The sequence below is a fragment of the Argiope bruennichi genome, chromosome X1 (genome assembly GCF_947563725.1).
Source record: "Argiope bruennichi chromosome X1, qqArgBrue1.1, whole genome shotgun sequence".
NCBI classification, from domain to species: Eukaryota; Metazoa; Arthropoda; class Arachnida; order Araneae; family Araneidae; genus Argiope; species Argiope bruennichi.
The window spans coordinates 94,032,530-94,176,708 of NC_079162.1; the positions used below are offsets into that span (position 1 = coordinate 94,032,530).

At 29.2% G+C, this 144,179-nt stretch overlaps 1 protein-coding gene across 1 annotated transcript; it reads right to left on the reverse strand.

The window, feature by feature from the left end:
• Positions 1-4,313: 4,313 nt before the first annotated feature.
• On the reverse strand, positions 4,314-81,658 carry LOC129958305 (mitochondrial sodium/calcium exchanger protein-like). Its single transcript, XM_056070698.1, has 18 exons — positions 81,495-81,658; positions 29,603-29,655; positions 24,702-24,784; positions 21,048-21,200; positions 18,704-18,756; positions 17,866-17,923; positions 16,815-16,917; positions 15,758-15,925; positions 14,950-15,042; positions 13,767-13,859; positions 12,708-12,827; positions 12,421-12,626; positions 11,616-11,748; positions 10,011-10,210; positions 8,870-8,945; positions 8,130-8,210; positions 6,201-6,268; positions 4,314-4,900 (listed from the first exon to the last, which is right to left on the reverse strand). Exons 3-18 carry the CDS (start codon positions 24,777-24,779, stop codon positions 4,721-4,723), a joined length of 1,863 nt encoding a protein of 620 aa, XP_055926673.1. The 5' UTR covers positions 24,780-24,784; positions 29,603-29,655; positions 81,495-81,658; the 3' UTR covers positions 4,314-4,720.
• Between the last annotated feature and the right edge of the window lie 62,521 nt (positions 81,659-144,179).

Below are 144,179 nucleotides of genomic sequence, written 5' to 3' on the forward strand. Positions count from 1 at the left end.
TATTTAGATGTATTAGTTAAAACATTAAAAGTGGAAAGAGAAATAATTAATTGATAGAACTTTTTTTAAATATTCCTTGCATTCAAAAAGTTTTTTTTTCCTTGAGCCTCAAACAAATTTCATTTAATTAATTTCGCAAGCTGAAAGTGACTCAAAAAATGTGTATCAATTTTAAATAATTATTGTGCAAGCAATTAGCAATATAAGTGAAAGTGACATTAATGAAACTTATGTAAATGTGTAATTTTATCAATCATTGTAAGTACTTGAATTGTTGACTTTACGTTAAGGCGCTACCAATAAAACCAGCCGAAAGAGCTTCAAACGTATTATAAATGTCAATCCACTTTGGGTGCTTTCTTTTTTATCGATCTTACCATCTGATTGATGTAGTTTGCTTAGAACTGGAAACGTTACATTTAATATCCTCAAACAAAGAAAAGTTCAGTGGAGTAAGATCCGGAGAGAGAGGAGTAATGCACTACCTAACAATCATCCTATCAGTCTGTTTTGCATACTTTAATCAAGAGAGGCCATCGTATAGTGGTATTAGTTATAATGTTCTCAAAGGCAAAAGGTCCAATTTATCCCTACACTGATTATATACCATACTAAGTAAACGCCTTATAAATTTACGTGCTGTTCTACTTTTAAATGAGAGAGATCATTTCATGACGATTTATTGAACCGTTGTTTATTTAGAAATATAGCTTCAATGCATGAAATGAAATCTGAAAGAAGTAAAATTACTGTATAAATTAATTTAATTTACGTATTAAATGAAACATACAATAACTGACAAGATTTTACATTTATATTTATATTTTGAATTATGAAACTTTGCTTTACATTATTAACTACTGATGTATTACTTATACAAACGATATGTTTATTTTCTTACGTATTTACTGCCAATTATTTACCTCAGAGAATTTAACCGTGACGCGATTTTTCTCTTAAGAAGAATCCATCCTTTTAATCATAATCAGCTCAAATACCAAGCTTTACTCGAGATGAAATCTTCATTTTTTAACAATGAATAGTTTACGGTTGAATTGATTGTCACAAAAACTTAATTAAAATCTGATTTATAATTCAGTATCTATGAACAAAATTTTAAAAATGCTTGGTATGCGAAAAAAAAATGAATTTACTTAATGTAAGCATTCGATGGAATCCCAACGATTCCTAAATAAAGGCTTTTTAAATTACTTAATTTAATGCAAAGGCTTATTTTATACGAAGTAGTGTAGTACATAAAATCTTTCTGTCCTCTGCAGTTTTATTTTTAATAAATAAGCTTTAGAATTCTTTTAAGAACAATAAAAAGCGTTGCCGAAAAATGTTTAAAAATAAAACAGAAAATGTCAAAAACTAAAGGTAGTATTATTCGAAGTCTGATCATTGCCTAGAAACGAAGTATTTATGAATTTCTATATTTCAAAATCGTCTACAACTATTCACTCGTTTATTACATATTAAGAAATTAATAAAAAAATGAGTAAAAACTTGCACAAAAATGAAGCTTTTTATCATTAAAAAGATAAAAATATGATTTTTAAAATGGTATAAAAACATTTCTTGTGGAATAATTTGCTCTGAAGTTATGAAGGAAAAATTAAAATTTTGGCTAATTTCTGATTAATTTTATATTTAATCAATTTTTGCTCTTTGTAAAGTTATTATTCTTTCTATAGTCTTAAATAATAAATGTGCAAAGTTTGGTTTGTTTCAGTTCTGTTGCTTAAAAGAAAATGTGGAATATTTATGACCAAAATTACTTTTATATATATATATATATATATATAGGATTATTGACGATTTTACAATTTAAGTGATAAATATGCTTGTTAAAAATCTCTGAAAAGAAAGAAAAAGTTATTTTTTATTTTGGCCTTCATTTTTAAAAATATTTTGAGAGATCTTTTTTTTTTTCCAAATTTTTATTCATTTATTTTCTACTAATCAATATAATTAGTGACTCAAAATGAGTATTCTTCATATTTTCAACGTGTCCTTTCTATGATGAAAAATAGTTCTCTGGAACCTCTTCCTTTTCAACGTGCAATTATAATATAGAGTATTTATTGCATGTATTAAATAAGTAGTGAATATTTGCTCATTGGTCTATAAATAGTAGATCAAATGTGTAGTTTTATATTTAGCTTTCATAGCTTGACATTGTGTCTTTGTTAAAGCATTGTACTTTTTAATTTCTTCCTTGTTATTTTGTTTAAGTTTTTATTGTAAAGTAATTTGATTTTTTTTTCTTTTTTACCAAAGCATACATTTCCACTTATTGTCAATTCTCTCTTTCTCTCAATTGTAATCTAAATTTTTTCATAAGTTATTTGTGAGTTTTAAAAAATGTTTTCAATCTAGTAAATGACGTATGTTTATTATTTAAGAGAATATTTAGTCGCAAATTGTTTAAATTGATATTATAAAATAGTCCCAATGTCATCAAATGCGACTTTGAAAACTCCAAAATTACATTTCAATGCTATTTAATGATGATTTTATACGCATGCTAAGGTAGAATTTTTTTACTATTTTCCTTCGTTATCTAAAAGTAAAATTTTGAAATGTAGTAATAATTTTGATGCGGGAAAGGATCATATCGCTTTCAATAAATAAGCAAGGCACAGATGCGTTTTTTAAGGTTTATTTAGCTGCGTATATACGAGCGCCATCTAGCGGTAGAGATCAATATCATTCCTCAGATAATAATGATAAAGTGCATTTGAAATTAAGAGAGCGATTTATTTGCAAAACTGCACTAACTTCGCTTCATAACAATTTTAAAAAATTCTTATTCTATCAGATTATCATTATTATTTTTATTATTATAGAATGTTTTAGATTCTGATTGCTCTAATCTTAAGGTTTTTGCTATTAATAAGTTTGAGCATTACTCAAAAAAAAAAGAAAAACGAAAATTTTTGTCACTCCATTTAACTGTAAGATTTAGTCATTTACACACTAATAAGCTAGCAGTTTAAAGAAATAAAAGCAAAATAATTATTACTGAATAAAAATTTATGACAAAAAATGATACATCCACTGCTTTCATAAAATTCGACAAAAAACGTTGAGGGTTAAAAAAATCTCCCGCGTGGAAAATAAGCGTATAACTGTTGAAAACGCTTATGAAACATGCTCTATTAATTTCATGAAAATATTTTTAAATTTTAATTTGTTCAAAACTATGAGGGAATTTTTTTTTCAAAAAAAATAGTATCAGTAAATGCCATCTATGAGAAATTTTAGAAATTTAATTAAAGACAAAAAAAGACTAGCAAAAATATCATATTCCAATTTTGCTTAATTTTTAAGCACAGGAAAAAAATAACTTGATTCAAATTCTGTATTTAATTGAGAATTAATAAAGAAACGGGTTATTCTTAAATACAAAATGAAAATTATTCAAAATTGCTCCTAATAATGTTTAAAAAATGATTTCGCATTAAAACATTTATTTATTCCACCAATTTAAGGCTTAAAGAATTTATGCTTATTTATTGTAGTTAATAGGAATATATTTTTAATAATACATGCCAGCGATATAAATTTTTAAAACAGTTATCCAACTCTTGTGCACTCTTGATATGCCCACTGAGTTCATAAAGCTTGATTAATCATTTTACCTATGAAAAATAAGTTTTAGAAATAGTTTATAATTCACTGAATCTGTTGAATGATCAGATTAATTTTATCAGTATCGTTTTGTGTGATGAATTAATAAATGTAATTCTCTTAAATTTAAAATTAAAAAATGGCATGATTGATTTTTTATTTATTTATTTATTGCTTCTCTTTAGAAATGTTACTCTCTATACAATATAAATTCCAATGATTAATTTTTCTTAATCATTGGATATTGTTGTTTTTCAAATTCTTTGTTGCTGGTGGTTTTCTTTGTTGTTATTTTTCAAATTCTTTGTTGGTGGTGGTTTATTTGTTTCTATTTTTCAAATCTTGCTGAATTTATGGTTAAATATGACTCATTTTTTATTTTTATGAAAATATTTTTTGTTTAAACTTTTACAATTATTTCATTGTTTTGAAATTTAAAATCAAAGATGAAAGCCAATAAATAATTTATTCATCCTAGTGCCCACCTTTTACTGAGACGTATGTATAAAACATTCAAAATACTGAAAACGTAATATCCATCTAACCGGATATTTATTTAATTGATGGAACTCAGAATTTCGCATAGTTGCAAGCAAATGATAGCGTAAATTCCAATTTGTAATACAGTATCATGTAAAAATCAGAAAAAGACCAAACGTATTTAGCATCTATACATATGAACGCAACAAAGCTTTTATTGTCATTAAAAAAATACAGATCTCTTCATTTTATATTCATAAAATTTTGTCACTTAGAGACTCGTCGATTTCCAATTACATCACCTGAGATTTCAATCTATAAGTAGTCATAAACTACTCAAAAGGATGCAATTCACTTGAAATTTCAAATATGTCTTTTGGCAAAGTAATATTTCAATATTGCTTTTCCATAATCAATAAAATTTCTGTTGCTTTTGCTCTATCCTCTTTTCACGAGATGTTTAATGCTCTTCCAAATATACAGTTAGTGCCTCGAATCGGGCCTTCTTATCACCCAGAATGTTCGATAACTACAGAAAGTGAAATAAAAATCCCGATACATCAGGCGTCATAAAGTTGCAAAGTTTCACAAAAATAACGACAGTTTAAAAGACTTTGGATTCTTTCAACACGGCGATGATTAAGAAGGTGAGGTAGAGACCGATGAGGTAGATGCCGTAAACACGTTTCGTTTGGAAGCGGCACACAATCATTACGACGACGGATGACAGAAGACTGACAGTCAAGGCGGAGAATAATATGGTAGTCAAAGGAGAATAATTCAGCTGAAAAAAAAAGAATTCTTTTAGTAAACAAATCTTAAAGAAAAAATTGCGGATCAACTGTTTCAGTTAAATTTCTCATCTGAACTTACAAAAACTGATAAATCATCTTACATACCCAAAAAAGAAACAGGAAAGAAATAAAGTAAAATCCGTTGATTTTCTATTATAGTTTAATTCCTTTAAAAAATTATCATTTCAGTTTCTTTTTAGTAATTTGAATATATAATATAAAAGGCTATAGTAAATAAGATAAAACTTTATTATGCTTTATACTATCGTTACCATACCAAAATGTCGTAAGACATAAACCACACAAAACATACCACACGAAATTTGGGTGTGACAGTTGAAAGAATTAATTGTATATGGCATACTATATCAGCATAAAACATTCGCCTTCGAAACTGATAAAACACCTTACATTACAAAAAAAAAAAAAAAAAAAAAAAAAAAAAAAATTTATTTTCTATCATAAGTTAATTCCTTTAAAAAAATTATTATATCAGCTGCTTTTTAGTAATTTAGTAATTTGAATATAAAATTTTAAAAAAAAAGTCAATAGTAAATAAGATAAAATTTTATTATGTTTTATAATGTCGTTGCCAAACTAAAATGTCATAAGGCATAAGCCACACAAAACATACCACACGAAATTTTGGGGTGACAGTTGAAACAATTAGCTACATATGGTATAAATATATGAATATATAACAATCATCCACATTAGTTGGAGAGCTGATGAAGCTAGCCTAAATAAGTGAATTGCATCTATAAATTGGTTTTTAATTTGATATAAAATATTTTTACAATATATTTTTATAACAGTCATGATAGCTATATGAATTCAATATAAATGCTTTTTTGACATTTTCCTACTACATTAAAGGAAAAAAATATTCATAATTTTCATTTAAAAAATGGCCTGATAACAAATAGGCATTTATTAACGTAATAATTTAAAATCAGTTTCTGACTATACTTATATTACGATTAATATGCTTAGCAATTATTGTTAATATTTACAGGTTATCATTAATAATAACCGATTAATCCCATTTACGTCACGAATCTACTTAAAATTTGCCATTTATTATAAAATGATATGTTTATTAATCTTCTGGGCGTAAAATTAAAACTTAGTTGAAGACAGAATTATTTTTACTTTTCGATCGAATTATTGTTTGCTTTACAATAACTTTGATAAGCTATTTGAAAAGCATAACATTAAGTCAATATGTTAATAGTGTTGTAAAAATTAAAAAACAGCTACTGAAGATATTGCCAGATTTAAATTACTTACCACCATACCAGCACCTCCATCACCAATTAGCTCAATAATGCATGGAACTCCAACACCAAGTAGTAATGCTAAAAATATGGTTAAGCAAAAACATAGAAGAAACAGTGCTTTGGGAGAAAAAACAGAGAACAATTGTTTCCCTTAAAAATAAACATAGAATAATTGCGATAATGTTAGTAAATAAACATCACATTTGCAAAACCAATACTTATTTCTACTGAAACCCCTGAAACATGGTTATTTTTTTAAGAAAAGTGTACGTAACATTTTTAAAATATATTTATTATCTAACAAAACTTCTACAATATTCTTTTTATATATTTAGCAAAGGTTTTAATTTTGACTGCTGATCTTTCTCTCTGGTATAGAGACGGATTTTCAGATATTGGCACAAACAATTCAGATATTGGCACAAAAAAATTTGTTTCAAACGGGATAATAAGCATACTATAATAACAGACTAATATCCGAAACTTATTCATTATAATGATAGACTAACTTTTAAATATTAAAACTTAAATTATTTATTGAGAAATGTCCAAAAAAATCCAGCCTTCTTTTCTTCGTAAAACTGTATTGTGAATATATAGCCGGGGAAAAAAACAGTTTATTTCTAAAACTTTAGATAGAATTTTCCTATTAACTTTATAAACTTTAGATAGAATTTTCCTATTAGCTTTATAAACTTTAGATAGAATTTTCCTATTAAAATTTAAATATTCAGCGAATTTATATTGTAAAATGTATTGCTGTTCATTTCAAACAGTTTTAGTGAAATTTCACTTTGCATTTTTTTTTTAAGTTTCTGTCTTTTTATTAAGTTTTTTATTCAGTTTTTATTATTTTTCTTTCTTTCTTCTTATAAGCCTTTTTAAAAGATTTACCATTAACTTTTCGCTTACACAGCTTAATAGGTATGAGTTTTATCTTGAGTACAAACGCTTTATCGTTAATCCTATCTTATTATTTCAGTAGTGTTATTGTTAAATGTTCTAGTACTTCCTTCCTATAATACTGAGCAAACACTACTAGTTTAATTTTTATTTTATTAATTCATTCGCAATTAGAAGTTACTTTATTTAATTCTATTTTTTAAAACTTCCTTCTCGTTGAGAGGATTTAATGTTAATGATTTTATTTTGTTTTGGTAATGAAATGAAAAGAATTTCAATTACGTAGCGGATATAACTGAATCGGCAACCTGTAATTTTGAGAGTTCCGGTGGAAATGCTTGACAGTAAATTTACAGATAGAGAAATTAATTACAGTGCCGTCGCCTGAAAATGACATGGCCCAAAAGTTAAGCGAATATTCTAACTAAAGTGTTGAGCTTCGGTTGATAATACGAAACCTGTAGAATCTTGAGAACCTTCCCGCTATTTATCTTATTAAAGCAACATTATACAAATGGAATTATTTCATTCTTTCTAAGATAATTTTAATTGCAAAGTAATATGCAATCATAACTTTGATGGGAAAAATATACAGTGTTTACGTTTATTGAAGTTAATTGAACGAAGAAGTGGAATAACGAATTTTAACCTTTCTCAAAACACAGTTGAAAAATTATTATTTTCATAAGTTTTCTTAAGTTAAAATAGCAAAAATTCAAAAATTAAATGCGTAAATGTGAACTTAAATACTGTCAAATATTGTGAGGTATTCGTATGGATCACCAAATAATTCTTCACATGGCAACTTTGTAGGTAAGAGCAACGTTAGTATTAAAATTCGTTTCAATTGATTTCTTTCCGATTTATTTTCCTGACTTTAAAGCTAAATATTTAGACGCATCTACTTCAAATTCTTTGCAACAATAGGAAAATAATTATGAAATGGAATTAACTGCTTAAGCAATAATGCAAAAGAGAATTCGAAGTTTAAAAGTAAAGAAATATAAATTATGTGTGCCTTATACTTAAAGGATACTCAGAAAAGGAGCGCCAAAGCAGGCAGCAATGCCCATTCTTGGGAATCCTTTTCTAGCAACGGCGAGATTCGATAAGAAATCTGAAAAACAAAATCAATAAAGATTAATGCTTGGACATTTCAGTTCATTTTTCTGTACTCAAATATAAGTACACTGTACTGACAATGAAAGCTGACTGTGTAGGGAGGGAGGGGGGGATCTGTTCAGTTAATAGTCTCGCATTTGTTCTTGACATTAAAAGTTCATTCTAATACTTCCTGACATTTCGATAAATAATAAAATTAGTAACCTATGCTAGTAAATAAAATATAGAAATATAATTTTATATTTCATAAATTTTGCTTATATTAATAAGGAAAAGTTTTTAAGGATAATTCAGTTGATTATAAATACCATAATTATAGATCAAATTGGTAAATTTTGCTTTATTTGCAACTGCTGTAGGCAAGAAAATTTTTGAAGTGACCATAGGCAACTAATAGTACTAGAAAACTAGTCATAAGAAGTGGCTTCTTGTGAAATAATGCTATTTGCATAGATTTTTAGCTCAGTACTCTAAATATGCCCACATAATAACCATTCTAGACCAAGACTACATAACCATAGCTTGGTGCTTTGATAAGAGTCTGTTGTTTTCCATGAACGTTTTCAAAGCAATTGTTGTCTGAATTATAATACTTTAGAGGATTATTGACTTTGGGTAATAAAAAAAAATAGCAAGAGGAGAGGAGCTACTTACCAAGCAGACAATTTCCCCATGCTAAAATTGTGAGTCCAAGAATCGATTCACTGAGGTTGAATGCCACTCCAACAGCCTAAAAGTTAATTTTGAATATTATAAGTCAATAAGAAAACCATCTTTAATCAGAATTAAAATACATAATTTATTTAATCATATTTTGGGGAGGGGGGGGGATTTGCATCGGGAGTCTTTAACGAATGCTACTAGACTTTTATTAGTTCTAAAAATTTTTCATTAAAATAATAATTAGTTGGAATAAATGAGTATTAAGAGAATCTGTGTATAAACCAATCCTTAAATCTTAAATAGGCAATCAATCTTTTTCTCACCTTCTTCTAAGAAATGAAGAGTATCTAACAAATAAATAATACCGAATACTTAGGAACATGCAAATCTTAAGGATAAAAATAATATATGTTATTTATAACTTCAGTTATAATATAATAGCGTTTTAAAGTAGTAATGATTTTTCATGGATTTAGAGTACGGCAAAAAACAATTCAAATTTTTCCGCACATGCAAAGGCCAATTTTTTCAGACAAACAAACACAACATATTTCTTCACAACAATATAAATTGAATGCAAAATGAAGGCGCAAAATTTAAGTTTCTAAAGAATTTATAGACATCTAAAAAAATATCAGTAGCAGAAGTTCTGTAATTGCTTTCTTACACAATCAAACGCGAGAAGGATTTAAAAAAGTTCCGACAATAATTCACACTCATATATAGTTTGTCGCGAACCTTAAGGGTGAAACTGTAAAAAAAAAAAAAAAAAAAAAAAAAAAAAAACTTGAAGGTAAAACTGTTAAAGAGAGAGAGAGAGAGAACCTTAAGGGTGAAACTGTAAAAAAAAAAAAAAAAAAAAAAATCCATTTTTTGAGTTAAGACAACCAAACGGTACCTAAATTAATCTTTTTTCACTTGAAAAAACGGCGAAAGCAAATCTCCACTCCTCGTCTCAAGAAGAGGAAAATGCCTTAGGCCATAAAGAAAAAACTGAACTTCCGAGCGCTGTTACTTCCGTTTTATGCAGTTTAAAAATATCGAATTTTCGCAGCTAATAATTCTTTACTGGATCTATACTGAGAATGTTCATATTAACCAAATATAATTTTTGAGAAATTTCAATACTTACTTGAAGTAAGACTACGATTTCAGTAGCAATGCAGTAGATCCAAACAACAGCCACTCCAAATCCCATGTATGCATATGCTGTATGGAAACGAGGAGCGACTTCTGCTTGAGTAAAGTAATAAACAAGACCAGCACCAATACCACTTATAATTAAAACTAAGACTATAGCTGGGAAAGCGCCACCAATCATTGTAGTGCCAACTGAAAAATAAAACGAAACCAAATATAGTGCAAGGGGGCTTTAATTAGAAGAAAAATTTTCTACTTAGAGATGATACAAAGCATTCGCATTATTAAAAAAAATGATAATCTTTACGATGATAATCTTTATTAATAGCTGCATAAAACAAAATAATTTATTGTATGTTTTAAGAAGATATTAAAAGGAAATATAACTCAATTAATAGGAATACAAATATGAATTTAAACATTTCTGTTTTGAGAAATCATCTTTTAATTTGACTGTGAAAGAAAATATTACACGGCTTCAAATAAATTTATAAGAAAGTTAATGGAAATTAAGGATATTGCAATTAATAAAGAATAAAGCACGGATACAATTAAGTTCCTGACTTAATTTTGAAAACTGAATTTTAAATCACGCGCATAGTTTTAAGCTGCGAAAACTCTTATAATCAAATGAAAATTAGAATTTTTAGAATAGTTTGTGCAAGAATAGTTTGTGTTTGTGTGTGCAATAGTTTGTTAATTATGGAAAATAGCACATTTAATAATAATACATAACTATCAGATAGCTGTTAGATTCTCTAATAGCTATGTATTAATACATAGCTATTAGAGAAAAAAAATATTTAATGTAAAAACTATAATAATAAATATATCCTCAAATATATCAAAGATTTCAACTAAGAATTTTAACAAAATTTCAGAAGAAATTTTTACAAATTATCTCGGAAGCACAACGTAGCTTTAATATTAGATAGCTGCATTTTTAATAGTATCTTTTCTCCAAGCAAAGAAAGCAGTAGCGGATAAATAAACTTTTTTCGATTCTTTGCATTTAGTTCTAGTTTTAAATTTTCGATTTCTTTGACGTCAATAGATGGCAGCACGTACGTATATCAGAAAAGATGAAAATATGTGCTCGAAAAGTTCAAACAGAAAATTTCACAGTCTAACTATAGTTTCTTGTATATGCTAATCCTGGGTCTAAAAAACCAAGGTAAATTATTTTTTCGTAAAATGAATAGAATGGATTTAGCATAAAATATAGCCATCAAATGAAAAGATAAAACAATTTTTACATGAAACTATTTTTTTATATGTTTCGAAAATAAGTTTAAGGATAGTTGTCCATAAGCTAATTTTCTGTCTTTGTTATCGATGTTATTAATGCAAAAAAACTACAAATTTTCATAAGACTGATTCAATTTTATGATTATTTTATTCAAATTAATTTCCTCTTATTTTGATTTGAATAAAAACTACTATTTTTTGTTGGAGAATTGTTATTCGTTGTATAATTTTCGTTAGATAATAAAATTTAGAATAATAATCTGGCTTCCCAATGTTGCAAAAAGCATTTCTACATATCTCATCTCATTAAATTTAAATTTAAATTTAATAAAAGTATTTAAATGCTTACATCCAATTGCAAAAGTGATGAAAAGTGGTCCAGTGACGAGATGAAGACAGTTGAGAATACGGCACCAGTTATCTCTTGGTGATTTGTAGTCAACTACAGGTGTTGTCAGTATAAGGGGAAACATTATAGGTCCCTAGAAAGGAATAACATTGACTGTCAGGAATTTTAGAAAATAAATTTAAAAAAAGTTAAATATAAATACTCTGCATTTTTTCCATCCGTTTTCATTTCAAATATGGGGGCTAACTAATATAACTCGTTAGATGCTATTATTATCAATAAAAAAATGGTTTAATGCGTTCTTACAAAGTGGCCTTAAATTAATTTTTGGGGCATAAAAATGAAAAGAAAAGTTTACATATGTATACTTTTAAAAAACTGACTGCCCCCAAAAAAATATATATCTATTAACTTTACAAAGTTTGCAGACATTTGCTAATCAGCGAATGGAAGTTAATAATGAAAGTGGATTTAAATGGAGATTCTAATAACATTTTAGTAGGGTTTGCAATCTATACAAACTTTATCCAAATTGTTTCGTTTCGCTAATGGGTATGTGCAAATTTCATGTAGCACATATTGCTGATGTGGTGTTTCAAATGAATGTCGATTCCAGAATTATGAAATCCTTAGGAAAATATACAAAGGCTAATTAAAGTGTCTCTTTATCTGGAGTAATATTTAAAAAAAAATTAAAAACTTCGTATTAACAAGGAATTTATATTTTAATTAAAAATGCATTGTTAAAACCATGGTCCTGAGCTGTATATTTATATCGATAAATTAATTATATTATTAAATTTACTTTTAAAATATCCAAGCTTCTTTCCATCCATGTTTGTTTTGACCATTCTTGAATATTAACTGGGCATATCTTCTCGAAGAAATCTTTCCATTGGTCAACTGGTTCTGGAGGCGGTACTTTCTCACACTTTTCTGATTGGTAGTAATTGCAACCGGGGGAGCATGTACTGTTAGCTCTGTATTGTTTCACTTGAGTTTCATCATAACCTACGAATGGGAAACAATCAATGAAAGTGCACTGTACTGAAACAACAAACACGTAGAATAATAAGGATTTTTTTAACTCACTTGGGGGTGGTGCTTCCTCGTCAAGCCTGGGTAATGAGATGGCAAAGACGTCGTTGTCATAACAGAAATGATGAAGAGTGTTTCGTCTCCTGTCTTCTTCCCAAGAGTATTTGAAAAAAGCTGGAAGAATTTTGTCTGTCAGTGTTTGATATACCAAAGTGACAACATTAGGTATCCATGCAACGATGAAAATCATTGCTTTCAGTATTTGTTTCCAAGTGCGTTTTTTTTATCAGATGGAAAAAAACCTTTATCCACCCGAAGATAAAAAAAATAATTAAGAGAATAAATATTACTTGAAGGTAAAATAAAAAGAAATTCCTTTTGAAATAACCACTCAACTTATTTTATTAATTTTTCTGCTTTATTTTTCAAAATTCGGGACTTCTTTTCTAACACCTTCTAAAACGTTTGACAGAAAATTGGACAGAAATAGTTCTCCCAATTAAAAACAGGAACACTATACGTAATTTACGAAACCATAGTTTAATTAAATTCAAAACCAGATATCGTTTTTATCAAAAAATATCCTACTTTTAAAAAATACATATGGGAATAAATTATTAACTTATGTTCCGAAAATATGTAAACTGAAATACTATAATGAATTTCAAATACTCGTATACGCTAATATATATCGTTCGATTGAAAAGTATTATTTCAGTAGTGCCAAGTGAAAAATTGCGATTTCATCTACGGTTGATAACTTGGCGACTGTGAAATTCACATTCTTAATCAAATGAAGAAGTGATTAAGAATGTGAATTTAATTCTATATAACAATATTCTTGATATTTGAAAGAAACATCTTTGCATTTATTATTTTTTTGCTCATTATTAATTTATATTTAAAGTCTGAATGATTTAGCATTCACATACAATGTTTTTCGTGGTCCTATTTCTTTCTTCTTAGTGTCAACTTATATTTTTCAAAATGCTTGCAAACATCATTTAATAATCCAACATGAACAAAAATAAAATTGATGCTCAGTACATATTTTTATAAAATTTAAACATATTCATCAATCTATTTTATTTTATCATTCAAATTTTGACTTACCGGTCAACACCACACCGTAGGCTTCAGGATTGTCATAATCAGCTGCTCTGGTTCCAGTAATTTTCATCGCTTTTTCACCACTGGCTGCTGCTTCTAGAGTGTTAAGAAAATACTTTAATATTTCATCAAACATAGTTTTAATTACAATATAACAATGATAATACATGCATTAATTGATTATACTTACATTATATACTTACATGGGATACTATAAAATGTTAAAACCGCTATAATAAATGTGCAATGAATAGCTCTGTAAGTAAAGTCAAGTTATTGAAATGACCAATTAAAGCATTTGGATGTTCCAAATAAATGGAAGAATCTTTTGTTTCTTTCATTAAAATTTATGACGTTAAAACTTTTTAATTTTATATAATTAAGTGAGAAAATGACAATTTAATTTTAAAAGCAAAAATTAACATGCTTACGTTGTCTTACAGAAAGTAATGATGCCAAATACTAATAGCAGCGATTAAAAAGTTTAGCAGAAAAATTTGAACTAATATCAAAATATTTCTATTTACAAAAAAAAATTGATGGCTTAGTTTTTTTACGATATGGGTTTGTTTTTATAATTTGTTTTTAAAAAAAGTAAGACGAAAAATGTATTGATTCTTCTGCAGTTTCATTTTTTTTTTTTTTTGCTTCCTTTTTAAAAGTAAGCTTAAATGATCTTGAATTGCATTTTTTTTTTTTTTTGCTGTCTTTCTTACAAATTCAATTTTATTTTCATTGTAGAAATAATAATTTTATGCGATAATAAAAAAAAACTTTTTTTCACACAAATAATTTATATTTACTTCCTTTCTTTAATTCAGATCAGACTTTTGAATCTTCAGATTCTTCGCAGAAAAATAACATTTAAATAAAATGTTTGGTGACATTATAGCTACCAGAAATTACCCCCATATTTTAATAAAATAAAATTTGGTCTCTAAAAAGTTTTGATTTTAACCTTCCAAAACAATTTAATGCAAAGATTATTTCTTTCCTAAATGAATAAAAAAAATCGTTTTAATATTTAAGAAAAAAAAATAATAATTCAGAATCCATACACAGCTGTAATACAGCATTAGAATTTAATATGCTTTGTATTCCGATGAAATATAAAATGTTCCAGTGGATTTTTTTTTGTACTCATTGCCATATTTTTTAATAAATTGAAAAAACAAAAGGAATTTACCTGCTGCTTTTTCAGAGTTTGCTAAGTGTCTCTGATGGATATATCTACTTGTCACAACAACAATGATGTAAACTACATACAGAAGGACAAAGGCTGAAAAGAAAAGTGCATTATCTGTTAGTATCAAGAATCGATACTGTTTTACAGAATTTATTTCAGGCAACTTTTATACAAGCACAAATATTCCACCCAAGTTTATCAATAGAATTTGGTTAGCAATTACATATTTATTCATTCCATCTTATGTTCTCACCGCTAATAAAGTATTAAAAAATAAAGCATTTGAAATATTTTTTTTTCAATTCTGTAGATTATGTTAACAGATGATCATCCATTTTACAGATACTGCCTTCTTTCAATAAATTTTAAATAATTTCATAATTGACTAATATTTAGTTTTAATATTTACTTATTACATTTTTTTACTTACTACTTACATTTTTTTTTTACTTTCAGAAATTTCTTATCAAAAAGGATTTTGATAAGAAATTTCGATTTAAAAATCTATGTTTCTAGTTTATTCATTTTGATTTAAAAATTAATGAAAAATAAAATGAAAACTATTTTTCAGGCATTTCTCCAAATCTTTAAAACAAAATTACCCATGTTTTGCTAAAATATAAAAAAATTATGTTCTGTAGGATTTAATTGAAAACACTGAGGTATTACAATTCATTCATTACTTCAATTTTTTTTATGGCTATCACAAGCCAGATTTATGCTCTAAAATACTTATTAGGAAATACTTTTGCAAATTTTATATACTTTTATATAATAACTTATCAATGAAATCATCAAAATTACTTACCAATGGCGTGATAAATGTAGATATGTCTAGAAAAGAACAGATAAAATGCTGATGCAGCTGCAACCAGGTAAAAGGCCACATCCCTTAAAAATGGTCGCTTCATCATGCCAAAATTTTGAGTCAAGAAGATTGAACCTGCGACTACTGTAGTTGTAAATATTCCGCCACCTTAAAAAAAGGGATTTGTATAAACATGACGTTCAAAGATAAACAAATATTAATTCGGGGATAAAAAGGATAAGTATTCGGGGATAAAAAGGATAAGTATTCGGGGATAAAAGGATTCGAATTTATGTAAATATTTATGTAATTATTCGGGGATAAAAGGATTCGAATTTATGTAAATATTCCGCCACCTTAAAAAAAGGATTTGTATAAACATGACGTTCAAAGATAAACAAATATTAATTCGAAAATAAAAAGAATAAGTATTTACAAATTGAAAATAGGTTGTTAATGTGAATTTAAAAAATTAATTTTAGATTAAGATTTAGACACATTTTTAGATAAAAAGAAGAAAGAATAGGATTTTGTATAGCATACATGTAATTAATTTGTTTCTTTAAATTCCTTTTTTTAATAATATTTAAGCCGGAAAATTTATATAAAATAATAAAATTTAACAGAGATTTTGCAAAAAAATTTATAGAAAAATGTTGCAGATAAATACTGTAATTCTTTATAAAAAAATACAAATTTTTATAATTATTTATAAAAAATAAAAATACGACACAGTTATTTTGAATGTAGTTTTATTCTCTTGAAAATTCTATCAAATCACACTGATAAATTTCCGTGAATAAATGTAAGTAAAGAAAATAACTTTTTTTTGATAAAAAGTGAAATGAGGCACTTGTAAGATTACAGAAAATGGTAAGCAAAGAAAATAACTTTTTTTGATAAAAAGTGAAATGAGGCACTTCTAAGATTATAGAAAATGGTAAGCAAAGAAAATAACTTTTTTTGATAAAAAGTGAAATGAGGCACTTGTAAGATTACAGAAAATGGTAAGCAAATATATTACAGATTGCATAGAGAATATCTTTATGATGCTTACCTATAAGACCACCTATAACCATTTCGGTTTTCTTTTGTCGAATACCGGCTATTGCAGAAAAAATATCAGGAGATCCATTTCCAAACGCTAAAAGCGTTACTCCCTAGACTTAAAGTTAAGTCAAACAATACGAGCATAAATATAAAAGCATATATATAAGGATCAGAATATATGATGAGGTCATTTCGGAAAGAGGGAAAAGGCAATTCTTTTTAAAGGGGAAAATATACATTATGTTGAAGAAATTCACAAAGAATAGCCTTGCTTTCTTTAGTGCTTTAAATTACTTTTCAAGTTTGCTTCAGTGCATCTGCTCTAGAAGACAGATCCCATTTGTTCTTTGGATGATGACACATCAGGAAAAAATTATATTCCTTATCTTTCTCATATTCTTCTGAAACTTGAAAGTATGTTTGATATCATCGCTTAGTAATGTTTGATATCAGTATGAAAAGAAACAGAAAGAATAAAAATGAATACATTTTTGACACAAAAGGTTTTTATCTTTCTTTTGGAGTCTACATTGAATTGCAATATTTTCGTCAAATTGCTTGTGCAAAATCTTATTTTTCTCAAAGTATTAACATATTTGAAAAACACTTCGAATTTTGGAAAAAAATTTCCATTTTATATGTATTATTATGCATTCATATATATTCTCCATTTCATATGTATCATTATGTATTTATATATATTTTCCATTTCATATGAATCATTATGTATTCATATGTATTTTCCTTTTCATATGTATCATTATGTATTTTCCATTTTATATGTATCATTATGTATTCATATGTATTTTCCATTTCATATGTATCATTTCTCTAATTATAAAAAGCACTTTATAGCTTAATTTGCAAAAATTTCAAACTAAAACGGGGTTAACTTTTGAAATCTATAAATGGCTATATTTTGTTATATTTTGATCAAAATCTTGATATTTTTCACATTTTATAACATCTTATCTTCTTAAGGAAGAAATATAAAACTTTTATATATGGTTACTATATATATATAAATATACATATATATATAAATACTTAAAGGATACAGCTACATTCTGTGACATCTTCAGAGTCTTTGAAATGATGAAAAGTGAAGGACAAAGGCTGAAAAAAAAAAGAAAATATTAAATTACTTTTTCGTTCCTGATTTAAATTTAAGGTTTGTAAATTAAATCAAAAACACTGTAATAAATATTAACATAAAATAAAAAATCTATTAAAAAATCTTTTTACGTTTTTCTAAATAATATTCAATTTCGTCCCCTAGATGAGGTTTTAATATGAAATTTGATGCTGAATTTATTGCATTTTATGCTGGATAATAATTAAAACTAATTTATTAATAACTGATTTCTACAAAATGATATTATATGCAAGTAGAAATCACTGACCAAACTTGTATATGCGAAAGGAATTGAGTAATTCTAGTAGATGCTCAGTTTGTTTTCAAATACAGGATTCTGAGATACATGCAAATGATATATTAGATTGAACAAATTTCTGCTTGAGAATTGTTTTAAACCGCATAATGATGTAGCTATGTTATCTTTTTTTTTTTTTTTGTATACATGTTTATACTGATTGGTTAATGTTGCTTTTTTATAATTTAAATAATACTTACTTTTTTATAATTTAAATAATCCTTGCTTTTTTATAATTTAAATACTATGAAAATCCTTACAAATTACAATCCTTACTGTGAAAAAAATTCTTTTAATAAAAGATGCATGTTAACATAAATCTTTTCTATTGATGAAAGAGATATAATACATCTCCAGTAAATAGTTTATATTTATTTTATCTCAAAGTAAATTTCAAATAAACTAAATATCAAATCAACTTTAATACGCATCTCATATTTAAAAAAATCATCGAATAACTTACAATTCATTAGCCGTTACTCCTAGACCAGCAAAGAGCACTAACAGCCAAACCACCTAGGGGAAAAAAAGAAGTATTCTTCATCCTGATTTTTAAAATTATTAAAACTTTCATCTTATATAATTTGATTCAGATACAACTTTCATGCTTTATCATTTGAATGGAAGTTTCATATACTTTTATTCATCTAAAAAATCAAATTAGTGAAATTCATTTTTTGAATCCTTTCCCTTCAATTGCGTTACCATTTGTAAGAACTTTATTAAATAATATGAACTGGTTTCTGTCAACTATTATCTATAGCATTATATCGCTATCTGTGTAAATATCTGCTTTCATTTTGTATTATGTATATTTGCAAACCGTTCCTGTTAAAGCTCCTATCAAAGGAAGGCAATTTTCTAAAGCGACAGCGAATTTTGTTTACTGAAAGTGGCTTTCAATCTCCGAAATGAATGATGATCACTTTCCGATCTGGATACAAATATCGCACTCAGTCTAGGATGTCGTCGCCGTAAAATAAGGACTAAAGATATTCGGAGATACTGGATCCACCATTTCCCGCATTCGAATTCAAACCTCGGATATCGGGATACTGAGAACATGCATTGCAAAAAAAATTTCTTGGCAATAAAAAATGTGTCGAATTTATAATTTTAATGCTGAGATGTAAAATACTGTATTCTGTATGCTAAAATTAAATTTCAATTAACCTTCAAGCTAAAAAAATTAATTTCAAAATTAAAATTTTTACAGGAATTTAATCAGTTGAAAATTCGTGGAAACTAAAGAATTCACTTTTTTAAACTTATCTTTTGTTTTTTAAATTTCATTTTTAAAAGATAAAAAACCTTCTTTATGTCATGCTTCAAAAAAGAAAAAATGCAAAGAACAAATAATTGCTTTTCTAGTCTATGATAAGTGAACATTTTATCTGAATCTTGAATTCAGCAGCTTTCATCATTATCGCATTTAGACAGATATGTTCGGAAGAAATTGTTTTGCGTCATGGCTTCTGTATTAAATAACCTGCGACATATCAAGACACATTAATCAAAGTCAAAGAAAGAAGTAGCACACACAGTGATAAAATCTACAGTTGACGACAGACGATAACGGACCATAAAATTATCAAAATTATACAGCGCTATTAAAAGAAAAATAGCGGATAATAAGAATTTTATATCCTCTACTGTTCACTCTTGGCATAATTCCTATCGCGTTTTTGTTATTTCTATGTCATTGCCTTATTTAGTAATTCTCTCAAATTATTTGAAATTTTAATATTGGCATTAATCCATATTCACTATTTTCGATTCCCATGAAATAAATAAGATTATGTATTTTATTATAAATTAAGGTTTTTCTTGCATATTAAAAACACAAAAATCAAACTGTAATATAAATGTTCAAATGAATGAAAGTTAACATGATAAATATGTCCAGAGTATGTATTTTTAATACAAAAAATTCATGACACAAATGCGTTGAGCAGGTAATGTTACCATAAATGAGAAAACTCTTTATAACTTTTGAAACTGAAATAAATCTCAATCATATACTTTTTTTTATTTAAAGGACAAGAGAAGGAAGTGATTCATTAAATATTTTATAAGAATTCTTCAATTTTTTTTTTTTTTTTGTATCTTACATACAAAAATATGCTCATTTTTTCCGGATCTATTTAATTAAAAGGTGTAATCGGGGATTTTTTAATATTCCTTTTATTGTGGTACGTAAAATGAAATGTGATAATTCTAATTACTCATAATTATTTTTAGGTAATTTACAGATTTAACGGTGAAAATAAAACTGCCGTGGTAACAAAGCCCGCCATGTCGAAAGTAATACCACTGGGGGATACTGGTTCAGAAGTGATTGTTTTCTGATTCAGGTCTAAATTGCGATTTGTGGAGGAGTGAATGAAATGCATGAATGAATTCCGCCCCGTAAAAAGGGTTGTGACGCGTGAGTAGCTGAGTTGTACTCTTGGCCCTAGTTGGCGCTACTGTAAAAACAAGAGACGCTCACTCGGCTTAAATAGTCGACAGATAACTGTCAATGGGCTTGTAAAGTGCCATAAGTCACAACACAAATCCTCTAAGACCACTTTATTCCATATATTAATTTAATAGCGCAATAAAATTAATTTATTTTGTCCAATAAGCTTCTAAGTTATATTGTTTTTGGTATCGCTTTAGCGAAATAAAATAATGGCAAAAATGTCTTACTCGACACATTTTTTATTTAAACGCAGCCGAAGATTGTTGATTAGAACTAAGAAAAGCAAAATTTTTCTAAATGTAATCCGAAAAGAACTTAAATCTAATATAAATAAATGACTTACACTCATTGCAACAACAGAAGGTACTCCATGAGGTCCAAAAAGACAGTACATGTGTTCCGTGTACTGAACATAGCCCATTCCAGGATCGCAGTCAGCGACATTTTTGACAAATTCACAACGACATTCCGTTTCAACATCGTTTACTTCTTGACACTGCAAAAAAAATCAAAACAAATTTATTCGTTTAATTTTTCAACGTTTAAAAATAAAATCTTATTAACAATGACAACAGGCATTGGAGATTATAAAATTAAAAATCAATAGTTATTATTAAGTGTAAACCAACTTTGAAAAAATATAATTATTCTACTGAAGATAGTTTTAAACGCGAATAACTCACATTCTTCATTAATAAAAATTTGCATCTTCATTCGTGCTTTTTTCGTTTGCACTTCCTCTTTCTTCTTTTCTTTCTTGAATGTATTGAAACGTATTCACAATTATATCCTCTTTCATATTTTTTTTCTCTGAATAATTTTTTATTATTAAACAAATCTGCCTTAAATCTCGGCATTCTTTACATTGATTTATGTCTTAAGAATAACACAAACATAAATTTTAAGCAATGCTTTACACTGAAACATGATGCACTAATGTATGCTAGCTATTATTTTACTGATAAAGACCATAAGTACCATTATGTGAAAGAAAAGTTGAACCTATCATTTACTAAAATTCTATCTTCACTTAAAGGATGATTGCATAAAAGCAAAATAATTGAAACTCTTCATATAAAAAGTAATACAGAAAAAAAGAAATCAATCTAGAAATTCTCCAAATGTTTTAGTTTAGTTTTTTCAGAGTTTATTATCATTAGTTTATTATTATTTTAATTACTATATCTTTAGCTTTTGCATTTCTGTATCTGGCAAGATAGATAAATGTTTTCTTATTCATTTAATGTTAAATAGTTTATTTCGATGTATTTCTTTAAATATGTATTAAAATTATTGCTGCAAACATTGTTTTAACTTTTTTTATGAAGGGGTTGATCGACACATTATGGTTTCCTAAATATGTAACTTAACGTTGAAACATTTATATTCTTTATGAACTTAAGGAACAAATGTGCGAAGAATACTTTTACGAACTCAAAAACAAACGTAAATGCAATTATTTCTTACCGTAACGCATTGTAATTTAACATTGCATGAGAATAGCAAAAGAACGAATATTTTAATATGTTAAACAAACGTAAATACAATTATTTCTTACCGTAAAACATTGTAATTTAACATTGCATGAGAATAGCAAAAGAACGAATATTTTAATATGTTAACATACATGCGTGGGTATGTCAAATTAGTTACTCGCCATATTCATATATTCTTCTTAAATCAACCAAAAAACTGATAAATATAGATGATAAATTCAATTTATCCACTGTAATTCTTTTTCATGAGGGCTTTTCTTTTCGATACCTCTTAAAATTTAATTTCTGAAACTTTAACTGCTTGACACTGTTCTGCCGTATCCTGCTAATATCGAGAACCTAATAAAATTGCAGAATGAAGTTTTTTTCGGTGAATTTTTTTCCTTTTCGAAAACATAAAAGTTCTGCTCGAGTTCCAATTTCTGCAATTTCATATTCGCCAGTGAACACCACTTACTGCTTTTTCTTAAAAACAAGCACAGTATCGAGAATATTAAAGTAATTCTTTCATCTATTTCAAGTAATATTTCAAGATCTCAAATAAATAGAATTTTGTATTTTACTACAGTTACCCATTATTCAAAATACATCTAAACTATCCAACATCATCAATTTCATTCATATATGCAACATGTGAAAACACTATTCTCATTTTATTAAAAATTAAAGGTTTATTAAATTTTATTTGAAGTATTTTAATCAATCTTCAAGTAAGAATTTTCTTTTTTGTAGTAGTAGCAACCAAGCATGTAAATCATCAAACTTAAGTAAGTGCTACCTGATATAAAATAAAATGTATCATTTGGAATATGAAAGAAAATAAATATTACCTAAACATGAAATATATGTATAGAAAGCAGGGTAAATGGTTTTTTTTTTCAAAGAAATCATATTTCATAGATTTAAAAGCATCTAAGAAAGTCGTTTTGAATCTCAGAGATCACAACAAACTTATTATTAAATCCGAACAAAATAAATTTGCAATAATTAATTAAACTTGAGAAAGGCAATTTTATAAATATCAAATTGTATCTTTAAATGAATATAAAGAATCTTTAGACAGATTTAGATTTTCTTCAGAGATTTGAGCAAAAGCACCTCGAGTATGCAATGTGTTTGACTGATTATTCTCACATAATTTCGGAATAAAGCTCTAATTTATATTTTTCTTTAATTAGTCATTAAATCAAAAACGCTATTTATCTTTTTAGAGTAATTACCCTTTAAAATGTGTTTCCGTGAATATTTAGTAAAATTTCATAGAATATGTGCTATTCCGAATTTTTTTAAGTAAGTTGTTCTTCGAACATTCCGAGTGACACAGATTTGAATTAGAAAGATAAATTAAACTATTTATAAATTATTTTTAAAATTAATAAACTAATTTTACATTATTTCTAAAAATTCTTAATAATTAAAATATAATTTATTAACAATGTTATCGTTAATTATTAACAATTTTTATTTGAGATACTAGAATCTTCCGAAACTTTCTATAGATATCTTTCACTATAACAAGATGAATTATTTAATGGTTGTTATCTATTCTTCTACTTTTTCTTAAATTGTCAAAACTTTTCATGGCAGTATTTTAAAAAAAAGGCATTTTATATAAGACATACGTCGTTGATATAACAAAAACAAATTCATCTTTTTATAAAGCAGTGAAATACATTAGACTGAATAAAGTTAGAAAACTCAATGATCACTCAATTTTTAACTGTGAAGACAATACTCGCTTCGAAAACTAAGAATTACAGAATTAATAAAACTGCCATTTTCTAAAGAATAAATACTATTCCAACTGTTTTTTAAGTAAATTGTTCTTCAAACATTCTGTTTCACACAGATAAAAACTCAAAAATATATGTATTGAAAAAAATAATTTATAAATTACTTTACTTATCTTATTAAGGAATACGTTTTGTCTCATTCTTACATTTATTATTGATATTTATCGTCAGTTATAATTCATAATAATTTATATCAAAGAATATTCTTGAACCTTCTACAGATATAGTTCATTACAATCCAGAAAATTGTAATGGACTGTCAACAAAACTAAATCCTCTATTTATTAATAAATTTTCAAAATTGCTTATAGGACTCAAGAAACTACTAAAACATAAAGCATTTTAGACACTGTGACAAGCACTTTAGACACTGTGACAATGTTGCAAACTTAGACAAGCAACACTGCACAAAACTTTCAGTGTTGTTTAACAAAAAGTATATAATAATATGTTTTATAAAGCAGTGAAATGCACCAAATTAAAGATGCTGAAAAACTCAATTATAATTCAGTTTTGCCTTAGTTATTCACTTAGGAAAATAAGAATTGCAGCTCTGATAAAACAATAATAAAATCATCAGTAAAATACAACAAACAAATCAATGCTTAAAACTTTGGTGCTGAAGCATTTTTCAATTCGGTTCAAGGTTTTTTTAAAGAAAAAATTCGTTAAGTTCATTTAGTTAAGTAAGAAGTTTTAATTACTTACCACAGTCGTATTGAAATACGTTCCATTTGGATCTAACCAGGCTCCTCCGAATGAAGTGCAGTTTTCCAACGATTCCATCGCACCTTGAAAAATAAAATTATCGGTGATCCAAGATTCTGACATTTTGTTTATTGTCAACGGAAATGTTCAGTATCAAAAGTTTTTAAAAATCGATCAATTCTCCTTTCTAAAGTATTAATATGAGGTGATAGAGACCGTCTTCTATATCTTCGAACCAGAAATTTGCTTTTACTGCTGAACGTTTTTCTCCTATTACTCAACGCCACTCGTCTTCGGTATCTGCGAATTAAGCGCTTTTTTTCCGTTGTGGTGGTCCAAAACGCGTTCGGTGAATACATCACATGAGGATAGATTTGTTATGACCGATTGACGAGAATGCGGCCCATTTTATAGGATTTTGACAGATCCTCCCTTTTGTTTCCAAATCCTTTTTCGTCTTATCATCAATGCAAACCAAAGGGCCCTAAACACTCTTGTGCAATTTTATTGGTTGACAGCTCTTAACAAACAATGATTATCATTTAAAGAAGACCGCCCCGAACCTACGACTTTTTTTCTGTTTTATAAGTCTAGCTATCTTCTCACGTCATTATCACGCTTCTAGCTACCTGAGATTGGACGCATTGTTTGGCATTCCTCACTTCTGACAGATTCATATCTTGGAGCGATTATAAAAAAAAAAGTGTCAAAAAATACTGTTATCACTGATAAGTAAAGATAAGTCTATTTTCCAAAATAAAGCTTCCAAACAAATTTAGTAAAATAAAAATTCAGAATCAATGTCCAATCATTATTATCGCTCATCATTATCAGTCCAATATTAACTTGCTAATCTGTTTCGATTCTCTAATCTCTTCATAAAGTAAAGAAAACGTTCTATTGCTTATTAGAATAGCTCGTGTTTATTCTTTAATAATTTTATCGTTGTGTAGCTAAAGAGGACGCACTTTCAAGAACAATTTTAGGCTTAATTATCTTCATGAAAATGAGTTGTAGACAAACGATCGCGGGCTCAAGTCATGTCAGCACTCATAGCTATTAATATCGAACGTATAAGAAACAAAATCGAATAAAAAAATTCGATTGAGGCTGGGTTTGTAGTTTGATTCATTTCAAGTTCAAAATAGGTTTGTTTGTTTTTTTGACAAATTCTCCATATATATATGTGCGTGGATTGTTTAGTAAATTTAGTAAAAAAAAAAAGCTTATATATTATTTTGGAAAAACAATTATATCCCTAGAATAAAATCTTCTAGTATTATATATCTAGCCCCCTTAATCTTATATTTTCTTTTTCCGTCAATAAATAAATAGCTAAATGAAAATAAAAAAAAACTGCTCTTCTACTTATTTGATGAGATTGTCATAATTCTCATTAAAAATAATTGTTTAGTAAAAGCATTATTACCCTTCTTAATAAGAATTTTTCGCTTTATAAAGTATTTAAATTTATGAACTAGAAATTTTCTTAGATCTAAATTTACAAAATTATAAGCAGCGGCTTTCATGTTATGCATTATTTATCCAATTTTTGTCATCTCGTCTCTTGATTTTTTTGAGAATACTGTATTGTCGTAGTAAAAGACTATTAATAATCAACTGTGCTTTTCATATAGTCAAACAATATATCAAAATATTTTACTTTTTCTAAATAATGTAGTATTCATAGAAAAACCAAAGAGAGTGTGGTTTCCATTTTTCAGCCAGAAAAATAGTCTTCTACTTCTGTAGCTTAATTTATTTTCTTCCTCCAATATTTTTAAAATTAATATATGCTATATATTTTCTTAATATTATATGTTTGGTAAGCTTAATGCATGTGGAACCATGATTAAATCTAGCTGCTTCATGCTTGAATATAAATGTTATCACACGTTTTACTAAATTTGTTTTGTCTACTGTTTCAGCTACTAAAAAACAATTAAACCTACAAGTACCGAATTCAAGTACAGAACAGAACACCGTCTCATACCCCCGTATCCATAACCATTCTGGTCACTGAATTCTAGTCCGGTTTGGTGGTTTTGTTACTGGAATTTTATTTAAATACCAAAATATTTACAGTAGAAAAAAAGATTAAAAAATTCATTACAAAAGAACGATTATATATAATTAGGTACAATTTTTACTATGGAATAGCTATGTTTTTAATTATTTTTTAGTCTAACAGATGGTGCAACTAATGCAGGAATAATGATTTTACATTCAATTATTATAAACATTCCATCAACGAAGGAAAAGTTCATTGTGCTCTGTGGTTCCATGAATTCAAATCGGACCATTACTGTTTAATGTCAGTTTGAAAGTTACAAAAAGAACAAAGTATTTGCAATGCATTTGAAGATATTGATACACTCAGAGTTAAGATCATAGATCGAAGTAAGTGGTTTTATTAAAAACTTCTTAAACATCTTTACAATAAATCGAAACAATAATATGACAAATTATAATAGTTTTTTAAAAAATTTTATAATCATGGAAAGATTGTGACAATCTTTATTTTATTTAGGATTAAAGTTTGAAGAACAAACTTTTAACTGGTATACACCTAAGATTTTTAATATTTTATCAAATCTCTGAAATAATAATTTTTGATGCTTGGAATCTGTATAATATAAACATAAAAAATAATCTTTTGCTTTTCAACTCAACATGATAAACTGAAATAGCCAGTTCGGAAATTCAGAGTGTTAAGGTTTGCATTCCCAGCTCTAAATCTGCATTATTTTATGAAAGTATTATAAGATCGTTTGTCAAGACGTTATAATCCCAGCAATTTCTCGTCTTTATATTTTTTGCACGCCATATATATGATATTTATCACTGATGGTTTCTATTGCAATTTTAGAGGTGTCCTAGGAGAGCATCTAGATTTTTCCTCTTTTCATGTTTGTCCATGTATAAATATTTTTGATCAAACATGAATACAAATAGTTCGCAATGGAGAAATGAAGCCAGATCTAATGATGAATTTCAATTCAATATCAATAATTCGTTTGAACCAAATTGCTCCCTTGTCTCTTGTTAGCAAGTTCCTCGAGCTACTAAATAATGATAGCTGTTTTCATATTGTTGTAGCAAAAATCCAAATATAATCACTACACCATTTATGATACCCATTAATTATAACTGAAATTATGTGCTTAAATACTTATAATTCTCGGGATATCCAGGAGAGAGGAGCACATAAAAAATGTTATTATTTCATATATAAAATATATAGCTTGATAAATACAAAATAAATGCAATGTCTTATAATTTCCCTACCTTATTAAAAGCACACATTTCAAATTTCGGTATTAAAACATGAGAAAAATCTACTTTGGGGGATTTTTTTAATTTGTACATAATTTACAATGTGCTCCTATCGTAAATAGATTCCCAAAGTCCATTCTCCAACTGACTGTGACCCATACTTTCTTCAGAAAAAATTTAGTTTGTCTTTCATCTAGATTATCCCGAAGTAACAATGTCGCTGCTGACAATTTACATAAGATGATCTCTTCAGAATTTCCAAAATAGTAGAAAATTCATCTGCAGTATAAAATTTTAATTATTTACTGACTCTCCTGCCATCGTCATTCCTTAATATGTCCTGTATTTTATGCAATGATAAAAATGATATCGGAAGAAATTTAAGATGTAGTGTTAATTGTAGCATCCCTTCTGTATGAGTTTTCTTTTCATCTTGATGTGCTAGATTTAGTTCAAATCCACTAGAAGTTGTTTAAAATCCAGCCATTAGTTATGGAATTTCAAAAAAAAAGTTGCTTATTTAATAAAAAAAAATTTCTTTTCAGCATTTTACTTCCGATAGTCGTTTATTTTTTGGCCAGTTGTTTTAGGTCAGTTTTTCTATTCCTTCTATTCTCTGGCTTCAACTTACAGCTTATTACATTCCAGATTCCGTGTAGCTTATTATAATTCTGGGTTTGTATATCCTTTACCAGGTATAAAGAAAAAAAACTTCCCTTGACTTCAGCGAATTCATTTTTGAATTTTTTTCAATAAAGCCTTCATTTCCAAATCTTGAAGGATCTTCCAGTTTCAAAAGTGTGGTGTAAGATATATTTAAAAGCGAGAATACTGTGGTTTAAGATGATTATTTAAAATTTTGCTTATTGAACAATTAAAACTTTAAAAATTATCTGATAGTTCAGCAAGATTTAAATGCGCGCATTTTAAGAAACATTGCGGTAAAATTAATTTAATAAAACTTCAGGAATATTCTTCATTTAATGAAAATATTTACGAATCAGATCTTACATTTTACTCTTTTTTTTCGGGGGGGGGGGTAATGTGCTTGTTTATTTTCAGCTATAAAACAAATATCGCTTCTTTCTGCAAATTTGATTGACCCAAAGAATCTTCATTAGCCTTTTCATTTCCCTAAATGATAAGTGAAAGCCCTCTTTGAAATAAAAGAGACTCTCTTATGCTGGAGAGAATAATGGTGGTCTATCCATTTCAAAATTGCTATTCACTCTACATCTTCTTCCTTATTTTTATAGGATGGACAGTAATTTAATAAGTACTTTGTAAACATGCGATATGAACGAATTCAACTGAAAAACCTTTCTTCTAAAATTTAAAACTATTTTACTTCATTAATAGCCTACTGATTAAAAAAAACAAGAGTTTGAGACCATCATAGGCAAGAAATATTTTACACAAAAGTTGTGGTTTCAGCAAGAATCTGTTTCCCCCTGTATCGTTTTTAAAAAGAAAAAGGAAAAAAACTCAAGCAACATTTAAAAAAAAATTTCATCCAAACTTCAGAGAATAAAATGTTTTTCTATAGTAATGACTAAAGCAAAAAAAACTTGGTGATTGAAAACAATGAAACAAAAATAAAACATAATTTTGTTTATACATCTTACCCAAAAGTTGCGTAAAGGTATATTCAGCATATTCTGAAACGTTTTGGTAGACCCTGAAAAAAAGAGGAAATGACTTAGATATTTTTTGCAGTTCTCTAATCAAGGATAAATTCTGAGAAAACAACGACTGTTTAATAATCATCTAAAGTGTTTAGTTCTCCGGCAACAACAATTATCTATATTGAATGCTGTTTACTGAAAACAAATTCTTGGTTACCAGATAAAACATCCGCTTCTTGAATGGTTGAATATGAAAGATAGAGTTAAAAATCAGATAAAACAATGGGTGTAATGTTAAAAAGCATTAAATGAACATTTTCTGTTGATAGAAAACGATATTTTGTTTTAAAACTCTTCACCAAAGTAAATAATATTGGTATTGTAATGTTGCTTCATAATATGTTCAAACACTATATACGGAATTATTTGTTATTTAAAGAGAGGATCGTTATCTTTTCACTACTTCAGAACTGATAATATTTCGTACAGTATTTACTAATAAATAAGATAACAATATTTCAATAAATAATGGGCAGAATTATGTGAACATCATAAGGTTGTCTATCTCATTCAACGTCTTTAGTTAGCAGACTTAAAATTATAGATCAAGTTATTCTAAAATAGTAGTGTCCATCCGATCGTCCAATCTATTAGTCACTATCTATGCTCTAAAAATTGAGCATAGAGGGTGACTAATGAAATTTCTGAACCAATGTCATATTTTAATTAAATATACGAGTCAATTTTTATTATTATTGTGTAGGAAATTGGATAAGTTTTCGTGGGTGTATGGATTTTGTTTCTGTTGATGACGGAAAGGACGTATATAGGAAACGCTACTGAAATCAAGCCGTAGATTATCTATCTGTGAGATACTTTCTTGGGTTTGTAAGAGAATTTTACATATAGAGTATGAATAGGTTTAACTTAAGGGTTGATCATTAGTTGCTAGTATGTATTATCTTAAATATTCCCAAAAGCTTTGAGGCCGGTCTTAAATCTCTAGGCAGAGTAAATCTCTTACAGAGATTTACTTGATTTTCTTCAATATATTTTGATATCTTTTCTCGATTCTAAACGAATTCAAATTTTTGAATAGAATAACAACTCGTCTCGGAAGCTCCGATTAGTCAAAGGAACTTTTCTCCTTGGGTTTATAAAATGGACTTTTCTATATTTGATTCTTGAATTCAATCTCTTAAGGTACTTCTGAGAATTTATTAACATGGTTACGAATATAAATATCTCAAATCCTTTGAATTTGGTTGAGTAATGATTGATTGGCAGAAACAACTAATTTGTTTTTAGATTGCACATTCATGTAGTAAATATAACATATATAATATATCTCAAAGGTTTAAATATCTGACACAGGAACTAGTGCCACTATAAGAGTCACCCTTAATAAGAGAATAGAAAATTGAAAGTTGAATGCTTGATATTCTGGCCAATCAACGACGTAATTAGAGAGAACTAAGGATGAATTAATTGATTACATTGATAGTGAATTTGTTGCCTGAGTTATACCATAGTAGGAATAATTTTCGCAGGAACCTCTGTAGAGCAATGAAGTAAGAAGGGGACAGGTTTCTTTATTTTTCTTCTAGTGATCAGGAAATACAAGGTTAGACATTCACCTGAACAACAAAAAGGATATGTCTATTTCATAAATTCTTAAAATAAAAAAACACCTCTGTTGTAAGATATTTTTCACTGCGAATCGCTTAAAATTTCACCACTCGCATCCATCCCAAACTGATAAAGAGCACTCTAAAAATATATGTAAGGTAATAAACCGACGCGTAGTGTAGTAATATTCCATATATTAATATTGTTTAAAACATTATATAGACTGTTGAGAATTATACACACCAAAAAAAGGCAGCTTTCAAATTAAAATAATCAAATGAACCTACGTGACGTACCCTTTCTCACGTGAAGAAGAAGCATATATATATATATATATATATATATATATATATATATATATATATATATATATATATATATATATATATATATATATATATATATATATATATCAACTCTTTGCCTCTAGGATATGATATAAACCATTCAGAAAAAAATGATCTTTGAAACTCTGTTTTCTCCAGATAATAAACATCGGGCGTTTGCCATTGCGATTCACAAATAAACGATTTGATAATTATCAAATTATTATATTTTTTGATACATAGTACACTTTCTGAATTAGTGTTTAACTAATTGGATAAAAAATATGTTACAAATCTGCGATCCTGGTATCAAGGCAACGTGTAAAATCTCGCAAATTTTGTCATTTTTCAATTACTGCGTCCAGATGCTTACGAATAGAAAGGATAAACAGCCAACGCGTTAGCGTATTTGGATTGAAATTTGATACGGAATTGTAGTCTTAGTGTCCGCCTATGTATATTATTGAAGATTTGAGTTTCACGTTTACTTAGATTCGAGGAAACAAACTGACAAATAGATAACTCTTTAACGAGCGACTGGAAATTTTATTCATATCTATAATTCAAGTGATAAAATGACTTGACAAGGTTCACCCATTTTTTGTGGTTTTGAGTTCACGAACGAACACATGCTCACGGAATAACAGATAGAGAGACTTTGTAATTTGGTGTAAAGACAGCTAATCAAATTTCATCTGCCTAACTTCTTAAGTTTCGAAATTATGCCTGAAGGCAGAAAGACAAATAGACAGCCAACGCGTTTGGATTGAAATTTGATACGGATCTGTAATCTTAGTGTCCGCCTATATATATTATCAAAGATTTGAGTTTCGCCTTCCTTATATACATAAGAGGAAATAAACTGACAAATAGATAACTCTTTAACGAGCGACTGAAAATTTTATTCATATCTATAATTCAAGTCATAAAATGACTTGACAAGTTTCACCCATTTTTACGGTTTTGAGTTCACAAACGAACACATGCTCACGTAATAACGGACCGAGAGACTTTCCATTTTGGTGTAAAGAGAGCGCATCAAATTTCATCTGACTAACTTTTTGAGTTTTGGAATTATGTCTGAAGGCAGAAAAACAAATAGATAGGTTTAATTTTCACTCAAATATGGAGGTGGCAGTCATCTTTAAAAATATAAGTGGAAGATCGAACAAAAAAAATATCTGAGATTAAGAAAATTTTCGTGCATTTTCAAATACCTAAAATGTTGATGGTCTATATTTCTCCAATTTTCGACCTCATATTATAGATTTGAGTGTTTGACTTCATGTCCAATTCGGACGACTTCCACAATAATAATCGTCGAACACCCATGTCCTATCTGCAATTCAAGTATCATGTAGCTTAATTGGATAAAATTTAAATTTAATTAATTCGATAATTTTTTAATTTTACCACGAGTATCAGGTATCATACAGGATTGTTCAAAATCTTTTTTGCACCTATTTGACACCTGATACTTGTGGTAAAATTCTTGGTGTAGTGATAAAGTGCGTGTCTTGTTCACACTCTTGGACGAACACATGGTCAAAATCAAATGACAACAACTGCTGAGGCTCATACCGAACATGGTATGAATAAATAATGGCGGTCATTTCCCATATAATCATCACATCTTGTGAATCATTTAATTTCAAGAAATATGCCATGTTGGAAAAAAGGAATATTTTATCAATAATTCAATGCTTTCCGGAACTAAACCAAAATCTTCTAAGTATATATATAAATATATATAATACATTAAATATTATATTTATGAATTGTATTTCAGCAAGAACGGAAATATAGTTCTTTGAATTTTGTAGCTTCAATATTTCTTACCTCAATTATTATATTATTATATTACCTCAATTATTATATTGTATATTAGACATTTTATCATTTGGAGTCTTTAGCTACTGATATAAATAATTTAAATTTAAATTTATGTTAAATATTTTATCGCTCTTCTCTTCTTATTATCATAAGAAATTCTTTGTTCTGTCTGACGCAAAAAAAAATTGATTCAGCTGCACGAGATTTCGAAACACGTGGCCATAATTTCAACAAGAGGATTATTGTGAATTCATTCATTTCAAATTCCGACAATTTTTATACCTTCTTACAGAAGAGTAAAACTTAATTAAGGTATCTATGTTCAAAAGAATAACAAACTGGCTGATTTTTTCCATATGATATAAATATTTAATAATTAATTCTTAGACAATGTATATAAAAGCAAGAAATTGAACGAAGTACTTGTGAGATATATACTTATCAATTTGATTTAAATACATATAATATAGTTTCCTTTACGTTTTATACAGATATATTTTCTTTGCAAAATCTGAAGTTTAGTTTATTTAATGAGTGACTGAAAGGGAAGATGAATGAACCATTATTCCAGGTATTAAATTATGCACTTGCATTTATTGTTGCTTGCATAATTTTAATGATGCGAAATCTTAATCCACGAATACGGTTTTAGCTATAACCTTTACAGATTTTTAGAGATAATTCTTTTTTTGTGCATTACACTTTATTTGCTCCGATTTTTCAGTGGAAAATAATTAGTTTCATTTTGCTAAAATAAATTACAAATATTTTCTTTTATATCAAAAATTGTTTATTTTTATTTTTTTAATTAATCCATTATTTATATTATATAAAGTTTAAACATTATCTAAAAAATATCTTTAAATTGATCTGCATATCTTTGAGATGTTCGGTATTTTTTTTTTTTTTTTGAAGAACAGAAAATATTAAATCATGTTCTAATTGCAGAGACAAAAGCAGTTTTAATTTTTATTTGCTCATGTTTGAAAGACATTAAATTATAAAAATGCCACGTGAATACATATCTATTCTCAGCAGCATAATATTTTATAAATAAAAATTCGTTTAATGGTAATATGAATGGCAATTCTTATATTCTTTTACTCACACCTCCCTCAAAACACACATGTATCTTTAATGCGCGTTTAAAAAACAATACCACACGATAAACAAAAATTGGACATGTTTTTTGTTTTTCAGTTGACTTTTTAATTGTGATTCTTGACCTATTTCCCAGGACTTACATAGTTGAATTGCACAATTTAAATGAGAGTAAAAATTTATAACTCTCTTCAGATGCGAATTCTAATTCTTCTCTTAACACATATCAGAAAACTCTACAAAAATTGTTGGAAGCGCAAAATATACATTCTGTCTGACAAGATGATCAACTTCTACGATAACATCCGGCAACATCCCCAAGACGTTTACTTTAGAAGTTTCATTTCCTCTATAAAAGTACTCAATCATACTACTACGGATAGCAGTTTTTAGCGAAAGTTGCATAAAGTTTTGAAAGGCACATATTTCGCAAGATATAAACAGTTTCATCAAATGGTAAATATGCTTCTCAACAAACCAAAGGCCGAAGAACATGACGAAGAAGAAAAAAAAATACGTCTGCCGACTTGATAAGTACTCTACAATATGTACCCACATAGATAAGCCGTTCAAAGAATAGTAATTCCAAAGTAAAAAGTTTTCTTACACCAGAATTTTTAACACTGTTCCCAGTTATGACCCTTTTTTGAGTGGAGAAAACTTTTGCGATCTCATTTCTAAAAGAAAAATTTCATCGTGGCACCAAAATTGGAAAATTAATAAGAAAAAATGGAGCTTCCACTTTTGCCGCTCGTGACCCCATTTTTAGATGAGGAAATCTTTCGTGATCCTATTTTTGACAGAAAAAATCTCCAAACATCTCCAAAATAAGTAAGTATATAGGAAAATAAAGATTTTATTAATGATAATTAAATGCACATTTGTTTAAAAATAATTATTTAGAAGATTTTAATGAAGCATTTATTGTTAAGACTTGTCTACAATCTTTTTCTTTACAATTTTACAAGTGATTTCAAAGGAATAGATTATTATATCTGGTTTTTGAGCCAAAAAATACCAATTAAACGATCAAAGAAAAAGATCCGTTGAGATATTTCATGATTCTAATATTTTTTTTTTTTTTTTGTGCTAATCTACCTGCGGTCATGACTTGCGATTATGAGACCCTGTCCTAGATTAAAGTTTTTGTTTTCTCAACTCTCCCCCCCACACACACACCTTCCCTGCCCACACATATTTTTCTTTTTCTTCCGAGCAATACTTTGATTACTACACGAAATAATGAAAGATTCACAACAAATGGAAAGGAGTTTTTGTCAAATAGCGCAGCTGCCATCATTCACTAAGAATTGTAAACGATTTATAAATATTGAGCAATAATTAAATCACCATTGGATGTTATTTAGAAAAAACCATCGTTTTTCGGAATATTTGAGCAGTTCCTTCATGAAGAAGCATAAAAGAAATGTATAGTTTTTCTGCGTTGGATCGTAATCTCTAACAAATTTCTGGGACTTAGACAAATTTTAGTCTCTTTGTCTGTTAAATTTATCATTAATGTTCTTAATAATTAATATTTCTTTAAATTAAATGAAATTCTCCATTTATTTCAGAATGAATAAATTTTTCATCATAAAGGATTACTTTTTCAAATTCAGGTATTACATAACGGATGAGAATTAGTTTCGAAACGCACACCTACATGGAATGCGATTGAATAAAAGATTTATTTTGTTATTTTTCTTAGGTTGTTTAGAATTCAAACATACCTTTTGATATGATTTGAATCTGATTTCATATCAAAGCAAACATTCATTACTTTGAATTACTTTTTCAAAACGCACTACGCAGAATAGAAAATTAAATCACTGAATCTAAATCAATTTAACAAGATTCTCTGACACATTCTTCCTTTATTGCATTAACTTCTGATTTTTTACCTTTTTGGATTTAGCATGTCAAATCATCATATTCCCAACATTCACCATAATCTTTAGGTGAATGTTTCTCGCTTTTTCACCCTTTAAAATTTTTCTCCCTTAAAATTTTGTAATTTTAAACAATACTAAAATATTTTTCTGGTATGTAAATGTGAAAGATAAATAGAATTTTAGCATCCTAGTTTAAAGAGCTGTAAAAATAAAGAACAGTCATAATGGTCACGAGAATGCCAAATCTCAATTATCTATTTTTCAGAACCTTTTAAATTACAAAAAAAAATTTATACAATTACAAACATCGAGTTAAAGTACTATTTTCAGTCTCATATAAATGCTCTCAGGCATCTGCAGGCAGATCATCCGCTATTTCTTATTATAAAATGCTAATAAAAAAAACTTAATCGCAGAGAAAAAAAAAAGAAAGTGCTTTAATACAAAAAAAAGTGACCGGTTTTTTTGGTTAGAAAAAACAAATTAACAACTTGCGATTACGAAGATCTATTATTTATCATATCATAATTGTATTGGTAGACCCTCTTCTATCAATAAAAAATTTTCAAAACCATTTTTGTGTTGATTTGTGAGCTGTATCATTTTGCGGATTGAACTCGATTGCCATATCCACTCAAGTCCGAGGGTAATTGGGAATTTACTGTACATTGATAAAACTGATGTTTGGATACTTATTACAACTAATACAGCTTATACCAATATAATACACCAATTACTATTTGTATATGTTAAGCATTGCGACTGCGATTATTATGCATCAACAATTGAGTTATGCTAAGTTTACTTAACAATATATTAATTTATATTCATCTTTGATTAACTAAAATTACTATGATTACGCTCCTATTTATCTTTCGTCCTTCCCTATTGTTTATTTTTGGGACATTCCCTTCCCCAAATTCGGAACTGTATACCGCTCAGATCTGACATTTTTAAAACCACTGGATATTTTCCTCTACAGGATTATGAAAAGAAATTCATGAAGCTTTTCATTAGATATTTACTTATTTTTGATAATAACATTTTATTTTTAATTAACAAAATACATCTTTTTCTTATTTTTATAACTATGTATACGAACCCAGACCGTTTGTTTTTTCGTTCCCAATTCCAGATGCCGAGTGAAAAATCGCCGCTCTAATGCAATTTCACACAATCCGGTTACTCAAAATTTTCAACTTGAAAAAAATAATTCTGAGCAGGAAGGGTAATAATTCAAATCGAGATGAAAGTGCACACGCTCGCGTTTTTCGAGCCACTATGTCTCGAGATGTCTCCACGTTGATACGCCGTCTTGACGTCTCTTCAGGGTTGTAAGTTATACAGACTATCAAAATGACACACGATTGAAGATTTGCTCCACGTGAAAACAGTAGGCTCACAGCCACCTCAATCAACTACAAATCTTTCCAATGGTAGCTTATCGCTTATGCAAACCCTTGAATGACAATTCTTTTGATAGGAGCATTTAAAACCTTTCTTTGCATTTTTCTATTTTTTTTATAGTGGAAGCTGATAAAGAAAGGGTTAAAGATCATCTGTCACTTGCTTCCGTGCACTTATTATTCTCTGAAAAGAATCTGAGAAAAAAGGTTCTTCTTAAGGAAATGTACAACTGTGGATTTTTTTTCTACATTAAGTCGGTGGTTATGTGGTCGAGAAACAGAGGAGATTTACAGTATATTTAATAATAAAAGCGATGGCAAGAAGCTATAAAGAAATTTTTTTTACATATTTTATGTAAATAATTGATATAAAAATTAGGAAAAAGATGCATCATATTATCTATTTATATAAAGCTAACGTAAGTAGCTCAAAAATTGCTCTTAATGCAATTGCCGAATGCCAGCAATAAAATGTAAACAGTCACTTTATAAGTTCAGACTGCTTCACTGAACATTTGTACAGCTGAATTCAATTCAACATTACTCTAATTACATCTGCTAATTACTAGAGCTGCAAAATATTATTAGAAGTGCTCGAGAGAGGACTACTCATGTAACCAAAAACTCTATTTAGTGAAGAGATATAAAAGAACAAGCTAATAGAAATAGGCATCTAACAGAAAGTTTATCGAGCGAGAAAATAGGCTTAACCATCGCTACATGGGTAATTGCTAAAGAATTGCTTGCGGAAATCGATGTTAATGTTCTCTTAAATTCCTAACTCAGAAAAATGGTTCTTACGTTATTCTAAAATTCAGATAGTATCCTTTTTAATGATATTAATTTCATTTCAGTACAATTTTTTTCTTTATTTTTACATTTTTTTATGTAATTTCGTATGCAATCTGTAACAATGTTTTTAAAGTTCTGATCGAATTCAAACGTCCATCAAAATTTCAGCTGCTTACTTTTTCCAACCGTTAACTTCAAACTAGGATTTTCGCTTTCGCAGTTGTTTCGAAGTGTAACTTGCGCGATTAGTAATTTTATAATTTTTTCAGCCGTATCAACTTACAAAGTGATTTATAAAAATGCATACTTTATTAATCACTTAACAGCTTAAAACGTGAATAATCTAGGTGAATAAACTGGTTAGAAAGCCGGATAGAACAAAATTAAAATGTTATAATTTAAAATAGGTTAATAGTGCCATAAAATGCATCTTGATATGAATTATTTATTCTAAAATTTACTAGAATGAGGTTAATTTCAATAAAAATCATTGAAAAGAAGATTTCACCCACCAATATCTTATCCTGGAATTTCCACGAGTTGGGAATCATCCTATTTTCTGTTGCAACATTCGATTTTCTGGAATTAATGTGTTTACCATTTACTATTATCATTTTGAATTATAATTATATTCGTCTGTCTGTGAATTCGATAATTTAAAAACCGATTTGAGTTATACAGTTGAAATTTGTTGCACGTAGTTTAGATTAAAGTTTTAGATTTCTAACAAATTTTGAGCGAAATCCATTCAAAGAAACTATGTCTGACTGGCTGTTCCAGTACAAGCAAAACCGATAGCTACAAAACATTAAGAGTTAGATAAATCAAAATTTTATATGCATTTATAGAATAGATTCTTATCAAATTTGGAACCGCATCCATTAAGGGGTCGACCGTCTGTCTGTCTTAACTTTCCCAAGCATGTAAACACGAAAACACAAAAGCTCAATGACTTAAATGTATGAAATTCGGCACGCGATTTCGTGACTACAATTGTAATTCTATGCCATAATAAGGATTTAATAGATCAGAAAATAGCGTCCCAAATTACATTTTCGGTTTTCTGGCACTTTTATATTAACCGCATCCCAGAAATTAATCTCCAAAGATCACCCGCTGTTTAACTCTTTCGTAGCTATTGTTCGTCAATGGCATGCGTTTAATAATATATAAAGGAGCATAAGAAATTTCAACTAAATGGTTTACAATTAATTATTTAAAAGCAATTAGTTATTTAAATTCAAAATAACGTTATTAACAATTAATCCGCTCCTGAATCTAAAAAATAAGAATAACTTTTAAACCTTAAAATATTCATTTTTAGTGGATGTTTAGTTTAGTTATACAATATTAACATCGCGTTTTAAAGCAACACCAGGAAAAATTCGAGACGAATATCTTAATTTTTAACTATGGTCATATGACGAGGACGTCGCCGGAACTGGCATCCCTCTCTCTACATTTCCGCAACACAGCAGCCGGAATGTGCATTAGACCAGCTAGCGTGGGGATTCTTGTTTGGAATCGAAGTTCAAACATGGAACCCCTCAGCTTCAAAGTCATGACTTTCACCCTACGCCACCGATGTCCTACTCTTAAGTAAAAAATAGTGATAAGTACAGCTATAAAGATATTAAATACTTCATCTTTCAAATGCTTAATTTTTGAAAAAAATTATAGTTATGATTTTAGCTTAAAGTTACACCATTTTTGTTAATTTTTTAACCTAATAATTGTTTTGTAAACTTATCGTAAATTAATAAGTATTTTGTACACTTATTGTACTTATTAGCTTATAAATTTTTTATAAACTAATAAGTATTTTGTACACCTATTGTACTTATTAGCTTATAAACTTTTATAAACTAATAAGTATTCCTTAATGATACGCAAATCTCTTTTTTGATTCAAAAATTTAGTTTTTCTGACCTTAAAGCGAAAAATAATCTGCACTTTGGTTATTAGTACACAAATGTAAATTTTTATGACGAAAAAACTGAAACTTTTGAATAACATCTTGGCTTCAGCTTATTCTAATGTAAAAAGCAATAATAAATGAAGGTCTAAAGGTGCTTTCTGTGAGAGTAAACGCATCCAAATTTGAGGACATGTCCTTGGATTTACTGGGACAAAGAGGTTTGAACTGAGGTGTGAGCGCGTGTCTTTTCGAAAAATAATCTTTTCGACAAAGGGAATGCCCTATCTTTATGACACTCTTTGATGAATTAGGACTTTTATGCTACTGTGAGTAGAATGACTTACTTTTATGGTATTTATATTAATGTCACCAAAATGCAATCTTTTCCATATCAAAACACAAGTAAGACTTAGAAAAGCACGTTTTTGCATCGTCCAAAACATGCATTATCATGTTAGTTTTTCGCAATGCATACAAAAGTGTTTAAAGATGGCAAATTCAACTTTGTCCTTTTATTGCTTTACAAAAGAATATTAGTTCTTTTTAATGATTTTCAATGTTAGTTGAATCTTAAATCAATTAAACAGATTGATATTTTACAGAGATTATTATTTAAAAAATGTAATTGTAGACATTTCTTTAAAAATTCGGTTATAATCATTTTAAAACAATTCACATCCCTCAACAAATTTAAGGAAGCAATTATGTTAGCCCTTTTCTAAGAAAGAGCACACAAGAAATCTTGTAGGTAAATTTGCTAAGATTTTTGGTTGGTATATTTTTAATTCCATAAGAAAAAACAATACTATGGTTAAAGACAAATGTTTGAGCTCAATATTCATAAATATTTTCTATCTGTTTTCTTAAAACGTTTCTTCTAATTAGTATTATTATCAGAAAACCATCTACTTAAATTGTAAACGTTTATGGCACTTTTTCTAAAAAAAAAAAAAAATTCAGATTCATTTCTTAATTATTTTTCATCAAAAATTTCAAAACAATATCAAGCAAATATTTCCAGTGAATGTTCATTGGTATCTTTTAAATTAACCTTTTCTTTAAGACAGATTTTGTGATATAATTATATAATAGAAAATAACATTACAATTTAAATTTGGGGGCTTCAAAATGATAGTCATTTCAACAAATCAGTGAAGAAAATGGACAACTTTTTTATCGGAATTATCATAGAGTGAATGCTAATCTTTTTTAAGGGATACCAACAAATAAAATCAAAAACGCTAAATTTATTTTAAAACTGATATTGTAGACATTCTTTACATACTCATTTAAAAAGATTTAAATTTTCACAAATAAAAAATTCCGCATATAATACTAAAGAACATTTCGTTCTAATTGAATGTAAAAATAACCGAACCGTATATTCCTTTTTCTTTTTCAATGTTTGCATGATTATAAAACATTTAATCCAAGAAAAGTATATTTTCTTGCAGGTAATATATTTTGTCCACTGTTTTTCTATTAATTATACCTTATATAAGTTATTTCATTAGCCCTCCCCCGACCTATTGTGCCATTTGATATCACCAAATAAACTTTTTATACGCCCTTATTTTAATTTTGGCTGAAGAGGTTTTGATGAAGATGATGATATGACTTAGATTCAAATGATTTATGATGAATATTTTCAATTAATTTATTTGTCAATTAATTTATGAATATTTTCAATTAATTTATTTTTTAATAAATTTATGAATTTTTTCAATTAATTCATTTTTCAATTAATTTATGAATATTTTCAATTAATTTATGAATATTTTCAATTAATTTATGAATATTTTCAATTAATTTATGAATATTTTCAAATAATTTATTTTTTAATAAGTTTATAAATATTTTCAATTAATTTATTTTTTAATAAATTTATGAATATTTTCAATTAATTTATTTTTCAATAAATTTATGAATATTTTCAATTCATTTATCTTTCAATTACTTTTTATTTTATTTTGGATCCGGCTAATTTATTCTTTGTAGTTCAATTTATTTAATTGGGTATAACTTATCAATAAATAAATTAAAATAAATAAATTTAAACATGAACTATTTCCTATTGTTTCCTTTTCTTCCTTTTAACTATCAGATACTGATTTAAGCTGTAAACGATTTCACAATTTGTCTTGAATTCAGATCTGTTTTTGAAAAATCACAAAATGAAACTTATTAAAACATTTTTGATGCCATAAATAATGAATTTTCAGTGTCTGGTATTTCAAATACATTTTTTTAAAGTCGTTAATTTTGTTTGGATAAAAACAAAATTTATTTGTGGCCTTTAGTATGTAAAAAAAAAAATATCACGCAAATTTTCGCTTAATAGTTTTAACGCAATCTCTGAAAAACATTGATTTAAGGTCAGAAAAAAAAAGATTTATAAATTTCATTTGACCATTGTGTTTGAAGGCATGACGTAATTGCACGTCAGTAGCAATCAAAGTGAAGTGCGGATTGTTTCTTTTGAAACTGATGAGGTTACTTTTGACATTCAAATGTGATAAATTTGAAACGTGAATGCTTGCTATTCGCGCGGCAAATTGATAAACTAAATACTGATGCGTCATTCCTATCCATTTCTTTCTAGCGTACATTTCTTAGTTATTTTATCAGCTTCTATATTCGCAATAAAAGCATAGTTTAAAAATTTCATTTTATAGTCAATTGCAAGGATTTCTCGGTGCTTAAATTTTACATTGTTATAAGATATTTCTATTCCGAATGATGAGTTTAATATTTTATATGGATAAATTCTATTATAAAATGAATTTATTATTCAATCCAAAGTGGCATTATATTGCAATATATCTTGAAAATTGTATTTTAATTTTGAAATATGTCTTACGGTATTTCATTTTTAACATTTGCGCCGACTTTAAGCATTTGATAATTTCTTTTCTTTGCCTGGTCTTCGTGAAAATTTTATATATTCATAAGGCTTTCAGTGCGCATGCTTTTTGCAGCATGCTTTATATGTTTCAGTAAGCTTTTGTTTAACTTAACTTGTTTCAAACTTATGAAAAGAGAATTTTGTAGCTATTTTTCACTCGTAAATATGTTAAAACTTAAGAATGTTCTAAATTTTGAAAATTTAAACATTTATACGTTCTTGGTGATAAAACGCTATTTTAAGATTTTCAGGACTTCATTATCAGTTAATGGATAAATTTAATTAATTTTTCATTAAATACGAGAGACGCAAATTGTTGCGGAACTTGAGAAAAAAATTATTTCCAGATCTTTTAAAATTTATAAATGTGAATTATAAATAAAAGATTTAGAAAAGAATAATTTAAATAAAAAATAGTAGTTTTTCTCTTTGAGTACACTGTTATATTTTTAATAAAATCTTATAATAAAATATACTTGTATAAAAGAAATTGTTTGAAATAAAAATTATGAATGCTCTTTCAAAATATCTCACGTATATAAATATAATACATAATTTTACACATACTTCTATGTTATATAAAAAAAATTATTCTTTCCTTGTTAAGAAAAATGAAGCAAAAGTTTATGAAAGAAAAATTCGCATAAATTTAAAATATAAAAATCGATAATTATAAAAATTTGAAAATCAAATTTATTAATTATATCATCCGTGTTATATGCTTGTGAAAGTATGGTCAACTCCTTAACGGATTTCGTTCGAATGTGATACATATTTATGTTGTAGACGTTAAATCTGTGCACCAAATTTTACTCATCTAACTGTCTTCATTTTCTAGTTACCATGTTAACTTATATTCGGACAACTGGGCTAACAGATTTCCTCGAAATGGATTTCGCACAAAATTTGAAAAAAATTTCAAATTTGGAGTAGAAAACATGTACCAAATTTCAATCATCTAGCCCAATGCGTCTTTGAGTTATCGCGTTCGCAAACAGGCTGAAATAATCTTAAAAATGTGTTTTACGGACCCAGAGAGGTCTGAAACAAGGCGAATGATCAAAATCTCAATTTCGAATTTTTTAGCGATAACACTGCCCTATCTTTATATACTTCGTATACAAGAAGAAAATAAAATAGCAAGAAGGCAAAAAAAAAAAAAAAATATGGCACTTAATTTACATAAACTTTAAGAAGTTTGTTTCCCAGAAAGTAATAAAAATATCACGTCAAAAGTTGAGTGACGAAACGCCTACATGTTATAAGTCAAAAAAAGGATCTTGTGAGTTTGTTTTTGAAATTTTGAAATCGTTTTCATAAATGATAAAGTATCGTATTTTACTGATTGTGGAGATTGAGTAAGGTGAACAGTACTTTAAAATATAGTTAACAAAAGTAAAATTAATACATAATAATAATAATAATTAATTAATAAGAGGAATAATTTTTTGTCAAAATTCCACACAAATCTTCAAATTTGGAGTAGAAATCCAGCACTAAACTTCAACCATCTGGCTCAAAATGCTTTTGAATTATCGTATTGGCAGATAGATTGAAATAATTCCAAAAAATGTATTTTTCGGACCTACGGAGATCTGAAACGTGACGATTTGTCAAAATCCCGATTTCGAATTTTTTTTAACGATAACACTACTTTATCTTTAATACTTCGCATACAAATAGAAAATAAAATAGAGAGACTGTAAAAAAAAAAGAATTATACCACTTAATTTACATAAACTTTGAAAAGTTTGTTTTCCAGAAAGCAATAAAAATATCACGTCAAGAGTTGAATGACGAAACGCCTGCATGTCATAAGTCAAAAAAAGGATCGCGTGAGTTTGTTCTTGAAATTTTGAAATCGTTTTCATATATGATAAAGTATCGTATTTTACTGATTGTGGAGGATGGGTAAAGTAAACAGTATTTTAAAATATAGTTAAAATAAATAAAATTAATATATCTTATTTCTAAAAGCATAAAGCAATTCAATGCCAACAACCCTCATTTTTTGCTAAAATCCTAACATATTTAGGCACAAATGCGGTTTATACCAATTTTTGCACCATTTTCTTATTCAAGACACTTTTAGTTTCCATGTTTATATTGAATTGTTATGTAAATAACTTTTTTTGAAGATTAATTTTGGCTACAAATGGACGAACTTCGATATTCTGAACAATTCTTAGGCAATAATCAACCATCACTTCTCTCTCAAAAATTTCGCACAATAACAGCATGGTAATATTGTTGTCTATATGAAAATAGATGGGCATTTTTGGACCCAACAATATTGCTAGTCTTTTATGGAATTTGGCTTCCAATCCGCAACTCCCCGACTTCAATCAAAGATTCTGCCGTCAAGCCTCAGAAGAAATCCGATTGGCTGACGAGAGTGACACCGGAGATAGCACTAAAATCTCCTAACGTCTCCAAAATGAAGCCGTTTGTGCCCCTACAAGCAGATTTATATTACACCAGAATATCGCACACAACGGATATGTGAAGGCATCGATAAAGGAACTAGAAACCTTTCAGTCACGAAACAGAGACTTTCTCATCAGGTGGCAGCGACTTGTTTCAATATGATTAGTGATTAGAGACATTGATCAGTAATGACTGACATTTAACCCTTTGACTGCGTAATTTTTAAAAATCACTATTTAGAAGCGGTGTTTGCAAATAAGTTCAAATATTTTCAAACAAAGTGAACTGATACTATATGTTACACGATAATGATATGATATAATAAAAATCTGTGAGTGTAAAAATAAACACACTAAACTGCAAAAAACACGGGATACAATAGAAAATGGACTGATTGCCAACCTGCGGAAATCGCGGGGATAAGCTGCTGGAGGGTTAAAATGCCAAAAATTCGTGATTATTCACTGCAATCACCAATTAAACATAAAATTTCTACACATAAATTAATATAAAATTGCAAATGAATAATTTTTAGCTATCGTAACTAAATCTAAGAAGGAATTCAAAAACAATGACATTAAAATAATCAAGATTAGTTAAGTAATTAAAAAATTTTTAATTAATTGGAACGCCTTTGGTAAGTTAAGATATAGTTGGTTAACATTAATACAGAAAGTGTAAGGATTCATTAACACAGCATTTACTCTATAGAAAGCACTTTTGTTGTAATTAATGATTAATATTTATCTGTAATGTTTTTTACAGTTAATGAAGCTGAGTTTATTACACGAGCATGAATATCAGTTATTTTAATTGTTAAATGTGGTAAAAAACATCAATAGTCAGCATACTTTATGACTTCTCTATCGAATTTTTGTCTTATCAGTTAAATCCTTGTCATAAATATTTTTAGTACCGGGATTTCTATTAAATTCAACAAAACATTTCAATGAATTATTTGATGTTTTATCTGTCATAAAAAATTATGTGTGGTTATTTTTAAAACTAACTGATAGGCAAGATACGTCGATCCCGTAAAAAAACTGATGCTGATATTAATTCCGTTTTATGACCTTTGATTTCATAAGTTCAGAGAATCTTTTTCAACATTACTTACAATGAGCTCATTAATATATTTCAAATTTTAAGTAAAATGTTTTAGAAAAGAAAATCTGAAACAATTCTAATAGTCCCAATGTTTAACGAAGAAGCTATTTTGGTCGATGCTATAATACTTGCATTTTTTGAAAATTCCTTATCTACTTTATTACTGTGCTCTCGTCTTAAATACAGAGTCAACTAAAACTCCGTTGTTGTTGTTTTCATTCATGTTTTAAGGTTGCAAATTAGATCAAGAACGGAAAGTAAACTTTAAAAAAAGTTAATTTCTTTTAAAAATTATACGGTATTACACTTTAACTCGTAAATAATATACCTTCAAAAAATAACACGCTGTTTGTAACATTCTTTTTTCTTAAAACATTGATTACTACTAATAAAAGTAGAAATAACATAAAAAACAAAATTAAATATTTTTAAAATTATATTACATTGATTCCCCCAAATCACAGCCCATGATGAACATATTTGACCCTTTGCCAAGAAAAAACATACAAAAAATAATTTTCTTTCTTGGTTTAAGTCTTAAAAAAATAACAAGTTACTATCTAAATTTTATTGATTTATATATATATATATATTTGATAACACGTTGACTGCCACGAGTTTCAAAAAATGCTTCTATTTACTCATGACTTTTATGGATTGATACTCATCAATGGAATTAAATCAATAATGATAAGGGGTATTCATATTCCAAGAGCATTTTGAAAAAATATATATTTGAACTACTGTTCAACAATTTTCCAAGACCGATTACAAGAATCACAGAAAGGGATGTATACATAATTTATATACCATCATATACGGAAGAATCATTACATATGTGATTTATATACCATCACATATGACTAAAAATGAGCTATCCAAAATCTTGGTTTAATTTGTTTTATATACGTTAATAAACATTACAACTAAAGAGCGGAACATAAGAATATGCGATAATTTTCGGATCATTTTTTTTCACTTCAGATAATGAAAAAGAAATCACATGAAATATCTTTGAAACAAAGAACATGAAAAAACGAGCGAAAACACTATGTATTTGATTCAAGCATTATCTCAACTGATAACATGTTTTTATGAAAAGTAACAAACTAACGCCATTGCCAAAAGTAAGGAAGGCAGCAATTTATAGTAAACTACACGCTTCGGAATAAAATAATGAGATTTAATAGAGGAATAATACTTTTAAAGAGTGTGAAAATGAAGGATTTTGCATACTTTATAAAGGAATGATACTTTTGTAACGAGTGAAAATGAAGGATTTCGCATACTTTATAAAGGAATGATACTTTTGTAACGAGTGAAAATGAAGGATTTTGCATACTTTATAAAGGAATGATACTTTTGTAACGAGTGAAAATGAAGGATTTCGCATACTTTATAAAGGAATGATATTTTTGTAACGAGTGAAAATGAAGGATTTTGCATACTTTATAAAGGAATGATACTTTTGTAACGAGTGAAAATGAAGGATTTTGCATACTTTATAAAGGAATGATACTTTTGTAACGAGTGAAAATGAAAGATTTTGCATACACATCTTCAATTAAAATAAAATAAAAATTATTAAAAATATCTTTCAAAAAGAGAAATTAAATTATATAAAAAATTTATATAATTTAAAGTTTAAAATCCTTTTACCTGCATCAGAAGAATAGCCTGAAATCTACTGGTAGACGCCTTTTTGTTTCCCAATTCTTAATTTCTTTCGATTTTCTTTTTTATGATTCGTAGTAGTCCTCAGAAAAGAAAGGAAATCATGTTTACTATAAAGATGTTATTCATACTTTTTGTTAGCCTTTTGAACTACTTCGATTCCAGGAAAGTAGGGCCACAGTGTTGTTTAAATCTACTTCCACCATTTCTTAAGTATGTTATGCATGTAAAATGGGTCATTTGTCATAAATTTTAAACATCGGCAATGGGAATAATTTCCTTTCCATTTCTTTAGTCTTACTTCTGAATTTCCAAAGGTCTTTCTTTTTTTATTTTAAAATGGGATATTAATTTGTATATATTTTTTTAAACTCTTTTGATCTATTTTTATAGTTTATTAAAATTACATGCCGAATTTCAAGTCTTCAAAACGTCCCATCATTAATTGAGACCGATTTTTGAAAATTGCTTTTGAGTAAATATCCATAAAAAAAATATTTACGGTACAAATTTGCTATTTATCAAATAATATATAAAACAAATGAAATCGTTTTTCTGTAAGTTTATTGTATATTAAATCTTAGAACATTCAGTATAACTTTTGAAATTTATTAATCAGTATCTGCAAATTTCACCCCCTCAGCATTATTTTCAAGCTTCAAAAATAGGCGCTCTATAATTGGACAAGTAGTTTCATGTATCTTATTTTTAAAATTTATTCAAACAGAATTTTAAACTTTGATTTTTGAATTTAATTTTTTCATTAAGCTTATTAATAAATGAGATACATCATTTTATTATCATAAATATAAATTAAAATTGATATTGAGCTCGTATAAAAGTATTGAAGAAAAATTTGACAGATCATACATGAATACGAAAAATGCATTAGTAACCAAATTCAAGGAATAAAAAGTGTGATAAAGGCTTAAAGGCTTCGTAGATGATATGGAAAAAAAATTGTTAGGGTTCGAAAAACCTTCATCTTTTTATTTTCCAAGTATTCATTTCCATAGAAACATAAAGATTGTAAAACAAATAAATACAGGTTTAAGAGACAAAACTTCCCACCCTAATCCCTATAAACTCAAATCTGTCATTTTTAGAGATACTGAGAAAAAAAAACGCTTGAACTCTGCAAAAGATGCTTCAACTGATAAGAAGAAATAAAATTTCATAGATAAAATATTAATTAAGTGACAAGGAGAAATTTCTGTTTCAAGGTTTAGCCAGTTTAGTAAAATGAATACATTTTAGATACAGGAAAACCTTCATACAACCTCTAAACATAAACAAGTTTTTTTTTATCCACAACAGTTCACTGCCTGACTAGTCTTGTGTACATAGGATGCAGGGCGATATCTTTTTTTATTTTTTTTATTTTTTTTTTTTATTATGCTCAATTCAAGCATGATGATATGAAGCATGATGATAACTGTATTCTAGTATGAAGGAATAACTGTATTCTAGTATGAAGGTATGCATGTGTATAATGTGCATACGCGAGAGAGACACCAGAGAAAGAACATTTCAATGATCACATAATATTCATAATAATTACTCATAAAATTCATAAACTACATTGATTCTTCTTTGTTAGAGAACATTTATGACAGTGAAAGTCCTTTGATTCTCCGAGCTTATATCTTACTGTGGGAATTTCTTAAAACACATTATTCTAAAGCAGGACTTAAAAATAAATCTAAAAGAAGTCGAGTAAATGAATGTTGAAATTGTAGAACACTAATTAAAAATGCTTATATCAGATATATCTATATTAATGAGCGAAAGTAATGAATTATAATGATCTTATTTAATTTTTTATCATTATTAATAAATTAGTCCCTAACTTGATTTCTAATGATTCTTAACTTTTAATTTTTCTACTCGTTTGTACAAAAAAAAAAGAAGAAGAAGAAGAAAACCTAATTTTTTATGTAGTTATGATTGCATTTTCTTCATCCTACGAGGGCGTGCCATAGAAATGAGTTTACATATTTATATATAAAGTTTTTTTTAAAGAACGCCAAACTGCAACTCTCTATTTGAAATTTGATCAAAATTATCACTTTACTTTGAATCAGTTTCATCATTTTAATCATGCTCTGATATGCTAATAAATATAAACAGTAATTAATCGATAATTAATTATTTGCATCATTGGATGTTATTTTCCAAGTCAGTTTTATGTATTTAAAGAATTTGTAAATTTGTAAGAAAAAAGTTAATATATTTATGAAGCAAAATTTAAATGGTCGTAGAAGATATGTACTAAATAAATAGAAAAAAAAATATGCAATAATTTTTTATAAAAATTTGTAACAAAAATACAATGTTGAATAAAAAAAGTTTTAAAGTCATCAATAACAACTTAAAAAATTTAATATAATAATAATAATAGTAATAATGACATAACGCATTCAGCCAAAGCAACATCAATTTTTAATAATAACAATGTATTCCCGAAAACTATTTATTTCTTGTATATATTAATTTTAAATAGCCAGGAAGACATAAATTCCTCAGCGAATATTTGAAAAAGATACTGCAATGAAATATTTTGCTTGGACAATGTATAAATAAGTTTCAGTGCTCTGTAAAACCTTTCAGTTAATGTTTGATTCCGATTTTGATAAAAAAAAAATTATTACATTCAAAAATCAAAGAGATTTGCCTTCCTGTGTTACATAAGTATCGTGGTGTGACAAAATCATAAAATGTTTTATTAGATAAAAATAATCTTCATCGAATGACAATGAAAACTAGAATTGTTGATGTTAAATAGAATTGTTGATTTTCTTCCACAAGTATGGCATGCCTAAAGAATGATATCAAAGCCATTAGAAATGAATAGCCATCGAATGACAGGAACAGCTGATGTAACAGATTTCTTAGTAAGACGCATCTCGAAACACTTCTCAATTGTTTACTCTTAACACACACACTTTTTATGATTTGATTGTAGAACACTTTTATTATCTTAGGTTCACAATGGCTACTTTTTTTCCTTTCACCACGTGTCACTACACATGATTTAAAAGACACATACAGTTTTTTAACCAAGATGTCCAATATATTAACATTGATACCTGTTATGGTGTTTTCTAGCCGCTCAGTTTTTCTTATAATATTTGCTGAATGTTTCAAATTTTTGAAATTATGTGAGGAAAGATTGTCGATCTTTTATCTAAATAAACTCTACTTTGGAACATTTATCTAATTAAATATTATAAAATATTTCTTCTGAACTAAAGCCTTATCTAAAATTTGTTTATTCATTCAGTCCAATTTCAATGAATAGGTTAATAATCAAATATAAATACTTGATAAATATTCAACTTTCTGGGAAATTTGAATAAAAAGAAATTAAAAGAATTCATTATTCTCGACATTGATCAGTAAATAATATACGAAAGCCTAAAAAACTTTGAATAACTGATACATGAATAAATTATATCAAAATTCAAAGTTTCATAATTTTATTTTATTTATGCTAAAATAGAACTTTGTTAGCTATAGGAAATTTTTTGATTGTTGAATGTTATTGCCTAGGCTCTACAATTATTGTCCTCGTTTTATTAATTTCTCCAAGAATGTCGATTGGGATTGGGCTGCTGTCTCTTTGAATCTTGTACTACAAATGAAGCATTTTATGAACTTCATGAAAAATCAAATCCATCAAAATCAGATCCATTGATTGTAGAGAAAAATTCACTGCTATTTCTTGAACCAAAATTTTATCAAGGTAAGCCCTCGTTTCGCGAAAGGTATACGGAGAGCCATTTTTTTATTCTTATAAATGCCCTGAATGAGTGGATAACGCATTCGTGTGGTTATTTTAGATAAACTTCCAATTCATAATATTTTTAAAAAGGACCTAATTAATTAACACGTTGAAAAAATATCCTATTTTTAAGATTACATGGTTTCCCATTGTCAAACAATATTAATTATTATCCAAGAAGCTATGATTAAGGCCCTTCATTGAATCATAATTAATAAGGATACAATATTTTAATGCTAAAATCTATAAAATTAAGAAATGGAAAATTATAATAATAGATAATCAGAATCATGAAATTTCGAAAAGATTGTAAGAAATAACATCTACATTTATTAGATTCTGCTGCGAATTTTTTATGAATGTTTCGACTATTTTATTTTTCGGATGTTTTATATAAAAATAATTCCAATCATATTTTGACACTTAGATAAAATATTGCTTTAATCGTACAAAGGATTAAAACTGGAGGAATAGTTCATTCCTTTTTTGCCTTTTTTTTTCATTACATAGATGGAAAAGTCATCCCAATTTAAAACATTTAAATTAAAACGTATTGCAAAGCATTTTTTTAATTGTTGAATCAGATTTTTAATGAATTTTTCTATCTTCAACGATTTTTTTCTTTAAAATATTTTAATTTTTGATCGAAAGCAATACTGAAAAAAAATTTTTTTGTTCCCAAAAAGGGATTGACAATGGAAAAAGTTCCAGAGCACTCCTCTAAGCTAAATGCTTCTAATTCTTATATAAGCTATATTTTATAGAATGAAAAATTAGACTTACTTTACGAGTGACATATTTGTATCAGCACTCAATTTTTACATGTTTCGATTAATTTTATATAATTTAGTACTTGATTTAAAAAAACTATTTGCTTCATTCCAATTTGGTTTTGAAGAAGACCAGACTTTTTATAGTAAAATGTTATTAAAAGATTATTATTTTAATTAATTTATTTAAGTTAAAAGTTCATGCCAAGATTATTTTTCATTCTGATTCCTACTTTCTTTACATTTTTCTTATAGATTTATGCATTTTTTGGTTGTAAGATGAAAACTCATGTAGTTTAAAAACAGAAAAAACAAGGAAAAAAAATATGTAACTATTTTAGAAATTTCTGGGATCTATCAGACAATATCGATCAATTATACTTCATACAATAATGTTATCTATTTTTGATGAAAATCGATATTTCAGATAGAAAATCGGATTTCAAATAGAACGCACCTGGAAATCTTTTGAAGTTGTTTGAACTGGAAGCAACTAGATTCTACTATCTTCGTAAAAGTGACGGAAACCTCTTCAATTTCTTTATCAGAACTTCAATAAAAAATACATATATTGAATCGGAAATTAGATCGTTTTCAACAGTGAGTGACGGACTGGTTTCACTGTCCTTTTTACGGAAGTGATGAACAAATAAGGGCTCTTAAAAAAGCGAAGGTAAATAAAGTGCATGAAAACATAGCCGCTTTCTTTGCTTTTTTTCAAGAATGATAAGAAAAAGTGGCTAAAAATGAAGTTGCTTACGTTTTCTGACAACAAACAATAAGAAAAAATATTCTTTTTACAGAAACAATATTTAGGACATTTTTTTAGAGAAAAAAATGAGCGCAATGCCCTTTGAAAGCTATATCACATAGGAAATTATGTCAATATTTGAATTTAGTGATCTCTATTGAAGTTCTTAACAAATATTCTATAAAATCATTTCTAAACAAATATGAACATATACATGAATTAATATTTTTACATGCTTGAATTAATATTTTTAAATTATAAATTCAGTGGAAAAAGTCAAGCTTTTGAGAAAAAAAATCAGTTTGACACCCTTAATTGATTTGCTAGTACGTATACGTGCCCCAAATTATATTTTGTAACTTTTAATTAAATTTAATTTGAACAAAGAGGTTACAGTACGATGCAAAAATTACATGGAATTAGTAAGCCACTCAAGTTCTCTTTGGAATCATAATTAAATTAAAATAACAACACATTTTTGAAACAGAAATTGCTCTCTTATTAGATAGCAAATAAAAGGAAACACATAAGTGGTTGAGGAAACAGAAAGCAAATGAGCAGTTTTATTATAGTATTATAAAGTATTAATTCTTTAATTATAATGCTGCTTCTGCGTTCTGCTTTTTAATCCAGAATTTATAATTCATCATTAGAAATATAATAGTGCCTTAAAAATAATTTTTCGCACGTTAATTACAATGATGCCTCAGTATTATAATAAAATTTAATTGAATCATTCTATTCCTGAAATATAAAAATCGAGTATTTTCTTCGAAAAAACATATATACAAAATTTCATTATATTTTGATCGAAAAAAATTCAAATTCATATTCCATTATATTTTTTGCTGATACTCACAAAAGCAGCTATAATTTGTTACCGTTAAAAAATAAAATAGAAAGAATTAGATAATTTATTTAGGGAAAAACAAGTTTTGTTTTCCATGATTATTTTAACCGTTATAAATCACTTGTAAAAAGGCAACTTCTGCTTATTATAACAACTCAAATAAATTATATTTTTATCTTATTTTGCATATCATATCTCTTTTAAATAGAAAAGGGGATAAGATAACATTTTATTTAATTTATTTCCTCTTATTTTGGAGTTTTGATATTACTGATTAAAACTTACACTTATGTGCCCATTTTATATGCCGAGTTTTACTAATAGTAAGTAGGAGATAAATTCTGATCTACGTTTCTGCAATCTTCGGTTTTGAAATCAAATTACACATATTTTAAATCATATTTTTTTAGTATTGCAGCAAAATACTGTATCACTAAAAGTCTTAATTCAAATATTTACCTCTATAGTTAATTATGAAAGCAATAGTTTTGCTTAAACTTTTAAAGGAGTCAGAAAGCGTTCTGAAAATCTAAACAAAAAGTTAACATAATTTTTTGTTTATCCCATATGTTACATTTAAATCTGTGTTTATCGCTTTTATGCAAATTCTTTTTTTTTTCTTTTATAAGCTATTATAAAGACAAATAAATATTTCATCGGCTGAAAAATCTTTGGTTTTATATGCAAAGAGAAATAATCAAACACTTTTAATAATTTTAACTAAGCAAAAGTGGGGAGAAAATGGGAATTATTTTTGTGATAATATGCAATGCATATAGGAATAGGATATTGCATTATTATAAAAATAGGAAAATAAAATATTTAGCTGCGTAAAAACTAATTTTTAAAAAAACCTGCCTATCAGTTTAAATTACTTTTAGATGAAATAGACAATTTAATTACAGTTGTTTGGAAATTCAATGATTATAGTATTTAAAATATAATCTCTGAAAACATCTAAACATCTATCTTTTAATTATATACTCCGATCAGTATTTCAATAAAACTTGATATGGTTTCATTTAGTAATCGCTGCAATCAAATGAACAAGTATCTACTGTTCAATTAAAACGTAGCACAATCTTTAATTTCTATACCGTTAAAAAAATTTTATGTTATTTGAGTCTATAAATATACCGTTGAAAGAATTACGAAGTTTATTATTTTAAAAAGCTTCCAGTTCCGTTACTGATACTTAGTAACATGTTCTTCTTGCACCAAACATTTTTTTTAAAGTATAACACTTTTGCACCCAAATTGTGCGAATTATGAAGCTTTGAAGTTCATTATTTTAAGCCAATCAGTGACTGCCTGACCAATCAACGATTGAATCCTTTGTGCATTAAAGAGAGAATACTCTTAGGTGTGGACATTTACATGATCTAAAATCACTTAAAAATTTCTTTTAGAGCATTTTTTTCAATTGAAATCACATTTCTGTCACTAATGGCTTAGAAATTAGTGACTAGACTACGATTACTACATGTATAAATAAGGCAGGAATATAGCATTGTGCTTTGACATTAAAGTCTTCAAGTCGTTTGGAATGAACGCGTGTGCAATAAAAAGTAAAATAAACATTAAATAATAAATTATAATGAAGATTTTGATTCTTTCAAGTTTTAATTTTTCTTCATAGAATTTCAAATAGGAGAAATAATTCAGTAGAAATTTCATCAAGTTAAATAGTAAACGATATAAGAATTGATTATTTTTAACTGTCAAATTAATGCACTATTTTAAAGCAAAAAAGTATCATCTGCCTTAGCATATATTTAGCAAAAAAATTAAATAATATATAAATAACAATTTATTATGAAATTTTCGTTTCTTTGAAACTTTTTTTTTCCTTCATAGAATTTTAAATTGGAAAATCGCTTCAATAGAAATTTCATCGTGAAGTTAAGTTGCAAACGGATAAGCATTGATTATTTTTATTTATCAGATTAATACACTATTTTAAAGCTAAAAAGTATCGCCTGCTTTAGTACATATGCAGTAAACAAATGTTATTGATTCATAAATATAATGAATCAATAATAATTTATGATTCATATAATTTATAATTATGATTTATTTATGATTCATATGATTTATTCAATAATATGTATGATTCTTTTTATTTCTATTCCAGTTTTCTTCTTTAAAATATTTTTTCTGTCATTTAATTTTAAAAAGGTGGTTCGGTTGTTTAAATGAAGATTAGTGTTGTGAAATCAAATAGTAAAATAACAAAAGCTAGGGGGAGTTAGTTATCATACTAAAACCTATAATATATGCTGGAATTGCCTTTACTTAACCTATGTGATTTCTAGCGATAACGCATGCACGTCATATAACATATGTTGGTTTTATTTAAACTGTTAAATAAAAGTATCACAAACTTTCATTTTCATTTTTAACACATTGTATTTCACGAGCGCCATCATATTTATTTTATAAAAAGTTATCTCATTTGACATGCCTCAAGTCTGCAAAATTTCAAGGCTTAAGTGCATTTTCAAAGGTTTTTTTATCTTGAGAAGTCATGATTCTAAAATTAGAAAGCGGACGTCATGACTAGTAAAAAGTTCGTCTATGTAAGACGCTTCAGGTGATAATAAAATCTTCTTAATCTATTTAAATTCTGTTATCGCCTTGCTATGTTCTAAGAAAAATTTATCTAAATTTATTTCTGACAACCGAATGAAATATGTCAATTTGTGATAGAATTCTTCGATATGATTTCAAATTTACAATTGTTGTTTTTCATTTCAACTTGCTTAATATGTAAATTTCTAATCCTAGCTTATGATCTTGCTATATAGCTTTTACTAAAATATATGAAGTAGCTTGCTAAATGCTTGATTGTCTTCTGAGCTGTAATCAGACAAATTCAAATTTGGCTAAATTTAACGTGAAATAGATTATGATTTCTATCAAATATTACAATAAAATGTATATTACACAAAATTCTTTCAGTAATTAAAGAATTTGAATTTATGGCAGGATACCATCCAAAGCTTATAAACAAAATGCTGTTTATTGCAATGAACATAGATAACTTGCAATATCACAGAAAAATACAGAATTTGTCAAGGCATGCATTGATCAAATCAAAGTGGCATAGAATAAAATTAGGTTTCCGTTCATCCTTGAAAGTGGTAGATCAAGAAGAGTTTTGATCGTTTCCGGACAGCCAGCTTGTCGAAATTAATAGTTATTTTTCTTATGTTTTCTAACATATCCAAAATATCGATGATATTTTGTTGAACAGAAAATCTCAGAACTCATCATAAAGATTTCCAGCTAATGTTTTGCTTCCTGTAATAGATTTTTGCCATATTGGAACTTGATAATTACTCTTTCTGTACAAAAGCCTGCAGTTCAAAATCCATACATCATTCTACTGTCAGAATGCACCTAATCTGCACAAAGCGTGATTGCTGTTTCAGCACCTAATCTGCACAAAGCGTGATTGCTGTTTCAGCCCCTAATCTGCACAAAGCGTGATTGCTGTTTCAGCACCTAATCTGCACAAAGCGTGATTGCTGTTTCAGCACCTAATCTGCACAAAGCGTGATTGCTGTTTCAGCCCCTAATCTGCACAAAGCGTGATTGCTGTTTCAGCACCTAATCTGCACAAAGCGTGATTTGGTGTTTCAAATAACTGCATGCAAAAACATACAATTAAACTGAAAGGATCAACCTAGCTGTCACCTCACAAATAGATCTTCATTCGGTGACTATCCTAACATCTTAGTGATATGAACTTATTTTAGCTATTTTAAGAATTTGTACAAAAGACAAGCATGAGTTGTAGAAACGACTTTAGGAATGGTGATATTTGCATTTGAACATTCTAGTTTTTGAATTAGTGAGACAATAAGGAAGACACATCAGAAATATGTATACTTATATCCTTTTCTGATATATTGAATGTGTTTTAAACCATTATTAATATGTAAAATAATCATGTAATAAATAGTATAAGTGAGTTGTAATTTAAATACTAATAAGATGATGAAGGATCTTCGCACCATTTAATCATATATCTATGAACATCATTTAATGTTAGCTGACATCTATTGCTTCATCTACGAATTCTGATACTTCAACAACTTCATGCATATTAGTTATTTACTTGAGATTTTACGGTAAACCTCAGGTGTTGAAAAAAAAATATTCGCAAATTCCAACGGACTGAATTTCGACTAAAAAAGAAATATTTCATTCAATAAAATGTAGTTATTATTGATTTCCACAATCAAATAACAGCCAATAATGGTAATTTCATGCCATCAAGTAATAATAATTCTTTTCAATTGAATTAGTATTACTATGCATGGTAACCATAGATATAGATATTTATTCGATATATTATGACTCAGATATTTCAAAAGGAATATACTTTTTCATTATTATTAATATTCTTTCTAATACATTTGTAACAATTTAATTTACTTCTTTCAATAACACTTAAAACGAATGAATTGATACAATCAATAAAATATCTGTACATACTCTTCTGGGATTCATATGAATCTAAAGGAAATACTTCTTCTGATTCCGAAATGGGCATAGACAAAATCTTAGTTTTCGCATCAAAGGATTAGCAATTTCAAGATCCGATAAAACGAAAAATTCGCTCTGTACATGGGCTTGGTGCTCATTAAAAATGTAGAGTATCTCAAGTCCTACCTCTAGTGTAATGTGAAAGTTTAAAGAAGAGATGCCGGCACATGTGTCATCCTCGATATCTGACCAAGGATTAAAATTACGAGGTCACAAAATAGCCATGATTTAAGTTGAAAAGGGGGTTTAAGTTAACAATAAAACTAAAACAAAATATATGTAAATGAGAAACAATCGTTACATTTTTAAAAATTAATGTTTTTCTGAACATAGGAATGCTTTATTTTCTGTAATATGGTTCTAATTTTTTCCCTGTAGTTCATCCTTGCAATTATGATTGTTCAACGAGTTTAAAAAATTTCCCCCTTTGGCAGTTTTGTCTTGCATCAACGACCTCAATAAAAATAATTAGTTTAATTCTTTTTTTCTGATCCATATCTACGTGTGGAAAGTAAATATGATGCGCTTTTCTAATGAGAAGAAATCAACAATAAAAAAAAAATTTCAAATTAAATCATTAAATATTCTAATTATAAAAACAACAAATATTGGTTTTATATATTCAAGATAAATTCTCCGTCAAATAAATAACGAGTACTTCAAATTGTCACAAAAGTTTCTTCTTCAACAATTTTGTTTTACATTACCCACCTCAATTAAAAAATTAGTTTTTTAGTTAAATTAGTTCATTTTTTTTCCTTATCGATATCTATGCATGAAAAATAATTATGCACTAAGATACACTGGTCTAATGTGCAAAAATAAACAATAAAAATTTCTTCAAATTGAAGATTTTAATTATAAAAACAACAAATATTGTTTTTATATCTGCGAGATGATTCACGATCGGGAAAAATAAATGATGAATGCTTCAAATTATCGCAAAAGTTTATTCTTCAACATTTTTTTTTTCATATACCCACCTCAAGTATCGTTTTTTCCCTTCTCTCTTTCTCTCTCTCTCTCTCTCTTTTTTCTTATCTGTATTTACGCGAGGAAAGTAAAAATGATACATTATTCTAATGTGCAAAAATAAACAATATAATGTCTTCAAATTAAATCTTTAAAATTCTAATTATAAACACAACAAATATTGGTTATATATCTGCGAGATAAAATTTCCATCTGGAAAAATAAATAATGAGTACTTCAAATTATCACAAAAGTTACTTCTTCAATGCTTTTAACAATGCCTTACTTAATTCTTTGCACGTATTTCGCATTCATCCGTACAATTCACATAGGTTTTATCACTTTATTGAAAAGATATTCTTCTATTTTTATAAAAAAATCAATTAATAATTCTTAAATTTAATGCTTTTAAAATGATAGGTGAAAAACTGATTTGAAGTGTTTCCTGCACTTGATAAGAGCGGCTGTTATTCAGAGGTTACCTAACCCGCTATTTCTATTGTTCAACGAACAAAAAAAACCTCGATAATTTCCATCGCTACTCTTTTATTTTGTCAACAAAAGCACAGGTCACTTGAGCAGAAAAGCGTGCCAAATCACTAGATTGTCAAGAATCGTAAAGATTAGTTAAAGAATAATCAAACGGAACGTGGGAAAGATTCTAAAGCATGACTTTCTTTTGAAAAAAACGGCTGAGTTCTCATTTTTTTTCAATCATATTTTTGCATTTTAAAGCTTATTTCTGAAAAGTTTGAGATGCGCTTTTCTTTCATATACTTTTTCTCTCAATTTTTATCGATATTTAAAAAAATCTGTTGAATGAAGAATACTCCATATCAAATTAGCTATCTTCTTAGTTTTTTTATAGATCCCAGAATAACTGCTTGCATCAGTATAATCGTTGAAAGAATTTTAGACAACAAGAGTAATCGCTATCAGTTAATTGCTGGTGTATAATAAGTTGAAAGTAATTGCTGTTATGGAACAGATAAAGGAAAAACATTTTTTATCGATCTCAAAATTGCTTTCTGAATCAATAACAAAAAAAGTAAATGCTGTCAAACAATTGCTGTTTTGTAACAATTAAATAAAAGAATTTTTAATGCTTAAATAGCAGATTCTCTATGTAAAAACACCTCTCAAATATGAATTTTCCGTAAACATTAGTTACTTTTACTCTATAAAAAGAGTGTATGTTTTTGCATGTTTAAATTGTATGTTTTATCTATATTCAGCTAAAATAATGTTTAAACGTTTCTACTAGTTATAATTATCTTTTATGCTTTTGTGATGATGATGTCGTGTCCGCGTTACCAGGGAAAGGGGGTGCAGTATCTTCTGAGGGTAAAGACCCCTGAGCACCCAAGGGCAGAAGTCTGACTTCTAGCTCATATGAAGATGAAACTCGCACATTCACTTGCAAAACCCCTTTTTACAGAGGGGCACATTCACGCACCTCCCTCATAGATAGAACACAGATGAAGAACAACTATGCCCGAACCGGGATTCGAACCCGGGAACCCGGCTTTATGCTTTTGTAATATATTTAAATGATAGGTGGAATTTGCTCTTAAAAATAAAAACCAGTGGGAGATGTGTCCTCAAAACTGTGTCACATATTTTCTAAAAAGATGTTTTCCTCTTCCTGTTGTATAAAATTGTGGGCACTAAATAAGGCAGTTAACGTCTTGTATGACACTGATGAATGATAGTTACGAAATATAAAATTTTGCAGTGAATTTAGCGTACGATCTTCATCAGTTTCTGAAGAGAGATTAATCTCTGGCATGCGATTAATACGCAAATACCAGTAAATCGAATATATATTTTGGAAGCATTTTTTCTGGTCAGCTGAAACCAAAAGTTGACACGATATTAAAACTGTAATAGTGATATAACATACCGAATTTCATTTATGTAAGTCATTACGCTTTTCATTGCCCTTACATGCATGCGAAAGTACAGAACGACTGACGGCAGCCATTTGACAAAATAAGGTTCTGAATTTAATAGGAATCGACATTTTAAATGTTAAATATGTGTACGAAATTTCATCCATCTAGCTCAAAAGGTTTTTGAATTATCTTGCTCATATACACACAGGCATAATAGCAAAAATGTGTTTTTCGAATTCAGTTAGGTCTGAAATGCGAAAATTCGTTACAATCTCGATATACAATTTTTTTGATGATCACAATATTTTCTCTATGTATATAAGTAAGTAAAAATGATATAATAATAAATTGTAGCAAAACCCTTGTTTAATTGTAATAATTACTTTATATAAATGTAGTCACTAATAATTACTCTCCGATCCCTTCGGAGTAACTGGACGTTCTCTCCCCAAAACGTAGAAAGAGAGAAAAATTATTTTAATATCTGAGGTATTTCTTTATTACTTAACAATATTTATATGTTGTTTCCAAATTTTAAAAAATAATTTTTAAAAATTTTATCTTTTTACTGCAATTATATGTCAGAACGACACTAATCTCTATTTCAGTATTTAACCGAAAGCATTTTAGACATCCTATCTAACTTATAACGGGGCTGTTTTTAATCTTATTTAATTCTTTTTAAGTTAGTCTTTGTGCACATGTTTATGTTTCTGTGTAAAACAGAGAAATGACATGAGTAAACACTGCAGTTATTGAAGACTCTATTACTATTTATAATACATATTACTATTTAGAGATATATTACTATTTATTATTACATTAATTCAGACACACCTAGCAAGTGTAAATTGTTATGTATATAAGTCAAAGATTCTAAAAATTAAACTTATTACCAACCTCTTTAAGAAAACTTTTCATGTCTGATTGAAAAATAAATTATATGAATTAATTTTTTATAGTTTGAAAATATTCAGTTGCGTTCTCAAAAATAGTGCATTTTAACAAGAACGCAATACTTCATATTCATAAACTGTGCAAAGTAGTTTTTGAATTTTCCTAACCTAAATAAGCTAAACACTAACATTATTTGGAAAATAAATTTAAGTCATAAAACGTAACAATTTTTATAATAAAGTTAATTAAAACATATTACAATTTTTAATAAATTAATTAATAAGTTAATAAACTTTATTACCATTTTATAACAAAGTTAATTAAAACATACCCCATTTATTTAATTGCTCATTGAGATGTAATAATCTTAACTATTTCAGAATCATTATACAAAAAAGTCTTCTCCTGCCACTTCTCTCAACTTCTAATAGGCATTATCTAAAAAAGCCCACGATTTTTAATTTGTCTTTCATAATTTTAAAAACTTATTTAGGATATTGTTGATCCTTATATAAAATCAATACATGATTCTTTGATAATTTTGTAGTTCTTTTCAGCGTCATTCTTTGGAATTTTAGGTCCGAACACAAATATCAGATAACCGAGTATGTATTTTGCACACCTTTTTCCGACTAATTAAAACCAAAATATGGCACAGAACTACAAATGAAGTCACAAAATCACATACTAAATTTCATATATTTAAATTATTGTGTTTTTAAGTTATCGCAAGCTTGTGAAAATGCAGATCAATAGATAGTCAACCACTTGACGGATTTAGTACCAAATTTCAAAGGTTTCTACAATTTAAACATTGTTGTTGTTTATAATGGCACTTGCCATGCACAAGCTCGCTGACGAAGTCAGCGATTTTAAGCCAAGGGAGCGCCTCTTGTTTTAATAGCGCCAACAAGGGCCAAGAGTACGTCTTAGCTACTCACACATCTTATTCGCCTGCACAACCCCTTTTTACAGGGGGGCACATTCACACATCTCACAGATAGAACGGAGGAAGAACAACCATGCCCGTACTGGGACTCGAACCCAGGACGCCCAGAACACGGGGAAGACGCACTACCCCTATGACAGGACGCCGGCACAAATTAAATATTAAATCTGTGTAGCAATTTTATTCATCTAACTCGCTTTATTTTGTAATTATCGTGTTAACCTATATTCGGACAATCGGACAGACTATCACGATTCTTCCTCTAATTAGATTTCGCTCAAAATGTGAAAGCAATCTACAATATGGTATAAAGGCTATATACTAAACTTCATCCATCTAACTCAAATATATAAGTTGCCGTGGACACAGACAGACAGGCAGATTTAATTAATTATTAATTAATTTAATTAAGTAATTAAATTATATTAAATTATAATAAAATAATAATTAATTAAGTAATTAAATTAAATTGTATTAAATTTTAATTAATTAATTAAATTGTAATAAAATGACAATTTAATTAATTAATTATTTAAGACAAGTAGAAAAATGCGTGGGGGTGTGGATTCAGAGAGATCTGAAACGTTGAAACGTTGTCAAAATATCGTGTTCGAATTTTTGGGCTGTTACTAAGTATTATCTTTTATTCAGTAGCCTCAAATGATAGCACAGACCCCCCCCCCTCCCCTCGAAAATTTTTTAAGGTGGGACCTTATTTTTTAGTCTGGTGGCTTCTATGTACGTTTAGAAGTGTAACATTTGGAGTCGGGAGATATCTAAGACCAAGCTTCAGCACTGCTCTAGTTCCCCGGTATTTTGTCATGCTTGTTATCTTAAAATTATGCCACTTCCATAAAATATATTAATTCATCATTGGTGGTTTGAAAAATGATGCATAGAAAATAGAAATTCCCTGATAAATGGCCATTCTAGTGCCCAGTTCCCCAAACTCTAGTACTGAGTTTCCCCAAATCAGTTTTTGAAACGAAGGAACTGAGTATCCCAAAAAGTCATTTTTTGCATTAAAAAAAATTGGAATCAAAGAATCCAATTACAATTGGAATAAAGAATTAACCTGCCTGGAGTGATTTTTAAATTATATAGTTATTTTTATTGTAATTACAAAATTACATGCACCAGACTAAACTAAATAGAGTGGCGCCTTAAGTTGTAAACAACAGTAAACAGTAAAAACAGTGTACTGTATGTACTGCATGTAAACAGTACATACAGTAAAATTGTAAAATTTCTTTTTTCATAAATAGCCTCTTTTCTCAACTGCCTTATTAAATAACATACATCATAATTCATGATTCAATTAAGAAATTCAAATGTAGAATGTTATTAGCTACAAAAAATTCATGATTCTACTAAATATAACAATTTTTCATCATTATGAAATTTTACATTAAAATGGTATTTTTTTCTTCAAAAAAGCTGAATTAAAAGTTATAATTACAACTATTTGGAAATTGCTAACCCTAATTTGACAGCTGAACACCATGTGAACTTACTAAGTATCAACTAAGCAAAAAGCGTGTTGATGTGAGAGTTTACTGGTCCTTTCGTTCAGAATACAGTGATTGATGATATGTATCTGAACTCATTGCTGGAATATGTTACGTCACACATTAAAGAGATCTTTCAGAGAGAAGAATGATTGTTTCTAGGAACATAGAATTCATCTCCTTGACTATCGTGACATGAAGGCCTACATAAAATTCTGGTTAGCAAAAGGTAAAGACAAAGAAATAGGATTCAACTTCCTACAACGGATTTGGGAGGGGGTGATTTAAACATTATGAAACTTAATGTTTTATTCTAAAGATTAGTTACAATCAATGAGTTGAGAACATAGAAAAATAAAGTATCTAAATGCTAAGTGGCATTCTTAGAATCGTTTGCAACTACAGGTTTAAAAGCAGAGATTTAAACACTTCTGATAATTGTCCTAATTCAATTTTGGTTAAAAAAAATTTAAATAACGACACTTTAAGGCATTCTATTAGCTTCAGAAGGGGCATAGTTATAGCCATATAAATAGTGTCTATATATCGTAAAAGGATTATTCGAGGCGGAATTTACGCCCTCTAGGAGCGCAATTCAGAGGTCGCGTTGTCATCTCTAAAATAGAGACTGCAGGGGAAAATGTAAAGCAGCAATTACAAAAAAGAACTTAGGGTATATTAAACCTAAAATAAAACATAGACTTGTTTAAAAAGTGCGTATTTAATTTTCGCCATTAATCTAATTCATTTGTTTTCCAAATGAAAGCAGTGAAAAAGTTATACCCATAAAAAGTAAGATTTCAAGCTCATAAAGAATCAATAAATCCTTTCTCCTACAAATTTCATATTTATTTGATTTATCGATATTAATCTTCATGATTTGTAATATTTTTACATTTATTCTACTTAAATAAGTGCTTAATACTGGAGAAACTGTTGAAATAGTTATTGCAACAACTCTGCAATAACATTATTAAAAAAGAAAAATCTAAAAACCATGTTTATAAATTTATAGCCATGAAAATTGAAACGATTAATTTTATGCAGTATAAGTTTTGATAGCTTTTCAAACATACTATCATTAATAAGATATTTGTTTAGTACAATTTTATTTTGATATAATATCTATATCATCATATAATAATACAATATTTCTATTATCATTTTACTACAAGTTATAGATAATTATAGCTTGGTATAGGAATTATAAACTAATTAAATTTTAAGAAAAAAGGATAACTTTGAATTATATCAATTACAATTTTTTTTAAAAAAATTATGTAATAGGTGAACAAATGAATCAATAATGGGCATTCAATTTATCCTTTTCTGTTAAATTGCATATATATAGTTAATAATAATAATTATATATGTATCGTTAATAACAATAATTATATATGTATAGTTAATAATAATATTTATTTATAAATTTAATGAATTGCTTAGCAAACCATTCATCATTACAGCGAAATCTTTAAGTATAATGGATATTCCTTACTCATGTAGAGAAGAAAAATTACAATTTTTCAAAGTAACAAACCCATAAATTCTAAAACAAATAATGACCTTAAAGATGGAATGAAAAAATTACATTCACAAATAATAACTTGATAATGTTCTGAAAATGTATTAACAAAACATATATGTGGCAGATATAAGCAATGCCAACAGAAGACCTTGACGATTGACCTTAAAGATGGAATGGAATAACAGAATGCACATGCACAGTGACACCATGTATGATTATATATTTTTACAACTGTCAGGCAAGAGATAATTAAAACCTCGATATTTCGCGTTGTTATTCTTACCTTTGTACTAAAAAGAATCGGAACATCAGACTGGACTTGCCATGGATATCATCGTGACAAAACCACGATGATAGAATTATGGTGGTACCCCAGCTACATTGAGTTACGTTTAGTTACCTTACAGTTTGAAAAGAATTGTTTTTTAGTTTGATGAAAATACTGGTTACACAACTAGCATAAATATCCGCGATTTACGACTTTTGAATCAATGACATTAAAATATAATTCATGAGTTACGAGCGTTCTTGAGAAGTGGCAGCATTCGCTTTTTCGTTTCATTTCCTATTTATTCTTTATCTTCCTCAAGGTTATCAATGATTTGGAGCTGTTTTGCTTTTCAAGAGCAGAAAAAATGAGTCGGATGGATAATACAGAGCAAAGAAACTTTCTTATTGTTTGTAATTGTTTAAAACACATGTGGTCGTAAGTGTTCATTCGTCTGCGTAACGTCCATTGGACTGTTGAGCAGTCGTAAAAATTACAGACACATGAACACATGAACTGGCGCCACTCTGTCTGCATTGCCTTGTTTGCTTTGCCATCTTTCTTGATGCCTTTTCTTTTGCCCTCATTTTCGTAAAATGCACCTTTTTTCTTTTTTTTTTTAACTTTTGCTAGTTGTTTTTCTTTTCCATACACCAACTGTAGAAAAAGAAAGCACTATACTCATAAAGAAACTTTAACGAATTTCTAACTTTTCAGATCTACTCGAATCCAAAAAATTATTTTCTGATATAATATTTGCCTATCTTGGTCTGTAAACATGTTAACTCAAAACTCGAAAAGAATAGATGAATATAATTTGGTCTTGAGACAAAAAAGGAAAGAAATTATTTGTGTCAAATTTAGAACAAATCCCTCAACAAGAAGAATGTTTGCTATCCATGCACATATGAATATGATAATTCAAGAACACAATATGCTAGTTAAATGAAATTTTGCGATATTTATACAAACTGTTTTTATACAATAATATATGATTTTTGCAAAAAAGTTTTATATCTGAAGTAAAATTTAGATGCAATAGGTCAAAGGAAAGTGAAGAAACTGTATATTCGCTTTTGTTTAATATACAACGAAACTAAAAACGGAATAAAATAAAAAGTCCTGAAGAGAATTTTTCATCTGATATGAACTATTTTTATTCTTCATATGAATATTATTAATATCATTTCATGCTCTTGAATGGTATAAATGGTATTAAAAGGCGTTACTTTTTTAATTTTATAATCATAGTTTTCACGAATGCTTACTCATTTCTGGAGTGAATTATTAAATGCATGGTTGAATTTTTAAAATTGTTTTTATACAGTAAAACTCGAATTATCTACAGTTCAGTAATACGGATCTCCACTTGTTCGGATCGAATTTGGAAGAAAAAGAAAAGAAAAATGCAGCGTTATAATATGCCAATTATGAAAAATATACCAGTGTACAAAATTTCAAAACTCTCGCTCATCCAAAAGCAAATCAAAAATCAAATTAAGAATACAATCTTTACAAACATGAAATATATCAAATTAAACAAAAATATTGGAAAGAAAAATTATATAATTCAGTTGCTGATTTGAAAAATTATTTCTCTCCTACATAACCCATGCCCTTGATTTCTATACAATAATATTTTATAAATAACATCAAATATGACAAGAAATGATATAAATACTTTCATTCAAATTGACCTTCAAGTTTATTGGATGGCAGAAAGAAGGTAATTGGAAGTCAGAATTAATTGGACTACGTAGAGAAGTAATTGGACTACGTAGAGTTATTATGAATCTTATCTTAGACAGTAATTTTTATCGAATTCTGAATAAACATAGTCCATGAGCATAGTAACTAAACATAAGAAAAGCTATCAATTGTGGTAGACCTTTGATATCAGTTTCTAAAATTTTCGGTACTTTTAATTTCGCTATTAATATAACACATTTATAAGTATCACGGCAACTATAAAATAATCATTGAATTTTAACTCACTTGAAAGGAATAGCATGTGAAAATAAGTAGTACCTCATATAAAATGAAACCATGTCATTTCTTTATTCTAACAGCTGCACATCTCTTCTTTATATTAGGCAATAATACATTTACATTAATACATTACAATAATGCATTTGGATTAATACATTGGTAATACATTTCAACTCTGAGATGATGAAGCATGTCATTATCTATATTCGTTTAAGTGTTTGTAAAGATTTCGTGAATTGTAACTGGCAATAGTAGCATTTACACAGTAATTTAAGTTAACTCAGTATAAAAATGCTCGAAGCTTACTATCTAAAGATCTGTAACAGCTACACGTATTTTCCGTATGTCTTCCCTTTGTTACGCAGCTTACATCTATGTGGCAACCCGTTTTACTCTTGAAGTGCTGATGCAAATCATTATCTATATTCATGAATTATAACTCAAAATAATGACTCATACAAACCATTTAATTTAACACGATGGGAAAATTCATTGTGTATGTGCGCTGTAGATCTGTAGATCTAGATCTATAATGCTGAGTACTGATTCACTGTAGATACAGAGATCTTGTGTATTACCAAAAAAAATTCAAGTCGTCAGCACTCCATTAGGAAATGCAATAGCTCTTAATAAAGTAAACCACATCTTTCCTTCCGTTTCTTAGAATGAGAATAAGATTGCGTTACATCTGTTGGTCCATATGAAGAAAAAAAATCTTCATATAGTTGTACTTCTTTTCCTATAATTAGTATTGAAGAATGTAATTAATATCTTCTAAATTATAACATATTAAAATCCAAAGTTAATTTTGTAATTACCATGTAATTTCAGAAAGTGCTTTACGGAACAATACATTAGAATACAATATCTCTGCAACATTGTACTTTAGCCACTAAATCATCTGAATCTGCACTTTTATTGAAAAACATTCCTTCGCAAACAAACCTCATGTTTAAAAGAATATCAAGTACTATATTCAGCAACTTTTCATTCTACGTCAATAGAAAAAGTAAACTTTTAATGTAATTTTATTCCACACATGCTCTAAAACAAACTCTTTAAAATCAACAAAAGGGTAAATAAAATTTATTGTTTGTAACATTAAAAAAGTTTCCGAAATCACGTGACATAAACTTGGCATTGGCTCTTGGCAATCAAAGTTTAAACAGACGCTTCAAAAGTAAAGTAAGAATCACCTTCAAAATCAGTCAACTTTGAAGCTGGAATTCTTTCGGAGGAAGTCCATATCTCATTGGAAATACATGCAATAAAAGAAAAAGTGGTCAAAATAATTTCAGCTTTATGCGTTTTTCCAAGAAACTCTTTGGTTATTGCAGTTTTACGAGATACTTTTGATTCCTTTTCATTACCTTTCAATAATAAAGAAGCTCCATATACGGAGCAGTGGACTTCGTTCGAAAGGGAGGGAAGAGAAAAATAACCAAGCAAAGAAAAACAGTTATGTAAAATTCTTTTTTCAACATGAGGCTTTTGCCCGACAATTTTTCTTTTTTTTTATGTTATTGCAGAGTGTACCTCATTACGACTATCATTATTCATTATTCATGAGCTCATACATCTAGTAAATCAATCAAAATCTGGAAAAGAAGTTAGATTCTTGGGACATATTTGTATGTTTGAATCTTGTGGAATTAAATAATCAACGTAATGAATAACCATGCGTTAAATAATTTATTGATGATAATCACAAAATAATTATTAACTTTTGAAATGATATCATCTCAAAAAAATAGTCACATTCTTCAATGTTATTTGGAGGAAAAAGTAGCAAAATGAAATTTTTATTTTAATACTTATACTTTTCCACGTGAGCCACAAGATAAAGTGTAATACCAGTTTGGTGTTAAACAATAACAAAAACAGAGACAGAGGAATGGCTCATGTAGTGTTGCCGGCTTATTCAGTTTTTATTTTTGTCTCAGTTTTTATGAGGTATTATATATTTTCGCAGTTGTAATAGTTTTTGAAATATAGGGAATTGAAATTCGATAATTTTTTTGTAATTACCGTGCATTACAGATGGTAAAATCGAAAAAAAAAATACTTTAAAAGGGTAAAAAGATAGATGCTTTCATACGTAAAAACTACTAGACTTCATCTTTGTCATTCATTATTTTCTTCTTGGAAAATCCTTTTTTAAACATCGTAACAAACATGTAATTTCTTAATCTTACACAGCTTATTCAAAGAGATGTAGAATTTTCTCTAATTTTTGAGAAGAAAGATTTCTATAATTTGAATTATTTCTATTTCTTCTTTCATTTGTACGCATGTGAGGAAGTTAAAATCGCAAGTTTACCTTTTTCATTTCAACCATATTCCGATTGATCAATACAAATCTTTTTATCAAACAGCAGAATTTATTGGTTTAGCTTAGCCTTTCTTGCCACTGGGATAACTCATGAGGGTATTTTTTACATTAAAAAATTATAAAAATTATAAGTTTTAAAATTTGTGCTTTTATCTGTATACTTAAAAGTCGAGAAATATTTTTCAATGAAAAATATGGATGTATTAAAATAAATTATAAAAGCCCTAAAGAGCTAATAGAAACACTCCAAAAAATTGAAATTTTAATAATTAATTGATATTTAACCATTATAATGAATTATTTTTTATTTTTAATGAATGTTTAATTATTTTTTTTTATGATATTCATTATGGTTCTCATTCTAGCATTAATTTCTGTATATTTTCATTACCTTATGTAAATACAATTTTTGTTTTGATGTCTGTGTTTAGGATTTAAAAAAATTATTTTCTTTCTTTTAATTCGATGATAAATTATTGTTTTAAAACTTTTTTAAAATATTTGCTCTAATTATTTTCCGTTTAATATATTTCATAATTTACAATTATAAAATCATAGAATGTTTTATCTTTCAAATTGTACAACAGATGGCATCACTGATATCGAATCTTTAAATAGAGGCAATACAAAAAAATAGTTAAGTTCGAAAAACTTAAAATGACATGTTGTCATCGATAACTCCCTATACTGCTCAAAATTTCTGAAATGCATGAAAAACCAATTACAAAGTTCCATACATACTAAGTTTAGACATGAGCGAATGCGCAAAGATTGAGGTGAAAATTCTCATATTTTAATAACTGCCTTTGTTCAAAATAAAACACTCATATGTAAAAATGTTGGTTTGATTTGAATTTTTATGGTGCAAGAACCAATATGTAGGTTACATAGCGCCAAACAATTTATTTTGTGCTATCCGAAATTTAACAAAATCAACTTCAATAAAAATGTTGCAGTTACAACAGAATAAAACTGTAAAACCTCGAGAAAGAAGCTTATAATATAATTCTAAAACTTAAAAGTCATTGGATGAGTATGACAACAAAAATATTTTAATTAAAGTAAAACGGTTTAAAAAATCAAAGTAAATAAATAATTTTAAAATCTCCAAAAAAGCATATAAAATTGCAGTGGTCTCAACAGTAAAAATGGGACAAAAATTATGAAGTTGTAAGCACGGAATTTTATCTGTAAGAACTCAAATGCTTATGGTGAGTTTGCTCTCAATGAAAGAAAAAGTTCGCAAATGGTTCCAATATTTCAAACCAAACGTTCATGGTACCAAGGCTATGCTCTGCATTTAATGGAATCAACTCGGTGTAATATATTATAAACTGTTGAAACTGAGTGAAACCACCATAAGTGATCGGTAACGAAAGCAACTGTTGCGTTTGAGTCAAGTACTGATGGAGAAACGGTGTACTGTACCAAAAAAACAAAAAAAAAACAAGACAAAGTTATTGTTCAGCATAATAATGCTCAGCCACTTGTCTCAAGACTGGTCAAGATATACTTGGAAAAGCTAAAATGAGAGATCTTGCTTCATTCGCCGTACTCTCCAGACATTGTTTTTACCGACTACCATCTGCTTTGATCGCTGGCATACGACCTGGCTGATCACCACTTCCACTTTTACGAAGAAGTCCAAACAGGGATCTGTTAGTGGATCGCCTTTAAAGACGCATCGTTTTTCCAGATAATATCTGACAATTGCCAAAAAGATGGGGGGGGGGGAAAGTAATAACCAGGGACGGGCAATACTTTGAATCATAAATAAGTGTTCACTTTTTAGAACAAAGCCTCACATTTTGGAACAAATAAAACTGTACACCTAATACAAAAAATGTACTTGAAGAAATTACAAGGCATGAAACACCTAATACAAGAATTGTACATGTAAATGTACTACATGAAAGTATCCTTTGACATATAGTAGAATCTGGTTTAAAATATTGATAATTTTGTAAATAAAAAATTGTAACCCTTAAAACATTTACCTGTGAATTACCTCCTTTTTGCATAAAAAATTCTTCAAACTTTCAAATGATTACTTTATTAAAATCATATAAAAATAGTCTTATCATGTACGACATAAATTTACCTTATGTCATTGAACAATATTCAGTTAACCGAACAGATTTTAGTACATTTTGCATTAAAAAATCCATGATTTTGAGACTAAGAATTTTACAAAAGTATTTCAACTTATTTCATAATATTTGGTTTTAAATCTCGATGAAAATGTCATGAAAAAATTAATTTATTGATGAATATAAGTTAACTTAATTACATTTTTCTGTGCAGAAACTGCAGAGACAGTAATCCATTATTAAAAAGCCACATTGAAATTATTCCCACCGTGTTTAGGCAACCGAGGTGAACTAAATGGACATCATCGCAATAGCATGTTGACGGGAATTAAGATTGGGCCCTCAGGATCAACCCTAGCATGCTCCATCCATCCCAAAGGAAATGCATAAAAAGGAAGGGAATAAAAGTAGCTCAGTCCCAAAACCTTATATATCCACTCAGAATACGAGAACCAACCAACATATGTGGAGCTTCTTATCCCATACCTAAGATGCCCTTCTGTGGGTATGAAAAAAAAAATTGTTAACTCGCTATTTCTCATTAAAAACATTAAGTTCAAGTGAGTTGAGAAACATCTAGTTGCAAATGTTAATAGAATGAAGTTAAAATACAAGTGGTAAAACAATTTGCAATATGTATAAGTCGTAAAATACATTAGCCATAGAAAGAAAATATCAAATGGCTGATCAATATAAATAACTAATTCACAAATAAGCTTGCTTCATTGAAGATAAAATTTTGGATGATAGATTTCAATAACGGAAAATATTATATGGCTTCTTTTCTTCTCCTATGAATTCACTAAGCTTTTGGTTAGTCAGGAATACTTGGTTAAAAACACTAAAAGAATATATAGTCCATCATGGGAACGATTTTAAAACATGAGTTACTGCATAAGATTAGGGAAATATAATATTGGTAAATTGATAATGAAATGAACAACAATTTGGAAAGTTACAATTTTTAATGAACAACAGAAACGTTTAAACCACTACTCGATAAAAGAATAGCCTTAACAAGAGCAGGCTTTTGACTTCTTTTACAATGCATGATGCTTCAGGCAGAAAAAAACTCAACAAAACAATGAACAAACAAACAATGCAAATAATACTCTGGATTTCAAAAGTCTTATCTTTATTTGTTAACATTGTGACGAATGTGAAACTATATTGCAAAGCAACATACCGAAAAAGAAGAGAAGATCAAAGTGAATTATTTTTAATTTACTCTCTTTTCTCTTATCATTTAAAGCTACTCTGAAGAATCGGGAGCACTTTGAAGAAATATCAAAGAGAAACTCTTTAATATGCTAACCATCATCGAACCAGCATTAAAACCATCATCGAACTATCGGATGCAACACAATGCAACGGTTCCTTTCATCAGCATTATTCATCCTTAATTCTATGACATCGAATAACCTGTTCCTGATTTGGCAAGCATGGAAATATATCGAAACATTGCTCAAAAATCAACAGGCTCAACAACTGCTGATAAAATGTTACTGAATGTACATAAATTAACATTTTGTTTATGCCAGACAAGTTCTTTATCAATTTCTGTCCACTACGTAAAAACAATTTTAATTTCTATACGTCGATACAAATATTACATCATCTCTCTTGAAGTTATATAAATGCAAGCCCTCATAATTCGTAGATAGTTTGCATTTCCAGTGCTAAATTCTGTTATTGCAATTTCATTATAAAGGCTGTCCCAAAAAGATGGGACAAGTTTTTATTTCCCTAAATATTGTACCTATACAAACACTTCCAATTACCAAATTTGATAAAATAAGGTGAAAAATTATATGAAAATATGTTTGCTTGTGTGAAGATCGAACATAAAAAGTTTTAGGAAATTAAATTTTTATACGGTCAACCATAATATAAAAGTGTCAGTTGGTTAAATATTTATCTTAAAATTATCTATGCATACACCAAATTTCACGTTTCTATCTACAAAATTTGAAGAGATATACTCCTTTTTAAATTTAGATGGACTTATCACAAATTAGAAGAAAATATTTAGCACAGAAATGCAAAATTATCCAATACAGATGAACTGTAATATTAAAATATTTGTCAAGTAGTTCATACTCAACCAACATAACTTGAAATAAACATGCTAATCATGCATAATATTACTCACTTTGATTAGTCCACAGTTGTAACTTCGACTGTATAAAAAAGGAATAGAAACTTGAAAATGAGGGTTATTTAATTTTGTAACTTTTTATTATCACTCTCTACAAAAGCCAAAGTATTTTCTTATATTTGGATATCTTATATGATGAAGCTTCGCAGTTGAAAATATATGTCTAATTGCAATAGTTTAGGAAATACGTGCTTGTTCCTCTTTTTTGGTACCCTCTATATTGTGCAATAGTTTAGGAAATACGTGCTTGTTCCTCTTTTTTGGTACCCTCTATATTGTTGTAATTTCTAAAAAAATTACATAGAGAAAACAACAAAAATGAGCCCTTAAAAAAATTAAAACAATCGTAATTTTTCTTCAGAGTATCCATTATATTTTCTCCTACCATGTTTTCTCTAAAATTTGTTTTTCAAGCTACGCCTTCTTTTTTATTTGCTCCTAATTATCAATTTATTATTCTGAGAAACAAGTTAAGATATGCATGATTTCAATTATCTGTTTGACAAAAAAAAAATTACAGGAATTTTTTTTCTAATAAGATTTTTATTAAAAAAAACAAGGTAACTAAAATATAAATGAAATATATTAGAACAGACGTTTGGAAAGACGAAAACAAATTATTTCTTCCACCTTTAATTCTTCATTGATTAACCCTCTAAATAAAATATCTTTTGAATACTCGTTAACATAAAATGCACGTTAGCGGTCATAATGACGAATTTCAGTCTGAGGTTTACTAATTATTTAGCAAGCTATGACATTTAAAAAATTTCAATTCCCAAACTTGAAAAATGGAGTATTAAAAATCCGTATGGTTAACTATTTAACAAAGAATCACTGCATTTCAAAAACAACGAATTAAAAAAATTATTGGGAAAAATTATTAAATACAGCAATGAAACTCATACACTCTTCTGTAGTATAAACTGGGAAGAAAAGTTTTGTCAGAAATTTATTGTTTGGAAAAAGAATATAGGAAAAAAAAACAATAAATATCTTCTTGAAAATCATTTCCCTGTAGTTGTGTATAACAGTTGACAATCTCAATTTCAATTGTTGAAAAACTTATTTTAAAAAGATTGGAAATTTTTCAGTTGAGAATACAGACAAGAAACTCGTTACGAACTCATTTCAGTCCACTTCAAAAATGTTCAGTTTCCTTTTTATCAAAAGATTCTCTAGAGAGAGAAATAGGAGAAAATAGAAAAATAAGGTTGGGGAAGAAAGAACAAAGGGTGATTTAGAAGCTCTTATTCTAATTCTTGAATGTTTGTAAACATAGCTTTCATGATGTTCGGGCTAGCGCTATTTTGGATATAAATAATATCCTTGTAGTTCACAAACGATGGCCTTTACAGCAGATTTCATGAACATCTTCTATTGGTAAGAAATTCGTATATAATTACTCCACGGTATTCCCACTATAAGGACAACTTTTTCGTTGGTCGTAGAGCGTCAAGTTGATCAAGTGACTCTTTACCTGGTAATACCAGTTGGTTAGCCAAATGGAATTTTATAGTAGAACACACTTCTCGTCGCAGGTGATTATGGGATCAAGAAATAGGTCGTTTCTCATTCTTTCCTACGATAATTGAAAATGTCTAAACGCGCCTTTTCATCATCCTGTCAGGTTATTGATGGGGACCCCACATACAGAATTGTTCTCGACATTCAAGCGCATTCAAGTCATCGGTGGAAATTACCCTGAGGTGTTCTGAGAGCTCCTCGGTTAAAATGGCTGTTTGACGTTTCACCAAACCATTGCGTCTTTATTTATTTCACTTAATCTTCCTAGTTCTTGCTTATCTTGGAGCGATTCCTTTCCGTCATTGAAATGTTTGAACCGGAACCTGATAATTCTGACACTTACAATGAACTCTGCAGGTGGAATTTACGACAGTTGTAGTGATGAAAGCAGTAAATATGCATTTCTAGTAGAACCAAATGATGTGGCTCATTTTAGATTTTTCAATAACCCTTTTATATGTCCCTTATTACATCAAAAAGATGTTTATAATCAACAAAATTTTGACTACTAATAAAACACTCTAAGTTTTCCATAGCGATCGAGGCTAGGCACATTAGAGTACAAACGTGATTACTGCAGCCTTACCTATGATTTCAGGCAGGAACTTTGTTTCACACTTTATATTTCACCGTAAGAATTAAAGACTTTCAGATAATAAGACAGCTTCTAACAAACTTTTCAGTGATTAAGAAGTTTTTCAAGAAAAATTTATTATCCTGCATTTTTCCCTCTAGAAATAGTCATGAAATCAAAAGATATCCTAAGAAAGTTCTTTCTAAGGTACTTTGAAAGTTATACGAAATAATAAAAGGAACTCCTACAAATACATTTTCTTTTCTATGTTAAAAAAAAAGTTTTTTCTAAATTTCATATGAAAGGGGTGTAAGTTTTTCATCACCTTAATATTGCAGATATCTGGATGTTCAATTATTTTCTAAAACTGAATTCAAATAGAGGTAAAAATAGTAAAGATGCATTTTCATGCTTGTGGTAACAAAACTGGTTCCAGAAATTAAATAATTTTCAGTAAGATTAGAAATATCAAAAATAACTCTCATTCTCTAATTTTCAAATAAAATTTTCTTCAAATTCAAATAAAATTTTCTTGAATTCAAAAAAAAATATTTCAATAAAGCCCACTTGTAAAGATACTTGAACAAAATAATACTAAAAAAACTTAACAAAGAAAATACCTAAAAATTTTAAAACAAACATTGTATATCTGAACTTATATTCTGAATTCAGTTATCATGAAGAGAAACATAGATTAAAAAATAGAAGGATTGATTTTTCATGTAGTTATTTTAAATTTTTTGTGTGTGTAAGATTTTTTTTTCTTTACTTCTGATAACTTTCGATCAGAAATGCAAAAGGAAGCTTATAATCGATTTTCAGTTCTTTCCAAGATGAGCATAATGAAAACAGTCAATTATTTACGAATAAAGTTTCAGAAAATCTTAAATAATAGGGATTGCAACCTACATATAAAAAACGTAAGAGAGTTGATACTGTATCACAAAGGATTTGATTAAGAGCGAGGTCTTTTATCCGAATCAAGAATTGATACTAATATTGATCTTGAATGTACCATTATTTATAAATTGAAAGTTAATCATTGGCGTATCCATAAAATCTTATATTTTACAACAAAAGTTGGATATTTCTTGAAACTATGTATTAGAAGTTAACATATATTAGTTATAGATTATTTATGATTGTTTTTAAAAAAATTTGATCATTAAATATGGGTTAGTTTCTTTAAAAGTCTTTATTAAAAAAAGACAAAAATATACATCAAATAAAGCTTTTACTCTTCGAATTTTACTTATTATTTTTCATTATTATACTAGATTGAGTACTTAAAGAAAATCAAGTTCTTACATTCACTTGTGAAAAATTGGTAATGTGTTTTCTGATGGATATAAGACATTATGCTTATAAATTATCCAAATTGTCATAATCTATGATTCTATAAAAGCATTTATTAAAAAATAATGATAAACAATTGCTAAAATTCCTATCGTTTCATTATATATGATAATATGATATTATAAAAACTGTAAAGAAGCAAAAGAATGGTGTATATTGTTATAAATACTTACTCGTCAAACATGATTAATTATTTCTTAAGATTTTGAGCAAAACGTCCTGAAATTTATATACATAAACAGTCTTCCTATAGTTTTTCTTCTTTCAAACTTGTATGAACGATCCAGAACGCTATGATACATATCACAAGAAGTTTTTCATGCTATAAAGTCGGATTTTCGCCTCACAGTAAGAAGTTTTAATACTGAATGTGAAAAATTGTCTACGAAATACGGTATATACTGCACGCTTGAATTCAACAGAGAGGTTGTGGGACAATCGTATTTTTGAGTGTGTTAAATCCTGTAGATAAATATCAATACCCTATAGTCGAAGAAATAAGACGTTTATTGATTGGCTGAAATAGATGCTTGCGTATGAATCACGTTTTAGAATGCTTCTAGGTCTATAACACTGTACTAATAACTATAATATTCGTTCGATCGTAAAATGAAGAAAACAGCCTCGAAAAAACAGTTTTTATACTTTTAAAACAATCAGTTCAATGTCAGTAATACTTTTTGTTTTTATATAAAAATTTCTGTAATGAGCTCCGATATTTCATCTCGTTGATGTAAGGTTTAAAATACATATTAAAAAAACAGATTGCGTTAATTTTTAAACAGTAAACAATCATAACAAAGTCATTCAATCAATTATGTATCTCTTTTCTTAATTTAAGCTCAAATTTCAAACAAAAATTATTAATTATTAAAAAAAGTCTTAAAATTTAGTTTCATAGAAAGCACAACGCATTTCTATCTTTCTTCTTGTGACTGGACTATAAAAATTATGAGTTAAATAATTAGATAATAATAATTCCGTGACTTTTTAGTATTAATAAAAGCACATCTTGTTTGATTTTCTACATCGTTTTTCTATTACCTTTAAAAGTTATATATATATATATATATATATAACCAATCTAAAGTAAGAAAAAGTTTGAAAACGAAACTAAAATGAAAACGAAACAAAACAGTTTCGAAATCGCAACTAAAATTTATTACCTATTTAAACTAAAACCAAAAAGGAACTTCATAGTATTTAGAGAGCGCAATTGCAGCTACTTCTAAAACACAGATGAATTGATACAAAAGTATTAGAATCAAGTTAATAGGAAAAACAAAAACCAAATAAAAATTAAACCAAAAAAAATTATTAAAAATTTTAAAAAAGAATCCGGCCTGAAGACTTTTTCAAGGGTCACCCTCAGGCAGGGATTCAAATAAAGGGATTTTTTCTGTGAGGACATACAGACATTAAGTCTAATAATGATTCCTAAAAATGATTTTCCTAGAAATTACTGTAATGTCAATTTTTTAATTAAACAAGGTATGGTTTGGGATTAATCTTTTGGCTTAAATAAAAATAGAAATTTACTTGCATATTGGATCACTCAATAGATGGCGCTGGGTGCCTACCTCTGTTTACATAATTTACCGTTAACTTTCAAAAACAGGAAATCACAATCGATTGTTTAAAGTTTCCTTCACTGTTGGATGGTATGTGCTGGCCTTTTCGTTTTTAATTTTAATTTTAATGCTGTTTTTGTTTTTATTGTTATTGTTTTTATTGTATTTTTACTTTGTGGTTTTTTTTTTCTAATTTGTTATTTTGTATTTCCTTTCTGTTAAAATGGTATATCTCTTGAGCATAATTTCGGGGGATTTTCGGGTCACGAGGAATCATTATTAGACTTAATGTCTGTATGTCCTCACAGAAAAAATCCCTTTATTTGAATCCCTGCCTGAGGGTGACCTTTGAAAAAGTCTTCAGGCCGGATTCTTTTTTAAAATTTTTAATAATTATTTTTGGTTTAATTTTTATTTGGTTTTTGTTTTTCCTATTAACTTGATTCTAATACTTTTGTATATATATATATATATATATATTAATAACTATTAATAACAAAAAACATTAAGAAAACTCTAAAAAGAAATTTTTTTGATAATCAGCAATTTTATACATTACACTTTCCATACAATATACAGGGGCCGCGGTGGCCTGGTGGTAAGGTCTCGGCTTCGGAACCGGAGGGTTTCAGGTCCATGTCCCGATTCCACCGAAGAACCGTCGTGTAAGGGGGTCTGTTGCACGTTAAATTCATCATGACCAAGCGTTCCTCCGCTGGTGTGGAGAGGGGGGCGCAAGCTCAGGTGTCATCCTCGTCATCTGACCGAGGTTTAAAATTACGAGGTCCGTCCCAAAATATCCTAGCTTGCTTTAAACGGGACGTTAATATAACTGAACTGAACTGAACCCTACAATAAACAATAATGGGTAATATTATAGTAGATACATTGTTGAATTCTTACATATTTATTACAACTATGAGACACAAAATATGTTTCGTCTGTTACATAATGAAGTTTGAGAGGGGCGAATATCCGATTAGGCAGCTGTCTAAGGCCTCTAGGCTGAGAAGAAGGAGCAGGCGCAGGCAGACCGATTAAAAAAGGTTTTTAGCTTCTTTATCAAGTAACTATATTTGTAAAAAATATTAATTCTATGAATTAAAAAAATATTAAGACTACTAAGAATATTGAATGATTAAAATAATTCTTAAATAAATTAAAGCCTATTTATTTATTTATTTATAATATGCTAGAATGTTAACAATTCCTTTTATAGATTACATTCATTCCCCTTGACAAGTTCTGTAATATAATAATTTTTATTGTTACATTCGTTTGAAGCTTATTGTTTCCATACAATTTATCGCAAAATTTAAATGTTTTTATTTGTAACAAAAGAAATCATTAACTAATAATTTTGATTAATTTTTCAAGAATTTTATTGCTAGGTTTTTCTATAATACGCATATTAAAAACAAGTAATTAAATACATATATATTTTCACTACGTTATTAAAATAAAAAAAAATTAAATTAAAAAGCATTAACATGTTGATATTAAGTTAAAAATGGGATGAAATGCGAAACTAAATTATTAAAAGAAGCGCTTTAAAATATACCCTGCTTGTGGTCGCAAAATGTTTAGATCCTTTAGGGAAGGCTGATAATTATGTTATTTTCATTATTTTATAAATCATTTTATAAAGCTTTAAGACTTTTTTAAAGCAAATAAAGTATTGAAATTTTTTTTCAATTCTTAAATTAATTCGTCAACACGATTTGTATTCATTTTAATGGTTTTTCAATATGTTCCAGTCAATTCATCATCAAAATATAAAATGCAGACGGGAGAATTACTTCCATATGATTTAAAATAATCAAAAATTTGGAATAATTTTTTTCTTATGCTATAACTTCTTGTTTGTAATTGTTTCAGAGCTATTTATCTCAAGACAAACAAATTATGTTTGATTTTTCTACAAAAATAAATTTTTTAATTGTTCTATCATTCCATCACTTCACTGAAATTGTTAATTTTAAGATAAAAGCTGTACAATATTCGATCGTGAATACTTCTTACTTCATTTTTCAGTTTGCCAACTATAGTAAGTAATATTCTTTTAATCTCCTTTCATTTCAAGTAGACAGACAGACGATCGTAATTATAGTCCCTGAAAAAGCTGCAATGAAAATTTAATTATCCAGCAAAATCATATGAAAATTATTTAAATATCGAGAAATTACTGTTATAAATATCTTAAGTGCATATAGCCTCAAAATTGATAAATTCTTCTTCCTTCTTGAAAACAGCACGATTTGCTGTGCACGTGTACCCAAAAAGTAATACAGAAGACAAACATTTCAAATGATAAAGTCATAAGTCTCTTTAAAAGCACTTAAAACCGTAAACTGAAATAAATCGCAACGACAATTTTTTTTACTAAAAACTTATAGGATTTACAAAAGCATTTATTCATGCCAAAACGCAAATAAAGGAAAAAGAAAAAAATCGCCTTTCAAAACAAAAAACAAAATTCAATCCTTCATCTTTCACCTATATTATCAACTCTTCTAATCACAGCTGCGTAAAAACATAATTAAGTTTTAGTTTATTTTCAATTTTCTTAGTTTTTGTGTTTGTAAGTGTTTTTTTTTCTTGCAGCAGATTTGATAATTTCGATTAACTTTGTATTACAAACCTGTGCACTAAATAACGTTGCAAAATTTAAATGAAAAAAGTTTCAACATTTTTTTATTATTATTAATTGTATATATATTTAACCAGTTTTTTTAAAAATTCAGTCTTGTGTTATGAACAGTTTTTAATTACATTGTTAAATATATAACCTCAAGTGACTTCAGTTAAAGAAACAAAATGAGAGTCAACGGATTGTAGGACGAATTAATTTGACTCAAAGTGTCACCCAAAATTTTGTATGTTTAAAAAACACATTAATTGTTATTTCATGCAAATTCTCTGGTAGTTCTGATAGTATTTTTTCGTTAAGTTACTTCGTTTCAGTTTTAAATAATATTTCCTGAATTCAAGAAATCATTTTATTACGGGTTACAGTTCTCATAAATACTAAGTTTAATCTATTTCTAAATTGTTATACAAGCATTTTGCACAGTTTCAAAATATTATTAAAACATGTTGAAACATTGTTCTGTCTAAAAGCATTAGCATAAATTCATTAACTTTGGAAGAAATTTAATTCGAATTTTTAAATGATGTCAAAATCTGATGAGTTTAGTTATATTAATGGTCCCTTTTTAAATTGTGTGATTAATGCTTTGAAACAAATTTTGCTATTTTGAGTCGTGGTCAGATGATCAGGGCGAAATCTGTGCCCTCTGCTAGGCTTTCTATCATACCAATGAGATAGACGCTGATTGTAATCAATTACAATCATCTTATGTTACTTATATTAAAAATTCATTGAATTTTTTACATTTTATATTCATCTTATCACTTATATTTGAAATTTGGATTCTTCTTCATCTTACCATGAAGATATAATGAGCAAATGAAATCTTTCAGGAGTCCTGTAATTTCAAACCTAGCCAAAATTGAGGAAGAGGGGAGAAAATGGCTCAGTTTAGACTCAAATTTATTTACAGAATGAAAGGAAGCAAAGGTAGATATTTAAAAATGCTTCGAAAGTTTTATATGATAGAAATAATTCATTTTCATCTCATCATGATATGATCAAATTAATTATATCAATGCTGTAAGGAGATTCTGTTACAGTACTAAGAGTATATCTGTTTATCACAGAGAATGCTCTGGATCACTTTTATGAACACAATTGAAAATCATTATCTAGTACTTCAAGCTAAACAGAGCAAGGATTCCTTGCCAGTTACCTTTTAACCTCGACTTTCCCCCTAAAGAAAACCATGGTACTTACTAAGATCTACAGGCATTATGGTGTCATTTAAAAAAGATTTCTAATATCCGAAATTTCCCTTGTCTCACTCAACTTGATGAGAGATCCCATACTTTGAAGAGCTGGTCAGCATTCTTAAGTTCTAGTTCAAATAAGATTGTCTTTGCTTCTACAGAGAAAAAAGCAGCATTTACAACAAGGTAAAATAATTTTCAAGTATAGTAATTTTAAACAATAACCATTGAAATTAAAAGCAAATAACATTTAGACAAGTTTTAAACACAAATTCACTAGCGTCAGCATATTAAAAAGATATGACTTCAGAAAAATGGTAGCTCCCAAATTTCAGTTTAATAAAAGGGCAGCTTTTGGCATCATATTCTGCTTAAACTCCTTTGATAATGTGCTGCCAATTGATTACTGTCTGAGAATAAGGACCAAACGTAAATTTACACCTGGAAAATTCTTTAAAGAAATACAAACACGAATGATAAATTGCATTTCGATAATTATTGTGTAAGAAAATATGCCCCTCCTTTCACTTTAAGATCCTTATGGATAAATTGCTAAAAACCAGATCTAATTTTTATTTTTTCTGATTTTATTAATATTAAAAATAAGATCAATTTTTTGAACATTTGATGAAATTGATTTAACTTCAAGTTATTGGATTAAGATCACCAATTTTTGCAATATTGGTGAAAATAGCTACAAGAGCGATAGGAAATTCCAGCATGTGTTTCAATTATAATACTAGCCAAAGCGAAAGCTCCACTTATACATTTATATTTCGTTAATAATATTGTTGAAAAAAGGTAATTTTGGCCGATTTACGAGAAGAACATGTAGTTCCATCATATCTGATAATGCATCATCCTTTAATAATTATATGTTAATTTGGTGAAAACTGAATGTGAAATTTTTTGGTATAAGAATTATAAATAGCCTGATGGTAAGAAAGTCATTTAAAAAAACTGAAAAGTATCTCAAGAATATGTAAAGATCTATAAAACATCAGTTAAAAAATTCAAAGAAAAAAGTGTTATTTTCATTGGAGTAATAATATAAATGATATCATAATAAGACTATGAACAAAAGTATCCTAACTTCAAATATATGTTAAAATAATCAAGAAAATCTTAAAAAACACAAAGATTGTTTTAGAGTCATCATAAAAGTAGTTGGAGTTATTTAACTTCTTAATATTGTTTTTAATTTATATTCTTTTATCTTCAATCTTTATACCCAAAAGCTGCTTCTTAACAAAAGATTCTTAATGTCTCGAAAATAAAAAGAACATCGTTATCACGTGCAAGAATGAAAGAAATCAGACATAGAAAATATTTCAAAAAAAGAATAAAAACACAATCAAAATTGTACGATTTTTTTTTTGTAACATTAGCAAATATATAATTATAACATAAAATTTGTAGAAAAATGCATAAATAAACTTATTATCGAAGAACTTTATTAATGAGATGAGGAGATTTTTCTTTATAATCAGTTTTGAAAGTCAGTATAAGTCTTTATTTGAGAGTCTTTATAATCCTTTTTGAGACATAAAGTAAAGCACACATATGCATATAAACCATACATACCAGTAATTGAGGAAAATAAGGGAAATTTATTAAAGCAGATATATACAGGAAAATATTCGAAGATATTTTCAATAAAACCAGACAATAATAAATATATTTATACATAACAATCAAATCTATTAATCAACAACCACTTAGATTACAATTTTTATCATAAAAGTACCTACCCCTTCAAACCACATGTACAAAAATATATCCTAATACTATACAATAATAATAGCAATTATATAATGCAATATAATAATAATAATGATATAATTATAAGTATAATAATAATTTTAAACTTTGTTTAGGCTGTATCTATTTAAGCTTAATATAAATATTGTAGTAACTTGATAATCATGATTTTTAAACATAATCATTGATTTACTATTGCAGTTAATAATTTCAGAATAATTCCAATTTAAATGACAATGTTTTGAAAATTAAATTCATATATTGTATGCATGAGGATTATTATCTAAAAAAAAATCACAACGTATTTTTTCCTTTATTTTATTGTATCTAATGAATATTACCTATGACAAATCTGATTTTGTTAACCAAACAATTTCCATTAGTAGAGAAAGAAAATAGAAATAAATACTTACTAAAAATTACTACCAATTTATTTATTTACACTCGTTGGTGACAACTTGCCCTTTGGCGTATTATTCCCCAACGAGAAGATGGCTGAAAAGTAAGCAACATGAAACATCAAACTGTTCTATTTTCAAAATTAGGAGACATCTACTAAGCAGTGCTTATTACAATCATGTTACCTACAAGTGATTTATACTTTACCCCTTCTCAGCGAATGCACTCGTCAGTCTGAGGTCGAAGTTCAGTCGCCTTCTTTTGAAACACAGAGGAGGAGACGTCTCTTTCTTTCCGTACTTATCTTTCTATGTTTTCTGAAAGCCATAGAATAAACCTAATTGAAAGTGTGAAACAATATGAAACGGACCGGATATCCCAAACTTACCCGTTTGGACTTCTGGCTCTTCATTACATACAAAGTGTGCGATGAAGAATTCATGTTATCATATACCCAAAACGAGGAATCATGGCTTCAATTCAAGCTGTAACTTCGAAGAAGATTCAAAAGACGTGTAGAATTAAGAAGTATTGTCTTGATATCTGTCGAAGAGCTAATGCTAACCTTACCTAAATTGACTAAAATGGACATAAAATTTCGCATCTTTCTTATCATTTTAGAATAAATTTATTTGCATATGTAATGATTATTTTAATGTAACACAATTTCATAATCCCATTAATCATTTTCTATGATCCTGTATATATTTTACAGGCATAAACTGTCTTAGATGTGCAGTATGTGGTGCCAAGGAAGTTAAAAAATAGTTTTATTATATGGCAGAAAATAGGGGGGAGGTGCATTTCAAACATATGTTTGCATTTCATTAAATTATAAAGAAAAACACTATTTTTTTAACTATAGAAATTTTCAACACCTAATCAAGGCTAGATAATTTCATATCGTCTATTAATTCAGTGATTTGAAAATTGCAGTTAATGATGTTTTTAATCAAATCCTATTTTCTTTTTTCAAAGTATTTTGACAATTCCAAATTGTCAACCCAAAACTGAAATATTTTATTTCTATATAAATTAAGAAATATTGATTGAAAACTGATCACTTAATTTGATCATTTTGAAGGAAATTCAATTTAATGCAATTCCATCGGCGTCAATATCAAGAAAATATGAATAAATAATCAAAAGGAATTCGAATTCTATTCAATATCTGTTTTTTGATTTTATATTTTTCCAAGTCTTCTACAGAAGCATAAATCTTCTAAAAATAGAGGAAATAAGATTGATTAACTTTTCTTAGACTTTTTATGTCTGAAAATATAAATATTTTCAATTAAAATGATGCGCAATGTGTATTCTTGCAAATTTTTCACTTAAATGATGAGCAAATGCAATTCTTGCAAATGTGCAAATTTTCTCTGAGAGAAAAAAATTCAAAGCGAGCTTTTTAACTATATTGACTTAATTTCTAGCTTTATTTAGAAATTTTTAAAGCTTTTGTTTTCAATCTTTTGCATGCTGTAGAAAAATAATGCAAATCAGTTCAGCCACATGAGCATTTTTTTTATCTATTTAATTCTAAGAACGAAGAGAAATATTTTCAAAATCATTTTTGAAAAAATTTAGTTCCAGACAATTTATAAAATTCAATCAATTCATAATACACCACTGTCACATAGTATGTATGGTGATCGTAATTACGCATGTCATCTAAATAAGTAATTAATTTTTCTATCATATGAACGCATTTCATGCACCAGTCTTCTAACATAGGGCTGTCTTATTGACTTTTTTAAAAGCAAATTTCAGAAATTTGCCCTTTATTCAAAATGCTTGGATTTAAGAAATTTTCATTTGGCGTTGGATTCATTTCAGACATTTCCTGCTTTTTTCCATTCATGATTTTTGCAATACATTAAGCCTTACCGAAAGCATCGATTACGACATTAATACATAACGCGCATGGCAAAATCGTGTTCCCCACTATCAAATTTCTATGGAAAAAATGTGTGAAGCACAGTTAAAAATTAAAAAATTATTTTAACAATCTTAAATATTGTTGTAATCAAAAAGGAAAATAAAACAAATGTTAATCGGAAAGATTTTTATTGCTAACTAATAAGAAAATACGAGTTACACTTTTTATTTTTAAAATCTGATAAATTTTCTCGGAATAGTGACACGTTTTTTCTAAAAGTATCGTCATAAGAAGCCATTCAGTGGAGGTTCTCATGGTAGTTATCATAAAGAATCTTTTCTCATAAAGAGTTCATTCTCATGAATAATTTAATCTCATAAAGAGTTCCTTCGTCGTGTAAATTAATTTCTAATGCAAAATCAGGACATCATTTTACAATTCATTCAACTTATTTTAAGTTAAAAGCCCTTTAACTTTTTCAGCAACGCTTTTTGTTACAAAATCATATCCAATTCCTTATTCGCTATTCTCGAAAAATTCTTTCATTTCTTTGTTTTCCGTGTGTGAATATTTGTTTTCCATGAACTCAATTGATGTACCCACTATTAAATTTCTATGGAAAAAATGTGTGAGGCATAGTTAAAATTAAGCTATAAATTTAACTTTAAACAAATACTGTTGTAATAAAAAAGGAAAAATAAAACAAATGCTAATCGAAAAGATTTTTATTACTGCCTGGTAATTATTATTTTAAAAATCTGTTGCAATTATTATTTTTAAAATCGGATAAAATTTTCTCGGAATAATGACTGACATTTTTTTCTAAAAGTGTCGTGATAAGAAGCCACTTAAGTGGAGTTACACAATTCTCATAAAGAATCCCTTCTTGTGAAGAGTCCTTCTCATAAAGAGTTCATTCTCATAAAGAGTTCAATGTCATAAAGAGTTCCTTTTCATGAATAATTCATTCTCATAAAGAGTTCCTTCCTCGTATAAATTAATCTTTAATACCAAATCAGACGATCATTTTACATTTCATTCAACTTCTTCTAAGTTTAAAATCCTTTAACTTTTTCAGCAAAGAGTTTTGTTACAAAATCATATCCAATTACACGTTCGCCATTCTTGAAAAATTCTTTCACTTCTTTGTTTACCATGTGTGAAAATCCCTTGCTGGTAATTGCTTACACAATTTGCATGACTTCTTTATTTTCATTCTTAGACATGCGACATGCTGCTTGCGACTGAAATTCTAGCATTGGACAAATTAAAAGGGAATAATTAATACAAGATGTGTAAAATCGCGTTTCTGTAAATCAGCACTCTCCAAATGTTTATTATAACTATTTTAACGAATTCTTACAGGCATTTCAAATGGATCGCACTCAGGCGCCAGTTTGACTAAAGTAGTTTTCTAGACGTCTGTCGCCATCAGTTTATAAAGGAGCACCTTACCAGACTTTTATCGCCTTTACACAGACTGTTGTTGGTGCCATGCTGTCTCTTGCTTCAGTTGTTTGTGTTTCTGCAGATCACATCAAATTAAATGGAGCAAATGAAGCACTTTCTCTGAAATCCATTTCCTTTTTTAAACATTTTTATTTGATTTGTTTCATGCTTGAGATATGGAATTTTGTTATCGATTTTTACTCACTTCTTATTGTGCTAGAGTTTTGAAGCTTTGTACACTCGTGTTCCAGCTGCTTTTACAGTTTTTTTAATATCTTCAAAACTTTATTACCAATTTATATGTTGATTTAATTAAGTTCAATTCAAAGGGGGCACATCGGGCAGGGAATTTGAGGAATGAAAAAGTTAACTTCAAGTTTTTTTAATAAGCAAATAGAGATTAAAGAATAAAAAGTAGAAAATAATGAAAATAGAAAATTATATTTTAATACGATAATAATAATAATAAATAATAATAAAATTTTATTTCTAAAATTTTTAACTGTTCTAACTCTGACCGAATTTTTATATATATAATTGAAAAGAACCACATGAAAATGAAACACTTTAGAGATTTATTTTTTATATGAGAATAGAAAGAAGAGAATTGGTAATTTTTGGCAGATAATTAATATTTAAAAAATAAATAACTGATTCTAAGTCTTTAATGCTTAACAATATGTTCACCTTCACAATTAGGAAGTCTATATATTTTGATATTTATATAATAATATTATGAATATTTTTCTAACAAATAAAGATACATAAAAAGCTATTTCAGAAATAATATTTAAAATAACGTGGCTTTATATGTGAAAATTATTTGAATGAAACCAATAACATAAAAACTAAAAATAATTCATTTTTTATTGAAAACGAAGAATAAAAATTTCTCATTCTAAGGAATCTCTTACATTAAATATGAATCTGGAATTCCCATTTCTTATCAGTCACTTTCATTTTTTTTTTACTTGTAAGTCGTACATATGAAATAAATTTTAACTTATCAAAAAAAATTGGAAATACATTGTGATACATGATAATTATTTTTGATAGCAAATACCTTGAGAGGCTTCCTGGATTTTTGAAATTCAAGAAATGAATTATTTGTAGCGTCTGATTAATTTAATTTCTCCTTGGATTCAATATGCTTTTGGAACTTAAGGGGAGTATGGAACTTCATGGTATATTACCAGAATATAGACTGATATAGCCTAACAGACTCTGTCAGATTTGAAGGCTAAACTACAAGAAATTTAAAGATTTCTTTCATGAGTTTGAATGGCTTTAAATGTTATTTTAGATTTAATAATAATAAAATATAAGAATGAATTAAATATAAATCCAGGTATTATTTTGCAAACTTCGACAAATAACTGTTTGTCTTGAGTATTAAAACTTTGAATTTTCATCTCTCTGACACAATTATGGCAAACTGTACAAAATTCTTAATCAGATGTTATATATTTTAAATTCTTACAGGAATCTCAGTGTAGGATGTTTACTTCCATCCAAGCGTTAATTCAAAAAGAATGGCGAAACAACTAAGCTGCTAATCCTTAAGCATATACCATTTAAAGAATTTCAAAGCAAACAGAAGGAATAGCAATAAAGATATTCAGTCCTTATGAGTCTGGATCCTCCCATCGACGATGGAGTGTACTTCCTTAGGGAAAGGTTGTACTGTGGCCGGTGATGGCCCTTAGGACTCAACCACAGTTCCCGCCAGTGTTGCTTCAAGTTTTTACGGGTCGGGGGAGTCAGTTTATTATTCAGTCCTTATGATAAGTTCATTTATAATCTTTTTATGGAACAGAAACCAAATTTATTTAAATTAAGCAGTTTCTAACTCACTAGCCTTGTTGAATTTTGGTAACTGGTATTTATTAACTCTAAGTACATAGTGGAAAGTAATAATATGAACACTTAGAGTGTCTTATGTCATCAAGGCATAAAGTTTTTTGTACGAATCGAGTTTGAAATACAAAGAAAGTCTTGGATACGTGCTATTCCGGAATTAAAAGTAGGAAGGTGTTGGAATAAATAAACACAAAAGATTGGTTCATTAAGGGCTGAATTTATAAAGTAGTTGCTGCGTAGATGAACTTCCCTTAATCCCAATCTAAACAGTTACAGAAGATCTTAAATTGCAAACCAAAAAAGGTCATTGACTGTGAGAGGTGGTATTTCAACAAACATATCCTGTGTGCTTACAACAATATAGGAGGTCTCAGAAAAATCAATATAAGAATATATTTTAATGTCTTAAAATTAAAAAAAAAAAAATTCTTCCCCTGATAGAACCGTATAAATAAAATCCAGAAAACTGCTTAACTTATTTTCTCAGTCACAGATTAGGAATATCTCCTTTTAAGATTGAAATAGCAAAATGTGACCCATTCTAGAGAAAATAATCGAAATCTAGCCTTTTGCTTAATTGATACTAATGCGACGAGTAACGCAGTGCCTTTCCACCAAAAATAAGAACCAATTTGGCATCAAACAACAATGTTTTCTATGTTTTGATACGCCTGTAGTGAAATCACTCCAATCAATAATCGATTCCCTTTTTCTACAATACAGGAATGAAGACCAAACCAGATTACATGAAAAACTAAAACATGAAGATATCTGTGCTGGAAACTAGAATCAAATACTAACTAGACAACTTTATTTTTACCAGCCCAGATCTGCCCTCTGGTGAGAGTAAGAAGAAAGTCAAAAACTCCAAATCGAGGCCAAGAGAGAGGAAACAGAAAGACCAAATCATTATATTAACTAGGAAATTTTAAACCCTTTGTGCTTATAAGAGTTGGATTTCTGAAGGCGTAAAGCATTTTGAATAACGTAATATATGCAAAATAAGATAATGTATGGAGAATATATGCGGCTAAAGATTTAAAATCTTTTAATCCATTGTTTTTGAATGATACAAAGCAATGCTTTTTAAATAACAGGTCATTACACCAATTGCCTTTCACATTTTGAGATCTTGGCAATTCGATTTCAGTCACGTTCCTTGAAACTTTTTATTACTAATATTGCATCATTGAAAAGAGTCTGTCGTCTCTCCATGGCCGAATGGTCATAGCACTGATCTGATAATCAAGGGATTGTGAGTTCGAATCCTGCGATTCACAGTTTGTGTAAATATTTAATTAATTGATTTTATGTTTCTCTTTATTTCATGTTCCAGAAGATTCTGGACATTTCTTTAGTTTACCAGACAAGTGTTCTGGACTTTTCTTACTGTCTCCAGAAAAGTATTCTGGAACTTTCCCTGCTAGTATAAAAGCAGAAGATTTGTCAGTCACTGTGTTGTCAATTCAGAGTTTAGTTAATAAATTGGTTTAGCTCTACTTCTTATGTGTGTCATTGCGTTCCACACTAAAGTATCTACGTGACAATATTTCTTAAAAATATCCAATTTAATTCAAAATTTCGAAATCAAATAATGTCATTCAGTGAATTAGGGATCTCAAGACATTGTTCAATGGGACAATGTTCATTGTTTTATCAATAGCATGTCAGCAAAATAGAAAAAATATACTTCTTTAAGCACTATAACCCTTTACTTTATTACTGACAGTTGAATTTTTTGCGTTGAACTTAATAATACAAATATGGAATAAATTCGAATCAGTTTAAACTGCATAAGTACATGTTATAAATTTATTCTTTTACGTATAAAGACATAAGTATTACTTATATAGGTATAAGTAATCCTTATAATGGTGATAGCATTTAACAAGTAGGGGGGTCAAAAGCTAGTTGTAACATACATATTACACATGGGGTTTTTTAAGCCCTATTACATCGGTACAGTCAGTGCCTAGCCGAAACAAGCAGCGAGAAGCTATGAAAAGCCCCATTTAAGTTAATAAATGTAAATGGAGAAAAAATATTTCGTACATTTTGTTTTAAGATAAGTCAGTTAATAGTTTTAAAAATGTTTTTACTTATTTATTTTGTCTATATATTAAGTACGAAACAATGCGATAAGAGAAGTTGTAACATGATAAACTTGCGAAATTGATCTCGATTTGAGTTTCATTAATGTAGTTAAATTTTCTACTTTAAATATCAACATGCATCCTCAAAAATTAGTTTTCTTACCAAGAATTTACCTCTGAAAGAGTCTAACAGAGGTTCACTAATAAGAAAAATAAAATAAAAAATTCCTAACTCAGCTGCCTGAGATATAAACAAGTAACAAAGAATACACACCAGACGATAGAAACAAAGAATACACAAAGGGTAAAGAAGAGGATTTAGAATCAACACACAGATTCTGAAAAAGCAGAATAGTTTAGATCTTGCAGAAAAGTGCATAGTAAATCTGATGATAGATTATATTACATGAAATTAACATTTCGTTATGAAGCAACATTTGGGTTGTTTTGCGACAGACTACTTAATCCATACGGTCAACATAATAATCCCCCATAACAACGGTCAGCTGACGAGGCTGGCGTTAGAGCTAGAATCCTCCCTTTCCTATCCGAAACCTACTAATCATTGAAACAGGACAAATTTAACATACAACAAGGCCATTTACATGATCAGTCTTGGGCGAAATCGGATTTCGAACCAGGGACACTCAGGTGCCAAATTTGATGGCAGAGAATAAGTTCAATGCTTAATTTGCAAAATGTGGGTAAAAAATGCGCGCGATGGAAAGCAGTCTTTTATTTGCTTGCGTTAATTGTGATTCTGATGCAGACTGACATATGTTGACTGATTAAATAATTTTATCTTTATTTTTCTGCAAACCACTTGATATCATTTATTACCATTATGCCGAATGATAATAATTGTTAATGTCTCCTGTATTTTAATTAATAAAAGAATGGTAATGGGAAAACAATTTTAAATTTTGTTATTTTTATTGTTATAACTTGTTCCCGTCTGTCTCAACTTACCCCATATCCGGGACAGTTTGTAACAGCAGACAAAATTAGAAAAAATATTTCTGGTGCTAAAATCAATTAAATTGTTTCATACTTTTTGATGCTTATTATAAATACACAACTAATCAATGAAAAAGTCATTATAATAAAGAAAATACAAATATATTTAAAGTTACAAACTTTTTTCCAAAAAAATTTACTACTAGCCCCGGTCTCCTTACGCATGTTAAATCCTTCAAAGTTTTCATTCAAAAGAGATTGAATAACGGAAACATTTCAGGAATTCCTAAACTTTTACATGAAGAGATCAGCAACTTCAAGAAAATGTATTATTTAACTCTCGAAGCACAAAAATTTATCGATAAAATAATAAAGGATTATAAATTATCTCTTTTATCTTTCATTCATTAACTGAATAAGGTTTTTATAACATACTTTAATACTAATAAGAAGCTTTCCCATTTTCAATACAATTTTTTATATCTAATTACCCTCTTGTAAATATTTCATTCATATGAGACCGTTCATTTAGCTCTTATATACATTTCATTATTTAGATTCATCAAAACACAATTTTTCTTCTTGAAATATAAATAATGCCATAATATTGAATAATCCTTGAACCATTAGCATTTTTTCCTCATTTATTTCACGGGCACCAATTTTGAAGCTATTTTATAGACTCTTAATACCAAACTTCAAAATTTTCAATAATTATTCAAGTAACGAGTCAACATTTCAAATAACCTTATTCTCCAGAATTCCACAGCAATCATTGTGAAGACGTTTGATTCTTAATTAATTCAACAGACCACATTTTGCAGTTGAATGGAATAAATTTGTCTGCTCATATTTTTAGCAGCTTAATTTTAGAATATATTTAAGGAATTACATAAGAATTTTGTATACCTTACAATTTTACATTGTAGCTTTATATTTCGTCGCACAATACAGATTGATAATCAAACAATTACCCGTACTGAAAAAGGTCTAGAATGTTTTCAAAATTTCTATTCGATCAACTATGTTACTGGCTGCATCTAGCAATTTCTTTTTCCTTTCTGAACCCCAAACTTTTCACCGAAATCTAATATAGGATTTTGCAAATAATGATTTTGTGAGGAGCTAAAATTTTTCCTTTATCTTTCATGTACATATACTTTTTTAGTTCTTTAAAGATAAACTGGTGCACAAAATTGTTCACTTAATTTACAGTGATACTTACCTCAATTGCAGAAAACAGAAACAGTACAATGATTTGCAATGCCGAAAAATATCGCGAAATATTACCGAGTTAAGCTGCTGAATATTTTTCAAACTAAAGTATAATACAGATTATTTCTCTCGAAAGGCATTATCAATCAGAGATTTACATATTTTCTCATTGTTACTTCATGATTGCTTCCCTGAACTCTCGATTGATTGAATTCTTAGTCCAGTGTCTCCATGTTGGCTTAGTCCAGTGTCACAAGAAGCATCTTCTATGAAGTTAAGACATCAAATACTGAAAAAAAAACATCATTTCAGAATAAAATGAGCTCAAATAACTTAGTATATTCCTTCTGAGAAATGTGCATTTCATAAACCACAGGAATGATATAAAAATTTGAAATAATGCATTAGCAATACTCCGGATAAATGTATCCTCAAATGTAAACAACTTTAAAGTTGAATCTTCAAAGTAAATATCTGTAAAATCAGGGTACATTACACCTGTAAATGCATAACGATAAATGTGAAATTCATGGACATCGGCCATCATAAATTCATGCTCACTTTAACACATATTCAAGTTCAAGACAATTTGGAATTTTCGAAAAATATAAAGTAAGAGAATTAAATAATTCATCATTATCATTTGTGTCTTCTTTATAAACGTCAATATATATATCTTACGGTCAATTTTATTAATCGGTTGTTATTATTAATAATAAATGGAATTAGTATTATTAATAATAACTGGTTAATCAAATTTACTATAATATTTGAGAGTCATTTACGAAGTTTCATTCATTAAATTACATAGATTTGAAGTAAATTTATTTGCTACGTTCTTGATAATTTTTCAATAAACTGTTTTGATTTGTAAGTTGGAAAAACATAGGAGTAATAATAAATCTGAAATTTGCTATTAAGTTATTTTTCTTTGAGTGAAGATACACGTAGAAATAATCTGGCAATGAACAACACCGACTTTAATTATTATTATCACAGAACAATAGGTTCCAAAAGTACCATCTTTATTCATGTTATTTTGATCATGTGACTCTGAATTCTCTAATTTAAGTAGTCAACTACTAAAAAAACATCAAATACTAAAAAAGTAAAGTATGAGTTCTGAGAGACTAAAAACTTTATGGTGGTGCTATGCTCTTCAGTAACTTTTTTTCACTTCTTATAAGATTGTGACCACCTGGTATCATATAGACTGATAAAATTTCTGGATGTTGACCTGTCAGATTCCTTGATACATTTTTCCAAGTGTCGGACTACATTGGCAATATTCTAATATGTTTCCTGGTATCTTACCATCTGGCTCCATATGTACTGTTTGGGAGGAAAACTAAGGTGCCCTAGCTGGACAAGGAAGCATTCATAAGCTTGAAGACAATTCACAGCAAAGAAGTGTCACATGCGGCTTGCCTTGTTAAAAAGTAGGCCCGTGGCGCAAAAGGAATAGCTCGAGAAAAGGTCGTGGAATTTCACCTACGAACTGCTTTGCTTTAAATGCAGCATGAATGAATTGCAGTGGAGCCCAGTTATAGAAGGAAGTGACACTCCAAATTATAATGCCCTTTTGTAGACCAATGGGTCGTATGATAGAAAGGGCGGAACTGCTATCTGTCTTGAATATCTCCAGACACGGCTGAGCTTGTCATCAACGTACAACTGGAAGTAGATTGATTGATTTGATGAGGTTTACTATCTCAAAAACAATTTTTTTTTTATTATGGAGCGCCAAACATATGGTGCGTGCAAACATATTATCCATAAAAAAAGTATGATAGTATCTCAAAATGTTAATTAAGAATCCTGTTCTATGTTATAAATAGCCAATTTGCATTAAAAATATTGGTATAGGCTTTAAAACATTAAAAAAGACAATATTCAATCAGATATAAAAAAAACCAATCATTTTTAAAAGGTAAAAATATTAGGTTGAGGTACTTTATGAAGGATGCCTTTTAAAATAATGCAAGAAAAACGGAAATTCTATGAATATTAAAATGTGGTTATTCCATAAGCATTCTAGATGCAGAGCTCGTTACTAAACACTCTCCATCTCGAATCAACGCGGCTGGAAGCTGATCGATCTTGAAACCATTGTAATCGAACTTGATGGAGTATAAACGATATGAGTAAGCAGAGTTACGGTCAGTGGAAAGATTTCACTCCATCAGTCGTCTGTTATTGCTCCTGAATTTGTGTGTTTTTGTGTGACTCCTGATGTGTTTGTGGGTCACATGGCGAATGGTTGATAGCAACGAATCAGGTGCTACTCGCAAATATTGGTATACAAAACAGAACCCCTTCTCAACCCTCGTATCTGTAACCCTTCTGGTCACTAAACGGTTTGAATATAAATAGATTCATAAAATAATTTTCCCGCATTTCCGAAATCATTTATCAATGTCAGCCTAAAAGCATTTATTGATTTAAAGCCTGCAATTTTGTGTAAAAATTAATATTCGTTGTATCAAGCTCTGAGAAGAGTAATGATCATATTAATCTTCCTTGTTACGATAAACTCTGAAAAATTAATATTAATATTCTGGAAGATTTTTCGCGTCATATAATAGAAATTATCGCTGTCCAAGTATCTGAAAAGCTAATCGTGAAGTTCGAAAAGAATACTTGTATCTTCATAATTCGCGGTAAATACCACAGGCTTAAGTTCTTTTCAAATTATTTTTGAAACACAGCTACATTTTACTAGTAACTTTTTTTGTCATATAACTTCAGGTCATCAAAATTACACTGACAAAATTCATACAAGTGTTTGCCTTTTTTCTTTTTTCAATGGATCAGTTTTAGATCGCTTTACAAATATTCGAATGGAATCTAAATTTACTTCCTATTTCTTTTAAAGAAATGCTTAAAAGTCTTTATAAGGACATAATAAAATTTTACATATCAACATACAACTTGTTCTCTAAAGTTCTCAATCAAAAATTTTCTTTCTTTGGTGCATTTTTGTTGCAATATCAGCTATATGCCAATCGAAGCAGCGAATGAGCAGAATTCACTCCAAGAATTTTAGTTATGATTTCTGATACATATAATTTGTGTAAATAAAGCAATGCTGCTGATTTTTTTCATAATTTTTATTTAATTAATATTACGATCTCAGATTGTTGTCTCCTTTAAAGAAATTGCTTTGAATAACCACATACCGTTGAAAATGATTTTTTCACGTTTCGTAGCAGTGCTGGAATTCGAATACTGAAATTGCGTTCAACTGGTCAGTTACGGTCTTTTATTGCTTTCTAGTGTTTCGAAATGATGTCTTTTGAAGTGAATTTTCAATCTTTGAAGTATAAAAATGCAAATGAACGCATGCTGAAGGAATAAGAAGGCACAGGGGTTATTCGATGGTTTTTACTTGCCAAAAGATATTAACTGAAAATACAGGTTGATAAGGTGCATTATAATTATGCACCAACCAAGCGCTCTTGATTCTTGAACTCACAAGCATAATCCGCCTTCGATGCCTTTCAAAAGGTGTTGTGGGGCTCACTGTTCGCCCCCAAACACTTTCCCTGGGTATCGAAAAAATAAATCAGAATACTTTTGCTCATTCTCACTATTTTTCTACTTATTTTATTTTAATAAATTTGATGTTGCCATTCTTGGCTCTGGCGCTTCACTTCTGGGGCACATTCAAACATTTTAGACGCGTCGCCAGTGATGAGATTATCTAAACTCAAATTACAACATCTTTTTGATGCTCTTTTGTTCCTTCAAAAGAACAAAAAGCTTTTAGGAACAATTTTCGTACAGATTTACCTCATTTCCAATTCGCTGGTCATAATTTAATGAATGGTAGATTAATTTAAATCCATTTGTTCTTCGAACATTTTAACAGTCAAGTGATGATCAGAAGCCAAAACGTAACAGATTCGGCCAAAATTTTTGTCATTTGTTCCATTTTCCAGCTTTCTGCGGCGAAGTTCGTCGGTAATTGATTCCCTCCTTTCGGAAACTTTATGGCATGACAGAGAAAATCAATTTAAGTAATGGAAAAGTTCTTATACTGTTCAATATACTTATACTTATATAGTTCAACTGCTTACCCCTTGATATAAGATATCTATGAACAGCTAGTACCTTACTTTACATGATTGTAAGAAATGAAAAATTCGTAGGGAATATTTATTATCAATGTTGTACATGTTTAATATTCAATCTTATTGCCAAAGGACGCAAGCTAGAATGAAAGTATCCTATTTGTGTATGTGCTCATTGTGCACGTGACTTCGAACAGAAAAAAACATTTCATTCCCTTCCTAATGAGAAGCTCAAAGTGTCACCAAATCAATATTGCGGCTCCAGTCTCATTACTCTATTTAGTGTTTCTTAAGTTAGGTTCTTTCTCTTATTTAACAAAAGTTGGAAAGAACCTTTGACTCTTGATTTGTTTGACGAAGAACAAAACGTTAAAATTAGAGAAATTGGGAGCATTTCAACATATTCCTGTAATTTAACATTAAAAAATATCTGATATTTTATCATCATTGCTTTAAACTCATAAACTGTATTAATATTAAAATAATGAATTATTTACTCTATATGCGATATCTGTCTTCTTAGTGTTTGTGAGAACCTAACATATACAGAACAAACAGAGTTAATGAAAGGATGAAGATTATATGTATTAAACTTATTATTCATAAACTAAATAACTTAAATATCCCTTTTTTGTGTACCTTATTACTCTAGATGTTAATAAATGCTTCAGGTTTAAGACACTTTTTAGTAGTAGATCATAATAAAATGAAAATAAAAAGTTTTTTGACTCTAGATTTCATTTTTCCCCCGCAACAGGAAAAAAAATTAATAAATGAGCCCCAGAAATAAATAGTCTTCATTTAAAATATTTCTTAGAGTTTAGAATTTCTTAGAGTTAGACGTTTTTCGCCTCTTTTGTTGCAGACTTAACTTCAACTAGAATATTTTTATGGAGAATTGTTATTGAATAAATACAAAGACAATCGTCATAAATACAGAGACAAAGATAATCATATCTCTATGTATGAACACTGATTTTCAAATTTTATCCATTCCAAAAAAATTATGTATATCACAAGATTGGGGGACAAAAAAATTATGTCCATAAATAATGAACAACAGAAGAATGGGATGATAGAAATGAGTCATTGTAAACTGGCTGTAATAATGATTATAGTTTCAAGTAGTAAATTTTAGAATAAGACAGAGTGTAAACAAAATATCAATTCTTTTAGTCTGAAAGTTACAGTAATAATTTAAATACATTAGTTGAACCAGCCAGCAAATTTCACAATATTATAACATAAAGCTTTTCTTATGTAAAGAAACAAAATCATTTCTGAAAGGTTAAAACGTTTCATGTGCATTTTTCATGGAACCATAAAACATCAACAGCTGTTTCAATGGCGCTTTATGGTCTACAGTGAAGAGTCTTCTAACCACAGAAAAAATAGAGAATATTGAATTGTCAATAAAAATGTCATTTTGGATATAAATAGTGCCTTTTAAATAGATTCCTTAAAGTAATCTAACAATTGCAATGATTCTAATGGTACGCGTCGAGAAAATGTTTCATTAATCATTGTGTCTAGGATCTCAAACCATTCCTCTTTCAAGAATTCACAAATATTGTCACAAAGATTCAAGTATTCTAATTTAGTAGTAAATTAGATTTATTAGTTCGAAGCAAATTGTAACATAAGAGAGCAGATAAAATGCCTACAGATTCAGTAATTCAGTATTCATAGAATAAAAATACATTCGAGAATGATAATCCATAATTTTGAATTCAGGTCATAAATAAAGAATTCTGTAATTCAGTATTCTTAGAATAAAGATACATTCGAGAATGATAATCCATAATTTTGAATTCATGTCATAAATAAACAATACAAATTACTTTGAATTGAAATGGTAATACTTATACTAGTCTACCATAGATACCCCTTATAGAAATACACACATGCTGGTTAATAGTTCAATGCTTGACCATCTCAGCCAGGTGATAAAGTTCAGATACGTAGCATTATTAATATAAAATATAAAGCTAAAATTCTTGTATAAATATTTGATGGTATCATTTATAATTATCCATAAATTTCAAAAAATTTAAATCTAATTGGTTAAATTTTAAGAGAAAATTATGTCATATTCAGTAATGAATTTCAACATCAGGTTCGGTTTACCAAAGACCACAGGGGTTCTATGATGCTCTAGTCCGGTGATTGGACAAGTCACGGGAAGTGAATAATTGAGTCTTCGTGTTCCCGAAACCAAGACTGAAGTTCAACTACAATGAATCGGGAAATCATCATCTTGATAGGTGCAATCTCCAAACGGAAACAATGTCTGAGACGTAGAATGTCTGAGACATAGTAATTGCTAGTGACCTGTCCATGTAAGGTGACAAGGTGATTTACTCCTAACCACGAGATGAGGCCCCAAACCATTACGGAACCACCCTCATGCTTCATTGTAGAAAAGAGGCAGTCTGGTTTGTAGGCTCCTGCGGGGTTCGCACACGCAAACCCGTCCAGTGGTTAGGAATAGAGAGACACTGGATTCATCGGAAAACAAAGACATGCTTCCATTGATCTGCGGTTCAGGTTTTATGGTCTTGCACCTCTGCATTCGCCGTTTCTGATTTACATCTGTTACAAGGGGTTTTGCATTAGCAACTCTGCCCCAAATATTTTGTTTATGTAATTCCCTGCGAACTGCATGGGTCGAAACTGGGCTCTGTAGATGTTCATTCAGTTCAGCAGTCACTTTTGTTACCGTGATCTTCCTTCTGGTGGTCACAATCCTCCTTAATGCCTGCCTGTCTTTCGTAGTGAGTTTGATTTTTCTTCCAAAGTCTTTTCTAAAAGATGCTGTTTTGCCATGATTGTTGTATGCTGTGGTAGATGTTCGATTCGCTCCAATATCTTATTTTTTAATTCAGTTCCAAAACATATTCCAGTCTAAAGCCGTTGATGAAGAGATGATAAGTGATGCCCATGGCATGGTAATATTTTTGCGTCCTCGAGATATTTCGCTTTAAAAAGTAACATAAAGTACTAATATTTTATCCCTATAGAATAACCCAATACATACCCCGGTCGTTACGCCCCTATCTAAAATATGTAGTTTATTAATGCGTTAATTAAATTTGAATAAGTACAAAAACTTTGACTTTTAGCTTGTTTGAAGTATTCCAAAATATCTACCAAAACACAGGAAAAATTAAGAATTTTCCTGAGTTAAAATCATTGTAATTTAAGCACCAAGATATTATTTTAATTAAAATAATTAAAATTCAAATCTAATAAAAAATTTTATCATGTTTTAACCTTATATATTTCACGAAAATGTGGTCCAAGAATATGAAAACCTTAATTTCAAATAAAAAAATATAAATAATACATTTAATCAGAGTTGAAATTTCGAATAAGAATAAAAGCATTTTCCTTTAGTTCACTTTTACAGATTAGTGCATTTTACAGATCCATAGATCCATAATCGATTTAATATTCCACTCTATAAAAAACTATGAAAACTGCAAAATTTCTTAAAAACTCGATGTGGAAACTTTGCAACTATTATTTGCATTCTTGCTAATAATCGACAACAGACCGTCGAAATGGGCACAGGAATCTTACTAAGGTCTATTACCGTCAACTTACTAGCCCTTATCATTTGAACAACGTTTGGTCGGCCCCGGTAGCCTGGTAATAAGGTCTTGTCTTCGGAACCAGAGGGTTTTAGGTTCGAGATTCGTTTCCACCGAAGAAGCGCCTTGAAAGCGGGTCTGGTGCACGTTAAATCTGTCGGGGCTAAATGTCCTCCCGCTGATGTGGTGTGGAAATTTGTAGAGAGTGTTGCCGATCTCAGGTGTCATTCTCGTCATCTGACCGCGGTTCAAAATTACGAGGTCGGTCCCAAAATAGCACTTGTGTTGTTTTAAAACGGGAAGTTAATGTGACTAAAACTGAGCATTTGAAAACTGACATTTCACAGGAAACGTTAAACCATCCCAACTCCCTTCAAGTAAAGAGTATTATATTTCTCCCGACAGAAGATATGACGAACTTTAGAAGTCGTATCACAAACTACAGACCGAGGAAGTATGGCTTTAATGAATGAATCAACTTTTCGTAGTCGAAAAATCACTGTTGAATGATAAAAGAAGGCTAGGTCAGCAATACTTATAGAAAAAGATTTACAGAGAAAAATAAAGGACTACACTATCTTCTCATATAAAAATAAGATGTTAATTCAATTCTAAAGGAACCAGACAAATAACCCTACTATAGTAGCGGGAATACTCTAAAAAAAAGCGCTTATTTATTATTAACTGCATGCCTTTGGGAATAATAGCTACGAAAGAGCCTAATAGCGAGCAATCTTTGAAGGGTTTTTTTTTTTGCAATTATTTACTGGAATGCCGTTAATACACAAGTACCAGAAAATCGAATATATATATTTAAGCCTTTCTTTCGCCAATTGCAATCAAAATTTGACGCAGAATTACAAATGAAATCACAAGATAACATAGAATATTTCAAATACTTGAATCATTGCATTGAGTTATTGCGCTTACATGTTTGTCAAAGTACAGATCAACAGATGGTCAACCCTTTCACGGATGTGGTTCAAAATTTGATAAATATGTACACCTCAGATGTTAAAACTGTGAGCCAAATTTCATTTACTTAAGTTTTAACGTTTATGAATTATCGCATTTATATGCATGCAAAAGAACAAGCCGACAGACGGTCAACACCATGACGGATTTGGTTCCGAATTTGACAGATATCTACACTTTAGATGTTAAATCTGTGCTCCACATTTCATCCATAAACCTCTCTTAATTTTGTAGTTCTCCTGTTAACTTATTTTGGACAGCTGGGCAGACAGACTTTCTCTCAATGAATTTGGTTCAAAATTTCACAGATATCTGCAGATTTGATTACAAAGACCATATTGCAAATTTCATCCGTTTAACTCAATTACAATACTCAATCCATTTAGACAATTACAATACTTTTTCTTTGTAAACTTCGCATACGAGAAACTAAAATGTGATGTACTTGAGGGGAAATAATCCTTCTATTCCGCATTAGTTGTATCAAATCCATGAAAATAAGGTGATATATTTATTGCATGATACATAAAATTGATTCCAATTTCAAAAATATAAGTAAAAAAAAAACGCGAATAGCAAGCGACTGGTGAAAAATGACGGAATTCTTGTGGGTGGCATTTATATATTAGAGGCATGAAATTACGCTTGGATTTGATAATAAATGCGTCTGATTTCATTTTACTTCATACCTATTCAATTTTTTCAGAAAATTGCAGTTAACTTTCCGGAATAGAGATGAAAACGAAGCGAACGTTCACTTATGTCCTACTCGTACTCATTGAGGAATACATATATATATATATGTGTGTGTGTGTGCTTGTGTGTGTGTGTGTGTGTGTGTGTGTAATATATGTAATATATTACATATATATATATATATATATATATATATATATATATATATATATATATATATATATATATAAATGGGACACGTTTATCATTTTCGAGAGGAAGCAGTTTTCCAACCATTAGTTAATAGTAGATATTATAATCTGTTTTATCGTGGTTTAATTAAACCGAAAGGGGAATTGGATCGCGAAATGAGAGAATATTTTAGAATGAAGTTACGATGGGCTAAATTAAGAAAAAATCTTGGTAGTTAATTTGGGTTAAATTAAGAGTTTAAAATATCATTATATATATATATATATATATATATATATATATATATATATATATATATTCTTTTTTGCTGTTTGTCTGGCGCAGTAAATGTTACATATCTATTATCACACAATTTTGCTTAAAAGTGTTTATTATGAGCTGTCTGATTTATTGGTTTAATATTCCTCACAATAAAATTTTAGAGTCATAAAGTTTTTTCAGTTATGATAATATTGTTTAGGGTAACTATGATATTCTTTTACATAAATTTTATGTCTAATAAAAATTAATTTTAAAAATCCTACCACAAGAATTGCACAAATAAACTTCTCTAAGGTGAAATTTTTTCTCTCCTATTTATGCTATTTTTTCCCCTCATGAATTGAAAACAGAAAAATAAATTCCGCAATGACTAAAAACCTCTCCCTTTGATATCAAATTCTGTAAATTTATAGAAAATATCCGAAGCATAAATGTAGAATTTAAGCCAGAAGCATATAAGTTTAAACGGTCGATATGGAGGAAGAAAAGAAGACACGATGAAACTTAACTACATAATTTAACACATTGACTGCCGCCTGACGCGCCAGTGCGTTACAGATAATATGTAATTGTACCAAACCATCTATGTTATTAGATGAACCTTTCTCTACTACAGTCAGGAGATAGCAAAGAAAGGGTCATCTAACTAGATAGAGGAGCCGAATATTGGGTGTGAGTCGTGGCAGCGAAAGTGTTAAAAACATAACTTTAACGATGTATTCATGAAGAATTGATTTTTTATAATTGTCAGTAAACTGATTACTAAGTAAGAAACAAGATTCTAAAGCTCAAAGGAATTCAGGTCAATTATTTTTTTCCCTAATTTTATAGATGTAAATAATGAAAAAGAATATAATAAATTATTATACAAAGAAAAAAAGAATTTTGTTTGAAGCCAGTGCTTGATGGGAAAAAAAATCATTATTATCAAGCAATATCAACACCAGTAACGTCAATATCTTATTCAGTTTTTGAGGAGTCATAGTTTCATTTAATGTTTCCCCTAAATTGGTAATTCGCTAATTTTGCGGATCAAATATACATTATCAAATTAAATATTATGATGCGGAATAAATTAAATGAAATTTTATGCTGCATCGTTATTTGGCTAATTAAACAAAACTTCATCTGGATAATTTTTAGATGGCTCTGAAATTTCTGATGCGGTGGCTAATGGATTTCTCTTGATTCCGTTTATATTACAGAATGCTATAAAAAAGAGAGTTTCTTCATCTGATCAATTAATTTTTTTTTCTGAATCGGAATAAAGTATTTCAAATACTCTGTGATATCCTCATACAACAATAGAATAAGAGATAAAAATTACATATTTATAAATCGTACAGCAAATTTTCAGTACTGTTTATTGTTTTTTTAGATAAATTCTATACGGCATTATGTTCTGTTAAGAATCTTTCCAGGATCTGTTTGTGCAAGTGGGATAAAAAGATATTCTAGGGATTTCATTATTTTTCAATACAGAATTATGAAATGTTTTTTTTAAAGAACTCTTTAAATTTAGAAATTTTTTACAGAATATTTCTTTAGTTTCACTGGAAATAATGCCTATACCAACAAATATTTTTTAGATGAATAAGTTATGTTAGTGAAACTATTCAGTAACATGAAATTACTAAAGCGTCTGTTAATTAGAAGGATTACAGTATTGCGTTCAAAGAAGTATAGAATTATATCAATTATTTCGCGATTGCAAGAAAAAAATGTACAGTTCAAAGAAATAAATTTACAATTAAACATTAATAAACGAGAATAAAGAGTAATATTTTTTTAATCTCTTACTTTCAATTTGATATCTTTTAATCACCCTTTTCGTTAATTACTAATATAATTTCGTACATAAGCTTTTTTCATTATATTTTTCAATTATCAATTTATTTTCACTATTCATTTTATAATTTCATACTTTCACTCAAAATTGCATAAAAAGAAAGCATCAAAGTTATAAGTAAATCGTGCATGAGAAATGTCCCTCCTTCTTGGTTTATTTTAATTCATTAATTCATATTTGTCATACATTATTTCTTGACCTTAGTTTTTTTCAGGTAAATTTTATTGTCACCTAGGCCGAGAGTTAGTTTTAGAAACAGATGCGAAAAACACTTATAAGATAAAAATCCGTCAGCTTGTCCGTACTGCGTCGTGATACATCCATAACGAATGATGTATCCGTACGCCGTAAAAAATACCTTACTGCGCAGACCGCTTCACGCAGGATTTACCAGAGAGAACCGTGCGGAAATTAACAGTAGTTAGATTTGGCGATACGGAAGATAAACAAATTGGCGACATTCTGACCATCCACAGTAAGGTAAGAACCCCCTAACTATGCGGGAACCTTTAGTAAATCATAGAGATCTATTTGTTCTCTTGAATCTCCTAGTTCAACATGTTCCCCATTGTATGGTATTTGATGTTCCAAGAAAGTCTTTAATGGTTTCATATATTTTGAGGTAAAAAAAAGCTTCAAGGACCCATTTTGAAAAAGAGCTTTTCCTTGCAAATACCTAGTTCCAGTGGCGGATTTTGACAATTAGAGGGCGCAGGTGCTAAATTAATCTGAGGCCTTTTTCTAAGTAAATTGTATTGATGACAAGAAAGTAATGTGAACTAAACTTATTTGAGTTTTTAAATTTAACTTAATGCTTATTTTATTTATGTGATATATATTTATATATCACATATATGAAAAAGCAACCCTAAGATAAGAGACAAAGAGATTTTTTTCTCGGTCCCCCTCTGTACTTTTCCTAACTCCGAAGCTATATTTTTTATATAGTAGCAGTATAGTGCGTAGGAAGGATGAAGGTTTGTTTTCCGGTATATGTTCCTCAACGAGTTCTCAGCTTGTGCCGGGTTAACAAATTCAAAACACGGATATCAAAAATAATTTAAAATCTACCACAATCAACAAAGAAAGCAATAGCCTTCACTTTATGGCAACCCTGAACAGAGAAATCACAAATCCAATCTAAAGACAGTAGAATATAACCCAACTTGGCACGGAGAGAATCTCTAGCTGTCTCATCTTTACGGCAAGAGAGGACGAAATGTTCACAAGTTTCTGGAATCTGGCAATGGACACAATTTAGTGATTCAATGAGCCTACATTTATGAAGAACTGCATTGACTGGAAGAGTCCTAGATACTAATCAAAAAATTAAGACCTCATTACATCTAGATAAATTGAGTTTTTTTAAAATTGAAAGTATCAAGTCATTTGAATTTCTCAATATATTTTGAATTTTTCCATTCTAAGTTTTGTTTACATCGTACAATTTTAGCGCATACCGAACTGATGTCTTCTAGCGAGATCCAGTCGCAGATAAAAGGAGGCTTGCTTAGCTAAACCATCAGCCATTTCATTTTCTGCAATTCCCACGTGGGCAGGAGTGTATATCAGCTATAATGAGCAACATATCTTTAAGGCATTAAATATAGCCCGGGCCACAGAAAGAGCGCTTCTTGGAGATTGAAAGTTTAGGCATCTGATGGTCGTCAAATTGGAAAAACTGTTAGTCAATAACATATAATCGTTATATTCTTTAACAAAGTTCATTACAGCCAGAGCTATAGCAAAGTCCTCCCCTAAAAACACAAAGTTAAAGATATGTACAGATCCCTTTATGAGCACATAAGAGGAGCAGTTGACAGCCACCAATGCAGTAGAATTCTCATTCTTGGATGCAAGATAATTAGGAAAAGATAATTAGATCCGTGGGGAGCTGTGATTTGAACTCGGCATACAAATGTTTAATGGTAGTCGGAGCCAAGCTTTTTTGTTATAAACTCAAGTCATAGGTCCTGATAACGAAATGCTTACAATCATCCTTCCTTATCGGAACCATAATCGGGATTATTTGGTGCAGGGACAGGTTTTTTAGACTTCAATATTCTTCCAATGTGCCTCCGCAAGGATGTTGTTTGGAAAATGCGGTTAGAGATTACAGATATCACCTCGGATATTGATCTCGATACTTCTGTGAATTCGCGGGCTGAGAATTGAATCACAAAGAATATCACCTTTTTTCTTTTCGAACTTTAGTTTCATATTGATTTCATTTGATATTGTGTATAGAATTGAGAGAGGTGTCCACCGTGTAAGACCAAGTGCAAATCGAAGGATGTTATTCTGTATCGTTTGCAAAATTGCGAAGCCAGCTTTATTGGCCATACCAACCGTATGAGCTCCAAATTCAATGGATTGAGTAATGCATTGCAAATTTTGATCAAATTAGATGCGTTCGCACCCCATCTGGGAGCAGCCAATCCTTTGATCACATTTAACTTTTTTAAGGCTTTGGTTTTAAGCTGGTCAATATGTGAACGAAGGGACAAGGTTAAGGCAAACTGGATTCCAAGATAGCGAGCATTATTGGACCAAGGGATACTACAACAACGAAAAAGGACTACAAACCCAATTGGCGATTTTCGAGAGGAAAGGTTTATTATATTACTATTTTGAGGAGCACTATCCATATGCCATTCGTTGCACCAGCTTTCCAGTTTAGAATCACAGAACCGCATCTTATTTTTAACCACCTCAATATTAATTTCCTGCACTAATAAAAATATGCCATCCGCATATATAAAGCAATAAACATCATTGGGTAAGATACTATATATATCATTCATAAAAAATGTGAAGAGTAACGGGGAAAGGACATTTCCTTGCGGTACGCCCCTTTCGTGCTTAAAAGGTGAAGAAGACACGCCTCTCCATGATACAAAAGCTTTCCTATCTTGTAAGAAATATGAGATCCATAGGGCAAAATTACCCTTAATCCCCGATTTCAATATTTTCAGCACTAAGCCGTTATGCCATACATTCTCATAAGCAGACTTTATATCAAAAGAAATACCATATACGAGCTTCTTTTGTGCTCTGGCTATTAAAATTTATTTGAGTAGGGTTGCAGATAGGTTGTCACAGTCTTTGTACGGGAGGAATCCAGCATGAAAAGGAGAGTAAAATCTTTTTTCCAAATAATAGCGCATAAGCCTGACCAGAATAATCCGTTCGAAAATCTTTCCCTATACTGATGTTAACGCAATGGGTCTGTAGGACGTGAACTCTGCTGCATTTTTCTTAGGTTTTAAGATAGGAATTATCTTCGAAATTCTACAGTTTTCTGGGACAATCGTGTTGGTCCGTAAGTTATTGAATAAGTCTAGAATTTTATATTTATTTTCATCAGAAAGACAAGACAACATTTCTTGTTTATCTGGTCAATGCCAGGGAATTTGTTTTTCGTTCTTTTTAATGCATTTTGAATTCTCTATAAGAAAACAAGCTGTTCAAACTCATTTCATCCTAATTTTCAGGATCATCTGCAGAAAACTCTAAAGGAACACGTACATTTGGTGCTCTCTTAACTAAGCTAGCTGCCATTGCATTTGCTTGAGCAATCGGCGCTTTCTGAGTAATACCCGAAGAGAGAACAAGATTGGATATAATGGGAGACTCATCTCTGTTAAGTAAGGCTTTAACGATGCTTAATGCCTGATGGGAAGAAGCTACCTCCTGACAGGTTTTCTGCCGAAAACTGCGTTTCTGAGAACTGCCGCCATTTCTTTATATAAGTCCAGTTTAAAATAGAGGGATATGATTTCGCCTTTCTTAATAATTTCCTTTTAAGAGCCTTAAGGTAATTACATTTTGCAACCAACCAAGAACAGTAAAGTGAGTTAGAGAATAAGTAAGATGATGAGTTTGCACTTTCCTGGAAGATTTTAGTAAGTTCATCGAGGGAAGAGACAACCCCTTGACATTGGAGAAAAGCATTAACCTTCTTTAAAAATTTTCCCCAACTAATGTATTTCCCAGTATAAAGAGACTTTGCACCTAAATATCAAAGGGAGATAAAAATGGGCCAGTGATCACTATCATACATATCATGAGAGATCTTTATACTAATCTTACTGATTATATCTGCGGAGCAGATAGACAAATCTAATAAAGAAGGGGCTTGAGTCTCCTAATATGTGGTATGTTTCATGTTTAGAAGGCACATATGTTTGGTGCTAATCCAATTCAGCACCAAGTTTGCTTCGGAAGATGAATGATCGCTTCCAAGTGCTTGAGCGCTGGATAATGTTTATTAAAATCCCCCAACAATACAAAAGGAGAAGAGATTTGTGAGTATAATGATTCCAACCATTTGTCTCCAAATTTACCTCCAGGAGAGTAAAGATTGATAACCGTGAGTGAGAATTCAGAATTTGAGCCAATCCATATTTTTGCCGCTAAGACCTCCACTTCTGATGGAGGAAATGTGAGTGAAATCACTTGAGCTGGAATATTCTGTTCTATTGCAGTTAACAGTCCATCTCTAGCAGAGTCTTGTCTTTCAACTCGAAAGATTTTTTTTGAGAGAGAAAAAAGCATTGAGCCAAATTTCCTGCAAAATTAAACACTGGGCAGTCGAAAAAGGGAGAGCCTGAAGCCAAGGGAACTTTTTTGGCAATGTTGCCACTGCAACGCCTTGCCTTGCCTTGCGTCATTTAATTACGGTGAAAGAAAGCTATGATAAATTGTACGGAAATCGGATTGTCAAGAATACTAGTGATAATCTGATTATATTGTATGGATTTTCACACAAAAATATTTGAGGAGAGAAAATCTTAACGTCAACCCCACACGGCATTAGGGGACTGTTATTGTCTCTAGGGATGACGAATATTTTACGAGAGCTTATTACATAAACAATATCAAAAATTCAAAAATATCAGTGATCAATATTTTTCAAAGAGGGGTGCGATTCAAATCCTTGATACGATCTTACTGGTTATATTTCGATCACAGGTTTTGGATCACGATAGAAAGTACCAATCGATACGATCTGTCTAATGGAAGCTTTCGAACAAAACAGAAAAGGAGAAATCTGCGAATGGGTTGAAAAGTGAACGTACCGGTTATTCTTGGTATTATCGTATCATTGAACTGCATATCACTGAAATTTATCGGAGCAGTGACTTCACTGGAAAGAGTAAAGTCGCTCCACTTCATGAGAGTGACCTTGACTTTCCGATATTAGCATTTGATGATGCACTATTCAATACAAATAATTTTTTATTGCTGGTGACATGACTTTGCATATATTCTGTTTACTGCTGGTTTCATCTATTTGTAGAATAAAGTAAACATTTTAAAGAAATGACATATATATTTAATTAAAATTTTTCAGAAAATAGTTTACTCCAATAAGAAATTAAATAAATAGTTTTGAAAAAAAATCTAATTTAAGAAGTAAACTGAAATAGATGCATTAATTCAATCACACTTTACTTAAATTAGTAAATTAAGTATTAATTACAATTAATATATTTTATATTTAATAATTTTTAATTAATAATATGATTCAAATAACAGATTTTTGAAAAAATATTTAAAAATAACAATAGAAAAATTATTTTTTATTCAAAAAATTGTGGATCATACATCTCTAATTGTCTCTCCCTTTGGTCCTGACGCTACCTACCGACACCTACCACCAAGCTTCAGCGGTGCCACTCGTTTCAGCCTGAACAACTCAACTCTTATTCTACATATTAGACGTGAAATTTAAAATCTGTTTACGCTTAATTGAAAAGAACTTATTACATTCATAAAAGTCATTTAGCTACGATTAAAAAAATTCATCGCAGAAATCTTTCTTGAAACTTGAAGGAAACGAAATTAAGTATAATTTGATAAAATGTCTGATTGTCCGACTCGAAGGCAAAATGCTGCTACTGTCTCAAAAAATGCTTGTAGCGACAGAGGTGAGGAAGGAAAATGCGATACGCCTAAACTATCAAATAAGCTGAGTAAAATTAATTCTGAATTTTCTTTATCAGATGACGATGAAATCATATTTTTTCCCTTTTCTCGAGATCGAAGTTTTGAGGACAACGTTGCTGCTTGTAAGGTTATAATAAAAGCTACTGACGAAGCAATGAATGTAATTGAAAATGCCTATAAGGCGTTGCTATCTCCAGATGTAGAAATTCCAAATTAGATCCAAATGCTAATTACATCCAAATTAGAATCTTTTTAAAGTACACAATGTGGTAACTCATATGATCTCTCAAGTTAAGCAGTTTTTGTTACATTTTGAACTGGACCAGCTCTTTTAGAAGCTGCGAATATTTTTAACTACCATGATAATCATATCATTTACTGTACAAGTTGGCCGGTATCACAAACATGAGCATTGGTAAATTGCATATTTGAATCTTTTGTCTAGCCATCTTCTTTCACTCATCAAATGAAAAAAATAAATTTCATTCCAATTCCTTATATATAAGTACTCAAAATTTCTATAGATAATGAAAAATGAGACAAATTTCTTTATGCATAGATGAAGAGGGGAGAAGAGATTGCCAAATTCTGGAAGTCATTTTTTGTGTTTACATTTTGTACATTTATCACTTTTGCAACTGTCAATAAAATGTCTGTTTATGTAAAAGTTTTTTTATGAAGTCCTTTAACTTGATTTCAATAAATTAATCAAAAGACTCAGTTAAACTGAAATTTTACATTTGAATGTTCCCTATTTTATTTGAAAAGCATAAATAAATTTTTGAAATTGCAGAAAGTCATTAAAGCATCAAGTCAATAAATAAATTCCATGCGAAAATTAAAGGTGAGTCTCTGTAGAAATATCATGAGTAGGGTAAAGATTCAAAATCTGTAATTTTGCTTTTATTTTAACGTTGCATCTATCTTAAGACATTACAGTTTCTGAATGATAAAATTTTAAAAACACTTTAATGTAACAGATCTTCTGACTATAATATACTTTATGATTTTTGGGTTTAAGATTAGATGTACAGTTATAAAACGCAGCCAGCCTACTGTGCATATACATATTAAATAATTATCTTAAATTTAATATCCATTCATGTCAAGTTATACTAATGTATGAATTTCTTACCTATGTTTAATATAACAATTTGTAATTCCTTGAGCAATATATGAAGATATTTTCAATGTTCAGATCTTGGAGAATGTGAAAAATGTTTGTGCATTCTTGTTACTTTTATCTATATATCATCCCAGTTACTACATTCATAATTTTTATACATCTCTTTGCTTACTAGTATGTAACAGAAAATAAAATCTAATTATAGAATAATATTTTTTTCTGTATTTTCAAATTAAATAATAATTGGAGAAATTTTAATAGTTTGAAAGAATTCTTACTTTAACTTATTGCAAAGATATCTAAAATTTTAAAGATTTCCTTCAACTTTATTTAAAATAATGAATATGTATTTCTAGTAAGTTAAAAATGATTTTAAATGTATAAGTAAAAAACAATTGATATAAATTGTGACTAATTGTGCATTGATTATTCATATAATTAAATTTAACTATAAAAATTTTAGCATTGCATTACTAAGTTTTTAATTTATTAACCATTCCAGAAAAAAAAATAGGCAATTTTATTTTGACACAAAATGTGAATATATATTTTGTTTTAACTTAACAAAATTTGTGCTGTAAGGAGGCATAAAGGTGTGTTTAGTATTCTGATTTCTTATTCAAGCAAAACTATCCTCATTTTTAAATCAAGTCTGTGCAAAATGATCAAAATCCATAATTTTAATCATGTATGAACAAATTTTTGAAAAGTTTTAATGTATGATTTAATAAATAATTCTTGCATTGTGTTATTTAGTGGAGTTTGATACACAGGAAAAGGAGGTTCCTTATACACAGGTTTTCACATAATATATCTATATTTGTATATATATATATTGGATGATAATGTGCTTTCATAGATAACAATATTTGCATAAGATCTTTAGTTTCTTTTGAATTGACTTTTAGAAATTGTCTCGTCTTAAACTTTTTTATGATCTTCAGCAATCTTCTTTCTGTAATTGGCTAAAATTCCTATTAGATAAAACACTGATATTAGATGAAAAAAATTTTAATTGTTTTGTTTTCAAATTTCATCGGAGCTCTTTTATACAATAAATGAATATAGAAGAATAAACGATAGCATTATTTGAAAGTGAAGAAAAATACCACCTTAGGTTATCCGTCTGAAATTCTAGATTGAAATACACTGTTCCTTTTTTATCAGCACTGTGAACTGTACCTTTCATCAGGGTGTAAAAGATGTTATTTTTAGCTATTTTGAAGCTTCTCTATTTTTATTATCATTTTGCAACATGAACAATGTAATGAAGCTTCTCTTTATTGTAGTTGTACAAAGAACAGTTGTAACTTTTTAATGTCCAAATACAGAGTTATGTGGGGCTTTTTGTTTTGAATGAATAAATACATTAAGTAATTCACTAGTTTTTCTGAATTTGTTCCCACAACTTTAAGCAATTCCTCCAATAGATTCTGAGAAAAAAGATAAGCTTCTGCAATTTTTTTTTTAAATTTCAAATTGGCCCCAGTTTATCTAGGTTTAATATTTTATATATTTTCAAATCAAAGACATCTTACTAGAAAGAGAAAACAATTGTGGCTGATCATTTCATGAAATATCCCAGACCAGTAACCTCAAGTTTACTTTAGATGCATTGTAAATTCCATATAAGTACAGAAAACCAATAAAAGTCTTAACTTTCATCACTCTCATGTTCTTGGCAGTGCATTCTGTTCTAAAATTTCCATTTGTTGCAATAAACATATTTGTTTATTTTAAATATAACATTACGAAGCAAGAGTAATCAGGTATCTGAAGGAACTGATACACCCTGAGATAGTTTGGTTTTCCAAGTTAATGGTAACAATATATTCTAGTTGAAACTCTCTTCTTTATTTAACGTTTTACTTTCAACCATTTTGTTTTACTGTCTTTTCTAAAATAAGATACTCTTATAATTATTCATGAGCAAAGCACCGACTTTCTCATGTGTCAATTCTTCATTAGTGCTTTCTTCAGTCATAATTTCAGTAAGTTTTTTGTTTCCTCATCATGATTGAAAGTGTAATTTAATAACATGATTTAATCATTTTTCTTCAGCACTAATATATTTACTAAACTTAGCTAAAAGATACTTAAACAATTGCTTGATATCTCAAGTTAAATTCTAATACAGTTTTTTTTTTCACCCCCATCTTTTTTTAGTACAAATATTAAGACAGCTGGACTGGATTTGAATTTCTTTGAAAAAATATTGGTATTTTTTATATTGTGAATTTAAATTAAAAGGAAATTAACTAAAATTGAATAATATATTTAACATAAAATATTTAATTTACAATCACAATAAATATTTATACATATCATAGCAGTTCAATTTTACTTCAGATACAAAGAAAAGACATTTATTTTATAAAATAATTCCAGAAGTATGTCGAGCATACAGTGTAATAAATTTGTTAGATACCTGACACCCTCTGTAAAACCTGTTATTGGCTAAAACTCGTATTAGATAAAAGACTGGTATTAGATAAGAAATTTTAATTGTTTTGTTTTCAAATTTCATAAAAGCTGTTTTATACAATAAATGGCCATAGAAGAATAAACGATAGCATTATTTGAAAGTGAAGAAAAATACCAACTTAGGTTATCCATCTGAAATTCTAGATTGAAATACACTGGTCCTATTTCATCAGCACTGTGAATTGTACCTGCCTGTCTTTCGTGGAGAGTTTGGTTTTTCTTCCACAGTCCTTTCTAACAGATGCTGTTTTGCCATGATTGTCGTATGCTGGGATAGTTGTTCGATTCGCTCCAATATCTTATTTTTTAATTGAGTTCCAAAATACATTCCAGTCTGAATCCGTTGATGAAGAGATGATAAGTGATGGCCATGGCATGATAATATTTTTGCGCTCTCGAGATATTTCGCTTTAAAAAGTAGCATTTTGTCTTTAACACTAATATTTTGTCCTTATAGATTACCCCAATACAAACCTCGGTCGTCACGCCCCTGTCTAAAATATGTAGTTTATTTATGCATTAGTTAAATTTGAATAAGTACGAAAAGTTTGACTTCTAGCTTGTTTGAAGTATTCCAAAATATCTACCAAAACACAGGAAAAATTGAGAATTTTCCTGTGTCAAAATCATTTTAATGTATGCACCAAGATATTATTTTAATTAAAATTCAAAACGAATAAAAATTTTTATTATGTTTTAACTTTATATATTTTACAAAAATGTGCTCCAAGAATTTGAAAACCTTAATTTCAAATTTAAAAAAATATAAATAATACTTTTAATCAGAGTTGAAATTTCCAATAAGAGTAAAAGAATCTTCCTTCAGTTCATTTTTACAGATTAGTGCATTTTACATAAGATCCATAATTGATTGATTATTCCACTCGATAATAATAAACTAAGAAAACTGCAAAATTTCTTTAAAACTCGATGTGGAAACTTTGCAACTATTATATCATTCTTGCTAATAATCTGCAACAGACCGTCGAAATAGACACACGAATCTTACTAAGGTCTATTACCGTCAACTTACTAGCCCTTATCATCTGAACAACATTTGGTCGGCCCCGGTAGCCTGGTAATAAGGTCTTGTCTTCGGAACCAGAGGGTTTTATGGTTGAGATTCGATTCCACCGAAGAACCTCCCTGTAAGCGGGTCTGGTGCACATTAAATCTGTCGGGGCTAAACGTCCTCCTGCTGATGTGGTGTGAAAGTTTGAAGACAGGGTTGCTGATCTCAGGTGCATTCTCGTTCTCAGACCGTGGATCAAAATTACGAGGTCGGTCCCAAAATAGTCCTAGTGTTGATTTAAAGCTAGAAGTTCATGTGACTAAAACTGAGCATTTGAAAACTGACATTTCACGGGAAACGTTGAACCATCCCAACTCCCTTCAAGTAAAGAGTATTACTTTTCTCCCGACAGAAGATATGACGAACTTCAGAAGTCGGATGACAAACTGCAGACTGAGGAAATATGGCTTTAATGACTGTATCAACTTTTCGTAGTCGAAACATCACTGTTGAATGATAAAAGAAGGCTAGGTCAGCAATACTTACAGAAAAAGATTTGCAGAGAAAAATAAAGGACTACACAATCTTCTCATATAAAAATAAGATGTTAATTCCATTCTAAAGGAACTAGACAAATAACCCTACTATAGTATTCAACTAATGTTTCATGTATAAATATCACACTAAGCTAAGCACCTTTAAACAAGCGGGAATACTCTCAAATAAATGCGTTTGTTTATTATTAACAGCATGCCTTTGGGAATAATAGTTACGAAAGAGCCTAATAGCAAGCAATGTTTGTCTGTTTTTTTGTTTTTTTTGACAATTAATCTCTGAAATGCCGTTAATACACAAGTACCAAAAAATCGAATATATATTTTATGCGCCTTTCTTCCGCCAATTGCAGTCAAAATTTGACACAGAATTACAATGGGGTCAATTCATGGTCACGTACCAAACAAATCGCTTCTGTTCAATTTTTAATCGTTCTGAGCATGTCGTGATGTCTGCCGATAACGTTGACGAAACCATTGTTTAGTAAATATTACGCTAGCCGATCAATTATTAAAAACTTCTGACTTTTTTTTAAAGATATTATTTTGAATTATTTTCTCCAAATTTTCTTAGTTATATAATTTTATTGTTTATATTAAAATTTTAATTAGTACTTTCAATGGAATTATTGTTTTTGCATTATTAATTAATATCGCTTTTTAATTCGTTTGTTGCGTCTTTATTCTTTCCTCCCCCCCCCCTTCCTTTTTTTATCCGAAGGATACATTTTGGCAAATGACAATGGCAGTGTTTTGAAAAATTACATATGTTCTTTTTTACATATTATTTAAATAGTATTGAATGTTGAATCGTATGAATATAGTTCCCCAGTTAGTTCTTTTTAAAAATAATTATTACTCTTAGATAAGTTAATATTTTAAAGCTTACTAATAAAATTATTAATTTTTTTTCTTATGTAATTACTTTTATAAATATTGAGACTTTGATGTTTTCAGTTTGCTCAGAAGAAAGAACATGAAACTCAAATTAGTATATATTGAATAAATTATGTTTACAATTTCAAATTATGAAATATAAAAGATATGGATACCTTTTTTTTAATCTATGCAACTTATGAATAAATAATTTCATTTTAATTTGTCGAAATCATTGAAGGAAAACAAACAAAATCACGCTTTCAAAATTTGTATTTACACATTACAAATATATAATATAGAGAGAGAGAGAGATAAAATATATGTCATAATTATTTGAAAAAATATGATCAAATGTATGTTTCAATGTACTCACTAATTCAAAAAACTAAAAAAAAACTATTTACTAATTATCAACATTTATTTTTCTAGACACTTAGAAATAATATAAACACAGTATGACAAGAATGTCAATGTAAATGATGAAATCAATTTTATTCAACAGAAACATCCTAGATAGTAAAGAACAGTTTTTTTTTTATCACTAATGAAAACATAATGTTGAACAATATACTTTTAAAGCAGAACATTTATCAATTTTTTTTAATGCTAAAGTTACATTGATAAAAATTACATTGAATGAATATCATAAAATAAAACAAAAACATACAATACAGTAAATTTAATAAACAAGAATAAGGTCATGATTTTATATATATATATATATATATATATATATATATATATATATATATATATATATATATATATATATATATACAGAGAGAGAGAGAGAGAGGATATAAAGAGGAGTTGAAAGAAACATTTTTATGCTTTCACAGAATTTTATAATTCAAAATTGATATGTTAAAGAAATAGAAAAAAATAAGTGAAACATGCATGTAGCAATGAAGTTGGGAATAAAAATTATATAATAAATGCTGATATGGAAATTGATTTTCAATGAAAAGACCTTTATTTATTAAAACAGAAATCACTGAGCTGCACAGTGTTATAACAGGATATTATGATAACAGTCAATTTCAGTTTAAATACAATAAACTATTGACATTTCATTTTTAACAAGAGAAAAGTTGTTTGCTATAAGTTCACTTTGAATGCATCACAAATCTGCAAATGTAATTAGAAAACTAGTAATAAATATTCACTTCCACCTAAGTTTAGCATTATAGCAGTTGTTATTTTGCAACAGGAGTTTGTTTACTTACATTAATTAAATTAAGATAAGATTTTGTAAAAAAATGCAATGTAATATTCATGTAAACATTTTTAAACCTTCTAAGCATATTCAAATTAATCAGAAATTTCATCAAAAATAAAGTAGAAATGCACTCACGATTTTGTTTGTTTTTGACGGCAAATCGCTTATTGATTTCTTTTTCTTCGAAGAGTTTTTCTAACAAATTACTGTAACAGCTACATTTAATAAATGGACACACACTGAATGAATTCTTTAAAATGATTGGAGCATATCACCGACTTCGAGGGCTTGAAAAAATCTATACCAAAGCTATCAACCCAAGTCAGGATTGTTGAAAGGAAAATAAGGAAACACTTTATCGTGACAGCCACTCTTGTGTTTCGCATTAAAGCATGCATCCATCAGCACACCAGTATTTCCTCTGTTAATACATAATAAGAGGAAAGAAAATGACTCAAAAATTGTAACTTCAAATGTAAACAAAAAATCCGCTTCATACTTGGCGGAAAACGTTAATGGCAAAATGATCGACGAAAGCGGTGCGGATGAAACTTAAATGCCATTCGCAAAAAGTACATGACATGTGACTTTTACGTCACATGAATTGACCTCATTGAAATCACAAGATAGCAGAAAATTTCAAATACTTGAATCATTGCATTGAGTTATTGCACTTACATGCGTGTGAAAATACAGATCGACAGATGGTCAACCCTTTCACGGATGTGGTTCAAAATTTGATAAATATGTACACCTCAGATGCTAAAACTCTGAGCCAAATTTCATTTACTTTACGTTTATGAATTATCGCATTTATATGCATGCAAAAGAACAAGCCGACAGACGGTCAACAGCATGAAGGATTTGGTTCTGAATTTGACAGCTATCTACACTTTATATGTTAAATGTTAATTTTGTAGTTCTCCTGTTAACTTATTTCGGAAAGCTGGGCAGACAGACTTTCTCTGACTGAATTTGGCTCAAAATTACACAGCTATCAACAAATTTGATAATAAAGACCATATTCCGAATTTCATCCGTTTAGCTCAAAGTCCTTTTTGAGTTATCGTATTCACAAACAGGCAGACAGACTAATTTCATAAATGTGCGGATTCAAAGTGATTTTAAAAATCGAGATTCGTCAAAATCTCGAATTGAAATTTTTTGACAATTACAATATTTTTTCTTTGTAAACTTCGTATACGAGAAACTAAAATGTGATGTACTTGAGGGAAAAAAATCCTACTATTCCGTATTATTTGTATCAAATCCATGAAAATAAGGTAATACATTTATTGCATGATACATAAAATTGATTCCAATTTCTAAAACATAAGTAAAAAAAAAAAAAACCGGGAATAGCAAACGACTTTTGAAAAATGACGGAATTCTTGTAAATGGCATTTATTTATTCGAGGCATGAAATTATGCTTGGATTCGATGATAAATGCGTCAACTTTCATTTTACTTCATAGCTTTTCAATTTTTTTCCGAAAATTGCAGTTACCTTTCCGGAATAGAGATGAAAACGAAGCGAACTTTCACTTCTGTCATACTCATACTCATTAAGGAATATATATATATATTCTAAAGCATAAGTTCAATTCTAATTAATTCAACTGAAGCTTTGTAAAAATTATTGCCTCAGCGGTCTTCTTGTTTACTGTTCGTCATCACTGACGAAGAATTTAATTGGATACGGCCAGAACCAAAAACTGCTGCAACGGAAACAATTAAAAAGAAAAACCTGAAAAATCCTACCTTGAATTTTTTTAGAAAACCAGTGCCAGTCTCCTTGACACTCCGAAATAAAGAGAATATCTCTTTGTAGTCAACGCAAAAGCTGAAACCAAAACCTGAAAAACAAACTAGGGAACCTCCCAGAAAAATATCACCATTACTAGTTGTTTCAAGAAAACAAAAGACAGAATGACTGCTAACAAACCAATGGCAGAAACAACTACAAGAAATAGCACAGCCTTCACTTCATGCCGCCTTCCTTCCAACAGTTTCTTTTCACGAATCCTTCAACACGACTTTCACTCCTGCGCAAACGAATCTAATTCATCAATACGCCATGTTTACGAAAAGTTACAACAACCTATAGTGCGTAATTTCTCCTCCATAGTCCTTAAAACTTTTTTTCGTTTACAACTCATTTGAAAATCTTGAGTAGAATGCTACATTTTCCTCTCCCAACTTGTATTTTCCACAAAAACGTCCTACTTCCAATGCCTTGCCTTCCTCATTTAATTACGGCAAAAGAAAACTATGCCGAATAGTACGGAAGTCGGATTGTCACGAATACTAGAGATAATCTGATTATATTGTATGGATTTTCACACAAAACTATTAGAGGAGAGAAAATCTTAACGTCAGCGCCACACGGCATTAGGGCACTGTTATTGTCTCTAAGGGTGGCGAATATTTCACGAGTGGTTATTATATCAACAATATCAAAAATTCAAAAATATCAGTGATCAATATTTTTCAAAGAGGGTGCAATTCAAATCCTTGATACGATCTTACTGGTTATATTTCGATCACAGGTTTTGGATCACGATAGAAAGTAACAATCGATACGATCTGTCTAATGGAAGCTCCCGAACAAAACAGAAAAGGAGAAATCTGCGAATGGGTTGAAAAGTGAACGTACCGGTTATTCTTGGTATTATCGTATCATTCAACTGCATATCACTGAAATTTATCGGAGCGTTGATTTCACTGGAAAGAGTAAAGTCGCTCCACTTCATGAGAGTGACCTTGACTTTCCGATATTAGCATTTGATGATGCACTATTCAATACAAATAATTTTTTATTGCTGGTGACATGACTTTGCATATATTCTGTTTACTGCTGGTTTCATCTATTTGTAGAATAAAGTAAACATTTTAAAGAAATGACATATATATTTAATTAAAATTTTTCAGAAAATAGTTTACTCCAATAAGAAATTAAAGAAATAGTTTTGAAAATAAATCAAATTAAAGAAGTAAACTGAAATAGATGCATTAATTCAATCACATTTTACTTAAATTAGTAAATTAAGTATTAATTACAATTAATATATTTTATATTTAATAATTTTTATTGATAATATGATTCAAATAACAGATATTTGGAAAAATATTTTTTATTCAAAAAATTGTGGATTATGCATCTCTAATTGTCTCTCCCTTCGATCCTGACGCTACCTACCGACACCTACCACCACGCTTCAGCGGTGCCACTCGTTTCAGCCTCCACAACTCAACTCTTCTATTCTACATATTAGACGTGAAATTTAAAGTCTGTTTATGCTTAATTGAAAAGAACTTATTACATTCATAAAAGTCATTTAGCTACGATTAAAAAAATTCATCGCAGAAATCTTTCTTGAAACTTGAAGGAAACGAAATTAAGTATAATTTGATAAAATGTCTGATTGTCCGACTCGAAGGCAAAATGCTGCTACTGTCTCAAAAAATGCTTGTAGCGACAGAGGTGAGGAAGGAAAATGCGATACGCCTAAACTATCAAATAAGCTGAGTAAAATTAATTCTGAATTTTCTTTATCAGATGACGATGAAATCATATTTTTTCCCTTTTCTCGAGATCGAAGTTTTGAGGACAACGTTGCTGCTTGTAAGGTTATAATAAAAGCTACTGACGAAGCAATGAATGTAATTGAAAATGCCTATAAGGCGTTGCTATCTCCAGATGTAGAAATTCCAAATTAGATCCAAATGCTACATTCAAATTAGAATCTTTTTAAATAACACAATGTGGTAACTCATATGATCTCTCAAGTTAAGCAGTTTCTGTTACATTTTGAACTGGACCAGCTCTTTTAGAAGCTGCGAAATTTTTTAACTACCATGGTAATCATCTCATTTACTGTACAAGTTGGCCGGTATCACAAACACGAGCATTGGTAAATTACAGATATGAATCTTTTGTCTAGCCACCTTCTTTCATTCATCAAATAAAAAAGAAAATTTCATTCCAATTCCTTATATAAAAGGACTCAAAATTTCTATAGATAATGAAAAATGGGCCAAATTTCTCTATGCATTCATGGAGAGGGGAGAAGAGATTGCCAAATTCTGGAAGTCATTTTTTGTGTTTACATTTTATACATTTATCACTTTTGCAACTGTCAATAAAATGTCTGTTTATGTAAAAGTTTTTTTTATGAAGTTCTTTAACTTGATTTCAATAAATTAATCAAAAGACTCAGTTAAACTGAAATTTTACTTTTGAATGTTCCCTATTTTATTTGAAAAGCATAAATAAATTTTTGAAATTGCAGAAAGTCATTAAAGCATCAAGTCAATAAATAAATTCCATGCGAAAATTAAAGGTGAGTCTCTGTAGAAATATCATGAGTAGGGTAAAGATTCAAAATCTGTAATTTTGCTTTTATTTTAACGTTGCATCTATCTTAAGACATTACAGTTTCTGAATGATAAAATTTTAAAAACACTTTAATGTAACAGATCTTCTGACTATAATATACTTTATGATTTTTGGGTTTAAGATTAGATGTACAGTTATAAAACGCAGCCAGCCTACTGTGCATATACATATTAAATAATTATCTTAAATTTAATATCCATTCATGTCAAGTTATACTAATGTATGAATTTCTTACCTATGTTTAATATAACAATTTGTAATTCCTTGAGCAATATATGAAGATATTTTCAATGTTCAGATCTTGGAGAATGTGAAAAATGTTTGTGCATTCTTGTTACTTTTATCTATATATCATCCTAGTTACTACATTCATAATTTTTATACATCTCTTTGCTTACTAGTATGTAACAGAAAATAAAATCTAATTATAGAATAATATTTTTTTCTGTATTTTCAAATTAAATAATAATTGGAGAAATTTTAATAGTTTGAAAGAATTCTTACTTTAACTTATTGCAAAGATATCTAAAATTTTAAAGATTTCCTTCAACTTTATTTAAAATAATGAATATGTATTTCTAGTAAGTTAAAAATGATTTTAAATGTATAAGTAAAAAACAATTGATATAAATTGTGACTAATTGTGCATTGATTATTCATATAATTAAATTTAACTATAAAAATTTTATCTACTGATATTATTTTATCTAAATAATATCTACTCATGTCAAGTTATACTAATGTATGAATTTCTAATATATGTTTAATATAACAATTTATAATTCCTAGATCAATATATGAAGATATTTTCAATGTTTAGATTTTAGAGAATGTCGAAAACCAATCTGTTTTGTGTATTCTTATTACTTTTATCTATATATCATCCTAGTTACTACATTCATATTTTTCATACATCTCTTTGCTTACTAGTACGTAACAGAAAATAAAATCTAATTATAGCATGATTTTTTTTCTATATTTTCAAATTAAATAATAATTGGTGAAATTTTAATAGTTTGAAAGAATTCTTACTTTAACTTATTGCAAAGATATCTAATTTTTTAAAATATTTCTTTCAACTTTATTTAAAATAATGAATATGTATTCTAGTAAGTTAAAAATGATTTTAAATGTAGGAGTAAAAAACTATTGATATTAATTGTTATTAAATGTACATTGATATAATTAAATTAACTATAAAAATTTTAGCACTGCATTACTAAGTTTTTAATTTACTAACCATTCCAGAAAAAAATAATAGATAATTTTATTTTGACACAAAATGAGAATATATATTTCATTTTAACTTAAGAGAATGTGTGCTGTAAGGAGGCCTAAGGGTGTGTTCAGTATTCTGATAAATTGTCTCGTCTTAAACTTTTTTTATGATCTTCAGCAATCTTTTTTCTGTGGTTATCTAAAACTCATATTAGATAAGACTGATATTAGATAAAAAAATTTAATTGTTGTTTTCAAATTTCATAGGAGCTCTTTTATACAAAAAATGAACATAGAAGAATAAACAATAGCATTATTTGAAAGTGAAGAAAACTACAACCTTAGGTTATAAATCTGAAATTCTAGATTGAAATACACTGCTCTTATTTCATCAGGGTGTAAAAGATGTTATTTTTGGCTATTTTGAAGCTTCTATATTCTTACTATCATGAACAATGTAATGAAGTCTCTTTATTGTAGTTGTACAAAGAACAGTTATAACTTTTCAAAATCCAAATACAGAGTTTTGTGGGGCTTTTTCTTTTGAACGAATGAATTCATTAAGTAATTTACTTGTTTTTCTGAATTTGTTCCCACAACTGTAAGCTTTCCCTCCAGTAGATTTTGAGAAAAAAAATAAACTTCTGCATTTTTTTTTTTTTTTAATTTCAAATTGGCCGCAGTTTATCTAGGTTTAATATTTTATATATTTTCAAATCAAAGACATCCTACTAGAAAGAGAAAACAATTGTGGCTGATCATTTCATGAAATATCCCAGACCAGTAACCTCAAGTTTACTTTAGATGCATTGTAAATTCCATATAAGTACAGAAAACCCATAAAAGTCTCAACTTTCATCACTCTCATGTTCTTAGCAGCGCATTCTGTACTAAAATTTCCATTTGTTGCAATAAATATATTTGTTTATTTTAAATATAACATTACGAAGCAAGAGTGATCAGGTATCTGAAGGAACTGATACACCCTTTGATAGTTTGGTTTTCCAAGTTAATGGTAACATTATATTCTAGTTGAAACTCTCTTCTTTATTTAATATTTTACTTTCAACCATTTTTTTTTACTATCTTTTCTGAAATAAGATACTTTTACAATTATTCATGAGCAAAGCACCGACTTCCTCATGTGTTAATTCTTCATTAGTACTTTCTTCAGTCATAATTTCAGTAAGCATTTTGTTTCCTCATCATGATTGAAAGTGTAATTTAATAATATTATTTAATCATTGTTAATCTGCACTAATGTATTTACTAAACTTAGCTAAAGATACTTAAACAATTACTTGATATCTCAAGTTAAATTCTAATACAGTTTTTTTTTTTTTGTCACCCCCATCTTTTCATTATAAATATTAAGACAGCTAGACTGGGTTTGAATTTCATTGCAAAGGTTATTGGTATTTTTTGTATTGTTAATTTCAATTAAAAGGAAATTAACTAAAATTGAACAATATATATTAACTTACAATCACAATAAATATTTATACATTTCATAGCAGTTGAATTTTACTTCAGATACAAAGAAAAGACATTTATAAAATAAATTCAGAAGTATGTCGAGCATACAGTGTAATAAATTTGTTAGATACCTGACACCCTCTGTAAAACCTGTGATTGGCTAAAACTCGTATTAGATAAAAGACTGGTATTAGATAAGAAATTTTAATTGTTTTGTTTTCAAATTTCATAAAAGTTGTTTTATACAATAAATGGACATAGAAGAATAAACGATAGCATTATTTGAAAGTGAAATAAATACCACCTTAGGTTATCCATCTGAAATTCTAAATTGTAATACACTGCTCGTATTTCATCAGCACTGTGAACTGTACCTGCTTGTCTTTCTTAGAGAGTTTGGTTTTTCTTCCACAGTTCTTTCTAATAGATGCTGTTTTGCCATGATTGTTGTATGCTGGGATAGTTGTTCGATTCGCTCCAATATCCTATTTTTTAATTGAGTTCCAAAATATATTCCAGTCTTCAGCCGTTGATGAAGAGATGATAAGTGATGTCCATGGCATGGTAATATTTTGGCGCCCTCGAGATATTTCGCTTTAAAAAGTAACAAATTACTATTATTTTGTCTGTATAGATTACCCCATTACATAACTCGGTCTTTACCCCCCTATCTAAAATATGTAGTTTATTTATGCGTTAGTTAAATTTGAATAAGTGCAAAAAGTTTGACTTCTAGCTTGTTTGAAGTATTCCAAAATATCTACCAAAACATAGGAAAAATTAAGAATTTTCCTGTGCAAAATCATTGTAATTTATGCACCAAGATATTATTTTAATTAAAATTCAATTCCAATAAAAAAATTTTATCATATTTTAACTTGATATATTTTACGAAAATTTGATCGAAGAATATGAAAACCTTAATTTCAAATAAAAAAATATCAATAATACTTTTAACCAGAGTTGAAATTTCGAATAAGAATAAAAGCATTTTCCTTTAGTTCATTTTAACAGATTAGTGCATTTTACAAATCCATAATCGATTTAATATTCCACTCTATAATAAACTATGAAAACAGAATGGACACACGAATCTTACTAAGGTCTATTACCGTCAACTTACTAGCCCTTATCATCTGAACAACATTTGGTCGGCAACGGTAGCCTGGTAATAAGGTCTTGTCTTCGGAACCAGAGGGCTCTAGGTTCGAGATTCGTTTCCACCGAAGAACCGCCGTGTAAGCGGGTCTGGTGCACGTTAAATTTGTTGGCGCTTAACGTCCTCCTGCTTAAGTGGTGTGGAAATTTGTAGACAGGGATGCTGACCTCAGGTGTCATTCTCGTCATCTGACTGCGATTCAAAATTTTGAGGTCGGTCCCAAAATAGCCCTAGTGTTGTTTTAAAACGGGAAGTTAATGTGACTTAAACTGAGCATTTGAAAACTGGCATTTCACAGGAAACGTTGAACCATCCCAACTCCCTTCAAGTAAAGAGTATTATATTTCTCCCGACAGAAGATATGACGAACTTCAGAAGTCGGATCACAAACTACAGATCGAGGAAATATGGCTTTAATGACTGGATCAACTTTACGTAGTCGAAAAATCACTGTTGAATGATAAAAGAAGGCTAGGTCAGCAATACTTACAGAAAAAGATTTACAGAGAAAAATAAAGTACTACACAATCTTCTCATATAAAAATAAGATGTTAATTGAATTCTAAAGGAACTAGACAGATAACCTTATTATAGTATTCAACTAATGCTTTATATATAAATATGACTCTAAGGTTGCCTTTAAGACTTTCCTCCTAGACACATTCCCTGAGGACAGAGTGATAAGCACAGGATGTAAGAATGAGTGGCCCTCACGATCGCCAGACCTTCCTCCAGCGGACTTTTGGTTGTGGGGATACCTGAAGTCTCGTGTCTACCGGGGCTCTCCTGCCACTTTGATGGAAATGAAAGATGCCGTTCAATTGGCTGTTAGTGGCATTGATGCCGACATGTTACACGCAGCTGTAATAGGCGTAGTTACGCGCCTCCTTGCTTAATACCTGGTGGTGGCGGTCATGGTGAGCATCTTACGCTTTAAAATAAAATGAACTATAATGTTACTGTGCTCTGTTTTCCTGATTTGCATAAAACGTCTCGGTATGACCGTGTGAGCGCCATCTATCGGTCATTTTTAAATACATTTTTGAATGGAAATAACGAAAGCCAAAGGCTCTCTGAACATATTCCCGCAAACCGCAATTTTTTTCGAGCATTACTTTTTTTATTATATATATATATATATATATTCTTTGTTGCTATTTGTCTCCTGGCGCAGTAAATGTTACATATCTATTATCACACAATTTTGCTTAAAAGTGTCTTTTATGAGCTGTCTGTGTCGGATTTATTTGTTTAATATTCCTGACAATAAATTTCTAGAATCATAAAATTTTCTCAGTTATGATAATACTGTTTAGGGTAACTATGGTATTCTCTTAAATAAATTTTATGTCTAATAAAAATTAATTTTAAAAATCCTACCACAAGAATTGCACAAATAAACTTCTCTAAGGTGAAATTTTTTTCTCTCCTATTTATGCTATTTTTTCCCCTCATGAATTGAAAACAGAAAAATAAATTCCGCAATGATTAAGAACCTCTCCCTTTGACATCAAATTCTGTAAATTTATAGAAAATATCCGAAGCATAAATGTCGAATTTATGTCAGAAGCGCATAAGTTTAAACGGTCGATATGGAGGAAGAAAAGAAGAAACGCTGAAACTTAACTACATAACTTAACTTTAACGATCTATTGATGAAGAATTGATTTTTTAAAATTGTCAGTAAACTGATTACTAAGTAAAGAACAAGATTCTAAAGCTCAAATAAACTCAAGTCAATTATTTTTTTTTTTCCTAATTTTATAGATGTAAATAATGAAAAAAATATAATAAATTATTATACAAAGAAAAAAAGAATTTTATTTGAAGCCAGTGCTTGATGCAAAAGAAAAAAAAAAAAAAATCATTATTATCAAGCAATATCAACACCAGTAACGTCAATATCTTATTCAGTTTTTGAGGAGTCATAGTTTCATTTAATGTTTCCCCTAAATTGGTAATTCGCTAATTTTGCGGATCAAATATTCATTATCAAATTAAATATTATGATGCGGAATAAATTAAATGAAATTTTATGCTGCATCGTTATTTGGCTAATTAAACAAAACTTCATCTGGATAATTTTTAGATGGCTCTGAAATTTCTGATGCGGTGGCTAATGGATTTCTCTTGATTCCGTTTATATTACAGAATGCTATAAAAAAGAGAGTTTCTTCATCTGATCAATTAATTTTTTTTTCTGAATCGGAATAAAGTATTTCAAATACTCTGTGATATCCTCATACAACAATAGAATAAGAGATAAAAATTACATATTTATAAATCGTACAGCAAATTTTCAGTACTGTTTATTGTTTTTTTAGATAAATTCTATACGGCATTATGTTCTGTTAAGAATCTTTCCAGGATCTGTTTGTGCAAGTGGGATAAAAAGATATTCTAAGGATTTCATTATTTTTCAATACAGAATTATGAAATGTTTTTTTTAAAGAACTCTTTAATTTAGAAATTTTTTACAGAATATTTCTTTAGTTTCACTGGAAATAATGCCTATACCAACAAATATTTTTTAGATGAATAAGTTATGTTAGTGAAACTATTCAGTAACATGAAATTACTAAAGCGTCTGTTAATTAGAAGGATTACAGTATTGCGTTCAAAGAAGTATAGAATTATATCAATTATTTCGCGATTCCTGGAAAAAAATGTAGAGTTCAAGGAAATAAATTTACAATTAAACATTAATAAATGAGAATAAAGAATAAGTAATATTTTTTTTTTAATCTCTTACTTTCAATTTTATATCTTTTAATCAACCTTTTCGTTAATTACTAATATAATTTCGTACATAACCGTTTTTCTTTACATTTTTCAATTATCAATTTATTTTCACTATTCATTTTATAATTTCATACTTTCACTCAAAATTGCATAAAAAGAAAACATCAAAATTATAAGTAAATCGTGCATGAGAAATGTCCCTCCTTCTTGGTTTATTTTAATTCATTAATTTATATTTGTCATACATTATTTCTTGACCTTAGTTTTTTTCAGGTAAATTTTATTGTCACCTAGGCCGAGAGTTAGTTTTAGAAACAGAAACGAAAAACACTTATAAGATAAAAATCCGTCAGCTTGTCCGTACTGCGTCGTGATACATCCATAACGAATGATGTATCAGTGCGCCGTAAAAAATACCTTACTGCGCAGACCGCTTCACGCAGGATTTACCAGAGAGAACCGTGCGGAAATTAACAGTAGTTAGATTTGGCGATACGGAAGATAAACAAATTGGCGACATTCTGACCATCCACAGTAAGGTAAGAACCCCCTAACTATGCGGGAAGCTTTGGTAAATCATAGAGATCTATTGAACTTCCTAGTTCAACATGTTCCCCATTGTATAGTATTTGATGTTCCAAGAATGTCTTCAATGGTTTCATATATTTTGAGGTAAAAAAAAGCTTCAAGGACCAATTTTGAAAAAGAGCTTTTCCTTGCAAATACCTAGTTCCTGTGGCGGATTTTGACAACTAGAGGGAGCAGGTGCTAAATTAATCTGAGGCCTTTTTCTAAGTAAATTGTATTGATGACAAGAAAGTAATGTGAACTAAACTTTTTTGAGTTTTTAAATTTAACTTAATGCTTATTTTATTTATGTGATATATATTTATATATCACAGATATGAAAAAGCAACGCTAAGATAAGAGACAAAGATAATTTTTTCTCGCCCCCCCCCCTGTACTTTTCCTAACTCCGAAGCTATATTTCTTGTATAGTCGCAGTATAGCGCGTAGGAAGGATGAAGGTTTGTTTTCCAGCGTATGTTCCTGAACGAGTTCTCAGCTTGTGCCGGGTTAACAAAATCAAAACACGACTATCAAAGATAATTTAAAATCTACCACAATCAACAAAGAAAGCAATGGCCTTTACTTTATGACAACCCTGAAGGGAGAAATCACAAATCCAATTTAAAGACAGTAGAATATAACCCAACTTGGCACGGAGAGAATCTCTAGCTGTCTCATGTTTACGGCAAGAGAGGACGAAATGTTCACAAGTTTCTGGAATCTGGCAATGGACACAATTTAGTGATTCAATGAGCCTGCATTTATGAAGAACTGCATTGACTGGAAGAGTCCTAGATATTAATCGAAAAATTAAGACCTCATTACATCTAGATAAATTGAGTTTTTTAAAATTGAAAGTATCAAGTCATTTGAATTTCTCAATATATTTTGAATTTTTCCATTCTAAGTTTTGTTTACGTCGTACAATTTTAGCGCATACCGATGTCATCGGGCGAGATCCAGTCGCAAATATAAGGAGAAGTTAAGGCTTGCTTAGCTAAATCATCAGCCCTTTCATTTTCTGCTATTCCCACTTGGGCAGAGCGCTTCTTGGAGAATGAAAGTTTAGGCATCTGAGGGCCGTCAAATTGGAAAAACTATTAGCCAATAAAATATAATCGTTATATTCTTTAACAAAGTTCATTACAGCCAGAGCTATAGCAAAGTTCTCCCTTGAAAACATAAAGTTAATGATATATACCGTTAACTTTATGACAACATTCGAGGAGCAGTTGACAGCCGCCACCGCAGTAGAATTCTCATTCTTGGATTCATCTGTGGACAAGATAATTAGATCCGTGGGGATCTGTGATTTGAACTCAGCATACAAATGTTTAATGGTAGTTGGAGCCAAGTTTCTTTGTTGGAAACTCAAGTCATGGGTCCTCATAACGAAATGCTAGCAATCGTCCCACCTTACCGGAACCATAATCGGGATTATTTGGTCCAGGAACGGGTTTTTTAGACGTCAATATTCTTCCAATGTGCCTCCGCAGGAGTGTCTTTGGAAAATGCGATTAGAGATTACAGATTTCACCTCGGATATTGATCTCGATACTTTTGTGAATTCGCAGGCTGAGAACTGATTCACAAAGAATATGACGTTTTTCTTTTCGAACCTTAATTTCATATTGATATTTTGTATAGGATTGGGAGATGTGTCCAACGTGGGAGACCAAGTGCAAATAGAAGGATGTTATTCTGTATCGTTTGCAAAATTGTGAAGCCAGCTTTATTGGCCATACCAACCGTATGAGCTCCAAATTCAATGGATTGAGTAATGCATGCATTGCAAATTTTGATCAAATTAGATGCGTTCGCACCCAATCAGGGAGCGGCCAATCCTTTGATCATGTAATGTCCTGATCTAGACTGATCAAATAATCAAGCAGAATTTCCAGACAATTCTTTATTTTACAGCCCTATATATACAAAGAACAGCTTGTTCTAATCGTGGTTAAATAAATAGTTATTTACATCTGTAGTAGGAGTTACAACAGTCAAAGTCGAAGGTTTTTCTTGGAACTCACTTCTCCATCATGTCAACACGACAATTCCAGGGGAAGTTTCTCAGACTCCGAACTCGTGGACGTAGTCCAACCGTCCTCTGCAATTCGTTTCTTCTCTCTCTCTAAAAAAAATCTCCGCGCTTTATTTCGGCGACAATCTGCGTCTCTTAATTTATATTGGTCATTTGAGCTCTCCTTCGGCCAATCGGGGTTCAGCCATATGCTCTCTCAGCGGCGCCAGTGGGTCGTGGGAAGGTCCTTTCACAAAGAGAAACATCTAGCATCCAGATGTTTGGACACCCCTTTCTCGTTGAAGGTACTATCAATACCTCGAGGAACGAGGATTTCCATATGTGGTCTGTCATTGTAGTCGCTAATGAACAGATGCGAGACCACCCAGGTGAAAAGATCCACCATCTGGCTATCTCCAGGAGTTTAGTAAGTAACAGCGACGACAAAATGAATCAGTACAACACAATGTCTTATCAGTACTGGGAAACGGGGAATGTTACAATCACATTTAACTTTTTAAAGGCTTTGCTTTTAAGCTGGTCAATATGTGAACGAAGGGACAAGGTAGCAGCAAACTGGATTCCAAGATAGCGAGCATTATTGGACCAAGGGACACTACAACCACGAAAAAGAACTACAAACCCTACTGGCGATTTTCGAGAGGAAAGGTTTATTATATTACTATTTTGAGGAGCACTATCCATATGCCATTCGTTGCACCAGCTTTCCAGTTTAGAAACACAGAACCGCATCTTATTTTTAACCGCCTCAAAATTAATTTTCTGCACTAATAAAAATATGCCATCCGCATATATAAAGCAATAAACATCATTGGGTAAGATACTATATATATCATTCATAAAAAATGTGAAGAGTAACGGGGAAAGGACATTTCCTTGCGGTACGCCCCTTTCGTACTTAAAAGGTGAAGAAGACACGCCTCTCCATGATACAAAAGCTTTCCTATCTTGTAAGAAATATGAGATCCATAGGGCAAAATTACCCTTAAACCCCGAACATTAAACCGTCATACCATACATTACCGTAAGCAGCTTTTATATCAAAAGAAATACTATACACGAGCTTCTATTGAGCTCTGGCTGTTAAAATTTAATTGAGTAGGGTTGCAGATAGGTTCTCACAGTCTTTGTAGGGAGGAATCCAGCATGAAAAGGAGAGGTAAATCTTTTTTCCAAATAATCGCGCAGAAGCCTGACCAGAATAATCCGTTCGAAAATCTTTCCCTATACTGATGTTAACGCAATGGGTCTGTAGGACGTGAACTCTGTTGCATTTTTCTTAGGTTTTAAGATAGGAATTATCTTCGCTATTCTCCAGTTTTCTGGGACAATCGTGTTGGTCCATAAGTTATTAAATAAGTCTAGAATTTTATATTTATTTTCATCAGAAAGACAAGACAACATTTTCTTGTTTATCTGGTCAATGCCAGGGGATTTGTTTTTCGTTCTTTTTAATGCATATTGAATTCTCTATAACAAAACGGGCGGTTCAAACTCATTTCATCCTAATTTTCAGGATCATCTGCAGTAAAATCTAAAGGAACACGTACATTTGGTGCTCTCTTAATTAAGCTAGCTGCTACTGCATTTGCTTGAGCAATCGGCGCTTTCTGAGTAATACCCGAAGAGAGAACAAGATTGGATATAAAGGGAGACTCATCTCTGTTAAGTAAGGCTTTAACGATGCTGAATGCCTGATGGGAAAAAGCTACCTCCTGACAGGTTTTCTGCCGAAAGCTGCGTTTCTGAGAACTGCCGCCATTTCTGTATATAAGTCCAGTTTAAAATAGAGGGATATGATTTCGCCTTTCTTAATAATTTCCTTTTAAGAGCCTTAAGGTAATTACATTTTGCATCCCGCCAAGGACAGTTAAAGTGAGCTGATTTAGAGAACGAGTAAGATGATGAGTTTGCACTTTCCTGGAAGATTTTAGTAAGTTCATCGAGGGAAGAGACAACCCCTTGACATTGGAGAAAAGCATTAACCTTCTTTAAGAATTTGCCCCAATTAATGTACTTCCCAGTATAAAGAGACTTTGCACCTAAATATCAAAGGGAGATAAAAATGGGGCAGTGATCACTATCATACATATCATGAGAGATCTTTATACTAATCTTACTGATTATATCTGCGGAGCAGATAGACAAATCTAATAAAGAAGGGGCTTGAGTCTCCTAATATCTGGTATGTTTCATGTTTAGAAGGCACATATGTTTGGTGCTAATCCAATCCAGCACCAAGTTTGCTTCGGAAGATGAATGATCGCTTCCAAGTGCTTGAGCGCTGGATAATGTTTATTAAAATCCCCCAGCAATACAAAAGGAGAAGAGATTTGTGAGTATAATGATTCCAACCATTTGTCTCCAAATTTACCTCCAGGAGAGTAAAGATTGATAACCGTGAGTGAGAATTCAGAATTTGAGCCAATCCATATTTTTGCCGCTAAGACCTCCACTTCTGATGGAGGAAATGTGAGTGAAATCACTTGAGCTGGAATATTCTGTTCTATTGCAGTTAACAGTCCATCTCTAGCAGAGTTTTGTCTTTCAACTCGAAAGATTTTTTTTGAGAGAGAAAAAAGCATCGAGCCAAATTTCCTGCAAAATTAAACACTGGGCAGACGAAAAAGAGGAAGCCTGAAGCCAAGGGATCTAATTTTTGATCCCCCTAACGTTCCACTGAACAAACTGCATGGGGGGAAAAAAGAAGGAAAAAATTATTTTTTTAAAAAAAATTAACCGATAGCCTAGAAATCCTCCGTAACACTGAAATTATTTATTTCAGCTAGGGAACATTGATCGTGCACAATACCTGGGCTAAGTAATTGGCTATATTCAAGATTGGATTGTTTATCTAAATTTCCCAGAGTTTCCACTATACGTGCAATACACTGTCTGTTTACTTCTTGAAGTTTTAAGAGTTCATTTCCTTGTGGTATTAGAGCAGCAATTAGTTTTGTTAAGTCTTGTAAAGCCGAGTGGAGATACGTTATTTGCTTTTATGTATTTTCCGAGCACTGAACCGGCGAAACACCCGTTACGTTTTGCGCATAAGTTTGCGATTTTGCTATCCTCCTTGCTTCCAGAAATGATATATCTTTTTCCCTGACCAGATTTATTATCTCTTTTTCTAGACAGTAATAACTGCACTCTTTGCATCTAAAACATTTAGTGGGTAACTTACACACTTCGGCATGTAAGCCCCCACAATTTTTACATCTTTTATCGTTTTAACACCGGAGCTGTGAGTGACCGAATCTTTATTTGTGACTGAACACTGTATGTGACCGAGCATTTATAACATAGCTTGGGATTCTCTATAAAATTGGTCACTTTGAAGATGAGTCTACCAGTCTTTATTTCAGAGCGATTTGTTTTCCTAATTTCTTCAATTAGAAAAATTGGAATATTGTGTGACGTCCCCTTCTTTTTAAATCTAACAATTTTTGTTGCGATAATATCCTGTGTAGATAGTTCTTCGTTAATTTCCACTACTGCTGAAATCTGGCTCTACATCACGAATGATGTATTTTGCAACAATTTTCGTTTCTATGATCCGAGTCCTTGCTTCCAGAACGCTATCGACAAAATTCGTCACTTTCTCCACTGATCTGAAGTACCGAATATCTACAAACAATTTTTTGTATTTATTTAGGGAAAAAGTCTCTTCTTTATGGGTAAGTGGTCCAAACGTGGCATTGATTATTGCGGGTTTAATCTATGGGCACAGATCATTATTCCTACCAATGCACAATTTTATTTTGGAGCAACCCCTTTGAATTGCAATGTTGGCTTTATCATATATCGGGAACTCATTTGCTAAGATATAATTTTTCTTCCTGTCCTTATATTTGTCCTACGACTCTAAGTCTTCTGGATTCCTCTTCGTCATCACTGACGAAGAATTTAATTGGATGCGACCAGAACCAAAAAGTGCAGCAACCAAAATAATTAAAAAGAAAAACCTGAAAAATCCTACCTTGAATTTTTTTAGAAAACCAGTACCAGTCTCCTTGACACTCCAAAATAACGAGAATATCGCTTTGTAGTCAATGCAAAAGCTGAAAACAAAACCTGAAAAACAAACTAGGAAACCTCCCCCAACAATATCACCATTACTAGTTGTTTCAAGAAAACAAAAGACAGAATGACTGCTAACAAACCAATGGCAGAAACAACTACAAGAAATAGCACAGAAATTCATGCCGCCTTCCTTCGAACCCTTTCTTTTCACGAATCCTTCAACACGACTTTCACTCCTGCGCAAACGAATCTAATTCATCAATACGCAATGCTTACGAAAAGTTACAATAACTTATAGTGCGTAATTTCTCCTCCATAGTCCTTACAACGTTTTTTCGTTTACAACTCATTTGAAAATCATGAGTAGAATGCTACTTTTTTCTTCTCACAACTTGTAATTTCCACAAGACACGTAGGAGGATAGTCGCAGACTCCTACTTCCAATGCCTTGGCAAAGTTGCCAATGCAACGCCTTGCCTTCCTCATTTAATTACAGTAAAAGAAAACTATGCCGAATAGTACGGAAATCGGATTGTCACGAATACAAGGGATAATCTGATTATATTGTATGGATTTTCACACAAAAATATTTGAGGAGAGAAAATCTTAACGTCAGCGCCACACGGCATTAGGGCACTGTTATTGTCTCTAAGGGTGGCGAATATTTCACGAGTGGTTATTATATCAACAATATCAAAAATTCAAAAATATCAGTGATCAATATTTTTCAAAGAGGGTGCGATTCAAATCCTTGATACGATCTTACTGGTTATATTTCGATCACAGGTTTTGGATCACGATAGAAAGTAACAATCGATACGATCTGTCTAATGGAAGTTCTCGAACAAAACAAAAAATCTCTGAATGGGTTGAAAGGTGAACGGACCGGTTATTCTTGGTTTTATCGTATCATTGAATTGCATATCACTGAAATTTATCGGAGCAATGACTTCACTGGAAAGAGTGAAGTCGCCGCTGCACTTCATGAGAAACATTGACTTTCCGATATTCGCATTTGATGATGCACAATTCCATACAAATAAATTTTAATCGCTTGTGACATGACTTTGCATATATTCTATTTACTTCTGGCGCCATCTATTTCTAGAATATAGAAATAAACATTTTAAAGAATAGAGATATATAATTAATTCAAATTTTACAGAAAATGGTTTACTCCAATAAAGAAATTAAATAAATAATTTTGAAAGAAATCAAATTTAAGAAGTAAGTTGAAATAGATAAATTAATTAAATAACACTCTAATTAAAATAGTAAATTAAGTATTAATTACAATTAATAAATTTTATGTTTAATAATTATTAATTAATAATATGATTCAAATAACAGATATTTTGAAAAAATATTTAAAAAAATAATAGAAAAAATATTTTTTATTCAAAAAATTGCTGTCTCTCCCTTTGGTCCTGACGCCACCTACCGAAACCAACCACCAAGCTTCGGCGGTGCCACTCGTTTCAGCCTGAACAACTCAACTCTTCTATTCTACATATTAGACGTGAAATTTAAAGTTTGTTTACGCTTAATTGAAAAGAACTTACTACATTCAAAAAAGCCATTTAGCAACGATTAAGAAAATTCATTGCAGAAATCTTTCTTGAAACTTGAAAGAAACGAAACTGAGTATAATTTGATAAAATGGCTGATTGTCCGACTCGTAGGCAAAAAGCTGCTACTGTCTCAAAAAATGCTTGCAGCCACAGAGGTGAGGAAGGAAAATGCGATACGCCTAAACTATCGAATGAGCTAAGTAAAATCAATTCTGAATTTTCTATATCAGATGATGATGAAATCATATTTTTTCCCTTTTCTCGAGATCGAAGTTTTGAGGACAACGTTGCTGCTTGTAAGGTTATAGTAAAAGCTACTCTCGAAGCAATGAATGTAATTGAAAATGCCTATAAGGCGTTGCTATCTCCAGATGTAGAAATTCCAAATTAGATTCAAATGCTACATCCAAATTAGAAGTTTTTAAAGTACACAATGTGGTAACTCGTGTGATCTCTCAAGTTAAGCAGTTTTTGTTACACTTTGAACTGGACCAGCTTTTTTAGAAGCTGCGAATATTTTTAACTACCCTGGTAATCATCTCATTTACTGTACAAGTTGGCCGGTATCACAAACATGAGCATTGGTAATTTGCATATTTGAATCTTTTGTCTAGCCATCTTCTTTCACTCATCAAATGAAAAAAATAAATTTCATTCGAATTCCTTATATATAAGGACTCAAAATTTCTATAGATAATGAAAAATGGGACAAATTTCTTTATGCATAGATGGAGAGGGGAGAAGAGATTGCCAAATTCTGGAAGTCATTTTTTGTGTTTACATTTTGTACATTTATCACTTTTGCAACTGTCAATAAAATGTCTGCTTAGTAAAAGTTTTTTTATGAAGTCCTTTAACTTGATTTCAATAAATTAATCAAAAGACTCAGTTAAACTGAAATTTTACTTTTGAATGTTCCCCATTTTATTTGAAAAGCATAAATGAAATTTTAAGATGCAGAAAGTCATTAAACCATCAAAAAAATAAATAAATTCCATGTGAAAATTAAAGGTGAGTCTCTAGAAATATCATCAGTAGGGTAAAGATTCAAAATCAGTAATTTTGCTTTTATTTTAAACATTGCATCTAGCTTAAGACGTTATAGTTTCTGAATGATAAATTTTGATAAAATTTTAAAAACACTTTACTGTAACAGATCTTCTGACTATAATATACTGTATGATTTATGGGTTTCAGATTTGATGTACAGTTATAAAACGCAGCCAGCCTACTGTGCATATACATATTGAATAATTTTCTCAAAAATAATATCCATTCATGTCCAGTTATACTAATGTATAAATTTCTAATATTTGTTTAATATAACAATTTGTAATTCCTAGAGCAATATATGTAGATGTTTTCAATGTTTAGATCTTAGAGAATGTCAAAAACCAATCTGTTTTGTGCATTCTTATTACTTTTATCTATATATCATCCCAGTTACTACATTCGTATTTTTTATACATCTCTTTGCTTTCTAGTATGTAACGGAAAATAAAATCTAATAATAGCATAATTTTTTTTTCTATATTTTCAAATTAAATAATAATTGGAGAAATTTTAATTCTCCAAGAATTTCTAAAGAAGAAAGAATTCTTACTTTACCTTATTGCAAAGATATCTAAAATTTTAAAGATTTCTCTCAACTTTATTTAAAACAATGAATATGTATTCTAATAAGTTAAAAATGATTTTAAATGTATGAGTAAAAAACTATTGATATTAATTGCTATTAAATGTGCATTGATTATTGATATAATTAAATTAATTATAAAAATTTTAGCATTGCATTACTAAATTTTTAATTACTTATTAACCATTCCAGAAGAAAAAAATAGGTAATTTTATTTTGACAAAAAATGTGAATATATATTTCATTTTAACCTAAGTGAATGTGTGGTGTAAGGAGGCATGAGGGTGTCTTCAGTATTCTGATTTCTTATTCAAGCAAAGCTATCATGATTTTTAAATCGCATCTGTGCAAAATGATCAAAATCCATAATTTTTAATCATGTATGAACAAATTTTTGAATGAAACGTTTTAATGTGTGATTTAATAAATAATTCTTGCATTATATTATTTAGTGGAGTTTGATAGCCAGGAAAAGAAGGTTTCTTAGAGACATATTTTTACATTAAATATCTATATTTGTTTGCCTATATTTTGGCTGTTAATGTGGTTTCATAGATAACACTACTTGCATAAGATATTTAGTTTCCTTTGAATTGACTTTTAGAAATTGTCTCGTCTTAAATTTTTTTATGATCTTCAACAATCTTTTTTCTGTGATTATCTAAAACTCATATTAGATACTGATATTAGATAAAAAAAATTTTATATTGCTTGTTTTCAAATTTCATAGGAGCTCTTTTATACAATAAATGAATATAGAAGAATAAACGATAGCATTATTTGAAAGTGAAGAAAAGTACCACCTTAGGTTATCCATCTGAAATTCTAGATTGAAATACACTGCTATTATTTCATCAGAACTGTGAACTGTACCTTTCATCAGGGTGTCAAAGATGTTATTTTTGGCTATTTTGAAGCTCCTGTATTTTTATTATCATTTTGCAAAATGAACAATGTAATGAAGTCTCTTTATTGTAGTTGTACAAAGATCAGTTGTAAAATCAGTTTTAAAATCCAAATACAGATTTTTGTGGGGCTTTTTCTTTTGAACGAATGAATTCATTAAGTAATTCACTTGTTTTTCTGAATTTATTCCCACAATTGTAAGCTTTTCCTCCAATAGATTTTGAGAAAAAAGATAAACTTCTGCATTTTTTTTTTTTAAATTTCAAATTGGCCCCAGTTTATCTAGGTTTAATATTTTATATATTTTTAAATCAAAGACATCTTTCCAGAAAAAGAAAACAAATGTGGCTGATCATTTAATGAAATATCCCAGACCAGTAATCTCACGTTTACTCTAGATGCATTGTAAATTCCACATAAGTACAGAAAGCCAATAAAAGTCTTAACTTTCATCACTCTCATGTTCTTAGCAGCGCATTCTGTACTAAAATTTCCATTTGTTGCAATAAACATATTTGTTTATTTTAAATATAACATTAAAAATCAAGAGTAATCAGGTATCTGAAGGAACTGATACACCCAAAGATAGTTTGGTTTTCAAAGTTAATGGTAATATTATATTCTAATTGAAACTCTTTTATTTATTTAACATTTTACTTTCAACCATTTTGTTTTACTGTCTTCTAAAATAAGATACTTTTACAATTATTCATGATTAACGTGAAAACTTCCTCGTGTTAATTCTTCATTTGTGCTTCCTTCAGTCATAATTTCAGTAAGCGTTTTGTTTCCTCATTACGATTGAAAGTGCAATTTAATAACATGATTTAATCATTGTTCTTCTACACTAATATATTTGCAAAACTTAGCTAAAAGATACTTAAACAATTGCTTGATATCTCAAGTTAAATTCTAATAAAGTTTTTTTTTTTTTTTTTTTATCACCCCCATTTTTTCACTACAAATATTAAGACAGCTAGACTGGGTTTGAATTTCATTGTAAAGGATATATATATATATTGTGAATTTAAATTAAAAGGAAATTAAGATCTAAAATTGAACAATATATTTAGCATAAGATATTTAATTTACAATCACAATAAATATTTATACATATCATAGCAGTTAAATTTTACTTCAGATTTTTTTTAAAAAAGACATTTATTTTATAAAATAATT

Coding starts and splice junctions, on each gene's coding strand:
- LOC129958305 (XM_056070698.1), bottom strand. CDS start 24,779: ATGGAATCGTTGGAAAACTGCACTTCATTCGGAGGAGCCTGGTTAGAT. Junction 17,924..18,703: donor GGAGTAACGGCTAATGAATT/GTAAGTTATTCG, acceptor TTTTTTTTTCAG/CCTTTGTCCTTCACTTTTCA. Junction 6,269..8,129: donor CTTTGGCGCTCCTTTTCTGA/GTATCCTTTAAG, acceptor CCATATTTTTAG/CATTACTACTTGGTGTTGGA.